Source organism: Chiroxiphia lanceolata, chromosome 9 (genome assembly GCF_009829145.1).
Source record: "Chiroxiphia lanceolata isolate bChiLan1 chromosome 9, bChiLan1.pri, whole genome shotgun sequence".
In the NCBI taxonomy this organism is placed as follows: domain Eukaryota; kingdom Metazoa; phylum Chordata; class Aves; order Passeriformes; family Pipridae; genus Chiroxiphia; species Chiroxiphia lanceolata.
This window is the reverse complement of record NC_045645.1, coordinates 19,221,120-19,364,056: the sequence shown is the minus strand read 5'-3', so window position 1 is coordinate 19,364,056 and position 142,937 is coordinate 19,221,120. Positions and strand designations below refer to the sequence as shown.

The following is a 142,937-nucleotide window of genomic DNA, read 5'->3' as shown; positions in this document are numbered from 1 at the left end:
GTGGAAACCCCTCCTATGTCTCATGAAGAACACACTCACCAAGAGATAAAAGGTCACAAAACATTAGCAACCCCTGCAGTTCGTCGCCTGGCCATGGAGAACAATGTAGGTTTGCTGAATAAGGTCCTGTTGCATTTTATCCAGCTTTTATATGGCATTTTGACTGACTACAAGAACACTGATCTAGAGGAAAGACTTGTTTTCAAATCATTTTGAAGGTGTGAAAACTGTTGTAAAATGAAGAGAACTGTGCTTTCTGATTATTATGGTGGATAGAAAATGAATTACTGGGCTTAAAATGCAGCTCGGATGCTTTAGGCTGAAGATTAAGAAATCCCGGGACAGAAGAAGGTGGAGGGAAAAATAAAGTCTCAGTTTTAGCCAGCTTGTTCTGTTTTTCAGATTTGTATTAAAGCAGAGGATATACTAGGTGATCTTTTTAAAGTGTCTTTCTAATGCCTTTTTTTCCTTATGAATCTGTGAATATTCCATTAGTTTTGAAAGTTGGTGATGCACTTTTAGGAGAAAAATAAAACAATAAGTACAGAAAATTAAGTGACAAATGGCTTTCCTCAAATTCATATTTCACTATTGATCCTGTGAAGCAATTAGGAGGTAAGTAGTATTCATAGTTCCTCCTTAAAATATGCAACTAAACAGTGGGACTTTTGGATGTTTGGAACAATTAGGTTAAGTACCTAATGAATTATAGAAAGGGAAAGAAAACTGTTGGTATGTTGGATTGGTAATGGGAATAATTTTAAACCATAGCTCACAATATAGAATATTTTTATATTGCTGTAAAACTGAAGTGTCACAGCTTGTTATGTACTTTTCAGATTAAATTGAGTGAAGTTGTTGGAACAGGGAAAGATAACAGAATCCTTAAAGAAGACATACTCAATTACTTGGCCAAACAAACAGGAGCTATTTTACCACCATCACCAAAGGCTGAAATTGTCCCACCTTTGCCAAAATCAGAGACTGTGCCAGCTGCTCCAAAGGACAAAGCACGCAAAATCCCAGTACCTGTTTCCAGACCCATTGTGTTTTCAGGCAAAGATAGAACTGAACCTGTAACAGGTAAATCAAGGAATATAAAATCTTGAGACCACGTTCACAGTAGGCTACCAGCAAGTGTTGCTCTGTGAAAAGCTACCTCCTTCTGATGGGGGTGTGTTTCACGCTATTGTTGTGCCAGGGAGCATGACTGTAAGAAGCTCTGTAAGAAGCGTCTCTGATGAAATCATTTTATGGAAGATTTGTTCGTGTTTTGGTTGGATGGAGTTGGGCTGCAAACTGAACTTGCTCATTCTTCAAATGTATGCTGAAACATGTAGGAATTCTGAAATATAAGTTTGTCGCAGTAGGAATCATTATGCAATTAGTGGCAAAGTACAGTGAATAAACCCTTAAGGTTTATCAACACTTAATAACAGCATACTTCAGCATTCACACTTGTTCTGGAGAAGAGTGCCACAAAAGACTCTAAGGTTAAAAAAAGGCATATTAAAAGGGGAAGATAAAAGTTTTTTGCTTTCCTTTCAAGCAATGTTTGTTTGGAGGCTGGAAAGAGTAATGCAGATTATGATATCATCATTTCCAATCCATACATACATAGGAGAGACGTGCAGTAATATAATCTTAGGTGTTACGGTTGTAAAAATTGAGTTACATATACTGAATAACTGGTGATCCTAAAGTGCTCTTTACCCTGTCCTTTTTGGTTGTAGTTTAGCTTTGGTTTGGTTTAGTTTTTGTAAGTTATGTAATTCATTTAATGGAAACAAATAATTAAATTTCACCATAGCTTCACAGAAGCTCATTTGGTTGGCTTAAGAAGTCAGTAAATATTTTCCAGGTTTTCAGAAGGCAATGGTAAAGACTATGAGTGCAGCCCTGAAGATACCCCACTTTGGTTATTGTGATGAGATTGATTTGACTCAGCTTGTTCAGTTGCGAGAAGAGCTGAAACCTCTGGCTGAAATCCGTGGAATTAAGCTTTCCTTTATGCCTTTCTTCATAAAGGTGAGACATGCAGCAGAGCACTGTATGGAATATTTACACAGCTTTTGCCAAAATGTTTTCAATGATTGCTGTACGTTTGGAGCACCTCTCTATCATATGAATTATGGCAGATCACAAGAAAAGTCTCAGCTTTTCTTGTTTATTGAACCATTTACCAATTTACAGTTGGAACTGCAGTGAGGCTTATATAATATCATTGAAAATTTTTGAAATATTAATGGGGAAGGACAGAGCGGCTTAAGTGTCATTCAGTATGGGGGTAAACATCACTAGGTGTGGGAATTGCACAGAACAAATTTTAGAAACTGTCAGTAATTTTTTTGAGTTCCTTTAAAATGAACCTCACATGAGGTTCATTGTTGTTGTTGTTGTTGTTATTATTGTCACAGTATTTGTATTGAATAATTTGAATTGAATAAATAATACCTTAGGTGCATCAGTATGTCTCTTCTGTTGTTCAGAAGAACAGGCACTTGCACTCATTTAGCTGCTATGGTTCCATTTCCAACTGATGCACTCACTACCTAAACTGTGCGTTGAAAGCATAGCTTACCTGAATAATGCTATTGCAGTGCTATATAAGCACTCTTCCTGCTCACTGTCTTTAGGGGCAATTAATATTACTTCCTTGAAAAATTGTCATTTGAGAATTGAGAATGACATTGCAGCTGAATCTCATTACTTTTGGGATATTTGATTTGAATTGTGGAACAAAAATAACAAATGCAGATTCAACTTCAGTTATAGTGGGGAAAGGAATTATCATTTCTTATATGTCTGTCTGATGTATATTTGGGTTTTGCAAGTTCTTTTTTGCTATCCTAATAATGACAAAGTATCAACAGACATATTAAGGAGAGTTTAAGCCAAATTTGATTGCAGTGAGGGAATCTGTATTGTTATTAACCTAAATTATCTCCTACCATTACTTCCTTTCTATGGAGCTTTCTGGTTATAAAATATAACAATCTATCTTTTTTTTTTTCCTTCTTTTATTTAACAGGCAGCCTCTCTGGGATTATTGCAGTATCCCATTCTTAATGCTTCCTTGGATGAAAACTGTCAAAATATCACATATAAGGTTTGTAAATTACTGATAAAAGTTGTGAGCAGAAAACCTAAAGTAACAGCTAACAAGGGCTTTTCAGAATGTCTGAGTTAATTTTAAAACCCAAAACTGTGGTGTTGTGCTGGAAAATAATTTGTGTGTCCAGATTCTAAGATCTGGATTTGATTTATTATTGAACATACTTCAGTAGTTTGTTAAACAAGAGTCACTTTGTTATTCAGGCTTGCCTCAAAATTACATATTAATATAGTGATTTTCTATTTTTTACCTGAATGCGAGCCAAGCATTTAAAATGAAAACACTTAAAAATCTAATACAACAATTTTTTAGTAATGGCACAGTGGTTGTTCCAACACTCGACCCTTATGTATTAAAGTTATATTTTAAACTCAGTTTTGATAAAAATGATGTAATTTTCATCCCAGCTGCTGGATCGATACTTCTAGGAAGCTGGTGTCTATTTTCTTGAGTGATATGTATGTGGCCCTTGCAGTGCAAACTCCTTTTGTGCTGTTTGATCAATATCTCTCAGAATTCTTTTATTCCTTCTAGCAAATGAAAGACAACTGAGTTTCCTTTTTTTTAATTTTAGTGTTCTCTTTAAAATCTGCTATTTATGTTTTGTTAGACTTACAATCATCCTAAAGTTCTGTGTTTTCAGTGTGAAATCAATTCCTGGATTTTGTATTCCCTGGGTGTGAAATTGCCAGCAATTTGCAGGTGTGGAAAGCTAATATTTAAAAATTTACATCCTTTTCTCCCCTCAAAGTTGTATAAAGGAATTTTTTACTAAAGACAACCCTTTCTAGGTTAAAAAGATAAATGGGGAAGATGTGATTTAAGTGCCTTTTTATGTAAAATACATTTTCTGTTGAGAGCTTATACTAATGTCCAGTTAATGAAACTTCTTTCAGGCTTCACACAACATTGGAGTTGCAATGGACACAGAGCAAGGTTTAATTGTCCCAAACGTGAAAAATGTCCAAGTGTGTAGCGTGTTTGACATTGCTACTGAATTGAATCGCCTGCAGTCCTTGGGCTCTGCAGGCCAGCTGGGAACAAGTGACCTCACTGGGGGAACATTCACACTTTCAAATATTGGCACAGTAAGTAAAGGAAAAAAGAGAATTACATCTGAAAACTGCTTCTGAAATGAAAACTTTACTGAAGTTAAATATACAATGAATAAAACCTGTAGCAATTAATTCAAGAGGCAATCTGCTCTAAAAAAAACCCTAAACTATTTGGTAAATAATATCCCCAGCTTTTTCTTTTGTAGATTGGTGGCACTTATGCCAAACCAGTGATACTACCTCCTGAAGTAGCTATTGGAGCACTTGGAAAGATACAGGTATAGTAACTTTGTCTCAGTGATATGAGTGTTTAGGTCATCTGTAATTAAAGTGAAACTGGAATCTCTGTTTTGTTTTTCTTTTATAAACATTACTTTATATTAGAGAAATTGCATAGCTTGTGATTGCAAAGTTTTGTATTGGTTTTAGATGACTGTACAGACACTAGATGTTTAACTAGAAGTTAAACACCAAAGGTTCAGATTTGTTTTCTAGAATCCTGTTATATTTCACTCACATCTGTGTTTAGCCTTGTAGTGGTCAGGAAACAACACAAATATATTTTTACAAGTTTTGCAACATGCTATAACATTGTTGCTATCATCAAGGAGAAAATTTGAGAAGTACTCTGATAATGAAGTATAATTTCATGAGCCAGTTAGCTGAATCCATACAGAAATTTGTGTGGTGAAGGCAGTTTTATATTTTCTGAATTTCAGCCCTTAATTCTTTCATATAGACATTTGAGACCAGTGCTGGAAATGAAATTAGTATTAACTTAAATTACTACTTCTAGCTTCTTCCCATGAGCATTTTGTTCAGGGGATGCTTTAAGGAAACCGTCATTTGAGAACTAACATTGCAATGAACTATTCAGGAAGAAACTTTTGAGTCAAGAAAGATTTTCAGTACTTCAATATTTCCATGATAGTGGAAACAGGATATGACTGTTTATTATGTTGGCTTGCAATATATTCCAATCCACAGCACAAACAATAATGGGAAGGTCTTGTTTTTTTGAAGGGTGCTACTGCTGTCTGTCTAATTTAGGAAAATTATTTAAATTTAGATCAACAAATTAATAACAAAAAAATAGAGATCTGCTACTGAAAGTATTTAGTATTTCAATTCTTTTCTTTCCTCTGATTTTTAGGTTGTTCCTCGGTTTAATGGGAAAGGTGAAGTATTTAAGGCACAGATAATGAACGTGAGCTGGTCAGCTGATCACCGCATCATTGACGGAGCCACCATGGCCCGGTTTTCTAACCTGTGGAAATCTTATGTGGAGAACCCTGCTTCGATGCTGCTGGACCTTAAATAAAGGAAACCATGGCTAGAACATGCCTTTAAATTTTGTGGTTTAGACTGAATAGTTATGAAAGCTGTCTCTGCTAACATGTGCCCTTGGCTACATGCATTATATAATAATGTTATGTGGTTAAAAGTTCTCAACAGTTGATATCAGTCTACCAATTAGTTGTTACTTCTTTTAATTAGTAGTGCTGTAATTTTTTCTACAGCAGACTGTCAAACTGAATAGGTCAAGGCTTCTGAATATGGTGGTGGAATGTCTTTATTGTGCCTTTTATAATAATTGTCAGGCTGGTGGGACTGAGTGACGCTACTCTACACCTGCAGTATTTATAGTCTGATTAACCTGTCTTAAAGGGGAATACTCCTAGTTCTTCCATCTTGGACACATAAATTTATTTTAACGAATAATATCCAGATTCCCAAAAGGAGTTATGCAAAAATCATATACAAATAAAATGCCTTTAATATTTTTGCTGTAAGAGGGCTTTTTGTTGTTTACCTTAGTAAACCTCCTAAGTCTTTTGCTAGTTCACATTTTCCTGGCAATTACTTGCACAGGTATTCTTTATCAAATTATAAATGAAGAGGCCGTATTTATTCAAATGCTTACCGATAACAATAATTCATAACTATCAGGACCTTAATACTCTCTAGAATGTCCTGTATTTTTATAAGCTGAAAGTAGTTTCAGTCCCTAATGCTTTCCAGTTATTTTTGTTTCTTATAGAAAGCATCTGTCCATTAAAACCAAGTGAGAAAGAAAGAAAGAAAGAGAAAACAAATTAAATAAGAAGGACCTTGTTTTGTTATTCTTACATTAGGTAAGACTGACAGTAAGCTGAACATGTTCCAGAAGCTTGCACTGTGTTATTGATCTTCAGGTACTAGCATTTACCAGATTAATCAGATTCAACAAAGAGTGGACATTAAAAAATACTATGTAAGATAAGGCTTTCCTAAACTCAGATACGAGGCACAAAATGAGTAGGTTCAAGTTAACGGCTTCAAAACAGAAAACTGTTACATGGCTTTAAGGTGAACTAAACAGATGAGGATTGTGCTGGTGATTTAATGGGAGATAGGAAGAAAACCATTGGATATAAATACCTTCTAGAAACCTAAGCTGCAAACAGACACAAGAAAAGAGAGTTATATGGCCTTTAAAAAGAATCTGTGACGCACAAAATGGACATTTTCTCCTTTCTTTAGATACATCAAACCCAGGAGCATTCTCCAGAAGCGTAGACCAAAGTTGTCTATTGCATTTAGCTGTGAAAATGTGAGACAGGCTGTCAGAGGTAGAATCCCTGCTATCCTTGATGCTGGAAGTGAGCAAGAGGAAAGCTGGTAATGTAGGAGGGGGAGCATGGAGCATCCATGTAAGGTGCTATTTATATTTCTATTGTGGTATAAGGGTCTTTTATATAAAGGTCATTTCTTGCAAAGTTTGACTAATATATCATGCTTATCACCTAACTCATTTTTATCAGATTTATTTATTCCTAATAAAAAAATAAAGCCACAAAAAATTGTAATATTGTTTTTGTTTGTGAATTTTATGCAGGCAATGCTGTACAGGTGATTCAAACTATTCTGATCTTGAACATAAGGTACTCGAGACTACCAAAAGAGCACAGCCTAATGGCTGCTTGCCTGCAAGCATATCATTGTGGTGAGGGGCTCAGTCTGAGTAGTATATTTTTTAATCTGATGACCACTGAGAAAATAAACAGAGGAAACATAAGTAGATGAAAGAAAGCAATAAAGTGATTTTGAAATATTTAAGATAGAATAATTTTACTTGCACAAGAAGCCTGAAATTTGTCTCTCAAGACTCCAATAAATGGGAGGGCTGTTGAGTTTTTTTACCCTAATTATCTGTCTTTAAGGAGGAGCAAATAAGGTTAGATTTTTAGTTGTGATTGGCTTTGATCAAGAGATTGAATCTATACCAAAACTGAAAGAAGAAATATCTATAACAAAGAAAATTTTGGATCATTTTTGCTTTTGCATAATGTATGTTTGTTTTTTTTTAAAGTATAGAAGATTGAAAGACTTGAAAGCTAAAGTACATAATGTCTTTTAAATAGGTATTGGTGTTCCAGTATTTAGTTGGTTGTAGACTGAAGAGGGTGGTTTTGGTTTTTTTAATTGTAAAGTTCTGTATGGTAGGTTTATAACCAAACTCACAATATTTAAAAATTTTATCTTCACATTTTATACTCCAGCACACTTGGTTAGAATTATCCAGTTTTATGGCTTCTGCCTCAAACAGTGATCTGTGATTATTGTTGTCTCTCTCTTTCCATTTGAGTGAAGAAAAAGATTCTGACAGATTCTCCTTTTATCTTCTCTAAGGACTATTTGAAGAAATAGAATGTTAAAAATGTTTCATGGTTGGAAGCATGAAAAGGGGTGAGTAACAACCCCTCTGTACCTCTTGATAAAGATTAGTTTTCTGTCTGGACTTTGCTAATTGGCACTAAAATTCTTCAACAAAAGAATTTTTCAGCATGGACAGAAGTAATGAGTAAAATACTTAGTGATGTAATACTTTTTCTAGTCTATTCAGTCTGTGTTGCTGTTTATCAGCACTTTGAAGCTCAGTTATACTGCAGAGAAACATTACTAGAGTAAGCAAGTAGTTGTCATTTTCAATTCAAAACTAGCCTTTTTTAATCTTTGTTATTTTTAATTCAATATGAGCTCATTGTAGAGAATAACAATTACTCCTTTTTCACAATTTGTAACTTTTTTAAGCAGGAGTTCAGGGGAGCCCCGTCATCCTCAGCAAACTGGGGAGATTTTACAGTGGTAAATGCTTGGGGGAGGTTGCAGAAGTGCCTCATGTGATGCCTTCTATTCTCAGCATAGGTTAAAATTAGAACTAGACTGACATTACATTGGAGTCTGAGAGTTCTAAATGGTTTTGGTAATACAGACAAGATTTGTAATTCGTCTCCGCTCTTGTCCAGAAAGCAATGAGTCACAGAAAATCCTTGAAAACACCAAATAATTGAGGTAAGTTGTTGTTAAATTCTTTCTGATGCCTGGAGATGAAGTTGTAGGGAGGTCTGGTTATTTGGGAGTAAATTTGCAGTTGTTTATTTTCTTGACAAATAATAAGATCTAAGAACAAGAAGCTTTTGATAGTAGTCCTGTTATATCATAAAATCATCCTAAAAATAAAGTCATATATTTAGTCCCTTTCATATTTCATGGTTCTGAAGGAGCACTTATTGAATAATATGCTTTCCACAGCAAAAGGGAGTTGCCCAGAGTAAGATTTACTAAAAACAAGTATTGTTTTGACTGTAAAGTATGATACTGGGTTACTAGTACAACTATTAATGAATATTCCTTTTCTGCATAGTTTATATAAAAGGATTTCTAATTTTCCAAAAAGGCTTGTAGTTCAAAAAAAAAAAATCTCCAAACAAGAAGTTATAAATTAGTTCAATCACTTGATCTCAGTAGAAATTTAACCCTGAAAAAATCAGGCAGTTTAAATTGTAACCACTAACTAGAGCAAAAGACCTCATGCATATATAGCATTACTGTTGCATATTGGGATGAGGACTGGGAAGGGTAGTTACTCTGAGGACCACTGAAAGAGAAACTAGTTAGTCCTTCAAACTAGCAAATGTGCTCACAATTATGTGGGGGAGGGAAGGAGAATACAGTCGTCTCTTTACAGGAAAAAATTCCATCCTTTTGGAACCCAAATGCCAGACTGCACTGTGCCACACTGTGGTTACCATTTGTGTCACTTGTCAAATCCTGACATTTTTCCTTAACAAAGAGAGAACAGTTAAGAATCCTAAGTATTAGTGTATCAGACCAGCTTCTTATTTATTCAGGCATTATAATTTCATTTTTATGTTGTCTTTACAACAGGAAGCAATCCTAATATTTTACATTTTATTTGTCTACACATTTTTAATTAAATTATTTCAGTATAATCATGCTTTACAAGTAAGTATGTTAACAAAAGACATAGTAAGCAAATAGAATGATTGACAGTTTGAACACAAAAATGTTCACTAAGCAATTGTAGCTTGTCCAGGCCACAGAAAATTATAATAGAATAAATATAATAGAAAAGATTGGTTCTAAAAGACAAACTCTTTCCCCAAATGACTGCAGTAACAGTAATATGAATGATTTTCAGAGTGGTGCACTGATTAGAATGACTGCTGCTTTTCAGGAAAATATATCTTAATTATCTCACTAAGGGATAGATGACTTCAAAACTTTAGACTGAATTTAATTTTAAACGTGGATCCTGACACTCAGCAGGGCTACAAGAAGATTCAAACACAAATTGGAAAAATTTAAAAGCCTTTTCTTAAAGGTAATGCATTACTAACTATAAAATGCATTATAATGAGTTAAACCATGAAGAAAATGAATGCAAATAAAGTTTACTAATTTATTTCCAGGAACAGTTTCAGTTTTTGTAAAGTGCAAAACTCCTTAAGTCACAAGTACTTATATCAGGTAGCTGCCAGGATGCAGGTATCAGAGTTTAACTGCCTTACATTGCAGGTAACAGCTTAATTTCTTCCTGGGATGGGAGTAAATGCTCAAATCTGCATTTAATAATTATGGTGAGTACTTAGCCTACCATTGGAAGGAACTGAGAGAAGCTGAATAAGAATACAGAGACTTCAAGAATATCATTTCTTAATACAAGACAGTTTCACTAGGTGCTGTTGTCTGTTTTTATAAAGAGAAAGCAGATGGTAAAATCCTGTTTGTTCTGTACCTTAAGTGCATGTAATAATACAATGAAGTGGGTATTGCAGGGTTTTAGCTCTCATGTCACTGTCCCCAGCTGGTAACTGATACATGGGCTGATGCGTTCCATCAGATTCCTGGGACTGCATCTGAACATGTAAAGGATCATGGCTGAAACTGCAGTTTGCCTTGGCACATTCACTGCTGTGAAGACACTTTGGGAAGTGAGAATACACAAGATAAATGAAGAATTACAGAAAGAAAAGGAATTCAGGCAGAGGTCTGCAGGAAGGTAAATTGTAGATCTTTAATTATGTGGAAAGCTAGACCATATGTTGCATTTCAGAAGACTGTAATTAATCTTTTCAAACTCATCCAGACTCTAATTCTTTAGTTGTTACTCCAGCAGAATTTCCCAGTGGTTAGAATCTAGCAATATGGTCAGGTCAAACCAAGAATTGTGTCTGTGATAAAAATATTAGTATATAGACTAAATCCACTAAATTCAGATACTAAAATAACTGTGTGGATACTCTTAACCTGTGGAAATTTGGTTTTTTCTCCATAGAGGCATTAATAGGATCACTTAGTTTTCTGTCTGGACAGCAATTTAGATTTGAAGAAATTTAGCATTCTATTTTTAGACCTCTTCCTGATTTATCAGATGTGTCTGAAATGGAATAACAAATTCAAAAGCTACTAATGGAAAATACAAGCAGAAAGAAAGAGAATTAGCCTAATTGTCATAGTTCTTGTTGAAGTCCTCTTTGGAAATCAAGCTAAAAGAATCTCTTGCTGCTTGACCGTGTTTTGTTGAACTTACATTTAGTGTAATGGAAGGTTTTCTTTTTAGGAGACTGCCTCAAAATTAAGGCTTTGGAACTTAGTTCCGCATGACTTTATATTCTGTTGCCCTGCTGCAACATGTTGAAAGTTAATTAAGTAATGTCCTCCTTCTGAATGTAAATTTGAAGAACTGTAAAATGGAATTCCTATATATAGAATTACCTCACTAATTACTACATTAATTGTTTGTCTTCCCTCAATTTGATAGTATTTTTAGTATCCAGATATAATTAACATTGTTTGACATCCAAAAAGGCTACTGTGTCTTTTTTTCCCAGAAAATAGATAGGATAGTAATTACTGTCTGTATTCACTGTTGCCCCACTGACAGATCTTTCTCTTGTAGACTACTGCTTGTCTGGGAGGAAAGAGCTGCTTTGGCAAAGCTTAAAGAAAGAGTTATTAATGAAGGTGGAAGAGCAATTTTAAGGATAGAGGAAGAAGAATGGAAGGTAATGTTGACTGACTGACGCATTAGAAAACTACTATTTACAACTTTACACTTATACAGTTGTACTATTTTTGTTAGGTACTCACTGTGTGCTTTGCTAACAGTGAGTTAGGACACGTTGTGAGTGTAAGAGCAAGCTGAGTTTTCTTTTAGTCATGAATATTAAGCATTACTCTTAGGTAAAATTATAGCCTAAAAGGCTTTTCTGCATCAGAAATTATTTACATTCTGAATTGCGAGTTTCATGACATAAATCCTCATTTAACATTAACACACCAGAACTACTGAAATGTATCAAGGTGAAAACTGTTGTTTAGGTGCATGACAATATTTCTTACCATTGTTTACTTTCTAAGAGCAGAAATAAGGCAGTAGATTCCCAGAACACTATTATTATTGTTTCTGATGTGTGGGGGGTAAGCCACTAACGGCTTATAATGGCAGAGTGGAAGTTCACAGCCCCCTGAGCCACAGAGAGATGCAGATACCAGTTGCTATGAAGTGATGAGAATTAGGCCATGTTGAGGCCAGTGGGAGAGCCAGATCCAGCAATGCTCTGGTGGTCCATAGGCCGGTGTTCCTTGTTTTCTGTCCTTCAGCTCTTCTACTCTCAGCTGCTCACTGTTTTTCTTAAGAGACTATGAAACAGAATTTAAATCTCCCTTTATGTGCAGAAATCTATTTAGAGCAGTTTCATCTTCAGTTATATTGACTTTGTTGAAAAAAAAAGAAAGAAACAAACAAACCAAAGCAAGTCTCAAACTTGTCAATCAATGACAGTAGTGCAGGTGTGTAAATACTGGGAGCAAAAAGGGGGCAGGCTAAATCTGTGATCACAATAACAGCCCACAGTGGGTTCACTTTGGGATCATGGAATCATGGAATATCCTGAGTTGGAAGGGACCCACAAGGATCATAGATTCCAACTCCTGGCCCTGCACAGGACAGCCCAAGAATCCCACCATGTGTTGTCCAAACACCTCTTGAACTCTGTCAGGCTTGGTGCTGTGACCTGGAGAGCCTGTTCCAGTGCCTAGCCACTCTCTCAAGGAAGAAACTTTTCCTAATATATTGATATAAGTCCTTATAAAATATAAACCTTTTCCTAATATATATGATATTGAAATAGATTCAGTTATGCTTGCTACTTTTAGCATGTTTTAGAAATCAGTTACCAGGATTCATTTTGTAACCTACATGTTACAGCATAGCTTAAGAAGAACGAAAGACTGTTAGTGTTCAAATAAAATTTCTACCTCAGCCTGTATTCTTCTTGTATACTAAGCTGAATTTCTTCTGGTTCATATTTCTTGTCTTAGACACTACCTTCGTGCTTATTGAAACTAGTCCATCTCCAGGAATGGCAGCTTCATAGAACTAGTCTGCAGAAAATTCCTCAATTTATTGGAAGATTTCAGAGTCTTGTTGTTCTGGATCTATCCCGGAACTCAATTGAAAGTGTACCTAAAGAAATTGGTGAGCTGTGCTTTCTTTTAAGCTGCTTTTCTAAGAAAATTGCACAAATGTGCCATTTTTGTGCCCTTTCCCTGTCTAAAAATCCTGTTGGGTAGTTAGAAAACAGATGATTTAAATCTGACAGTGAGACAGAGATCTCAAACCACAGATTGCCTACAAATTAAAAAATGACTGGATGGAAGACATCTTTATGAAAGCTCCCCATGGAAAAAAAAAGCCTGCAAACACAGCAGGGACTAGACATCAGAATGCAGCTAGAAAAGTGATATTGAAAAACAGGCTTCATGTTCTGAGTCCACAGCATGAGCAGTCTATTCCTAATTTTTCAGTTTTGGGGTTTTAGAATGCAGCTCTGTACTAAAGAGTCCTGAAGTCCTACTATTTGCATTTCGGTGATTATTTAAGAATTTTTATTTTATATTTGTGAAAACACAGAGCATTTCTATAACAGTTAAAGGATAAGACAAAACAAGTAATATTGTATTTCAAATAGAATGAACGTGAGCATTTCTCATGTCTCATTTGTGCTCTCTGCAGGCCAGCTGACCAGCCTCCAAGAGCTGCTTCTCAGTTACAATAGAATAAAGTCTGTTCCAAAGGAAATAAGTAACTGTATCAGTCTGGAAAGATTGGAACTGGCTGTCAACAGGAATATCTGTGATCTTCCTCCTCAGGTTTTGACACTGTTTTGTTTTGTTTAATGCATATTTTTTGAATTTATCCAAACCCAATTATCATTAAAGGATGCACTCCATGTTTTCAGATTTGCTGTGATACTCTGATTTCACAACTAATCCACAGAAACGCTGATGTGAACAGCCTTTCTATGACTAGTCAAACTGAAGCCATGTGAGAAAAACATACTTATACCTGAATAGCTGAAGGAGCCAATCTTTATTTTGTCCAGATAAATGGCTTGGCAGTGCATACAGGGCAGTGATACACTTCATGTCAATTTGTCTAGGCTGAATGTCTTCACTGGTTTACCCCACTGAGATTCTGATGCCTTAGCAGAGAGAAGTTCTCTTTTATGGTTGAGAGTAGAAATTCACATCACATGCCAGGACACAACTGTAAGCATCTTGACCAGAACAACTAGCTCTCAAAAGGGTTTGTGTGATTTATACAACTGCCTATGCATGCAGTTGAACAATTTTTCTCAAATATTGAAAACAATTATGAGGGAATAAAAACAACTGCTCACCTACTACTGAGCTTTAATTTGAACTGAACTACATGTGAGAGAGACCTGCATCTCTAACTATTAGTCTCTCAGACAGAGATGACAAGTATGCAACCATATATACTTTTTAAAATTTATTTAAAAACATAGTAGTGACAATAGTTGTCAGCAATCAGTGCCTTGCAAAATTGAGTGAATCCAGACAGTGATACCCAATATCAAATCTTCAAATGGAAATATACGCTATTAACCAAAATCCAGGATTTACAAAATCTACATGGATACAGGTTACATGGTGTAATGTAGAGTGATGGCTTTTAAATTAACAGCTCATAGCAAATGCATAGTTCTGTCCTGTCGAGACTACAGTGATGTGAACGCTGTGAAGCTTTGGTTGTAGGTACTTGAGTGGCATTCAGTGTTTAGACAGTTGGATCAGATTTGCCATAAATTATCTTTGTATCACTTGAACATTGTAAAAGCACCTGAAGGCATGATTCACCAAAGGAGTTAGGTGCTGTAATACTGAATGATGCTATGTAATACTGAATGATGCTATGTTGCATTTTTAGAATGTTAGTAGACTTCACAGCATGGAAGGTGTCAAGGTCCACTCTAAAATACAGTACATGCAATTTGATGCATAAAAATCTAAATATTTGACTAATTAAAAATGTCACATTTCATGGAGTATGACATACTAAGGACAGTGCTGTCTTTAAAATTCTCTTTCTCCATGAGGCTTAGAGCATATATGCATTGTAGTCATGGCTTTCAGCCTCCCAGCACTTACGGCACTTGCTACCAGGTGAGGTAAAGTTCTTCTGCCTGACCAGTTTCAAACCTACCTACCTTCCAGGTGAGAACTGTAACTGTTAGAAAATACCAGCTACTGTAACTCAGAAACCATTCCGTGTTAATTAGCTCCAAAATACGTTGTAATGTTTGTTAACATTTTTAGAGCACTGCTGTAATGCTGCAACAGCTACACAAACTTGCATTAAATCTCCACTTCTTTTCAGCTCAGTGATTTAAAGAAGCTTTCACACATAGATTTGTGCATGAATCAGTTTACTACCATCCCTTCAGCTCTCCTCAACATGCCACATCTAGAATGGTTAGATATGGGGGGAAATAAACTCCAGGAGCTTCCTGATGCAATTGACAGGTAAATAAAACTCAAAGCTCATCTTAGTCTCAATTCCATTGCACTGAAATTCTAATTATTAAATGCTACTTCAAAAGATAATTTTTATGTTAACTTCACAGCAAACTTAAGATTTTGTCAGCCCTAAAGAGATGTTTTGGGTGAGCTGGAATAATCCATTCAATTAACAATATAAGGTTAAATATTTATTGCCAATGACATTTTCAAACAGAGATTAGGTGATTATCTTGGATAGAGACTTGTTGCGTTCTTCAGCCTTTATGTGGCTGAAGAATTATTTATTTTATCGTAATGATTGATAAGATTAATTTTCTAAATCTTGATTGAGTGCACAAATACCTGTTTTTCAGAATGGAGAATCTCCACACTTTATGGCTCCAAAGGAATGAGATAAACTCTTTGCCAGAAACCATTTGTAATATGAAAAATCTTAGTACTCTTGTTCTTAGCAACAACAAGCTTAAGGATATTCCAGCTTGTATGAAGGATATGACAAACCTGAGGTAAGAAAAAGCAACAGAAATATAAATAGAAATACTAGAAGATAAGTTTTAAAGCCTTCTTTGAGTTGTATATCATAGAATGATACTAAGGAAGAGGAAAAGAAAAGGCATGATCACAGTTGTACAGATGGACACAATACCATAATTGCACAGATTCACAACAGTTGAGGATCTGGTCAAGCAACCTTTGTGTAGTGAAACTCATAAAGAAGTGTATGATGATAGTTACAGTCCCAAATGACAAAGCAGGCTGTAAGACATTTTCTCATTTCCAAAATGTCCTCATGCCCCCCCATAACTGGCCTTTTATATCACTCTCTAAAGCCAAAAGCCTGTAGAAAAATATGTGACAGGCATAAAAATGGCAAAAAGTAGAACTTTGCTACTTTGAGAAATCAAACATTCAGAATTAAACAAAAATGATCAGGTATGAGGACATGGAAGAAAGGATATGAAAAATAAAAAATAATGGAAATTCTTAATTCAATATGCAGTACTACTTTGTATTCCATGACAGAAACTTTCCTGTTGTTTGCATTTTCATTTGGATTCCTGGATGCTGACCATTTTAAAGAATGCTAGTCCACATAAATCATGTCTAACCCAGTAAGACAATTACTGTTTCCAGCTGTTTTCGAAGCACCTCTTAAACCAAATATATGCAAGCATAGGTGCAGGGATGGACCAAGGACAAAGAGAGACAGGATTGGCTACTGCCTTGCAAAGCTGGGAGGAGGCATTTGCACTGTTGTTCTCATCAGTCCTCTGTTTGTGGAAGCTCAATACTCCTGACCATGGGGTGAAAACCTGAACACAAAGTGACAAGGACTGCAGTGTTTTTTCCCCACCACAATCAGCTAGTGTTATTATAAAGTCTTCTTAGTTTACTTAATACTATTGATAGAGGGGTGAGTTTAGTATAATAAAAGCCTTATTTAATTTTGCTCAAAATAGTGATTGACAAATCTTAATTCAGTTTCACAAGAATTGTTTTCTCTGGACAAAACTTATTGCAAGCATAACCTTTTTTGGTGAATTATCAGATTTGTCAACTTCAGAGACAACCCACTGGAGCTAGAGATAACCCTCCCTCCGTGTGAGGATACAGAAGAGGAGGAGCAGCAGGAAATGTTTGGCATTGACTTCATGCACATGTATATCCAGGAGTCCCTCAAGAAAACAGGTATGACTTTTTTATTAATTCTGATCTCTCTGGAATATAGTGAGAAAGGGAAGGACAAACTGGATAAATAAAATCCAGGATACATATAGAAATGAAACATGAATAGTCTTCTTAATAAATGAATAACATTTTCCAAAAAATGTGTAAAACGATTTTTACTGAGGGCAGGGGGTGCTTTTATCTGGAGTTGGCACAGCAGGTCTTCACACAAACAGCATATATTCTGGTAGGAACAGACAGGAACCTTGGAACACAGGAATAAAAGTGCCTGAGTTACCCAGAGCCGGGATAAGTAGAAGCTGTCTTTTGTATTTGTAATTTAATCAGTTTACATAGTTTGGGTCTTACAGCACCATTTATCTCATGAAGTTCAACTTTTCCTATTTCTGGATGTTGTCCAGATGGTACTACCAGAGAATGAATAAGGGAGAGATGCTTATGTTCCCAACGTACATCTTCTAGCAATGAAGTATCAACACCTGATAAACAGATGTTTCTCACAACTTGCTTTCCCTGACACAAGTCAGCCCCACAGTTTATTCCCATTTCTAAAAATTTGCTGTTCGTAGCCTCAAAGGTAACAGTTTAAATGTTGCAGTAAGAAGCCAAAATAAACACTTTGAATAGATGTGCAGGTGGCAGCTGTTTCTTGCAGAGAGCACTTCATTGCAGATATAAAATGTTCTCTGATCTTCATTCTGTGTTTTGTGAAGGCTTAAAAAATGAATGAAATGCTCTTGATTTAGAACACTAGGCCAGCTTTTTTCTTATCAATATTTCATGAACGAATAATCAAATTAGCAAAAATACATCAAGAATACAGCTTACAAGTTAGTTTTCTTCCTTGATAGATTCCCCTAGCAGCATAGGCTGATGAAAGAACCTTGGCCTACTGAAATAATTTAAGAGGAAATACAAAGCTATCCTGAACTTCAAAGTGAAAATAAAGTATGTTATTTCCTCTCTTATTTTCACTTGTCTTTCAGGAAATCTGGAAAGTTGTACTTCTCCTCCGATCATAAATCCTAATGAATAAAGAATGTAACTGAGAATGGAAGACAATACCAAGTATACTTCTTCCCAGCAAAGAGGCCTACAACAGGTGTCAAATATTCTTAGGGATTTTATTTTTCCACTGATGAGAACTGGTTTGCATATGTGTAATGGGAAATATAAGACCCTTTCCTGGGTACAGGAAAGACTAAAACATTTTTTTTGTAAACATTGAATTAGCTTTTTAAAAAAATCCAGATAAGTTTTTTAGGTTTTTTTTCCCCTAACAATTCCAAATCTATCTCCTGTCACGTAGTTGGCTCTGTTATCAAAGATGGACTTGGGACAGCTGTCAACAGGACATTCTCCAAGGATACAGCAGACTCTGTGTAATACTGTAGTGCAGCCTTGTATCCTTGTTGTTGTAAATATTCAATCCGTCCGTGATCAATCAGCCGTTTACAGAGGCAACCTATCTCCTTTCGTTCTTCAACAGTAAGTATCCTAGTGTCATAAAAGGGAGGAAAAGAATGAACAACATCTGTCAGAGGAATAGTTTGGTTAGTTAACATTAGTAGTTAAGCTTAGAGAAACTACTGAAATCACTAAGTTCATTTTAGTCAGGCAACTGTGACTGTTGATATATTTTGAAATGTACATCCATAAAACCTGTATTTTTAAAGTAAAGTATTTCTGTAAGTTCAGTAATAAGTTAATTTCTGCAAAATGAGCCCTTTTGAGGACCCAAAACAATTTGATGTGCCACTATACATAATTTTGCTTTTCTGCTGGAGTCCATTTGCTAGGAAAAAAATTACATACCCTTGCCATGTATCAGAACCACTCTCTGCCGTGCTGAATGTTTGCTCATGTTCTTCTGTGTCATTAGTTTGGTCTTCACTTTCTTCACTTGTAGAGGCTTTGCTTGTGGTTTCTCGCATGCCACAAGTGGCCCAACTACTCATTCTCTGGAAATAATGGAATTCTACTGCTCCCAGTCCAACTGATTTAAAGAACTCTCTGCCTACATAATGTGTCCAGTCACACTTGTGATGGCAACACAGAGCAATGACAATTCCAGCTACAGGCTTATGGTCTTCTGTGTTGCTGTCATTACCAGCAGCAGTGTCAGGAACCACCTCTGTCGTAGCAGTCCTACAGCGTTTTGCTGCAGGCTCTTCATTTTCTCCAACACAGCAATTTGAGTAACTTTCAACCAAGCATCTCAGAGCCAGATCTGGGAATGAAGATACACCACCAAAAAAGTATCCATAAACACCATGCCATTATTTATACAGGCTCTATCATGACTGGGAATGTACTTCCCATAAAGAAAATCATACATCACAAACTAAGCCAAAACACAATTTTAATGATAAAAAAAAATTACAAACATGCTTTGGAAACATGAAAACCCTAAATGCTAAATTAATATTATGAGTCCTCCAGAGCTCTTCAGGGCTTATCCACTGGAATATTTGTTCTACGGAAGTGAATTTGAAATACTTGGGTAATAAATTGGCATATTGTAGGAGAATCTCCTCCCTGTAAAACATGCAACTATTTGCTCCAGAAACTGGATATCAAGGACACAATCTATTTAATATGCACGTGTACTTCTTAAATGCTTAACTGTGTCATCTTTGTCACAATGCCTAGAAAGGTGTCATATTTGAGATATCTTTATGTAGTAAGCATATAATGTTAGAAAAATATTAGTTTAAAATTATCAGGACAGAAACACATTCTTATTTGTTTGTTGGGATACATATTCAAACAGTCAACACAAATTTAAAAGAAAAATATTTCAAAGAGGCAACTGTGCTAAAAAAAGTACTTTGACCAGATTACAAATGACCCATGCCACCACACAGTATTCTTTGTTCTAATCTATAGAGCACAAGAAAGGCTTTACTTCTGCCTAAACTATCCTTGCACCATTATCCTTTTACTATTCCACGGGAGTCAATAGGTAATTAGAATATAACTGCTATATTCACCAACAAAGGGTTAGAGGGCAAGAAGAGCTTAAAAGGATAGTCTGGAAGATCAGTCCATTCAGAGTGTAAGATTTAGTACCCTAACTTTCTGCAGTTCACACATCTATAATTCGTACCTGTTGCAGCACCACACAAATGCTTCCCAATTCCTACCACCGGTAGTTTTTTCTTCTCCAAAATAGGTACCTTACCTGGAGAGGGAAAAAAGCAAACAACCAACAAACCCCCCATGCAATCCACAATAACCCTAGCACCTATATATTATTATAGTTGGGGCAACATTTTTTCTGAATAAAATAATTTCTGCACACTTAGAAATAAATGTTTACCACTACTAAAACTACAGTGGTTTGGTCAAAGGAAAGTTTCTTTTACTAAAACAAATTAAAAGAATAGGATGCTGTGGCTGGGAAGCACATTTAACCATTTCAGCCTTTCTATACTGCCTATGAAAGGTAAATATGACATTAATGCATCTCCTGATGAGAGGTGTTCCCACAAATTCTATAGCATTGATGGTGCATACTTGTACCTAAACCAAACAGTGCAAAGATGTTTAATCCTGCAAGTTCTAAAAAAACCTTCAAAATGCACTTGTTTTGGTATTTCTCACCTGTAATGGTGTCCTGCAAGTGTACAGAGTAGAAAACTTTAAATCTCCATTTAAAATGTGTGTATATATACACATGCCTGTGTGTATATATGTGTATACACATAGCATTAATATATCCCAGCAACCACTGAGAATCATCTTCAAAACCAAGACCATTTAAGCATTCTACATACAAACTGACTTGAACCCCAGTATTAAAAATTTAAGAATAAGCCTCTATTTCAGAGTGACACAAGCCAAGAAGGAACTTACTTAAACATAAGTGCTGAATATCAACTTGAAGCCTGTCAAATATAGAATCTCTTCTTTTATGTTTTCCATCCACCTGTTTAAACAGAACAAGATTATTAAGTAGGGCTGGCCACTAATAATTATAATATTGCTCCTGGTATTAATGCCAGACCTTTTTCCTGTCAAGTCAACATCTGTGAATTTCCAACATTAAACACCAGGATTTTTTTTCTAATAAATTTGCTATTGGCGAAGTACAGAATGTAGAACTTTTGAAATTTAAATTTATTGAAGTTAAAAATCTAATACTAACAGCTTCAATGGCAAGAGTTTAAAAATCACACTCTGCTAATGTGACAATCCTCTTACCTTGAATCTTGTGGTTGCTCTTTCCACAAGCAAAAACTGCACATTTTCAACATTCTGTAAGGCAACATCAACCCAATGAGACAGCTTTCCTCGCCCAGCTCCAAACTCAACAAAACATCTTCCTGGACCAAGTAAATGCAATCTTTCCATGTTACCTAAAATAGAAGCCTACAAACATCAAAAGATTATTTGTGAACCAAGCAAATATATACACAGTGTATTGTGATGCCTTATAGAAAAATGATTACGTCACCAAACTGCAGATGACTTTTTCAAGCCTCCCCTTCAGTGAGGGATTAAGGAAAAGATCTTGTTTGTACAGAGGGATTATACATTCTGACTAGTCAGCAGTACCCTGCCCTTCTTCCCTTGTTCACAGAACTCCACTCAGAACTCTGTGGAATGGATACTGGGGTTCAGGTACACATTATAATATTCTTTTTGCTGATCTTCAAAGTAGCCATCCAAAATATGGGTACTGTACTGCATTTTCTGTAAAGTATCATTGCCTGCAGAGCTCTCTCTCTCCTGCAGTTATGTGTTTTGTAATACACAAGAAAGGAAAGTAGAGCACAAGAAACACACATTTCTCACTGTTAAATTTTTCTTCTCAAACCTTTCAATTTTACTACACTATACAACCCATCCCCCTTAAAATTTCTGCTGTTTAGTATACATTAAAAAGGCAGAAGGTTAATTCAGGCTCTCCAATTCTTTTTTGTGCATCTCTTACACAACCAGGAGACCTAGGACCAGCTCTTACAGCAAAAGTAAAAGATTCCTTCTTAGCAAATATTTTACTTTTTGTAGCTCAGTTTTATTACAAGTTAATAAAAAATATGAATATATAAGTAATAATTCAGAACACCACACAATTTAAAGTTTATTTCAGTAAATAAGCTTCTGTTATTCACACTTAAGAAAGCAGCCATTCACAGGCTGTATATATGCTATTATTTGAAGAGCACAAAGTCATAAAGCATATCACATTTCCTCTATAGGAAGCTACTAGCATTATACACACAGAGCGGCTCAAATTTACAGCAGCACAATTTCACTCCAAACCCATCTATAGCTATTAGTAAATCAGTGACCACACCTGTTGTTTCAAGTGTTTGAAAGCAGATTCCCCATTCTTTGGGTCATTTAAGGCTTCTTGTAAAGCCTGGTGGGACAGTATTTCTTCCTTAAGATGAAGTTCCAGGCCTGCACGGAAATGCAAAACTTTTAGGCATCGCTTTCCAGTTTTCAAGAGTTCCAGTTTCCAAGAGTTCCTGGTTTGTAACACACGTTACAATAGTGACATGAGCTCAATCTGTAGCACTAGCAAACAGTCTGTTAGGAACATAAATCTCTCATCATATGTTTATAATAGAGCTGTATTGTTATCTGTAGTAATATTTGAGTGGGAAACAAAAACTGAAGGGAACAAAGGATAGGTGTTTTATCATTCTCTCAATCTAGTTTATTTTTCATAGTAACATTTCGCTGTTGGAGTCTATCTGATAATTACTTCATATGTGTTTAATACCATGTCTCATATTTTTACAGATATCTAACAATGGAAATAACAATGAAATACTTAATCAATTCAATTTAAAACATATTATATCTAGTATTAAGTAAGCTCACCATTACTTGCTTTTTTCAACTTGACAATTAAGTTCTGCAGCTCTTCACGGGATAGAGAAGATAAAGTGACCTTTTTAAGGAAAAAAAAAGCCACCTATAAATATAAGACCTTTTAAGTTTTCTAGTGCTTTATACTCATGATAAATTGCAACATGTTATGTAAGGACTGAACTTAAAAACGAATTATTATACTCACTTGCTTTTCTGGTATTTCTGCCACATCTTTTAAACCTGCATTAATATCTTGAACAAAGTAGACCTTTAAAAAATCAAAGAAAAATCTGATTCTGTTAATTACCAGGAAGCAAATTACTACATTCTTCAGCATTTTTACCATATGATATGCAGCAATAGGTATCCACAGTAAAATAAGATTTTCCATGTAATTTCTCTTCCTATAGTCTGATCCTGAATCCCTGGTACAAATGAGTGTTCTGACACATTTTTACAAGATTGAACATGTTTGCAGGATTTAAGCAGTCAATGCTTACTCGACTGATTGCCGAGACCATTTGTTATTGTTTCTCAGGTAATAGTGACAGTGCAATACTAATAAGGCAGAAAGGCAATAAAGAAGCCATCTTTTCTGGGAACAGCTTTTAAACACATATTCTGTTCCTTCCCTCAGCACTGGCTGCAAGTGTCTGCCCAGCTTTCCATGACTCACTGCTGGCCTGCAGGAACCAGGAGTTGGCTGAAAATACCTAGAGCCTCCCTGCTAGTTCTGCTTTCCGAGGACAACCTCTCACCCAGCCTCCAAAATGAATGGCATTGCAAGAGGCTGTTCTCAGGGTACATTTTTGAGAAAAATGAATTCAGCTTTTTTTTTTTGTCTGTAACTAAGAGAATTGAAAACTTGTACCAAACTACAGTGTGAAGGGACACAGAACAGGAGGAGACTGGAACATGAATTCCATTTCAGGAAGTACTTATTCAGCTTCCATGCTGTCCTTACTGTAGTGCTTGCTAGAAGTGCTGTCAGCTGTTGTCAGCACAACCAATTCTCTACAGAGATGTAATGTTTAAGGTCTTAAATCTGAAAGGAAGTGCTGATTTTATGCTGCACTTACGGGCTTTGGCTTCTCTCTTGAATTACATTTTTTTAAATGCTTTTGTAGTTGGTCTTCATATACAGTGCTAAAATCAAAATGGAAAGAAAAGTAAGTAATAGCATTTGTCATGCGAACTCTGACAAAGAATAGGGAAAGCATTTACATATACTCACTGTTTGGGATCAAGAGGGCAGGGAATTCTTTTTCTGTCATTTTGTTCCTAGTTAGAAAAGTTTTAGACAACAGTTCAGCATGCATTCAGTGTCCTGTTTCAAAAAAGCTGTTTAGGGGCATCGGTTTCATAAAACATCTATTCAGAGGTAGGTGGGTTAACCAGAATGGAGAAACTGAGAGAAGAATTTAATACTTAACTGGATCCTAAAATAATAAACCTATAATACAACAGCAGCGTTACTGCTGGGCTGCCCGAGTGCCTCGGCACACGAGGGCTCGGAGGGAGGCACAGGCGCTGACAATCTCCCCGTGCTGACGGACCAGGGCCCCGCGGTACCGCCGGGGATGTCCGAGCCCTCCCGCCCTCCCGGCCGGAGAAGGGGCCCCGCACCTCCTCCTGCCCGTGCTCTCCGCAGAAGCGCCTCCCCGGCGCCGGGACCATCCTGCAGAAGCGCCCTTTCCTCTGCACGAAGTGGCCGCACCGCCCCGGCTGCGGCTCCGCCGCCGCCATCGCCGCTCCCGGCAGCCCCTGCGCCTCCATGTTGCGGCTCCGCCCCGCGGGCGCCCAGCGCAAGATGGCGGCGGAGCGGATCTTCGACCGGGTCGTGCCCGTGCGGCTGCAGGGCCGCGGCTGCGAGGAGCGGTGAGCCGAGGCGGCAGCCGGGCGGGCTGGGCTGGGCGTTCGCACCGGCTGCGAGGGAGCTGCACTGCGTTCTTTAGAGGGGCTGCGAGCGACAGGGGCTTTCCTCCTCCCCGCTGGCCCCCTGCTCTGAGCGCCGCGCGCAGGAGCATTTTCCGGTCTTTGCGCTTTGGGACTGCCGTGGGCACCCTCCGGGACACAGGGGAGGGACCGGGTGTATCGAGGCCGGGGACAGCCGGCGGGGCCGAGCGGGTGCTGTGGGTGCCTCGCCAAGGGAGCGGGACCGGCGGGGCTCCGGCAGCGGAGCGACCGCGCGGAGGCTCCGCAGAAGGGCCGGGGGGCAAGGACGGGCCCCGCGCTGTGTTTGGCCTCTCCCGGGCGCCGCGCGGGGTTTGTTTGGTGTCTGCCGGGCCCGCGCGGTGAATGTTTGGCGTTTCCCGGGCTGCGGCGTTGCCCGCCGCCTCTCCCCGCTCCTCCCGCCGGAGCGCGGCCTCCCTTGGGCGCGGCCTCCCTTGGGCGCGGCCCCTCGGCACCGCCCCGCGGCCCGGGAGAGCGGGGCAGAGCCCGCGCCTCCCCCGGACCCTGCGTTTGAGCCCCCTGGGCGAGGGAGCGCATGGCCGGGTGTCTGGGGCAGCCCAGACGTTCCCGATGTGACCGTCTGTTCAAAATACAGTGAATACAGCACTGTAGGTCCTGTCTGCATTAGACAGTGTGTGCCTGGCTTGCCTCTGTAAGAAGGCATGTATTGTAACGCAAGTAACTTCTTACTCGACAAGAAGTAAATGAAGACAAGGTAGCACTGTATGATTGTCAGAAGTTTCAGCAATCGTTAATGAATTCCAACAGGCTTTTCCAAAGGTTATGGTTTCTGGACAAAGTTTCAAAACTTCTTCATTGCTATTTAAAGTTTGTTGGGTAACAAGCAAGCAGCAAAAAAACCAGCAGTGACTGAAGAGCTGCAATGATAACTGAAACTGTTACATCTTAGTAGTAGTCATCAGTGGGAAATTTCTTAATGTTTCTGCTGAAGTTTTTGGTTTTGAAATGTCATTGATTCCTGTAATGCAGCTGTGAACATGTTGTTTTGAGAATGTTTTCTTGATTTGTTATTTTTTTGTATTCAGGAGATTAAATGTTCGCGTGAATATTGAGCTGCTGTCAATTTCTAATCCTGTTCATAAAAAGGTTGGTAGATGAGTCATATCTGTGTCATTCATTAGATATTACACGAATTCTGTTTTATAAAAGGATAAATAGGCAAAGGAGATAGGATTTTAGCATTTGTCATTTGACTTTATTTTATTTTTTATATAATTTATTGAGTAATTTAGTTGGTTTGAGATGATGTGTGGTTTTTTTTTTCTCCTAGCCTTTTTAGCTCTCACTTTTAGTTTGGTTGTACATGGGTCTTAGTAAACTTGTATGTTAAGTGTTTGGAGACCCTCTGGGGAACATGGGTTAGAGCTTCAGAACAGTACCTGACACTAAAGGTACTTAGTCTGAGGTACTAAATTGGCAGTAAAAAAAATAACTCCTATCTTAAGGAAAGTAGCAATGGGATTACAACATCTCCAGTATATGTCTAAATTGTCACGTAAACTGTATGTGCACTCAGCTTGATGTTAAGATTGATCATGAGTTAGTTATAGTGTTATTGAGTAAAGATTTGTTTGTAAAGGAATACAGCATTTTTTGGAAAGATTCTCCTGATGGTGGCAGTGATAATAGTAATTCTTCACAGTGTGAAGAAGCAGTTCATGGAACTGTGTTCTGTGCTGTAGGCTGTGTCAGGAGGAGCCTGGAAGTGCAGTTGGGTACATCAGTGAGCAGTCAGTCTGAAAAGACAAATGCTTTATCAGCTAATGGGACATCCGACTAAGCAGGTGCTTTTATCCCACATGTCAGTCTGCCCCGTGCGCTCAGGGTGGTGTTAGTGTCAGTGTAAACTGTCTGCATGTGTCAATCCCTGAGTTTGTGCATCTCCAGCTGAGAGTTTTGTTGGTGTTACTGGCACCTGAATTACTGAAAGGTGTTTCTGTTCCGTATCTGTACCTGTGCTGTGGTCACATTTCAGTTACATTGGAAGAGCTGTCAGGTTTCTACTTTTTTATCTCTGCTAGGGAATATTATATTCTTCACACAGGTGTGAGCCTTATTACAGGGAACCGGTGCCTGGGCCTGATGTACCAGGTGTTTTGCATAACCCCTTCCTTGTAGTGCAAGACTTAGTGCTTTCAGAGAAGGCAGTTTTTCCAAAACACTGTGTAGACCTCCAGTGAACAAATGAGCGTCCCTTTAAAGGCTAAGCAGCATAGTGCTGCAGTTTTCCTTATGAGCTTACTGGACTTCAGCTGTATCCATTCTATATTCTCTTCACACTCCAGCATATAAACTCTTCAGACGGTGGTTTCTTAAACTTTAAGGAGCAGTATGCTCTGAAAAATTTCCAGTTGTGGGAGTGATGTGTTTGTGATCTGTTACAGTGGACTGCGAGTGCTACACTCTATTTCATGATGAGAAAAAATAGCAAATAGTTTTCTTTCCGGAAAAGGATGAATACACATGGAATTTTGAAAACTTTGCTGCTCAAAGTTGAAGCTTTTTACTTGGTTTATTTTTGTGAAAAACAGTTTTCCTTGTTTTCCCACTGTAATATTTGAAGTTGTGTTTAATGTTTTACACATTCTGAATTAGTTGCCACAATTCTGTTGTATTTTTGGTTAAACAGTTAATACTGTTTAAAACATTTAATACTGTTTGCAGTATCGGTTTAAAATTTTTAAACACTCCTGGGTGGTTAATAGTATTTTAAATCATATTTAAATGTCCATCTTTTCAGGACTTAGCCGTCCGATTGACTGATGATACTGATCCTTTTTTCCTTTATAACCTTGTCATATCTGAGGAAGATTTTCAAAGGTAAGTAAAATTATAATATTTTCTCTGCAAAATGTTTCTAAATGGCAAAAAAGAATGAGGGAATGTGTTAGAATTTAGGTTTTTACATTTTCCCCTTGTGAAGTTTGGTCAGTATTTCGGCAGCATTGCTCTCTTCAAGCAGCCAAGTGCAGGAGAGTGATCGGCTCAGGGTTATACAGGTGGATGTGGGATCCTGATGTAAAGTTCCCTGCGTAGATGCAGTGCCACAGTTCATATTGCTGATTGCATCTTGTGTTTGTAACTAATTTTTTTTACTACATAAGGAAATAAATCTGCATGGACATAGATTCACAGACCTTGCATACCACTTGTACTGTCGGTCTCATTTAGTTGCTCAGAATTTGATCATTGATCATCAAATTTGGGCATCAAGCATGAAAAGTTCAGTTTTCTGCTTTCTTTGGATTTGTTTGTGTGGTTTTGTTTTTGTTTTGGGGTTTTTTTTTGGTTGCTTGGTTGATATTTTTTGTTTGTTTTGTTTTTCTTGGGGGGGAGCATTTCAGTGTGTTTCTTTTTAAAAAGAAAGGTGTGGCCAGTGTGCAGACCAAAAGGCAAAAGTAAAATAGTGTTTGCAAAGCAGAGGTGCAGAAGTATTTTGTTATACAGAGGTACAGCTTTGTGCATTCGGTGCTGGAGGTTTCTGTCTCTGATTTTACTGTGTCTGTGGTGAAGGGGAGCAGTCGAATAGACAAGTAGGCAGATAGTCTTGGTGATGAGGGAGTCTCCCCTCGCTGTCCTTTGCCTCTTGCATGTGCCCTGTCCAACAGCCTCTGTGCTGTGAGGAAGATGCATACTCAAAGGAGCACATTTTGTTGTGCTACAATAACTTCTGTGAAAAAACAGTGTGGCCCATTTGCAAGAACTCTTGAAATCAAATATATCCTCCTGGGATTATTATCCACAATGTGGTCACATTTCTTATGTTTGAAAACAACATGCTAGTAAACTTTAATGACATGATCGGAATTTGTTCTTTCTACTAGTGTGAATAAAACATTTTATAGGGAATAAATTTCACTTCTATATATTGTTAATATTTTTTTCCCCAATCTGTTTATATAGTTTGAAATCCCAACAAGGTCTCTTGGTAGACTTCTCTGCTTTCCCACAAAAATTTATAGACCTGCTTCAGCAGTGCATTCAGGAACAGAACAAAGACACCCCAAGGTAGGTTATAAGCGTGTGCCATGTTACTCTGTATGTACGTGTTGAGTTCTTAAAATACTTTTCAGTCCCTCAGACAGAGAAGAATCAGTAGAACAAGGATAATTTAATGTGCCCCTGAGACACCCAAATTTGAGTCAGTGGCTGTAACAGACAAAACCCAACTCTCGGGAGGACTGAGCGGTGGAATTGGTGTCTAGTAACAGCCTCTGCATCTGAGTTGAAGCTGGCAAGCTTCACAAGCTGGCAGATGGGCAAGAATGCAGCACTGTTGTTTTTGGGTTTGTTCTCTTTTGGTTTTTTATCTTTTAATAATTTAATGCTAGAGAGCTGATCTGAAATTAGTGGAGTAAGGTATAAATCATCCTGTTTCACAGGAGAAGGCAAGGTTATAAGGCATTCTGACAAGGATTTATTTTCCTTCCTTTCAGTATTCAGGTATTAAAATGTGAGGGGGGAGACCTGAGATGTAGTCTTCCTTTTAGTGGCCTTTTGATATGTTATTTCTATTTGTGTGGGTAGTGAGGAAAGCCCTATACTCAGCTCCACTCCAAGTACTCAGGCTATTTCCTGAGCATGTCCTGTGGACTGTGGATTTTACTAGTTTGTAGGATACCTAAAAGTTAGGGGTCTGTTTTCCTTTTGAATTTGGTTACAAAGGCCCTACTTGGTTTTGCACTCCCAAGTCCAAGATGAGCTGCTGAAAATTTTACAGATAAACAAACTGGTTAGTTTTGTACATTCCTTATTATAAGGTGCAAGCATTTTAGTTGATTTTTTTTTTTTTAATATTAACTGCGACATAGGGATTGAATTGTATAATTCTTTCTCAAACAAAAACTGGACAGCCTTTTAATGCACATAAACAAATACATTTTACTTGAAAATAGCTTGTAGGATCTAAAGGTAGTTTCAGAAAAAGATGTGCTTAACATTTGATTATTTTGGTTTTTCCCTAGGTTTTTGCTGCAATTAGTTTCTTCAGCACCTGCTCTAGATCACACGCCTGTCTCTTTAAATGTAGTGGAGACCAACCCTTTTAAACATCTTACCCATCTTTCTCTAAAATTCCTACCAGGAACTGATGCAGAAATAAAGAAATTTCTAGCCAACTGTTTGAAATGCCTTAAGGTAAAATGAAAGTTTGTCATAACTGCAACTAGGCCTTGATGCTGTGTGTACTTAAGCATTTTTTTCAGTCTGAATGCTTCAGAAGTATGTACCACATTGGTTTATTTTTCCTTTTAGCTCATATATGTTATTGCATGCAGCTGCTTGGGTGCACGTTATGAAAACTAAACTGTTACTGTCACTCTGGCAAGGAAAATATGACCTGTGTATTCAGCCAAGCCCTGTCACTTGCACTGAAAGTGAGGTATTTTCCACACACAGTGCATGTGCTGTGCAGCTGTTGGATGCCTCTGGATGCCTCAGTGTCTCCTGTGGCACAGCCTGTGCTGATGGACAGAGCAGCTGCAGGAGTAACTGTAACCTTGTCCTCTTGGCTCTGCAGTTGGGTGTAGGAAAGCTCTCCATGTAATTGTGAGGCTTATGGACTGCAAGGGGCTAGTAACTATAAATAGCAAATTAAAATTGGAATGTTGATGCAGTTGGTAGCATGCTAGGTTTGATTTCAGGAGAAATTAAAGGTCTCACAGTTTGGCTGTTGTCTGTTCCAGTTTCACAGCCTGGGATTTGTATTTCTCCTACTGTGCTGTCATGTTTGTAGCCACCTGATAAGCCATTTTAATGACATACATTTCAAGTATTTCAGTTGATTTCTTGTTCACGTCAAACCTTTGTAAACAAGTCTTCACGATAAGATACTATTAGAAAAGTTCGGTAAGAATTTAATTCAGGGTTTTTACATTGTGGGCTAATGCCATTCTTTTAAATTTATTAATTATATCTTATTTAATAAGGGGATTTTTTTTTCACAAATGCAGTGGGTATATGGTTTTTTAGGCAGCCAGTGCTGATTAAATGGAAGCTAAATACTACTTGTATTTTGGGGGGTGAGGATTTGATGTGATGTCAATTTGTACATAGGAGGACAAATTGATATTGGAAGAAAAGCTTAGAAGAACTGAAGAGGATCTTACCAGGCAGCTGAGCTACACTCAACAGGTAACATAAATTTTTAGCTTTTGTAGGTTACACTTTTTTGATCTGTGGAAAATGTATGTTTTTGTAGGCTGGGTGATTAGCCACTACCTAGCCAAGATAATTGACTTGGGAGTGAGTGAAAAGAAGAAAACAGTCTACTGTAGCTTTTCTAAAGAATGACTAAAGCCTGCAACTGAAGGATTAAATTTAGTTCTTGCAGTACTAAATCAGAGTTTTACTTTATTTTGTACAGAGGTCTGTGTATACACACACAAATTTAATACTAAATACGTGATAGTCTGAAGATAAATGATAAATGTACTTTACATAATCAATGAATGGTTGGAAATCCCTTTATTTGGAAAAATTGTGAAACCATGGTAAAAAAAGTGAAAGTCTTGGACTTCAAGTTACTTGACTCCTTTTTGCTTTTTGTAGTCAGCACAGTAATCACTTCACCTTTGGGTTACAAGAGAATGATTCGGGTCAAGTTCTACAATTAGTAAGGTGACTTTTTTGACTGTCATGAAACAACAATTCTATTAAAACTCCTATTATGGAGCTTTTTTGGAGAGGAATATTTGTTTACAATTTCAGTTTGAGTTACTGCAATGTGTTTGCTGAATTGAAATGCAGAATTACAGCTCAAAAAGAGGAAAAGAAGTTTTTTTTTTTTCTCCCTACTAGGGTGGTCTGTGTTACAAGGGTAGGGAACATCAGCAGACTGGTTTTTCATTCTGAAGTAGTGGTTGGAAGAAAATACAATTGGAAATTAAATTACTTTATTCACAGTGTCAAAGGTGCTCTTCAGCTTCTCAGTGCCTTACTTTTCCTAGTTACAGAACGCACAGATATTTTGGCATCTGATGCTGAAATTTAGACTTTTCTTAATAATTCCTTTTAGTAAGTAACAGTAAAGAATCATTCAGTATTGACTGAAATGCTAAAATTTTCAAAAGTCTATACACTTTGTCAAACTTAAACAGAGCTTGTCAGAGAAGAGCCGAGAACTAGACAAACTGAAAAATGAATGGACATCCTACACTACAGCTCTAACCAACAAACACTCACAGGAGCTGACAAATGAAAAGGAAAGAGCTCTTCAGGTATGATGGTGAAAAAGAATTAACAATATTCTTACATGTGAATAGTCAGAATCATTGAATAACTGCTTAATTTCTTTGCTTCCCACAGGCACAAACTCAATACCAGCAACAGCATGAACAACAGAAAAAGGAATTGGAAACTTTGCATCAGAAAAGTATTCAGCAGTTGCAGAACAGACTCTCAGAACTCGAGGTCATCAATAAAGACCTAACAGAGAGAAGATACAAAGGAGACTCTACAGTCAGAGAACTGAAAGCAAAACTTTCAGGAATAGAAGATGTAAGGCTTCTTAATTTATAAAACCAAACTTACTGGTGTTAGAGCATTAACACTGCCTGCCTGGGCATGTAATAGAAAATACAGCATATTGAGTTTGTTCATCTCCTCTTCATTCCGCATTATGCTTATTATTTAGATATATCTGTTTAAATTACTATTAATTTAAAATACTAATAATTACTATTAAGGTTTTTCTAAAGAATAACATTAAATTCCTTCCCAACATTCTAGGAATGTCAGAGAGCAAAGCAGGAGGTGCTGTCACTGCGTCGGGAGAACACGACTCTGGATGCTGAATGTCATGAAAAAGAGAAACTCATTAATCAGCTACAGACACGAGTGGCTGTTCTGGAACAGGAGATCAAAGACAAGGATCAGCTGGTTACTAGAACAAAAGAAGTATTAGATGCAACACAAGAGCAAAAGGTTCTTCAAACTTCAAAATAATTTTCTCTAAACTCTCTAGAACCTTCTTAATTGTGGCTTCCATAGGGTAGCAACTGACCGTTTTTTTGAATACGGCAAGTCAGCTTTTAGATGTAGCTAAGGTTCTGAATTATGGCATCAAAAGTATACTGGATTCAGTTTTAATATTGTGGTACTGGAGTACAGTTAGTGGTATTTTTTGTAAGAAAAAAAGAATTGAGATCCTGTGAAATTTGACTGAAAAGCAGGGACTGATTTCTTGTAAGGATAACTCTCAATTATGGAGGTTCTACTTGAAATCATAAGTGGTGTCTATCACAGTGTTGTTATATTTTGTAATATTCTTTTTAAGGTGATACTGGAAGAGAGTACAGAAGAAAAACAGAGGCATATTGAAAAACTAGAGACAACAATTAAGTCACTGTCAGCTGAACTCCTTAAGGTTTGTTCAACCATGACACTTTCCTTGTGAAACATTTTCCTTATTTTTAGGTGTTTATTTTGATAATGTCTTGGGTTTTTTTAATAGGCTAATGAAATTATCAAGAAGTTACAAGGAGATTTGAAAACTCTAATGAGTAAATTAAAATTGAAAAACACGGTAACAATTCAACAGGAAAAACTATTGGGAGAAAAAGAAGAGAGACTTCAAAAAGAGCAGAGGGAATTGCAGGAGATGGGACAATCTCTTCGAGTGAAGGAGCAGGAGGTATTGTGATAAGTTAACCCTCTGTCTTACAAATCCTATTGTATGTACTGTGTTGGTTTTTGTGTGTTTTAACTTATGTAAGGTCTTAAATCTTTCTGTGGAATAGAATATACTTATATGTAAACAGCTATGTTGATTTCCATATGTGTAGTATACTTAAATGTGTAATCAACTTTCAGTTTTTTAATTTTAAACTAATTTGTAAGATCCATTCATATGGAAGAAAACTAAATTGTATTAAGAGTACAAAGCAATATAATGGATAAATCAGCATCCTTAAAAGACACATTCTTGTAAGGTAGGTGAAGGAACAGAGTGAACCTTTTTCTTCCATTAAGTGTGTTCCCCTGTTTAGAGTCTTTGCATTATTTAGTAATAGAAAAATAAAGGTCAGAAAGGATTCTGGCTGTAATCTTGCTGAAACCCTGGCTAAAAGTAGTTTACTTTAAAAGAATTGCCATATTGCTTTTGTAAAAAACTGAGTTCAAACTTCTTTTAGAACAACTTCATAGATGCTTATTTTTGTTGTTGTTTGTAGTTAGTAGTAGCTGCTGATGGTGTTATAATTATTACGGGACTATTACAGGTTTGCAAGCTACAAGAACAGCTAGAAAGTACAATGCAAAAACTAGAAGAAAGTAAGCAGCTACTGAAAACCAATGAAAATGGTAGGTTTATACAGTTTCATTTCTCCTTCTGTAAAAATGACAGAAATGCTACTGAAAATTAATGGAATCAGCTATATTGGGGTTTTTGTGAAGAGCTGCAGTTGCTGTCATGTTTGGAAAACAACTTCTGGTTTGTGGGTGTGCAACAGCCTAGAGCTGCAAGTAGAAAAGGGTTCCCTTGGAGCTGGTGCTTGGCGTTGTGGGGTGGAGTGCTCAAGCTTGGGGGGTAGAGGAAACTTCAACAAATGGGCTTTTCATGGCTCTGGGACTCCTAGTGATGCCTCAGCTTACGGAGGAAAAATAGCCCATTGAGCTGTCACTTTTTCTGAGGAAGGGCTACTTGCCATTTCAAACAGCTCGTAAGAGGTAGGAAATGAATTTGAGCTTTTTTTCCCTCTGCAGTGATCAGCTGGCTGAACAGACAGCTGAGTGAAGTTCAGATGGCGAAGAGGATGGACACTTCTGCCAGCACACATGGCGGTGGTAGGGCTGCCTGCTCACCTCATGGCATGGTAAGACAGAGCTATAAATAACAGGGTTGGGATGTGGTCGTTACTTCTGAAATGGGTGGCCTTAAAAAAGTTTAAAAAAAGAAGTGCTTTCATCATCTTTGGGCCTTAAAGTTTTGGGTGGGTGTGGTTTGTGGTTTGGTTTTGTTTCTTTTTTTTTTTAACAACATAATATCCTGTTGGGTGCTGCTTGATGTCTTGGGCCTCACAGGTGAGATTTTTCTAAGTTCTCATTTACATAAAATACACAAGCCAATGCAGAATTGGCTTGGAAAAGATGAAGTGCAAGGTGAAGGGGAAAAAAGAGGCATTTTTATGTTGTGAGGTTAGATTACTAATTATCTTAGTATAGATTGAAAAACAAGTGTACTGTTTGAATACTGTTAGTAGTGATACTTAAAAACAAGAAAATAAGGGGTAAGAAACATTACCTGCAGTCATTGTTAAATACCACAACTTAGTGGTTCTTCCTCTGTGTTGTGATCTGTACCTAGTAATTGATGAGCTGCTTGTTCAGTAATGGAAGGGCACATTCATGCAGAGAGGTCTCTTGATTTATAGCTGGGTACATCCAACACATTAATCAGTTATAGGCTGTGTAGCTTTTTACTGGCTAAGAGTGCTCAACTCATCTTTTTAAAAGTTGCAAGTTTTGCTTAAGCATGTGAATCTTGGAGAAGTGATGTTTTCTTCCCATCAGGAAGACTCACAAGTGTTGGCTTTGTAATGGTGGTGGTTGGTTAATTTTGGAATTTTGAATCTCTATAAACAATTACTTTAAGGATTGTGTTTCTCCTTTATGAATGTATTCTATTTCTTTTACAGCCTGACAGACCATCCTTTCCAAGCTCAGCAATCAGTCATCCCATTTCTCCTCTGTATGCCTTCCAGAACTTCCTGGAACCAACACACAGCAAAACCACCAGTTCACCATGTCCAGTACCAAAGGCAGGCACTTTGACTTTTTTGTATGATAAGAATGTGACAGCATAAAATACCAAAGCATAATGTTGTGTCTATTTCTCAAAATACATGAAGTATTTGCTGTATATACTCTCAAGCTCCCTGTCTTGGACATGATCACCCGTGGCTAATGCTTGTCCTTAGGGTGCTTATTCTCCCAGGCTGTGCTGCACGGCAGTGCTGTGTGAGGTGTAGGATCACTAATCCCGGGGAAGTTTGCTCTCTGACTGCACTCACTGGTGGGGACTGTCAGATCTGGAGAGGAGCTCTTTAACCTGCAGCTCTCTTGTCTCTGCAGGTTCAGTTTAACACACAGCTTTCTAAATTGAATCGATGTTCAGATGCTCAGACAGTGACTGCAACCAGTCATCCAGCAAATAAGGAGAAGTAAGTGTCATCTACTGCATTTTTAGTATTTTTATTATTATCTTTGTATTTATTATCGTTATATAATTACATATTCATTATATATTAATGTATAAATATAAAATAGGTTTTATTACTATAATATATTATATATATTATATATATATATATAGGCTGTTCTTAACCTACTCAGCAATAGTTCAACTTTAAACGGTAAATAAAGTTGTTAGAAACACAGTAGTTTCACTTCAAGTGTTCGAGTCTGTAGCCACACTTGTTGTAATGCACTGATAGCAAACTGCATTTGCTTTAAATTTTAATTAGCCTTTTTATTTCTAGTGGTGATCATTTGGGGCTGGAATCCAAGTATCTCAAGAAAAAAGATGACAGCATTCCTTTACGAGGGCTTAGTCAGAACACGCTTAACTCGGGTAGGTATGAAATAGTAGAACTAGACTTTATTTGAAATGTGCTTGAAGGGCAGTGACAGACGTGGTTCTATGAAGTGTTTGTGCTGTTCCACAGAGTACCTGAGGCCATATGTGCCAGCCAAAGCCCAGCTGTTGCCCAAAGCTGCAGGAACACCGGCCTCGGCTTATTTTCCTGGATAATAGACAGGGTTCTGACAATCAAAGTCATCTCTTAACCATCTGGGGGAAGTTTTGAATGTCCCGTAATAGTGTGTTAGTAGAGCATTGCTGTGAGCTGACATAATTTTATAAGACAGTTTTCTTTGGGAAAGGTATCTTGACTGACTGGGGTGATGTTTCAGGGTATGTGAGCCTGAGAAGATAAAGCTTTAAGCAGCCTCAGTGGGACCAACACTGACAGTGTTATGGGGCTGTGCAGAATTTTCTCTTAGTATATTGTTGACCCTGTAATGGTCCTAAAACCCCACCCCTAAAACCCCACCAAAGTGCTCTTTTTTATAACAGGTGAGATGTACATTCCCTGAGTGAGAACATATATCTGTGAGTTTCTATTTTTTGACTCTCGTCAGAGAAAGGATGAGGCAAATGGAAAGCACCGGAGAACAGGGCTGTCCTGCCAGTTTTAGTAATGGTCAAGCTCATAAATTAGCACAAGTGCCTCACTAATCCTCCCTTAATTTTAGTTTTAAACACTTTCTTAACTTTTGAACCAGCTTATTTGAATTGCATACATATCTAATATTAAAGATGCTAAATTATTTCACTGATGCTATAAAATCAAACTTAAAATGTCTCACTCTTGGTTCCCCTAACTTTTTAGTTAATCTCTCAGAATTACATTCCACAGGCCACCATGCATAAAACATTATAAAGTGAAGTATCTGAATAGGTAACTATTGACAAGTATCATAATATCTATAAGATACTTTATTTTTACAAATCGTACTTTACAGCTGTAAGACTACACCAAACTTTAAGATACTCTAAGTCTATTCAGCTTGCTCTGCTCTCTGGGTTCAAATGCCTGAATCATGTAACCCATTTTGTGCCATTTGGTGTCCCCCTACAGAACCAGTAGGCACAGTACACTTAAAGTGATTATTTCCATACTTCTGTTACAGATGTTCCGTACTTTTTATCTTAGTTATTTAAGTGCAGCCTGAGGATTGTACATTTAAGTGGTTTGTTTTGCTGTGTGAAATGTGTACATTTGTTTATAAATCAGCACCATGTTAATGTATATTCACTGGTTTTATGTGTAAGTTTCAATGGAAATATTAAATGTTTTTTATCAAAAGCTCTGATTAGTAATGTTTTAAGGTACTAAACCAACATCTCCATTGTACCGAAATTCCCAGATGAGGCAGGTGCCAGAACAGCACTATTTATTTCACCCTTGTTCTGTAGTTTTCTTTCCCTACCCACTGTACAAATTCCCCCCTGGCAGCCACCCTGTGCTTACAGCCCCATTTCTGAGGGTCAGTTGGAGTAAGTGACTGAACTTGCTGTTTGTCTCCACCTGCAGATAAGCTGCTATCAATCAAAGGGTGGCAGCTTTCCAGTCTCCCAGGCCTCTTCACAGCAAATACAAAATAGAAGCATAGTGGGCCAGGGCCGACTGATCCCTGCAGCACAGGAAAGGGGGGCTGTGTGTAATTAACTGACCTGTTTCTTGGAGCCCAGATCTATGGCCATCCTGTTGCCTTCGATCCCCCAGGAAACAAGGAGCCAGCTGCAGCCAGCCTGTGCCGCTGGACAGCAGGGATAATTCCAAGGCTGCTTTATATCTGACACATAAAACCTGCTGCACCTGTACTCCAGCTGACTTTGCTCATCTGCTGAAGTGTAACACACATGCACTACAGCACTTCAACTAAGGTTTTAAGAGACGTTAACAATTATTTAAAAATTCATTAAAATATTCAACTTTATTAACAGTATATTTACATATTTTTTTTCCTGCTCTTGGTCAACCATGGTGAATGTTCAAAGGTAAAAAAGCATTAAGCAATAACCACGAGATGAAAACATTTTAAACCTATACAATACTTTATACACAAATTTATACAAAGGAACACTTAAATAATACAACTGGACACAAAAATATACACTTTTAGAGAAATTCACATCAGTAATTGTATATAAAGCTCTCTTCTGTACTAAGGGTCCTGAAAATTTAGGACTAAAACTTTAGCTCTGTAATGCAAAAGGGTTATTGTGACAGTCCTCAAAGGCCACTATATAGCACACGGACAGATTCAAGGCTATCAGCTTATAGTTCAGTCTGTGTTTTCAAGTTTTGAGGTCCTTATGATTACGCAAACATCAGAAAGATAGTGGTATAATAAACGGTGCGTAGGAAAGCAGAGTTTTAGAGCCAATATTAAAATTTGTAGGCTCAAAACACCCACTTACTATTTAAACAAGTGTTTGACACTACCGTTTATTCAAAAATAGAAAGAGTAAATGCACTTACATAAAAAATAACTTTTACTGTTCAGCAAGCGTGCTCATGTGATTTTTGTATTAGTACAAACTTAAAAAAACCTGCCATGTGACTTTTAAAAGAAATGATACCAATTTACCTTCTTCCTACTTGAGTACATTTACATTAAGGCTTTGAATCAACTGACCCAAGATTTTAAAACGAATGGGTCCACACAGATGCCAGTATGTCTCATTGAGACGTAGCGTGACTAGAATTAAAGCTCACCACCGTAAGGAAACAGAAGGACACATGCTCATGCCTGGACTCTACTTTTTGTCTCTGAACTAGAATGTAAAGTTAAGTTTAGCAGTAACAGTATTTCATGGCAAGAGACGAGTATGTAACAGTTTGTTTATAAAAGCAAGTAAGTTTTTAGTTCAATGGCAACATCTTTGGAGAAAGCTCCTGTTTTGTTTTAATTCCTACAGATTTCATGCAGAAAGATACTTCTTAAGATTACCTTAAGAAATTACATTTTGATGGAATTGGAATGTGTATCCCAAACTGCTGATAAAAAGAGTCCAAAAGGTCTTCCTGGATTTTCGTCATACGTTTGTATCTTGCAGTAATGGTTCTTTAGCTTCACCAGGAGCTTGTGGGCTGTGGGGATGGCCATGGCTGCCACAGTGTTTCTTCCAGTTGCTGGATCGTACGTTTAGGTTTGTGTGTTCAGGAATAAACAAGGCAACAAGTAGTGCCAACAGCACAGAGCACGCTCCAAATAAGAATGGGGGTCCAGGAATGATGGAATTCTGAAAACAACATGTTGTGGTGTTACTGTTGTTAAGGAGCCCTTAAATGCACATTAACAGACTACAGTTGCTAATTATCCCAATTTCTGGAGTGGGAAGAGTTGTTTCTGGATACACTTGTCAATACAGTGGAGTCTTTTACAAAAAATGTGAAAACAATGTTACATCCTAAGATTTAGGACAAGGGAGCACATGATTCTTATTAATGCCTGCCATCGTCTTTTGCTAGGGCAAGTTCTTCCTGCTGAGTTTCCTAAACAAATTAGTATCTATTAGAAACTAAAAAAAATAGAGAGCTTGGTTAAAGGACAACAAAACCAAAACATGCACCACTGGTACACTGTTGGTATCAGTCCATCCTTCCCTCTAGGTATTCTGCTCACAAGGGTCACAGTTGTCTAGGACTATCAGCTGTATCTACTGGAAAATTAAACTAAACCAATACATCTGTTAAACAAACAGACCAACAACCCTGCCCAAGACGGACTCAAGAACATCTTTCTACACCCTTCACTTACAGTTAGTGTAACTGAACGTCACACAGCATCAAACTCAAGAACTGGATGGGCACATGATCCCTTCCTAACTTCTTTTTTTTGGAAGCAGTAAGTAAAAAAAGAAACATACCTGTTGTAAATGGTATTGTGCAACCACACTACCTCCTGACGGTGATTCAGGCATGGGCAGTTCATTCAATTCCACGTGAAATATATAGAATATAAACCCATAAAGTGCTGGTCCCAAACCATTACACAGTCCTCGAATGCCTGTTATCATCCCTTGAACAACACCTGGGAAAAGCAAAATACCCTGTTCTCATCTATCTGTATTTATACATATATAATTAACTACTTCTAATGAATCAGTAAGACTTTATTCACTTCCCCTTCAAACTGATGCAAGCAGGAAAGCTCTAAATGCTGTTGCACTATGTGTAGCGATAAACAAGGGGTGCAAAAAGCTTGTCATGGTACATTCGAGTGGTTTTTCCATCTGCCTCTAGCACACAGCAGTACTTGCCATGCTGAGCTCGTTCAGAGCCCAGGAGACAGACAATATCCCTGCTGTCACAGTCTCACACGAGAGAGAGAAAGCACTGCATGCAACAGTGAGGAAAAGGAACACTGCATTAAGTCTGCTGAATATTTTGCTACTGCTGGGACCTGATGAAGGTTTTCCCTCTGTGCCACAAGTACGTGATACACACACTCTGCACCCTCCAAGCCACGTGGATTTAACACGTGGTGCCCTGTGCTCAGGAGGCTGCCCAACGAGCAGCACGACGAGACTCCAGCGTGTCTGTCTGCACAGTATTCTGTGACTAGAATTCCAAGATCCAGGACAAAACCTACCCTGCTGGTCGGCATCAGCAGTCCGTGAAACGAGGGCACTGACAGCTGGGAAAGTAATGCTGGACATGGCTGCCACGGCACCGGCTGCCCACATCATCCTGCAAAACACACACTGGGATCACTGCCTGGCGGGGCTGGAGCTCTGCTGGGAGCACATAAATGCTGGATATACCTCACACACACTCGGCTGTCTTCCTTGGATAACGGGTAAAATGCAGACAAATACTGCACCATTCAGAGACTGAAATGCAATGTACTTACCATGGTTCTGATCCAAAGCCGTACCACGCAAGCTGCAGTATTTGAAATCCTAGGCCCAGTAGGATGGTATTTTTATTTCCAATGGACCGCATAAGTAAGCTCAAAACTATTGTCTAACAGGGGAAAAAGTGACAAAAATAAAATCAGAAAAATAACATTTTATTCTAAATGTTAAACACAGATGAGTTGATGAGTTAATCAATTAAAAACACAACAAAACCCCTGAAAACATTTTATTCTCAATGACAAATATATGCAAGTAAAGGTTTTAAAGTAAAATTCTTCAGAAGCAGTAGTTGCTTCTACCCAAAAAATAGCAATTATTTAGCAAGTAACATAACCAAACCATCACCCCTTCTTTGATGCACAAAAGATTTAGTTTTCCCAACACAATACATATCAGATATTAATGAGCCAAACCCTGGTTGTCAAGTACTTTTTCATCTATTATAGAGTGTTAATCAATAGTTAGAGATTTGGAAAAAAACAGCTATAGAAAAGGTGATTGACAGTTATGGAACCACAGTGTTCCCAAAGTTCTCCACAGTGCTTCATTCTTTTGAACTTAGCAAATCAATGACACACAGAGCAATAACTGACCTGTGCAATAATGGAAAGAATCCCAAGGACTGCTATAAATGCTGCAACACTTTCAGATGAAAATCCCATTATCTATATTAAAAAAAAGCAATTTGATTATTAATCATAAACCATGTATCAGGATGTCACAAACACAGTGAGGAAACACACAACACAGAAGACCAGTATTACTCAGCTCCTCCTTAACTTGGAAAATCTAAGTCATGGGGTTTGGAGTTTTTTTATTAAATAAATAAGTATACAAAAATAAAGGAGCAAAAATGGAAAACAATTAAATAGTTCTCTCAAAAAATAAAACCGGTTTTAACATATTGAACCTTGTAGTCCAAGAATAATGCAAATAACTACAAAATACAAGAAATTGTTTTAGAGCTCATGTCTTTCTATAAAGAGAGAAAAACAGAACAGCAAGAGGACTTAAATCAGCTGCTGGAAACTTTTTAATTATACTAGTTATCTACACCTTTCATACTAACTCAGCAATTCGGAAAACTTTCCTAAATCCTGTGTATTTACTTTTGTTCAAATCCATACCAAAATGTTACATTACCTGTCTGAGGTATAGGAAGAAGCTGGAATATTGACCTGCCTCTGGGAGGTAGGAAAGAAAGACTGTTATGCAGATTAGCAGCACAATGGAGTCCTGGCCGACTTTCTTCAGTGACTGTGGCAAGAAAAAAGTATAAAACATTACAAAACATTCAATCTCCTTTTTCAGAAATCATCCCTAGCTGGGATCTGAAAAGCCCGACAGTGAAGCTGTTATGTGGTACCACCAGAGCATTCCCTGCACATTTGGCAAGATTGCTGGCAAAAGTATTAACAGTGGAACAAGGTCAAATTTTAAAAAAAAAGGCTTTGTTTTTAGGCTTGAAACACAGTAAATTCAGCCTCTTCCCTGTCTCTGAAGCTCAACATCTACAAATAACAAAATATTCCCTATTTAAGTAGCTTACTGCAAAAGGGTCAGCCTGCTCCCACGAAATGGGTGCTCCCCAGGATGCTGGCCTCATCTTCTCTGGCAGTGATTCTGGTACAGCAACAAGGATGAAACAAATGTCCAACAAGGCTATTGCTGTAGCCAGGACCACGACCAGGCTGTCTCCGTACACTCGACCAAGGTAGGCACCGATAGCAGGGCTGGTGACTAAACTTGCCGCAAAAGTTGCTGAAACCTGGAACAAAGCACAGCTGGTAAGACTTTCGGTGACACAAGTCAGCAGTGTTATTAGCCACACCTCCTCATCTTCAGAGGCCTAACCATTTTAATCAGGCAGTGATTAAAAGTAGCCTTTTTACTGTGCCTATGTGGTAGCAGCTCTGTGTTTCAGAAAATCAGAGTTTTTCAAGAAAACCCTTTTCTGATAACTGGACAGCAATGTGAGGCTCACAGCACTCTTGCACGTACTGACATAACTGGGTTTAATTAACTCTGGAGTCTGCCGATATCTCTGGGAAGAAATGAGCTGTATTTAATTTAGAAGCAAAATATTCCAAATATACAAGACTGGATGACAGGAACAATTAAATGGAAAAACCTGACTCCAAACTAAAATCAACTTGCCACAGAAGAAACAAACAGGCAGCTTTGAAAAGCGCTACAGACTGAAGGGTTTAGTACTGCATAACACAGGAAAATAGCCAAAATAATACCTACCAAACCATAGGCCATGCTTCTCTCATGTTCTTGGGTTATGTCTGCTACATATGCAAAAACTACAGAAAATGTCACTGCAAAAACTCCAGACACGGAGATAACAGCAAAGTACCACCTAAAACATGATAAAAACGTTAGAACAGCCAAATAGAAACAGAAGGTCTATTCAATACAAGTGCAGTTCAACAGTAAATCACCCTGTCCAACTTATCCTGACAATTTATTGAGATAATCTTGGATAAAGCTAATGTGAATGTGTCTCGATAGAGTTGAGTAACTCCTCCTCAGTGTACCGAGTACAAACAGCATGCTTTTGTAACACAACAAAGTGCTGCTGTGATTAAGTACTACTGGGAAATGAGGTGTTCAACTAACAAATTCAACTGATTTACGACCCAAAGTGAATTAGGAACTTCAGTATTTTGAGAATCTGGTCGTGGAAAGGCCTCAACATTATCTATATCTTTATGCTACAGACACTAGCATTTGGCATTTGAAATTTTAATCTACACTTAGAAACAAGCTCCTTACAAAGAGTACAACCTGTGTGACCAGGGAGAAAGTGGGAAAAGCTGACAGAGCTCCCTGAACAGCTGGTGCTGCCCCACATCAGTGCAGGCTGTGCTGCTGCTGCCACATCCTGAGTTCATGCCTGCCTGGCGGATGTTCCAGCCAGTTAGGAGGTTACTAACTTGCACACAGCATGAAAGGTGGTGGATTTTACAATTTGAGAAACGAAAGGGTAAAACTGCAGCAACATTTTACGTTACAAATGGTTACTTCATACTCATATAAGGTCAGATTCTGATTTCCACACAGCCGGTTAGTATTTGAGTACTGTGACCACACTACAGACCTGCCCAGTTTACTGGAGAATGTTCTCCCAGTGTTTGTACATGTGCTGGAGCAGGACTAGGGCTTACAGCACACAGATCAAAGCCAGCAGCTGTTAAAATTCTGACCAAGGTGTTTGGTCTCATGGCAGCTGCTTCAGTTTGACTGTTCCCCCAACTTTGCATGGAAGTAATACAAAAGCCTCAACCTCCCATGAACCATAAATAACATTTATTGACAATGCCACAAACATATGCATTAGATGCAGCCCTAAGACAAGAAAGAGCCAACCTACTGTGAAAGAATTTACTAACCATGGGCTGATCTTCATTAGTGGTATTGGTGCACAGGTGAAAAACACTGTTAGCAGCAGGAAGGACTTTCGTCCCCACACATCAGACAGGGCACCTATGAGTGGGGCACTGAGAAACGACAATAAGCCCTAAATGAACAAAACATTTTAAGTTAGAACTGAGTGGCTAGAATTGTGATAGCTGACCACACCACATCTGAGAGCAGCCTGGGCTCTATTTTGATTCAAGTCAATGACTTCAGTGCAATGCATCAAAGGCAGTGTGACCAAGCATCACTGATCTTCTATCCCATGTCTGGTTACATAAAATTTGAGATCTGTTACCCTAGAACTACGCAAAAGTCAAAACACAGATCATCCAGTCATACTAGCAGTTTTAATAACTGTGTTTTATAATCTTATCTATTTAGAATTCACATAAACCTAAGTAATTGAAAATACCCTACTGGAGCAACAAGCTCTAAGTAAAAAATTATCAACTTTTACCACTATATGCATCATCTGGGATTAGTCAACTACCTTTTTTATTTGTTGAACCCAAACAGCAGATACAGACCAAGCAATACCTTACTAGAAGCGAAGTGATGCATATTTGCCTTGTTACAAGTAATTTACTCTCCTGTTTTAGTTATACTGCAAAAGCCATATTGAAAAACCTCTTGAATACTTCACCCAATTGGCATTCATTTCTATGTTCCTCCCACCATTCACTTTAAACTGTACTTGTGATTAACTTCTGTCAGCTTACCTTTACTCCTTGAATTAGACCATTCATTAGAAATGTATGTTTTGGGAAGGTTTCATGCAAAACCTGGAGAAGAAATATGAACACTGTCATTTACACAATAGTAGCTACAAATATTGCTCATGATACACCCAACTTTATGATGCACAGTACTTTTTATTTTCACAGAATACAGAGGAAGAAAAAGACAAACCACAAATAATGTATTTCATCTCTAATTTGCATGGAAGGTAATTTGGGACTTCAATGTCTGAAATCTAAATAGACCACAGAGAACTTAGAAAATCATCTCAGACCAGACTTTCCACATGGTACTGTGCCATCTGCTGGGGAACTGCGGAGAGAGGGAGGAGACACCACCTCACATTCTGAAGTGCCTCCCAGCTCGGTGAGCAGAGCCCAGAAATGCAGGTCTCTCAGTGTGACTGGTGTCAGTGAGAGGGATTCCCTTCAGTAACCAATGTGCCATCTATACCCGGGACACTGCTCATGGTTAACATCAGCTTTCAGAGCTGCAGCAAGACTGCATTTTAGGTGGAGCCTGCTTGAAGATTTTTAAGCCTTTGCTCCTTTTAATTTGTCAGCATGTGTCACTCACAGATTAAATCCAAATTAAAAGCAACCAACTACATGACAAAACTATTTGGTACAAACATGTTGGTATGACTGTCTCACTAATCACAGGGAAGCTCTGACTGGTGCAACAGGGTCTGTGCTCTGAAGCTTCTGTTTAAAACACAGTCAGGTGAGCAAAGATCTCCTTACCTACACACATACACATGCTTGCATAATGTTACCAAATTTGAAGTATTTTTGTCTTTATATTTGTAATGTGCCAACTTTTTGTGGTAACTTGAAAGGAAAGATAACTGCATTGCTGTCTTATTGATTTCAATCAGAAAATACATGTAAGCTTGAGTGTTAGCAGACTTGCACATAAACAGCTATGCTACACCATTACCCTGCTTTAATGAAAGAATTTGAAATTTTTGATACCATCTAAAAATACAGAACTTTTTACTTGCACAACAGAGCAGCTCAATGATACGTAATTTTCACTTAATTCAGAAGATGCCGAGTGCCTTTGCAGTAACTGCCCCATGTCCCGTACAGCGAGAAAAAGCTCCAGAGAATCACTTACCACCAGAGTGGGAGCTGTCAGGAGTCCCCAAGCAAAAAACTCCAAGAAGATTACAATAACGGCATGGTAGACACTAGGTGAGCCTATTCCTTGAGGCTAAAACAAGAGAAAAGACAGGTGATAAAAACATCTAACCATCTATCAGAGTAGTGAGAAATGCATTTGAACACTAAAAATAGAAGGACTAACAATTAAACAGGACTCAAAACTTGGGAATACAGTTACTCCAGCTAACTGGTGAAATTCCTTTTTTTAACCCTTTGGTGATAATGTCCTCAAGAGTCTTAATTTTACTCCGCAGAATCCTTCACTGCCATCTCTAAATATTAACCACTTATACTGCCAGTCTGGTAAATAAGGATGCTACAGGGAAAACAGACTCTTCTTTAGAAGATCAGTTTATTTTTCTTGAGAAAATTGCTGAAGTTTACACAGTGCCACATGGAATCAAGTTTTCATGATTCCAAAACATGGTAGTGTTTACACTCAGCTATCCCAAAATCTAATTACCTGGTCTATCAAACAGCTCTATAGCACTTCTGTTACTAAAAGGCATCACTGCTACAAAACTTTGATAGCTCTAAATCAGGAAAGAAACCAAAATAACAAACACCAGAAGCAAATCTCAGGAACAGCACTGATCGCTTCCTAAATAGTGAATGCAGGGTGTTCAAATGCAGGAAGAGATACAGATGAAAGATTTGACATAAGGAACTTCAAATTCTTCAGTGATTTAGTAGAATCAGAAGTAGCTCTTGAGAAGAACAAAAGGAGCATGGGTGGGACAACCTGCTCATCCTGTAGCCTCTCAATGCTGTCAAACAACATGCCACAGTGCAACATTTGCAAATTAAGGATATGGTTCACTAATTATTTTCATGCGAAGGCACTATGAATAACTCATCAGAAATCTCATATGCATTCTTTAAACTCAGAAGTACTGCCTTAACATGTACTCTTCCAGCTTTGTAAGTAAGTTACTACGAGTGGTACTGATGTGATCAGACCTGACATTATTACACTGAGCACACACAGCCTAAAGACCTCGGCTGCTTCCCAAGAAGGTTCACTGGGATCTTATCAATGTGTGTAAGTAGCTGATGGGAGGGAGCAAAGACAAGAGCCAGAAACTTCTCAGAGGTGTCAGTAACAGGACCAGAGGCACACAGTGAAATACAAGAAATTCTACTTAAACCTTGAACAAGGACCCCCTGAAACAGGCTGCTCAGTGAAGTATGGAGCCTCCATCCCCCAAACCTCACCAGACACAGCCCTGAGCAAACTGCTCCAGCTGACCCTGTCTGGGGTAAGACAGTGGGGTAGCTGGATCAGAGATGTTCAGAGGTGCCTTCCAGCCTCATATACTATACAACTCCAAGTTGCAGTTCTGTAATATTAGTCTTTCTTTTATTACGAGATTTATGCAAGCCATACCTAGCTTTTCTTTCCAGATTCCAGTATTTCCAATATAGAAAAAATAAAAAGCTTATTGAACAAACATAGGAAATAAATACAGAAAACCTCACTGGCTACTCATCCCTCTTGCTAAAACAGATCACAATTTTTAAAAGTAACCATATCAATATGTAAAAGGTGAGTTACAAAAGTACCAGAGAATTGTGTTATTTTTTTCTTTCTGAAGCCCTCTTCAGTAAATACAGACATACCATACAGATATTCCTGCTATTTCTTCATCCTACACTCCTAAGGAGGTACATTAACAGTCTTTTTAGGTACAGAAAGTGGCTATAATTATCTTCTCTTCCCACAATTCCTTTCCCTTTCCACCCACAATCCTTATTTTAGCTTTGGGTTAAAAATTTATCCAGCTCTGCACAAACTAAGTATCATCATTACCTGTTTGGCTCGATGTCATAAAATCAGAAAATCAGGTTGATTCCCATAGCCCCTGGATTCCTGTCATGTTACTGGCTTGTGACCCCCCAAGGTATGACAGATGGCGAGGTGGGTGTCACAAACCATCCCCATCCCTCCAAGCACGGGGGTCAAGAGCACCTCTATTCACAGCAAACATGAGCTCATGGGCCATCTGTCCCCGTGCTGCCTCGTCCCGCTCTGGGCAGCTCCTCACAGACCACATGCACAGACCGAAAGAGCAGAACGAAACCAGGGGCTGTTCTGCACAGCTGAGCCGCTGGTGACTTTAGAGACACACAGGCAGGTGACTGCTGCCCTCTGCCATGTCATCCAGCTGTAAGCAACAGCAACAGATGTTTACTACGCAGCGGCAGAAACAAACAGAAGTGACATTTAGATCACTAGGGTTAAATTTCCTTGCTTTCTTATTGCTAGTGGTCTCTTGCCACAGGTACTATTAAAAAAAAAAAGTAGTTTAGTGACATTTAGATCATCCCCCCTATAGCCATTTTTAAAGGTGGCTGCAACTATAAAGTAGCAAAAATGCTCCTGAGGTGAAAGAGAAAGGGAAGGATATTAATAAGCAGATAAATGGCAGTGCATTAATATAATTCATGTGCATTCAGTCCACAAGATTTCAGCACCAATCTGATGTACCCTCCTACCCCAACATGCACAGTGCAGGCACTGGCTGTTCAGCCCTGTCCTACTCTACCAACCTGACCCCTGTGCTTTATAAATGGGCTGACATGTAATGTAATGACCCAAGTGCAACCAAATCAGACGGCACTGATATGAGATAAAAGATATGGAGTCCTCGTGTGAACAGGCTGGAACTAAGATGTTCAATCAGAGTAACAGCAACCCTTCTCTGCAACCAGGCACCCAGAGCAAAGCGTATTTACATCCAGCTAAATCTGTGGCACAAAACAGTGCTCTAGGAATGCCCTTTTTCCTGGTTAGAGAGAAGATGTCCTTTCCACATCAGAACCAGTGACAATTACATTAGGTTTGACTGAGGTTCCCCATCAGAAACTCTTTTTGCCTATGCCACTGCCTCATTAACCAGCTGTATATTCTTGCTGGCTCGCACACTTTTCTTTGATGTCAAATAGTTTCAAAATAAACCAATCAGTCTGGAAACTGTACATGAAGATACCTGATTAATTACTGGTTTGCCAGTGGGAGACATTCAAGACATGGGGGACGTTTTCATGTACCTGTTTCCCACAGTGTCACACAATGTGCTGGGTAACAAAGGAGCTGAGGACAGAGTACTGAAGGCTAACAGCAAATATTAAAAAAAAAAAATCCATGCATAAAGTTTTTGCTGTCATTATAAAGAATACTCTGCTATACCAGACCTCTTAACTTTAAAAATGTATATAAACCAAATAAATTCCAAAACATTTATTTGAAAGCAGAAAGTATCACAAGCTGAAATTTCTTACCTACCAACAATTTACATACTTCCATCTAATGTTTATGGCCCATGTTTCCACTGTTTTAAAAAACTGAAAATCATACAGAACTAACGCAAGTTTGCATTCTGCTTTTGGAACTGGTGGGAGCCACCCAATGCTGCACTACAAATATCACTGAATGCAGTTAATTGTAACATCCTTTCTCCTCTCCTCTAGCAAAAGAAAGTTAAAGTTGAGAGGTAAAGGACATTTGGAAGCATATTGTAACTTAACCAATGATTACTCCAGAGAGAAATGATGAAGCACCATGTCCCCTGAGTAACAGCATTTACTCTGCTTCTACTATTCATACTAAAATACTTGCATTTAACATTTGTACAAAGTAATCTCATTAATTTCCATCTTTACAAAGAAAGGGAAAACATGTCCGGGAAAACACCAACAGCCATCACTGGAATTAGTTTTGCTTCTTAACACTGAAGTAAACCATACAGATGGCCACCACTTCAACGAACAAGTATGGTGACTCTGAAACCTCCCTTTCCTCCACTGCTGTTCCAAAAAGACAAACTGAAGGGGTATCAGCAACCTAGCCTGTCAAGATGTATCTTATGTGAAATAATGACACTGTATTTAGAAGAGAGCACACGGAAGCTGCATAACGTTACACAGTGGAGAAAATCCAGAGGCAACGATATACCGGTAGTCATGCCACCCATCAATTTAAAAAAAACCAACAACAACCAAAACACAAATTCAAACAAACCCCAAGCTCCAACAGCCAAAACCGCTTAATAACTTCCCTTCTTTTTAAAATTTATGTATTCAAGAGGAAGCAAGACAGCGTGAGGAACCGCAAAATCCTTCTTCCAGGCGCCCTTTGCGGGACTTCTCAGGTGCTGGAGCGTGTCCCCCTCGCTGGCCAGTTCTGTCCCGGCCCACGGGCACGGCGATCCGTGCCGGCGGCACCCCCGCCTTGCGCGGCCCCGCTCCGAATCGCGGCCGGGGCGAGGCGGGTCCGGACACGCCCCGCACCCCGGGGCGGCCGTAACGCCCCGTCGGGCCGGGGCCCAGCGACTGGGGCCGCACTCGCTCCTGCGCCCCAACCCCGCCCCGCGCCCGGGAACAGCCCCTACGGGCCGGACCGGCCAGCCCGGGCCCAGGAGTTGCTGGGGCACCGTCACCAGCGCGGCTGCCGAGGCCCGTGGGCCCACCGGGCCCTGCCCGCCCGCTGCCGCCCCCACCCCGCCGCGCTGCCCGGGGCTCCCCGGCCTCTCCAGCCGCTCCCCGGCCTCACCGTCCCGCCGTCTTTAATGATGATCTTCTTGGCCAGCATGATGCTGCGGTTCACGGCGCGCTTCTTCTTCTTGCCCGCCTGGGTCATTTTACCATCGCCCCCGGGGGGCGGCACCCGCGGTGGCCCCGCCGGCCCCTCCCGGTCCCTTCGGGCCTCGGCTCCCTCCGTCCCGGCCGCCGCCGCCGCTCACGCGCCCGCCGCCATCTTGCGCTGCCCCCGCCGCGCGCGCAGCCGGCGCCGCGCATCACGCGATCGCGCCATTGGCCGCGAGCCGTCACGTGAGCGTGGCCCCCGCCCCGCCCGCGCCGGGAAGGGCGGGGCTGGATCGGGAAACGGGGCCTGGGGAACGGGAGCCGCGGGCAGCGCCCGGCCTCGCGCACCGGGACACGCCGGCGCGCACCGCGCTCGCGCTCCGCCGCGGCCCCGCGGGAGCCGCAGGTTCTCAAACGCCCCTCCCAGCATCGCCCCCTCCCAGCATCGCCCCCCGGCGCGCGCCCGTCCCCATCAAGCGAGCCGAACCCACGGGGGCTGCCGGGGAGAGGAGCGACGGAAGGCGGCTCGTGCTGGACATAGCTGGCATTTCTAGAGCCAAAGCACACAGCCACACATATAATTAATCCTAAAAATCCAGCCTGGAGATATTCTGTTTCCCTCTATCAAGATTTAAACTTAGTTTATGAAAGCTCCAGCACCTTCAAACGGGAGGGTCATTCCAGGTTTTGATTTACCTCAGATAATAATAAGGATCGGCTTTCCCACGGCAGCACGCCCATAAGCGGAGAAGAAACGTGTACTAGAGCACTATTAGGTTTCATGTGGCTTATATATGCCTTCTCTGCTGATATCTTGCAGCGCTAAACAGAGCAACAACTGTCCACATCCTGTACTACTGCATTAACACCACCAGACACAACTCTCTATAGCCGTATCCACATATCAGTCTTTTCTCTATGTTCTTTTTCACTTAGTCTTCCATCTCTCAACCCTCTTGCTGTTTATCTCCATCTCAGCTCCTGCGACATCCCTGTTTCCCCCAAAACGTTAGCTACACATGGAGCATCCTCCCGTCCCTAGCAACAGTGGAACCTCAGCCCTGAGGTACAGATTGCAGCTCCCACCGTGTAAACAGAGAGATGTAAATCTCTCACCGCTTAAGATCGAGTAGGCTTAAGTTAAACTCTTAGCCTTAAGATAAGCACCCTCGTCTCATCATAATGCGACTTTTAGGGAATTTAGAACTTCCCGAGGCACAGCCCTACTCAGGGGCCAATAGAGGTACTCGTAATGAGACAAGGGCAAGTAGACTCCAGCTAATGATACAAAGTGTGGGTCAGGTGGGTCTAGGATGTTTGCAGTCGTTGCTATTATCAGTAATTTGTTACAAGTCTTAATGTATCACACCAAGTATGTGACAATTCTGTCCCAGAGTTTCTCACTCGTTCTACTTGAAAAGAAGGGTCCTATAACAGTTTCAAGTCTATCCCTCAGAGTGCTTAGATTTTGGTTGGGAAGTCACACACAGCCACGTATGTGACATGTAAGGGATTGATGTAAAAAAATCAACACAACTACACCATGTCAGCAAAGTCATTTGGTAACTAGGCTGATAAGACAGCTGTTTTACTACCCACTCCTTCATATGAGACCAATCCCTCTTACTGATGTCATTATCTCAAAATAAATGCTTTTAAAAATCAAGTTTGATCATGTAGACAGGGCAGATGATTCAAATAATGAAAATGTGGAATAAACTCTAGATAAATGACTTGCCTTTGCTGTCATGAATTTCAGCCATTTACATGTTTTTAAATATCAAACTCCACTTACATACACAAGTCCTGACATAATCCACTCTGCCATTATTTAAATGAGACACAAATTCCTGACAAACATTGAAACTCCTGAAGAAGAGAAACAAGAACTGTCTGTTACATCAAAACACCTGTAGTGCCTGACCCTCTCTAGAAAGTAAATACATAATACTGCCCACTAGCTGTAGAGGGCATTAACATCCTTCTGGAAGCAGGATGAAAAGCACAAGCAGATGATGGCTCCAATGGTTTCAGTTAAGACTCCTCAAGAGTGCTTTTAAGCCAAACTGGAAGAACAGTGTCCCCTGCATCCCAGTACTCTGTACCAGCTATGTTCCTCTGTTTAACCGGTGAATAATTAATTCCTGTTACCTAATGGCCTAAAAATTTCAGTTTAAGTCATATTGCATTTGAACAATAAGATGAGAGCAAAAGTGACAGAAGGAATGGATAGAAATCAAGTGCCCTGAAAATTGCTGGTGAAATGACCCAGTTTTATTATATGTATCTCTGGAAAGGATAGAGAAACATGTTATCCATCATCTATAGTAATGTGCTTGTGAACTCTGTTCAGGTCTTTGATATATTGTAAATTATAGCGATACATAGCTCCTTCTAGAAAGGATTACAGTGTTTTACAATCACATCTCACACTGTAAGTTGATATTGATACTCAGGCACTCCCTACCACCTTCCAGTTCAGGACAAGGAGATCTGGGTTTTCAGACCAGAAGAGCACAGAGAGAGTCACAAGAACACTGCTTGAATGGGATTCACAAGAAGTCATGACACTGGTCAAAAAGAAGCATGTCTCAGTCAAAATTAAATTGCTGGCAAATTTCAGTAAGTTGTTAAAAGATACCATTAACAAACCTCTTACAATAGCCTTCTGAATTTTACAGAAAATTATGCCAAATTATATTCTGAAATAGTACATGTTAATTAAAACATTGTTTTATTTCTGCTAAAACATGCATAAGGCAAACCTCTCCTTTTACAATGCTCTAAAACAGTTTTTTATCATATTCCTAATGAAGGCAGTGCTTAATTTTAACCAGTTTATTAATATAGTGGCATTATCTACATATATAAAAGAAAAAAAATACAGTATTTTACCTCAACATGGATTTTAAAAAAGACTGTGTTAGGTCATGTAAGATGCATTCCATGGTTCAGCAGCGTTATACCAAAAAAAAAAAAAGTCTCCAAATTGCCTGGAAACACCATATAGAACTGTATTCAGTGTTATCACACATAAATATCGACATCAACATATAAAAACCTAAGACTACCTTAAAAGCTTCACTACAACATTGAATATATGATCTATATTTGGGCTCATATATTTACAATAAAGAACAAAGTTTAAAAAATCTAAAAAAGTGATACTCATGGCAGCAAATACAAACATGTGCTTAGCATAAGCAATTCTTACTGAGCTATAAATTGCTGATGAAATGAATACAGCTAATTACAGCCAGAATGATGATGGAAGGTTAAAGAGTTAGTTTGTCATGTCTGCTCTCGGATGCAAACATGTAGCAGACATTCAAGAACAAGCACTGAATGGCACCTCAGGACAGATTCTTTTTTCTTCTAGAAAGAGTTATAATTCAGCTACTGAGAAATCATTAGAAAAAGTTAAGATTCAACTAAATAGAAAATTTGGACAGTAACTGAAGCAGAAGATACAATATAACTAATTGCATGTATTTTGTTGCATTTTCCCCTGCATTTTTTTTTTTTGGAGTAAAATGTCTTAATTCTAGATATTTAAAAACATATGATGAGCTTACCTGGAAAGACCAGAACTCTCTAGTCACTTCCTCTGGGAAATAATCAGCATTGAAAATGAACAGAACTATTAAAATAAAGGCAAGGAAACACTTCTTGGACTTTCTTACAGTAATATACCACCTTAGGTAATGATACATTACCATATATATGGTATAATACCATGTTACAGATAAACATTACCTTCTAATACACAAATATCTCATTCTTACAAAACACAGATTTCAGACAAGAAAACAATGAATAATCCTCCTCAACACAATATCCAGCAAGAACTATTGTCACCAGGAAGAAAATGAGCAACAAGTTCAAATTTGGAAAATGACAATTGCTTAAATACAACACAAAATGCACGGTTGACTAGGACATATATCAAAATATGAAAGTTACTGACAATGAAAACCAGAAGAAAGGCAATATTTCCTTTATCAATTTAAAAACAATACAACAGAATCTATGACAGTATCTTGAATTACAGACATAAATTAAGTTAGGAACACAAAACAATTATGTACTACTATAAGTGAGAGGACTGTATGAGCAAATGAAATGCAAGCACAGGCTACCAAAATGAGATTTTTGGGGGGAGGGGAAATAAAACAATAGTTACTAAAAAGTTGCAGTAAAAACCAAGGTGTTATCTTGTAGAAGCTAAATCTAGAACATTAATCTACCCTTTATTAAAGCAAACAAAAAAGGAAGTTTTCTCATGGTTTGTCTAAAACAATGAAGTTGAATAGAACTTTTATCTCCATTCTTTGAGAAAAAAGATTATTGGGCACTTGCGGACAGCGTAGAAATACAATGTAAAAAGTTTATTTTACTTTATTAGACTTAAGTTTTTCACTACAGAACTGATTTATTTCGCTTTGAAGACAGTTCTAAATTTATTGTTATATGACAACTTATCATGTATCCCAGAGATACTCAAATAAAACTACCAAATATCCAAATATTCAATAAATACTAGTACTCCCATTCTGCAAGTCTTAAAAAAAAAATCACATAATTCAAGTTATTGCAAATAAATACCTAGCTACAACTTTTTAAATATTTAAATAAAATTCTGCCAAGTATAGGTTAGCCTGCTAAATATACAACTAAACAAACAAAACCATTATCTAAAAGTCAGAAAAGTAGTTCAGAAAGTCAAGTTTATTTTTGGAAACTTAGACTCTTACAGATTGCTTTTAGGGCAAACTCAAAGCACACCATCCACTACTTCCCAATGCTCTGTCCTAGCTATGCCTCTTTGGTTAGTTAATGAGTTAAAAAAAAAAAAACAAATACAAAAGTATCTCAGTGGAAAATGTGCATATGCTCTCAGTTTGCAAAGGTTACAGAAATCAGTAAACCCTCCTTAAATCCTTTTTGTTCTCACCCTGTCAAAAGCTAAGGAAACACAGTTAAAAATGCAAATTCATTTTTCCTTTACAGCAACAAGTGTATGAAGAGATCTGTCCCTCTACTTAATAGGACTGTCAGCTGCAAGCATGGAAGAGTCACTGATCTACAGACAGGATTTACTGTTCCTTAGTACAGCGTTGTCTTCCAAAGCTGCATGACATCCTATTCCAAAGCAAAGAGCACATATTCCCATTCTTTCCTATAAACTGATCCTTCCTGACAAATACTGACAGGTGCACTTGAAATATTAAAACTGAGTTTACATATAATAGAGCTCCAGCAACATGCTGATTATTTGGCCTGTTTGGTTCCTTCCTGTACAACTGGCTTTAAAGTGTTCTCAACCTTGTGTTTTTTTGGAGATGTTCCTCAAGGCAGTATCACCTGTATCAACTGTAGTATCAACTGAAGTATCAACTGTATCACCTGAACACTTTCAGTACTGCAATTCATGAAATTAAAAGTATCACTGGGTAGGCCAAACTCCAATTCAGATATGACTACAAACATTTCTCACTTGGCCCCAAGCACCGCTGTGAGCCGCTGTTCCACGCACGCATCTCACCTCCTGTGCACTCCAGTGCAGAAATCACCACATGGTATTTTTCACAGATTTTGCCACATTGAATGCTATAGGCAGAAGATTTAATACTAACACAGGATGCCAATTTAGGGTACTACAAGATTGGTTTGACTGCTACGTCACAAAGCTCCTGCAATGACAACATGCTGGGACAGATTCACTGTTCACAAAGCTTAGCAAGCCCTTGGCATAACTCTGACGGTTCTTTTAAGTCTTGCTCTGATACCATAAACAAACAAAACCTTGATAACACACCTAATTGCTGACAGAAGAAAAACACTGTTTTTACTGGACTGACATACATAGAATTCTTCCTTTCCCATTTACAACACTTCATTAAGAAATCTCAGAACACTCCTCCAGAATCTCCTTGTGAATTGGATGAGGTACTTAAGTAAACATTCTAAAACACTTTTCTCTTTAACACATTTTCTTTAGCTCGAGACAGAAGAGAGAGCATGAGGTGGGGGGAAACAAGGGAAGTAAGATGCTTTTACCACTTGCCATTTCACTGGTAAGGGACTCCTGATAAGTTTTTGTATAAATGCATACCACCACAGGTGTAACATGTGGGTTAGAGTCACTACATTAATATCCACTGTGAACAGTCTCCTGAAAAATGGTGATTTTTAAGATAGCTTGTTAGTTCCAGATTTTTTTTGGTGTTTCTGACTAAATGCAAATACTTCAAGTGAAGTGTTCATAATAGTCTAATTGATCTAACTGCATCAAGGTCTCTTTGTGAATTTTTTTTTTTTTTAAAACAGACCAACAGCATGCTTTCATATTTAGCCATTGCACAATTAATTACTTTTTAATTATGTTTCCTATTAAAGTAATTCCACTACTAGACTGAATAGCTCCAGAGAAACCATTTTGGTTTGTTGGCTCAAGGACTGCCAGAGTAAAATAATAATTAAAAAAACCCCACCAAAACTCTAAGTAAGCCATCACATAGAAATACACAGAAAAAGCACTGGAGAGTTCATGAGTAAACAACACTTGTTTAAAAAACTCCTCTGTAACAAAGGACAGTACAGTATACAGATACCATACCTTAATAGCTCCAGATGGAGCTGTTACAGACAACAATAACGCCTTTAAAATGTTTATTATGTTTTTTTTTTTTTTTTAATTTTGGTTTAAAGAAAATCTTCAGACGGTATTTAAAACATAAAAACTACTTTTAAGGTTCTACCAAAAAGTTGATTTATAATCAATAAAAATAACAAGAATGAACATTACATCTGAGCAAGCACCCATCATAACCCTAATCTTACTACTAGGTTAGTGCAGCGACCTCCAGCTGGTGTTCCCAGTTATTCCATCTGTTGGAACACCACAGGCTGATGAAGGCTGGAGTATCAACATGGATTTCCAGCTTTCACTCTGAATTTCTCCCTTTGTGTACTTCGGTGAGAATGTTAACATTCTTACAATACTTTTATATAAGCAACAGAATTATAATATTATCATTTAATAACAGATTTCTGTTATTAAATCAGCTTTCTAAAAATATAAAAATATTTGATATTGTGAAAGTGTCTTTCAATCATACTTCAATTTTCACAGTTATAACAAGGAATACCTAATCAGAACCATTACTTTAGAACTACGATGTTCAGCTCATTACATGTAAATAGACAAACAGTTAAAAACATTTACTAAGATTAAATATAATCAATTCGCAAAAACATACAATCTGACAACGTTGTCATGTGCTCTTTCAAAGAGTGCATAGGACATTTTTCTGCAGCAGTCAATACAGTAAATTCTTTTGATGCAATCGCTGTCAAAGCTGTAAACATTCCTAATTGTAGTTTCTTGGAAACTTTTGGTTCAAGTTTTTATTAGCAAGTTGCACTGGGCATTCCCCTGACATCCCCCCCCCCCTCCCCAGTTACAGATCAGTGTCATCATCCACCTGTAACCCTCTGGTTTTCAGAGCTACTCATCAGCTTTTCTTCAGTACATTCAGGGCAGTAACTCCTTCCTTGCAGTGCACAATGACACTTCCCACATGCCATTGCTAGCAAGGCCCCAGTGCATGGTCTTGAGAAGCAGCTTGATGAGGAAGTCTGCTATGCCTTAATGGGATTTCCTGCAGGTTTGGGATCATAACCATATAGGAAAGTAGCTGCTATTACAAGGATGGCTCCGAAGAAAAAGACACTGAATAGAATAGGGATAGGAAAAAAGTTTGTTTCAGTTGATGCAAATCTATTTACGTAATACAGTCAAAAGAAAGGACATTTTTTCATGAGGAAAACAAAGATAAATTATTTTTGTCCAATTTATAAAGAACAAAATAATTTGCATATATTTATTTTGGAAGGATGCAGGAAGTTGTTGAAATAAGAAACTTATAACTACAAATTAATGCATCATTATACTGACATATTCTGAAAATTAAAATTACAATTTCATGGAAATTGTCAAAAGCAATCTTTTTGTTTGGGGTTTTTTATTTTTTTAATCTTTTACCTAAAGCTGTGTGCAAAATGCAAGCAGGAGCTGAAGTGTTACTACTGTGGTCACCCAGCCCCTTTTAACATCTTACATGCTTCATGTTGTTGGAGCTGTGTTTGCTTTAAAATCTAGAGCTTATGTCAAAACAAATTACCGTGGCCCAAGAACTAGTTTGCAAGTCAGTATAATCTAATTTTTTGGCAGATACATAAAGATTTATGTCAGGAAAAGATAATAAAGGCATCTTTTGTATTGCGTCATATGGCCCTTTCAAGTTGTTTTTATAGTTACAAGTCTGAAACAAAATATCCAAAGCCCACAGATGATTAGTACAAATTTTAGAAAAGAACCTTCTCATAAAGACATGACAATGTTGACAATTTGATCTTCTGAACCAAATGCTAAGAAAACTTCGGCACATGACATGATAATCCTTCAGAAAACACAGTTCCCTTACTTCTGGGCATGGTCCATTGCAACACGTTCAAGCATTTAAGTACTTTACATCTATTACTCCAATCAAAAGTGCTTGTTGACATGATAGGAACAATTATACAGTTTCAGATCAAATATATTCAGTTAGCATAAGCAACATTCTAAAGATTAAGTTTGATTAACTCAAGTTGACCAAGTTTTATTAAATGAGATGGCTTCAAGTTCTACATGCTGCTACATGGCTCTATTTAATCTAATTATTTACCACTGTTTCCCTTTCAACATGTTTGCTGAAGCTGTTAAGTAACTTATTAAGTTTCCATTTGAGCACACAGAAATTCTTAAACCACTTTGTACGCTCATTTTAATGGGACAAATACAAGCTACTTATACTTTAAGTTCAAGGTCTTCCACTTTTTAAGCCTAAATAGTTGCTCTACTTCCTTTTTGGAATGTTCAAGTAAAGCCCTGGTAATATTACAGGATCACAGAATGGGTAAGGTTAGAAGAGACCACAGTATTGCACTTACATATTTTTAATAAAAACATGTTCCTTTGTACCAGATACAACAATTGTAAATACTATTAAAAATATTTTTATGCTATGAGTATGTGTAACAACATATGGGAGGAATGTTGGTCAATTATAAGCAAAATCCTAATATATCTGGAAGTGGGATTATTACTTCTACACTCCATAGACTAACATGCACTGCCAAGACAAGCACTGTTCTGAACCTACCCATGTACAAAACCTGAGGTGCACAGAGCCACTGCAATCCCACTGAGAGAACATCAGGACACAGTGTCCCGAGCCTAGAAGCACAAAGCAAGCACTTTCTTTCTTGGTTGAGTGTTTTCACTACTAAATACAGTGTGGCATTTAGAAAAGGCTCTGCCTTCGGGGTTCTGGGTGCCCTTGGGCAACCCAGTGCTGCAGTGTGACTTCCACGGGTGCGTGACTGCAGACTGCGGTGAGATGGAGAGATGGAGGCAGTGCGGGAGGTGCTGTCCCTGTCCCGGTCCCTGTCCCCGCCCGGCCCGCCGGGGACACGCAGAGCCGTGACCTCCCCTGCCACGGGCCGCCGCCAGGGGGCGCGCCCGGCGGGATCCGCGGGCTCGGGAAAGGGAAGGGACCGACCGGGAACGGCCCGACCGGGAACGGCCCGCAGGGAGCGGCCACAGCGCCAGGATCCGCCAGGCAAACGGCACCGGGACAACCGGGCTGAAAAAACTAGCCACCGGTTATGCCACGAAACTAAACTTCGATGTGCAAGTGGTACCTAAACATTCTGAAAGTGTGGCTTGGGCTGTTGGTTATTTTTTTTTCCAGCATATATGGAAAATAATTCTTACCTTGTAGGGACGAAATCTTGCAGCCAGAAATAGGAGATCAGTGTTGACAGTATAATAGAGAGAGAAGTTGCAAATCCTTTTAAAATGTTGTCTGCATATTTTATAACAGCGGCAATTACCAGCCCCCCAAGTGCCTGAAAAAATAGTGAGGTTTGGATTCACAAACTGATAATTTGACAGACAGCATCTATTTTAACACCATGCACTTACTTTAGGAAAAGCTTTTGTCTATGTTTAGGAGCAATAAATTTATTTAATATTATGGATATGCACTGTTGAAAACAAATATTGGAGGAGTAGTTCTTTCCCCATTAAAGAAATTGTTGATCATATTACCACCATTAATGAGTGGAAATGCTTGTACTATACATTTCTAGCCAAGGAGGAAGGGTATATAAATATATATATATATATTTTAAACATCACAAAATAAGTAATGCTTACATGCTTTAAGTTGCACAATACTTAATCATACACTTGCTATATATTTTCCAGGTTTTCATTTAGAGGTTTATTCTAATAGTCATAGACTGGACTTCTGACTATAGAATTCTCAGTAGCCTCAATGACACCCATTAGTTTCCCCAGTCATTTATAGAAGAGTAAATCCTAAGTGCCTTCACAGAAACATGGGATACAAAGTATCTCACCTGTAGAACAACAACCACCCAAGTGAGTTTATTATATCCTTGAAAAAATCCATTCTTTGACAATTGTTCTCCATCATAAATGTATACACCCATCAATCCAAATATGCTGCCAAAAAATCCTGAAAGTACAAAACTGATTTAAAAGATTCATGTGAAAAATGTGCAAACAGGTTCCCTATCCTCAAGGGCTGCTCATATATTTCTGCTTTTCAAACTGGACTGCCACTTGCAATACCATCACATCCAAATGCAATCAGTTTGCTATTCTCTTTCAAAAGCTGTTCTCCATACTAATAACAAGTTTTGACTGTTTCCATGAGGATATCCTTATATACTTATCTTCCATTGCTCTCTACTGGAACAGTGTGATTTTTGTTTATGGCATATAGCAAAATTCACTTAAACACAATTTCAGTTTCCCTGAAACAAGCCATGACTGAAGGCTGAAGTCACACTATAACCTGAAGAGAAAAACAGGGAGAACATTTAGTGGAGGAGAGAGTCTCTGACAGAGCAAGAGCAGCAATTAGCAGTTTGCCAATTCAGATTAGGATCTTCACAGTGGGATTCTCCTGAACCAGTCTCAAACATGGGGAATATTTTCTAGTAGAGACTTAATGTCAAAAAAAGAAATTGAGATTGAACTAAAAGGTTTATAATTTGGTGAGTATAGTGTTCTTCTATCAAATGGGAAAAATTTATTTTTGAACAGAAAACAATTCAATAGTAAACACTGAACTTTTACTGAAGTTCTACTGAACTTCACGTTTCAAACCCTATAAACTGGACAAGATTCTCTGAGGGAAAACTCATTCAGGAACACAGATAATTTCTGTTGTCATTAATATCTTGAGTCTAGAAGACCCAGAACTACTTTGGAAATAGAAGACATTCTCTTACTAACAGGTGCATAACAGGTAAGGGCATTAAAATAGTTAAGATGAACTGTCTTTTGCAATTGCCTCTCTCCAGTGATTATACAGACAACTAAAACAAACTGACTTTTATACTGAAATAATTATAATTTGCTACCTCGAGTTTATTCACAAACAAAGCAGTTTTGCTTTGTTTGGAAAAATGATTACTATCTATGTTTATCAGATCTTCTGAATTAGTGAAGACAATCTTTTTAAACACAGAGGATACACAGAATCCTGCATATAACAATATTCTTTATAAAATTTTAAAACACAAATTCAATTGACAGACTCTGCACAAAATTACAGATACTCTATTAAAAAATTAAATGAAGAACTAGGTTGAGATCAGGAAGTAAGTGCTAGAATTCTATCTAGCAGAGTTTATACTTTTGGTTTTAAAATAGTATTTATGCAGCATACTAAAATGTGGGGTTTTTTTATATATACATACATTTTGCACATTTATCTTAATTCTTCAGAATGTAGTATCTTTAACAGATATTAAAAATAAACTTACCAAGCTGAATGTTTCTGATCCACACAGACTGCTTAGTTTCCTTTAAAATTTTCTCAAAATAAACCCCAGCAAAGCCACTAGAAAAGCAGGCTATGAGCACTGCGATCAGCCCCACAAACTGCGACCCTGCTGAATGCTCCTTAGCAGGTGTTGCTTGAGAGTCTGAAGGCCACTGGACGTAAAAACAGTTATACAAAATTCACTGATTAAATCCAGTCCTAAGCATCTATAAAATGCATATTTGTTCTCTAGCAACAGTAACAGTTACTCAATAGAGACAACCACATGCTTGTCTAGTTTGGCATTTTGCACCACAAATACTTTTAAAGGACTGCAAAGCTATTGCCTGAACTGGGAGACTACTCATCAATTTAAACAGGTGCAGGATTTATGTCTTATAAGCCAGAACTGCTTATGAATCCCAGTGTGACTTATCATGGTCATTCACAGGCACCAACTTGTGCCACCCAACAGTTGGTTACAAATAGAAGTACATTAGAAAGCTACTTACACCAGCTGTCTTTAGGATGGGGTGAACTGTATTTTGCATGTGCCCTTCTTCAGCGACTATGCAGACTAGTTAAATCCTGCAATGTGTCTAATACCAACTGAATAAAATGCAATACCACAGACAAAAACATACTGAGGAGCCTGTTAAATACTGTTAGAATGCTTTGTTCTCATTTTTAATTACTGAATTTAATCATCATATCTTCTTTCAAATCCTTACGTTTAAAAGTAAAAATTTCTAGGACATGCTAAAATCTGCTAAAAATTCTTAGCCAATTCTCTCATGCCATGATACTGCTCTCTGAAAACTACAAACTCTGATGCCTGTACTATTTAGACATGAGGTCAGTTTTGCCTTTTGAAATAGTTCAAGTAAATTTGCTAACCATATGACGAAGTGAGCCTGGCCTGTCCTGGTAGAGAAGACCTGTGAATTCCTACTGTCTGAAGAAATGTGCTAATAAACATTGCTATCATTATTACTTGCAGGTTGCTCCAGAGGCCCTGTCACATTCTACAGTAGAGCACTGGGTTGCAAAAGAGGTGTTATCTTCTGCCTTTGACCCATTTCTGGTGTCTTCCAGACCTGGCCAGTTGTGATTCGCAGTTCCTGACTACACTCTGGTGCTCGTGTGCAGCTGATGGGATCAGAAAGCTGTATAATCAGTATAGAAATCCACGTTCCTTGAATAAACACATTAAAAGAGCACAAGCCACCTGCTAACATTTACCTGTACAAATGCCACTCCTGTCATCAATATTACTAATGACAGCCACTGGTATACACCCAATTTCTTGCTCAACATGGACACAGAAAACAATGCTGTGGTGAGAATTTTCAGTTGGTACGTAACCTAGAAGAACCAGAAACTGTTACTACTGCATAATTCATGGGATTTTTTTTTTTTGAAACTTGCAGAGAATTGCAAATATACAATACCTGGTAAGTGGCTGCATCCAGGTTTGACAATGCTACATATAGCAAGTTGTTCTGAAGAGTGTAAATTCCTGAAGGAATAGCAAGTTTAAGAGTTTCCATGGGTTTATTAAGGATTTCATCATGTAGCACTCTGTTCAGAGTCCGTAAATTGCACTCTACCCAAAGAAACAATAAAAGAAACAGACATTCATTAAAAGGAGAAGGGGAAAAAAGAGAAATAGCAATGCTCTGTTCTTAAAATGGTTGCCCAAACAGTATCAAGTGATACTATCAAAATACTATCTATGTTTGCTTGATGTTCACAAGTCTTGTATTTGTAAGGGAAAATGGCTGCAAGTGTCTTCCCACAGCCTGGAATATCAGAACGAAAACAATTATTCAAAATACTTTGAATAAAACTTCTTGAAACCGTATCAGTATTTGAAGATAATACATCAAAGGGTATCACCTAAAAAGTACATATTTAGAATCCTAGAGTGTCATCAATATTTATGCATATACAATGATATTTTTAAGCCACTGAAAATCAAATATATGTGCCCAGGAACCAGATAAATTCAGCTTAAAATGTATAAAATAAGAAATAGAGTAAATCTGAATACACTTTTTTTGAGCTTAAAACTGTGATTTTTCCTGTAAAACAATGAAATTGCTTCTTCCTTCCTTCATCTGCTGTTTATTACGGGCTTCTAAATTATCACTCATGCTTTGGACACACTTAAGGCTTTTCATTTTTTCCTACTTCTACATATGGATTTCTTAAAAAGCCTGAGCGAACACAAACTTTGAGTTGTTAGCAGAAAATTCATTCTTGCACTCCTCAGTACCCACATTCTTTAAAAAGAACTTTCTTCAGCAAATATACAGCATCATTAATATGTTTCCAAGACTATTTCTTACACAAGGAGAAGAGAAATGCTTTGTTGTACGCCTGTACTCACATGGCTGCTTTGCAGTTGCCACTACAATACAGCATATTGATTAGGAAAATTACTTGGTGCAAAATTTGACACATACTGCTGTCTTTGTAGACCAATAGAACACAGGCCAAAATCTTCAGAAGTTCAGCAATAACTACTGCAGTAGAGGATAAGTAACGAGGTCCTTCTTCTTTCAGTGTCCGAGAATAACGCATGGTCAAGACTAAACTTGTGGTCTGAAAAACCAGGATACCCAAGGAAAGGTACTTTAAATTGGCAGACATTTCTTGACTTTTTTCTTTCTGAAACAGAATAAAAAAACAAACCCAAACATAATATTGTAGGTACTGGGAACAAGCACATTTTAAAAAGTTATCCAGGGAGCTCAGTCAAAGGAAAACACAAATCTGATATTTAAAAAATAAAAAACACTTTAACAATGTTTTTCAAATACATGAATACAAATGGGGAGATATATCACAATATTAGGAGAAGTGTTAATTAATAGAGAAATGAAATTAAATATTTTTTATCTGCAATAAAAATAATAAAGTAAAATAAGAACTATTAACTGATAACTAGCTTTCCACTAACTGGTTTCACTCTCAAGTTTCATGGATCCAAATTGTGGGTTTCTTTGTGTAGGTGAAGGCTTAGAAGGCATTTTCGAGGTGAAAAAGGCCCATACTGTGGTACAGCAGAATGCCCTGCTGGAATGAGCCGTTCCCTGACCGAAGGGATCTTCTCACTCTTCCCCGCTCCAAAGCCTGCCAGGTTGCAGTCCCTGCCTGGCCAGAGGGCACCGCGCCAGCACAGCACAGGGCGAGGGCTGGGCTGCTTTACATGAAAATGAGAGGTATGCCGGACGAGGAGGGGAAGGGAGAGTTGTGGGAAAGCAGGGCTGGATAGGAAGACGTGATGGAGGAGCTGCAGGAGGAGCTGCAGGGGAGACAGCAGGAAACCTGCCCTGCTGATTATCCTGCTCAGAAAAACATTAGTTGAATATGGATGACCAGGTGACTGCACCTACTTTCTCATACTGCACTGACTACCACAAACCTTATCTTAGTAAAGCTGCATCATCTTCATGTCTACCAGAAACTTCCACCAAGTTGATTCAGTTTTCTTTGCAAATTTGTCACCAATTAAAGCATTAACTTAGTGCAGGAGTCTAATAGAGACAGTAATGTTCATTTTGCAAGCACAATATATTACAAGGAAATTTTAAAAAAGCTCAGTGCTACTCAGAATATCATATAATTTTCTTCATATTAAGAAGAATTTCCATATGCACAAAAACTAATGCTTTCTATAAAAAAAATAACTACTACTGCCTTCACTGCCCACTTACTCAAAAACAGAGCAGTTTTTTATAATGCCAAAGTAAAATCAAATCAGTAACTGGAAGTTAACGAATATGTTTTCAAGCAAAAAGAAAAACAGTAACAAGTCAAGACAATGAATGTGGTTCTCAGTTTTAGAAGCCTAGAGATGGCACATTTATTGGATGCGCATGCCAGAGCTGTCCCTGTGCACGTCCCACACCTACAGACACACAATTTCTGGCTCATTAACTGTCTAACTTTGTACACACTGCTGAAGAACATACAGGTACCTCTAAGTATTTGTAGCTGGATCTGAAGCTGTTTCTTGCTGACTGCATTTCTCTAGCTCAAGATCCATTTCATTGCTATAGTTACAGACATTTGGAGAGCTCTACTTTTCAAATATTTCTGACTTGCCTTTATCTTGTCTCTAAGCATTTATGGATTTTCTCCAGTCATGTATTCCAAGTCAAATTATTACCTACATGTCATGGACACTTAGGAGACACTGCAGTAACCTGCAAACAGGTGAGAATTGCCAACAGCCACAAAGATATGAAGTACATACTTGTATCCTAAACAATAAAATTGTTTATCTCAAGAATCATGCGGCTGTAAAAAATATGTTTAAAAGCATACTGGCAAAGAAGGAAGAAAAACATGTCAGGATGCAGAAACTGAGGAAGAAATACACAAGGTTCCTTTAAGGAATAGGAGATACTTTTGTATGAACCATGATCTCATTTAAGAAACAAATACTAAAGATGCAACTGCACTGAACAATATAAATCAGACAGAAATATAAAGTATCAAGAAGAAATCTCAAAGCTATTTGAAATTTGCTGATGTTTTCCACTGGTTCTGGTGGAATAATCCTTTACATGAGTGTGTTAACTGTGGAATTAGCATCCTCAACTACAAAACAGAGGTTATTTGTTAGTTGAAGAACAAAAACTTTGAAGAATAAATTTGCTACAGTTGAGAACAAGGAGGAGAAACAGAAGAACAGTTTCTATAAGGGGATGAAGAGGGGACATGCAAGGTCAGTGATCATACTCTCTAGGGAAATACCACCAGTATAGAGAAGATAGAGAAAAAGGGAAAGAAGAAAATCCACTGAGAGAAAATACAGAACTGGATTTCACTGAAAGGCCTGGCTATGATACTAGAGAAAACCAACATTTATGAGAGCCAACTTGAACAATTTCTTTTACCTTTTCCATTTACCTCTTTTTTTTAGTATTGAGACCTGACAAACAGGAAACACAAAGAGCAATATATTGTTAAGATGAACAACACTGATTTTCATGAAAGCACACTTATAGATAAATAAGTTTTTAAACTTTTTGGTTTTCAGTTTTCAAAATGCTTCTGAACAAAATACAGATAATGAGAATGCACATTTCCTGACTTGGACCCAAATTTCTGCATTCTGTGAACCTATGAAGTGACAAAGGGTTTTACAAACATTCAAAATTATTAGATATCAATTCCTTAACCTTCAAAACAGGTCACAATATTAAAAATAATATTCACAATAATTTCTTACTGAAATACAACCACCTATTTATGAAGCAGTTTAAAATGTAATTTTAGTAAGTAAATCACTAGTATGCTGTTTTATGAGGAAGTACCAAAGCAATCAGCATGAAAACATAACAAGCAGCACAACAGTTTGATAAGCCCATCAGCAAAGCCATAAGGAATACATACCACAACATTATCTTGAACTACTGTCTTGTCTTCCTTAGTAATCATGATAAAAAAGGGAACTTTCCCCAGACAACGTGTCTCAAAAAGGTGTCAGTAGCAGGAAACATTTCTTTACCATAATTCACTAAAACAGTTTCAGAGTTTCAAACATTCATACAAAATGGATTCTAAGTGTCCAGTGTGACAGCTTGAAATAAGGATTTTTGTTAAAAGTCAGTGGTCAACAAGACAGGTTTGTAGAGAACAAGGTGTGAAGTCTCCCTCTGTACTTACAAGCTGGTTCACAGAGCAGGAACTAGAGTCCTGAAACGTATGCCAATGATATAACCACCCTCTACTAAGCACACATAACATCTTATCAGCTTTCCTGCTCCCTTTAAAAGAGCTGCATATCAATTTATAGAACTCTGTGCAAACTGGGAACTGGATCCAGAAAAAGAGCCAAGTAGTGAACTCCAAACAGCTGAGCTGCCTTCAACTGCAGTTTCAGAGCAGCTTTAGATTAACAGATTACTGCCAAAGGTGTAATTGCTTGCTTGCAGCCAGGAGCTCCTGCTCCCCTCACAGCAACAGCCTGAGCAGGCACAGAATAAATGAACTATTGTCTTAGTAACAGCCCACACTTTGATTTTTTAAGCCTATAATGAAATAAAAGTTCCCAATGCGTTTCCTGTACAGAGTTACAACTTAGATTTCTTGCTGGGCTTTGGATGCATTACTCAGTACTCTGGTGGGTGCATCTGTTCGAAAACTCAGATTTAGATTTGCTAATTCAAAATACTGGAAGTTGAGGGGTCCCATTAGCTCAGCGTCTTTTGAACTGTACCTTACAGTGTGCTAAGGACCTGCAGCTCATTGACTGTAATGTAGCCTAACACATCTGTTACTCTTTGCTTCTATTAGTCTAGGTGAAAAAACAAGCCAGCTGCCTCTGTGTCATATATTCAGTGTACCACGGAGACACACCCTATAGTCACAGGAAGGCAGGGCTATACAGGAGTCAATATGCAGGAAGCCAAGATGGGATTTACAACCACACAAAGTTCAACTTCAGAACACACAGGTGGATAAAACACAGATGGATACTACGCAAAGTCTCATAACAAAAAATTAGATTAAATTCACCAAAAGTTTTGACACGAAAATAACCTCTACTGGCAACTGCTTCTTTACTCCTCCCAACTCTGTCACAAGGAAAGTTAAAGTTAAAAAAGGAAAATATACTAACTACTATTATGCTTCCAATCTTCATAGTGATGGCATTATGTGAATTAAATTCCTTCCAGCCTAGATGTGAAATGTTTTCACTGTTGACAGTCTTTTAGAATAAAAAGCGAAGTTATACGAGTTATTATTCCTAGCTCTTATTCCATTTTATGATTAATCAATTTAACATTGCTTAACTCAAACAAAACGTATTTGTATATTATTTAAAAAACAAAGCCAACAAGCAGACAATCAGCCTCTTAAAACCGTCAAAGGCAAAGCATAAGTTTTGTGTGCCAGCACACCAAATTCTACATATGAGATGTGCCAGAAAATAAACAGTGATTGAGTCTGCCTTATGGAAGGAAAACTAGAGTGGAAAGTAAAGCACACTATTTCATTGCAGTGGAACGGGTATGGACACATTTCCTGGGCATTTGCTTTGGAATCAGGATAGCAGATTAAAGAAACAGGATTGTGTTCTCCTATTTCTCCAGTGGAATGTGAACCCAGTGCTGATGCTACACTATACAAATACCATAAGCTGTCAACAAAGGAAACACATAACTGGGAGGTGGAGTAAGAGCTGACTCACAGAACCTGAAGAACCTATTTTTATAAGACTTCTGCGCTTTTGCACATGCATTGCCCTGTTGCCTGTGCTGGATAACACACAAGAAACATGTCACTCTGTAATGCAACTACATTCCTCAGAGTAAAGTTCTATTCCATAAATATTCTTTCTATTGGAATTAGCCTTCTTTAGTAGTATCTAATACTAAAAATATATGGATGGAAAATAAATGGGTGGAAGGAACCTCATGAAGTTCAACAAGGCCAAGTGTAAGGTCCTGGACATGGGCTGGGGTAGTCCACGAACAGGCTGCCCAGAGAACTGCAGCAACTCTGTCATTGTAAGTGTCCAAGGCCAGGTTGGATGGGCCTTTGAGCAACCTGATCTAGTGGAAGGTGTCCCTGCCCATGGCAGGGGAGTTGGAACCAGACGATCTTTAAGGTTCTTTCCAACCCAAACCACTCTATGATCCTATGATAAATGTCCCAGATGGTACTGAGGCTGCATAGACCTTTCCAAATCTAGTCAACTGCTGCTGAACTGGGTTCTGAAGTATATTTTACATACATATGAATATTTTATCTGCCAAATTTGTTCTGCTACCATTCAAGAGTGCATTTCTTTCTCCCCTCACCCCCACAAGATATAATCTGCCATGTCTGTGTAATCTTAATAAACCATGCTATAAACATTTCTAATAATATTAAACCTTGTATTTCTCACTTTAAAATGTCGCTATTATGTTTTCCGTTTTCCTCATACTGGAGATAGGTTTCTTCTTTGTTCCCACCCATAAGCTATCTATAATTATCAGCTGTTTCTCCCCAAATACATGGCACTTTCCAACTAAATCACTGCAACTCACTTTATTATTTTAAAACTTACCTTGCTCTTTCTCTTGTTTTCCAGTTTGTTACCCATTCTTCTTGCTGAATACATTATAAAGTGTACTGAGTACACTACAAATAAAATAAAAAAGCTATGCTTCTCTTAGAGCTTGTACACTTCTTCAGAAGCGTTGTTAAAGGCAAATCCTACAGTTTTTTCTGTACTGTTCTAGCAGAAACTGAGGAGCAAAGACGTTTTTCACATGAAGGTTTCCTTCAGGCAGTATTTCCAATTTCTCCACTGACATAAAAAAAAATTCTTAACTGGTGAAAACAAATTAAAAACATAACTGCATTCAAGTAATTTTCACGACAAGGATATCAAGTACAACACAGTAGATTACTGGTGGACCTTGCTCCTGCAACGTCATCTCTCTCACCACAGCCCTATCTCGGTGTGCTGGTTTTGGCTGGGGTAGAGTTCATTTTCCTCATAGTAGCTGGTACGGGGCTGTGTTTGGGATTTGTGCTGAAAAGTGTTGGTAACACAAGGATGTTTTCACCATTGCTGAGCAGTGCTTACACTTTTCTGCTTCCCACCCCACCAGTGAGGAGGCTGGGAGTGCACAAGGAGTTGGGAGGAGACAGAGCCAGGAAAGCTGACCCCAACTGCCCCAAGGGATATCCCACACCATATGGAATCTACTCAGCATATAAAGCTGGAGGTAGAAGAAGGAAAGAGGGGATGTTCTGAGTGATAGTGTTTGTCTTCCCAAGTCACCGTTACACATGGAGTCTGGCTTTCCTGGAGGTGGCTGCCTGCCCATTGCATGTGGTGAATGAATTCTTTGGTTTGCTTTGCTTGCATGTGTGGATTCTGCTTTACCTGCTAAGCTGTCTTTGTCTCAACCCACAAGTTTTCTCGCTTTTACCGTTTTGATTCTCTTTCCCATCCCACTATGGAGAGTGAGCCAGTGGCTGTGTGGGGCTTAATTGCCAGGTGGGGTTAAACCACAACACTTGGCCATTTTAAAATCATGCAGATGCTTTTTAGAACTGGCGAGTGCACTTAAGCACAGAGCAGTTACACATTAAACGGTAACTGTTAAAGATCAACCAATGATTTCTTTTAAACTTTGCTCCAAAACCTCAGCTTTTTACAAAGATAGTGGAGGCTATATCAGTGATTCACTGGCTTATCACTCAACCAAGAAATTCCCTCATTGCCAAGTTAACAAAAGGAATGCAATTACATATTAAGTATTAATTGAAGTCCAACTTCAGAAAATGCTATAAATTGCTTGGGAATCAGGTAAGGTTTTCTTACAGGTTGACAGAAAACATAGCAGAAAGGGAACTTCACTGAGTTTTTTTATGATCTCGCAAAGGTTTTCTGTTTGTTTCTTTCTTTCTTTCACAGGAAAAAAAAATCACCTTTCTAATCTATGTATCAGACAGGAAGAGTTGGGCATTGTGAATCTTAAATGTGAGATTTGTGGCTAAGTGCTCTTTAAGCCCACCCCTTTATCCTTTACACCAAACCTAAGACGCCAAAGTTCAGATATTTTTTTCTGAAGAGAATTTGGTTTGATGAATATTATACAAATGACATATTGAGTATAAATATTCAGCGTTCTGGAAATTCAGGCCCTCACTGAGCTAAATGTTAACACCAGCATTTCTTGTAAGATGAAGCCTTCAACTCTACACAGTACTGCAATAGTTTTATATTGACATAGCAGTCATTAAGCCAAACTCTGCCTGCCAGCACAGAAATTTGATACAACCTGCCTGAAGTGCCTCTCACTCATTCACACAGTACACACACTGCGTTCATTGTATAGATCACAGTATAGATAGATCCTACAGTCACATCCAGACTCTGTGAGCAAGGAGACGTTCAGTTCTTGGTTTTAGTTCAAATGCCCATCCCTCCTCCAGCAGGAGTGCAATGCCATGAACTGAAGGACTGCTAGAATGCAACTCCTGCAGATGCATCAAGGCAATGACAGAGCTTGATATAAGGTGCTGGGAAACTGAACATTGAATCCAGCTCGGGTTCAGCCACAGCTTACGCTTGTGCCGTTTATGAATTACAAATCAAGTCTGGGTGCTCAAGGCAACGCAGGTACCCCCAGTCAAGGTGACCTACTTGGAGTAGAGTAACCCAAACTAGATACTACAGTGAAAATAAATCTGTAGACACTGTAGAAAGCTAGCAATTGCAAATAAAATTAGACAGCTGAACAGTGTATTGAAGGGGTATAAATATAAAGGACAAGGTTCAAAACCCCAGTGGCAAAATCCTGAACTCCTAACCATGTGACATTATTACACTAGATCCTAAGAAGTACAGATCTTAAGAACCTCTCCTCCCCTCTAGAGACACCCTCCATTGATGTGATTCAGCTGTGCAGTCTTCTGAGTTCCAGCCAAGGCCCGGAGTCCGTGCAAGCAGCAGGCATTTGGTGTGAACTGAAGCAACTCGTGAAGAATGAGCCCAAGTCGCAAGCGATTCAAGAATAATATGGAAGGAATCACTGTATCTAGCAAGCCTGTCCCAAGGATAAGGATGTGTTGTCCTCACTTAACACTGCCAAATCCAGAACTGCTTTAAGCACATGTGACTTGAATTCCAAAGGTAGTTGGTTCATATGATCTCTGCCTTTTTTCTGCTATTGCAAACACCAGTGTAACTTGCACAAGGAATTAGGCTGTGTAGGCAGCCTGTAGGATTGTTAGACAGAGTCACTCCTAAAAATACATCACTCTAAAGAATGCAAATTTCTACTTACTACAACCAGCCTTTCCCAAAATCAGTATTTTTGCCGCACATATTACTTCTACAAACAAGAACATCACACATCCCCAAAACAGTGGATCCTTATCCCACATGTGATTTTAAAGCATGAGTTCTCACAATGCCTAACAACGTACAAGGGAATAGTAAGCTTCAGTTTCTAAAGGAAGAGGTTATTATAAATCACTTTCTCCACAACTGTCACCTCCCTCACACTCACCTGCAGCCTCAGTGCACAGACAGGATTCAGGTGAGTCAAGTGCAGTGCCTACAGAGAAAGGCAACCCCCCAGTCCACCACTTAATGTTCATTCTAAGACCCATTTTGTCATTCTGCACGTTTGTTGAAAAGTAAATGTTGTCTTAGATCTCAACTCTTCTGTGTAGAGACCACCTGACAAATAAACTTCCCACTGTGGTTCTCACTCAGTTTTAGAAAGGTTTGTTGTGTATGTTCTTTATGTCCCAGATAACACAGCCCTCCACTGCTGAAAGCTGTGTCAGTCTACTCCACCCAATCGTTCCTTTAAAAGCTTTTCTCTGGAACCTGTCTTCCTCACTGTGGTTTAAAACACAGTTTATGGGATTCAACAAAATGAAACAACTTGCCGTACCTTCTGGCATTTATCTTTTACCTTCCAGTTTATTCCATACACGCATTATTACATTCATTATCTCTGCATCCTCTGGGTTTCTGACTTAATCCACAAGCGCTGTACTGCTAGAGCGTTTCTCGTTTCAAAAACCCGGTATGAAATCGTGATACCACGCAAATACTTTGTAAAGTGTACATTTCTGATAACTTTACACGCAGCTCTGCATCACTGAGCATCTTCTCAGCAGAGCCCCAGCAGCGCCCTGAGCGCCAAGCTCGGCAGCACCCACACAGCTCCGACGAGCTCCGCGCCCCCTCCCAACTTCACACACAGCCGCCTCCCCGCAGAGACTTCACCTGCACCCTCCCCCCCTCTACCCCGAACCGCTCCATACCCACACATTTCTCTCAGCGTCTCTCCGATCCCACCCTTCCCGTCCCCAGCCTGTTCCCACAGACTCTCTTCCCGCCCCATGCACCGACCCCAAACGCCTCCTCCTCGCGCAGCACAGGCCTCCCTCGGCTCGCTACCCCGGCACGGCCCCGCTCACCGCGGGGCGGCCCCGGCCGGGCTCTGCTCCCACCTGCGCCCGCCGGGCCCCGCTCGCCCCCCGCCGCCGGCCCGGCCCGGCTCGGCTCCCTCAGCTCCGGGGCTTCCGGGCGCCGCGGTCCCGTCCCGCAAAGGCTCCGGCTGCAGCCGAGCCCCGCCCGCTCCGTTCCCAGGGCCGCGGCGGCAGCACGCCCCGCCCGGGCCGAGCCAGGCAGGAGCGGCGGGGCCGGGCCGGGCGCCGGGCACCGGGCAGGGCATGGCTGGGCACCGCGGGGCGGAGGGGCTGAGCCCTAGGCTGGAGCCTTTGCCACCTCCCAGGGAGCGCCCCGCGGGCCGGGTCCCGCCGGCGGCATAAAGGGGCACTTGCGACACGGCTTTGTAAGAGGGGCAAGGCTGGCTCGGATGCAGGTGCGGACCTGCCATAGAGAACAGCACTACGCTGGGCAAAGAAGCGAATTGGCCACCAAATTCTGAAGATCATATTTAGGCAAAACTTTATGCTTAAATTAGGAGCTGATTTCCCTATGGTTGGCAAAGGACAGGATAGCACATCAAAACTGGGTGAAATCCAGGAACTGGAACAGAAACCTGTCCCACCAATTACAATAGTAAACCATGGGAGACAAGCACACTACTAATAAAGGTAATTTTATTAGTAGGTATGTGTTTTATAAGACATTCATTAGAAATATGGTTTAGGAGAATGCACTTTGTTAACACCAAACAGAAAGCTCTGGCAGCTCCAAAAGAGTTTGCTTCAAAGTGTGGAACTGCTCCTGAACTCAAAAATGGGCCATGGTCTTTCAGTGACCACATTGACTGTACCTGCTTGCAGATGTCAGCATCATTCTTGAAATTAAACTGTCAGATACTTCAGGTATCACAGGTTAGACTAAATACTTGAAAAAAGGATCCAAGATCTTGTCAGTTTTGTGAATTTAATTAATTTTCCATTCCTTCCCAAGGGAAAAGGCCTTGGTTTTCAGCAGCTTTAGGCTATGAGCCTAATCTGGGTTATATTTGCCTCACATGCCTCTCTACAGAACTCTAGACATTTGCCATTGGTTTGAACAGAGTTCAGCATTTCTTTGCTCTGAGCTGTTACTCTTTTTTAATGAATAAACTTTAGTTAACTCTCCAAAATTTCAGTCCCATGGAGTATTTTTTTTGCTTTGCAGTTCTCCCTATTGAACTCACATCTGATTACAATAGACTAAAACCAATACTCTGATACTATTTTAGCATCTTTCGTTCTGTCCCATGGAGAACTGCTTATCAGATGTTTATGCTGGCCTTATTTTATGTGATGATAACCAGGCACAGTGCTCAGCTCGCATCTATAACAATTTATTTGACCTCGTCCACTTTGGTTAATAACCAAATACTTTCTAAGTGTTCATTTGTCACACCAATCATTTCAGGCAGGTGTTCATCGCATTCTCTATCAGAAATAAAAATAAATCATACAGGTAGGGTACAATATGCTCTCTTAAAAAGATGCCTAAAACACTGACAAAACTAATGATATCTACTAATGACTAAAACCAGAGGTAAACTAATGAGAGGCATGACATATGAGCTAGACATGCAACATAACAGCCAAGTAGCATCTGACAATTTGACTTAAGGGTATTTTTTTTTCTTACATTAAGTAATTAATCTAATAATATGGAATATAATCCATGTTTAGGTTGTCAAACAGCTCTTCGGAGGTTCATATAGACCATTTTGATGTAGCAGCAGAGAAAGCAAAGGCACTCAAAACACTGAATAACATCAGGAGTCGGGGAGTGGAGTGTTTCCCAGCAGAGCTCTACAAAAAAAGAGAGAAATTTGATAAACCCTTTTCGAAATAGTTCTATTTATCTCTATTATAAAAGCATAGAAAGTTTCAGAGAAATCTTTTCCTATTGGCCCCTTCTATTATGTAGGCACTTCTGATGTTAAAAAGATCATGTGTCACATCCATAGTGCCCATAAATCAACAGGTGTTCAGTTTTCAAGTGATAGGCAGGGACAAACATGGAAAACGCCTCTGTGGTCCCACTTCTCTTCATTTTTGTCGATACTATTCCCATTTATTAGGTTGCACATGTCTTCTCAAATGATTATTCAGATACAGGAAATTTGATTGATACCTCACAGTATAAACAACAGTTTCAGTTTTCTGTGATAGGTATAGGAAGAAACCAGTAGAACCTACAAAGAAGAAAAGTGCTTACCACTTGACTGCCTCCAGAGGAAGGTGACTGTTGAAAACAAACAAACAAATAAATCTACAAGTGTTCCCACACAATGGTTTTGAAAACAGTTTTTGTCTGCAAAAGTTTTGAATACCTTAACCCACAGCATGGGTTTAATTTGTTCAAAAGGAAAATCGCTTTGCATTGATAAAGCAAATAGTTTTAGTTATGTACTCTGTCTTGTGGTACATCTGAAAATTTCAGCTAAAACTGATGGAAAGACAAAAGTCTATTTTTCTCTCATTCCATTATCATATTTGATACAGAGTTTTCCATCTCTATAATTGAAAGAGGACGTTAAAAAATTGATGAGTACTGAAAACAAAACAAAAAAAAGAAGTGCGAAACCAGGTAACCTGCCAGTGAAAAACTCAAGAATCTAGCTTACTAAAAAAAAAAAAAAAAGTGAAGGATTAACTGAGCACGGCCTATAAAATCTACACAGAGAACAAGAATTTAAAAAACAGAGGACAGAAAAATGTAACGAGGCCCCTAACTGAAATCTGAAACAAGACAGATTTAGATTTAAAATATAACTGACACTGAAATTGCTTTCCCAGGCTGAGGCCATATTTTCCACAGTGGTTTTTTTAAATATGCTCTAATATAAATGGAACTAATACAGAATGTTCTCTTAAGACCAAATCCCAAAATTGCTCTACCTACCACCCAGGTTTCTTTGTTTACTAAGAAAAGAAGATGAAAAGGCTGTGATGAAAGTATTCTTACCTGTTTTCCAGAATAAGTGCTTCCTGAGCCAGAGCCACCCTGTAAAATAATTATAAACCATTTAATTTTGTAGTAGGAGACTCCAAGTGAAGTGTCCAAAGAGCACACAGCAGTCTTGAAAATGCTTTGGATAGTATTAGATTTGATATTGACTTTGATTTTACCATTTTTGTTGCACTTTCCTCCCCTATTTTAATTGAATGGTCTCGAGTAAGCACAGCTATGTCCTCTTTATTCCATGAACAGTTTCAGAGGAATGTGTCAAAGCAATGTGAACTACAGAGTTTGAAACTGAAACGGTTACCCTGATATTTAAATACATCATTCTTATCAGAATGATCCAAACATACTCCTATGAATAAGTGACAGAGTATATAAAAACTTTGCTATGGGAGGAATAAATGCTGCCTCATCCTAAGGTTCAAGTTTGAACAAAATATTCCAATTTTTTTGGTAATTTTTTTGAGACATTTACCATTGTAACATATTTTAAATTTCACCCTCATTACCCTCATTTAAAAACCAATATCCACATTTCTAACTTGGTTGCAGAATACTGAAAGAAGAATATCCTTACTGGCTTTCCTTGATGACTGCTTCCTGAGGAAGATGAACCCTGAAAAAAGATACCTGTTTTTGACTCTAAGTCTATTTGCACTGATATGTTCTCACTGTCTGGAATAAAGGACCACAGGAGAATGAACACTGTCTTGTGTCCAGTCCTCTAAAAATCCCAGGGAAAACCTTATCTGAAATACAAATATTTAACATCTTTTTGTTACAAGTATTCTTTCAAATGATGTATTGGAAATTTTGATACAATGTTCTCAAGAAGAAAGAACTGTTTTGTAGTTGTGATGTGTTTAATATATGGAATGGAAAAAATAATAAGGTCTAATGAAACATTAATTCACCTGGTATCAATCTATGTTTACATTTGGGGGAAAAAAGGACACCACCACCACCAAAAAATGCAAATGTTAAGAGTCCTTCCCTCTACAGCTGCTATTTGAAGAAAACTCTAATAAGAAAGGTAACTAAAAAAAATGGATATAGAAAAATAAAACATCCAGCTTTCCGGGAAAGTGGCTCTGCTCATTTGAATGGCATTGCCAATAGCAAATGTTACAAGCATTGACTCCTTAATGGACATCAAATACAGGACACACAGTGTCTCATCTTTATGATTAATGTATTAGAAAAGGTAACATTTATGCCCACTTTTTAATAACAGGTACACCTTCTTTTCTATAAGAGATAAGCTAAAACACTGAGTGTGCTTATTGGTATCTCCTGCCATTGAAGGACAAGAGCAAGGTCCAAATTACATAGTAAAAATAGTAGTCTGAAATGGGAGAAGTTGAAAATACGCACAGTTAAATGGCAACTATTGGGTCCTTCAAAAAGAAAAAGTAAGTATTTTCTTCAAAGCAAGCCAGAAATACTTAAGACAAATGCATTTAAAATCAATGAAAAACTGAGCCCTGAGGACGAAGCGTATGATTTTTATGAATTTAAACAGAAATAACTATTCAGAAGTTCGTTAAACAAACAAACAAAGAAATTAAAAATAAAATCCTGTGATCTCATTCTGTGATTTTCAGAAGTTCAGTTACATAGTAAAATGCTGTCTCTAAACAATGGAATTGTGTGAAAATAAATATTGTGTTTGCATTTGTTGAGATTATCCCAGATGACTAAATCATGTGAAACTCTTTGCATATTGAAGTAATTCTCAGAAAGCTGTCTGGTCCATAACTAACTAGATACAGGTTTTTTAACAGGTATATAAGAAAAAAGGAAGGTAAATTTGAATTTTTTGACTTACTGGTTTACCATGTTGTCTGCCTCCAGAAGAATATGAGCCCTGTAAAAAGTCAATGCAACATCTATTAATTGAAGGAAAAATCTTCTGTCACTGTCTTGAGACAATTTGTGCAGTACTTAGAACAAACTTATGTGGATATTGTTTGAACAAAAACAGTAAATGGGGTGCCTAAAACTTCATCTCCGTATTGCGCACCAAACCAGTGGCAATTTGAACCAAGAGAGCAGTGTTATGAAATACAGTTTGGTGGTTATAGTACATTCAAAGGAATGTTTTACACACAGCAGTAATTCATTGGAACCAAATCTTTTATTTACCTTGCTGAAACGACCAATTGGTATTACCTCAACTATTTAGGCTTTATAAAATGGCCAAATTAATGTATCTTTTAGCATCAAGTAACTGACCTGATCTAGAAAGTATGTTAGGAAGAAGCTAGGAGTGATGGGATGGAAAGATAATATACTCACCGGCCCACCATACTGGCTGCTTCCTGAGGGATAAGATCCCTAATAAAAAGAATATGAGAATTTAACAGCAGTTACTTTTTCTTTCTATGCAGAATGAAACATCACAGAATGACTTTTAACAGGAGATCTCTGTAACAGTCTGGGAAGTATATTAATCTAAAAAGATGCAGTGAAAGACTTTGACTTAATGCTTCTAAGTTCCTTAACAGCTGAAAGTACTAAATTGGGCAAACAGTCACAAACCACCTGCTAAGACTCTTCTGTTACATAAATAAATGGATCTAAAGTGTCTTACAGATGGCTTTCAAGAGAAAAAAAAATCTACTTTATGTGTGATTTTCTGCTACATCAGATGTGTTCAGAGAGCATCATGTGTATTATTGTAAAAATATACTTATGATTCCAAATAGGTAATTTGGGAACAAGATTGATTTGCAGCTGTTAAAAATCCCCTCCATGCTACAAGAGATTATCTTCTTTGTAGAGTGATACTGAACTCAACTGCTTGGCAAAGGAGTGAAAAGAAATTATTTTTTTAAGTGTAGCAGAGTGAAACATTGCAAACACAATAATATTAATGAAAAATATGCTCCATCTTATTAGACAGCCACCCATTACATCTGTCAACTACTTGCAGTAGTAGGATTTCAGAATCAGTTACAAACTACTAAGTCTAGAGAAGGTACTCAGGGAGTTGATTACAGTAAGAGACTTGAACTGCAGCTGAAGATGAGGAAAGTCATATTATTGGGTGCAACACACCAGAATTTATATTTTCAAAGCAATATCTATTGGTATATTTTGTGCCAAATTTTTTCAAATATTCAATCTAAACAAGTTTAAAAAATAGATAACTTCAATATAATTGAAAAATAACATAGAAAATATATTTTGAACTGGCGTCATAGCAATGTGAAACTGAAACATAAAAATGGTTAATTAAAATTATCACTTGAGATAAGAGGCATTTTGAGGTAAAACAACTAGAATTATGATCTGTGGAATTTCTTTAAACTGAAGTTTGTTCATGCTACTCCATTTCAGTTACTGAGAGATGGTCCCTGTTTTCAAATATTTATTAAGAGTGTCTCTGAAAAACCAAGAGTATATGCACTGCATCATATTTTTCTTTTAATAACTAGCAAGTAGAAAGATCTTGAAAACAAAGAAGAAGTGCTTGCCTGTCCACCATACTGATTGCTTCCAGAATACGATGAACCCTGTAAAAAGAACGGGAAATTTTCATAAATAGTCTTCTAAATAGAATCTGTCATAAAAAAGTCCTGGGCCTAATATAAACAATACTCCTGACACTGATTAACTTGAAGAACTTTACACAGTTATTAATGCAGTGGCAAATGACTAGTTATCCACACATCATGTTAGTGGTTTAGGCAGTGAGATGAACCCTGTGAATGATTCTTCAGTAATTTTTCGAGGTAAGAAAGCTCCTATAACTACAAAGTAAGATCTTGGCTCTAGTTCATAGAAAGATATAACTGAAATGTCAAGAATGACTTAATAAGAGCCCCATACACTCTCTGGAATTATTGTCCTTATCTCTGTGACTAAACTGAACTCAATATTTGATAGGTTCTGGGCAAATATGGCAACTGAGCCATGTTTATTCCTGAGGAATAGTTCCTGAGGAACTAATCTGTGTAAATGTTAAAGACAAACTGCCTACCTGTCCACCAGCATAGTTGGCTCCTCCAAAAGAGCCCTGTGTTCAACAGAAATAGAAGTGTTTACTCTGTATTAAACAAGACAATGTATTGACCAATTGCAATGATCAAGTCATTAACACTGATTACTACTATTCTTTTGATTAAACAAGTAAAGGATTTAGTTTTGATTCATTGTGATTTATATGTCAAATAATTTATGTTTTTATAATATATATAATATATAAGTGATAATATATTATAAAATAATATAATTTCTATTTGTATAAATTCTAATTTTTAGGTTATTTTTGACACTTTTGATTCCCAGAATTTGCATGGGTGTCATGAGTTGTATACTTGGGCATGTGGTTTTGCTTGATTATGTAATCAAGGAAAGAGAAGTAGTCATCTAAGCAATTTTGACTATACTGAGCAAACAGGTTACTGAACCATCGCTTGGAAGTAAATTAGCTTGATCTCAGCAAACCAGTGGAGTGGGGTTTCTCAGATGTTGGGGGGGAGGCATTTGTTTGTTTCTTTTTAAAGTATTTACAAAAGTATAAGGAATATACTAATTAGACAGAAAAAATGGAAATATATAACTTTTTAAATGTGTTGCTCTGCTCCAATCTGAAAGCATTTGGGGACATGATTTTAGATCTAAGTTTCACTAGTTGAATCATACTGTTAATAACCATCATAAGAGCAGCACTGTTACACAACACATGTCCAAAACCCAATGAAATATTTGGGAAAAAGATTCTTAGAAAAGTCCCAGGCCTCTCTCACAAACTGAGTAGCTAGTTTTGAATACACTACTACAGTTGCAAGTCACTTAATATTTTTGTCTTTAGTGGGTTCAAAATTGTTCATTTTAGCATAATGTGAAGAAAACTTCCATCATACATAGAATTTCACAGACCGAATTATGTCAAGAAATGTAGTTCCTTGGGAATTTTCCAGTATGTGTACATACTATGCAAAATATATAAAGACAAAGAATACTTACTGGACCTCCACCGGGGCACACACACCCACCCTGTACAAAACACAACCAAACTTACTTTCCTGGGTCTATGTTTGGAATAGGACTCTGAATTCGTAAATCAGACTCACATTCTGCTAACTGTAAGCAAATGGACTATAAAATCCCGCTCATAGACTCCCCAAGCTCCATCTAAAAAGTAATTTCTTTCTGCCTCCACTGCCCTTTTCAGGCTAGCTGTGCAGTTACTCATCAATTTTTTAAATAGAATTTTCTAATTTCTAATTTAAATTTACACTAAAAACTCTTAAAATGATGAGTAGCAGATTCTGAATAGCAATACAGATTTTATTTTTTTTCCCCTGAGGAGACCTAGAATTTTCCCAGGGAAGTGGTCACAGCACGAAGCCTGCCAGAGTTCAAGAAGTGTTTGGACAATGCCCTCAGGCACATGATGTGGCTCTTGGGGTGTCCTGCACAGGGCCAGGAGTTGGATTCAGTGGTCCTGATGGGTCCCTTCCAACTCAGCATATCCTATGATTCTGTGAATACATACAGTACTCTTTCATGCTACAGATGTTACAGGAAACACTAAAGATGACTTCCAGTTGAGGCTTATTAGGTAATTTCTACTCTGATAAAACTAAGTAAGAGGTGGTTAGGGGTTTACTATTCAGTGTTTCACTTTTCACATTCAATCTGGATGAAATGTGTAAAGGGAAGCAGTTCTCATGAAGGAAAGCTACACAAAGCAGTTTGTGAGTGCCTGACACTGGCAGAACCGAACAGTGCCGAGAAAGAAGGACGTACCTGTCCACCAGACTGTCTGACTCCTGAAGAAAAGCCCTGGAAAAAATGAGTAACTAATTATTTCTGTGTTACTGAGTAACATTCTCACTTGTTCTCTGTGGTCCTCAGTCTTTCAAATTGCTTCTGTTTAAACATAACAAAAATGGGCTTCTCGAACCATGGTCTGTTAAAGAAGCATTTCCATGCAGTCACACAGGCCTCTGTATCATTTGCTCATACCATGATCTGTCATACTGGTCACACCTATACTTAGCAATCCTCACTCAGCCTGGCTTAAAGCCATTCTTTCTTAGAATGTTCCTGTTTTGCAAAAAATACAGGTCCATTTTCCTAATGTTTTTCTGTGTACCCAAACTGCAGGTACTATGAAAGTTAGAAGTTTTACCTGTCCACTGTACTGGCTGCTTCCTGAAGAAGCCACACCCTAAAGAAATGAGAAAGCATTTATATATGTTGCACATTATTTAACTTATGACCTGTCACAGAAAAACATATTTTTATTTGTCTTCCATGAACTTAAGTGTCATAGGAATGCAAACACTTATTTATGGCCATACTGAAAGCCACTGGCCTTTACAGTGGCTGCTATTTAGACAGAACAATGAAGTTTGAATCAAAGTCAGTTTAGGCAGGTGAGAGTAGTGCTGCTGCCCTGGATTGTGTGCTCACAGCAGCCTCCTATGTTTTACTTATGAGAGTTGGCTGACACAACAGAAAGTCATATATTCATCTGTTCTGCCTAAACACTGTTTTTCTGTAAGATAGCCCTTTACAAAGTATTCAATTTTTCACCAAAAAATGGAAAGACGAACAATGGAAAAAACAATCCATAAATAGAAAAACAATTCTCACCTGTCCTCCATAATGGCTGCCACCTGGGAAATATGGACCCTGAAGCAAAGGTGCCAATTATTTCTCAAACCAAAAAGCTTCTTTAAGAGCTTTTTTTAAGAAAGACTGTTTCCTTTCTCTGGCACAATGAAAAATTACAGGAAGATAGACATTCAACCTATTGCTTTATGTGTTCTGTGCAAATTAGGGAGTGTCCTTAACGTATGAATCTTCCATAATATTGATCATGAGCTATTACGGTACATGTGTAGCTTTTTGAGACTATACTTGGACTGAAAAATCTCTTTCTCCTCTAATCCCCCATACAATAAATCCGACAGTCAATGTTTTCTGAGTCCAAGGATGAGTTTGTTGGGGATGTCACTCCATATTAGAGGCTATACCTTTAGGGATCACTAGGAACCCTATCCATCATCTTTCATTTCACAAGGGCATGGAACACCTCTCTTAGCAACTCCTGATCTTCTGCCCTGTTCCTCTTCTGAGACATACTGCTTCTCTGACATCAACTTTGATATTGCATTTTGCCAAAGGAAGTGAGGTAGAGGAGGAATGAAATCTCTTTCCAGCCACTCCTTACTGTTAGAGCTAAGAAACCTTGACAGCAGCAGGGCAGGCTGGAGAGTAGAACAAGGCCAGAACTGCATTAACTGTGATACAACAGAAGCACCAGATCTACATAGATTTTTGTGCTGTTTCAGATAGATACCTGATCATAAACTATCAGATCAACAGAGATGACTTAAAAAGTTTTTTCAGTTAATATAGAAGTATCAAGTTTTGATGTGGGAACTGTGTGTTAGAATAAGAACTACATAGGAGGAGATTCTCACCTGTCCTCCATACTGACTGCCTCCTGAAGAAGGTGAACCCTGAACAAAAAAGAATTTAATGATCTCTGTCTGTCATTCTAGCCCTTTGAACCATGCTCCACATGAGGGAGAAGTATCCAGTTTCTTTCACTGCAGAACTATGAGTGGATTGAACCACGAATGGGTAAGAATCATCTGCATTTACCATGATGCATCAGAAATTCCATCTTAAAAACTCTTTTATGGCTTTGTATCACATATATTTATAACTACTATATACTTAGCAACAAATTAGATAAAACATGGGGGGAAAATCACCAAAATAAAACACAATCTCCTTAAAATGTTCTTTTACACAGAGACGTTTATCGAATGTCTCTGATGAAGTAGTAAACAACACAAGGGAAGAATTCTCACCTGTCCACCATATTGGCTGCCTCCTGAGGAAGGTGAACCCTGAAAATAAAAAAGGAAACTGAAACTTTTTTACATCTATTTCATAGACTCATAGAATCATTTCACGAGGCTTTAAAAAATTTTGGTTAATTTCATGAAGTACTTATTTCAGAAATACATGACCTTTTGTCCTGGAAATTTCAGGAGTTGAGTCAACCATGTATTTCACATTCTATTTTTTCTTAATCTTAAATAATGATCTTCATCTGAACTTGTTTTGTTTAATCACAGTGGCACCAGAGCATTATGGAGAAAGATTTACCGAGAAGATTTTAGACTAAATTAAAGCTAAAATAGACAGCTAGGTAGACAATGAATAAACTGCAGTTTTGCATAGGTCAAAACTACAAGAGCAGGGACTACTGAATGCTTACTTGTCCACCATATTGGCTGCCTCCATAAGAAGATGGCCCCTAGAAAAATATTGAAAATTAGTTATTTCTGAATACCTAATTCATGGAGATGAGCAGCAAAGAAATCTATATTTTGTTATTTGACTGTTTGTGTGCAATTATCCCAGAATAAACTGCATTTTTGTCTTCCTTGAATTCACATTATTATGACAGAATACAGACCACTGTCAATTTTCTTGAAATAATAAATTGAGATCTTCTATTAATATGAGTCAAATACTTATAAAACAAATATATAATATAAAATAATATAAAATATTAAAAGCTTACATGTCCTCCATACTGGCTAGCTCCTGAGGAATATGAATCCTGTAAAGAATACCAAATGAGTGAATTACCTGCAGTAGGATTTCCTTAAATCAAAACATGACTCTCCCAGGACAACAGGAGCAAGAGAGCAGAGTAAGAGTGAAGACAGGTGAGCAGGACTTTCATTATGCTTTAATGTTCAAGCCTTACAAGGTAAGTTGGAGAAATACCTCAGCTCCTAAGCAAGGGTGGAAGGCAAAGATGTACTGCTTTGTTTGTGTGACTTGTTGGGAAGGTTAAAGTGGCCTTGTTCCCAGTTCTTTCTCTGCTCATTTCTAGAGAATGGAATTTCTTTATTTGGAAAGCTGAGTCCTGAGTCAAACCTAGCAGTAAAATATTGGCTACCCAACAGGCCTCTGAAAACCAAACTTAGCAAATTTACTGAAACCTCATACAACAAGAGGTTTCTTTAAAGACAGGAAATTGGATTTGCTTTTCTTCATAATGGGATTAGGTCCACTAGTAATAAAAAAATGCTACATTTTGATTAATCTTTTCTCCACACTTTTTTTTTTTTGGTGAGCTTCATTATGCAAATTTCACGAAAACAAGGGCACTATTTGCTAAAAAACTCCTTGTGTATAATTTTTAGGACATATCAAACCTGATGAATTTCATTTACTGAGCTTTTGCCCTTTATACACAGTTCCCATATAGAAACTGAATTTAATTGAGTGAATGAATAACTATCATTTTCAGATGTGAAAAATTTGCTCTCCTTTTGGAATGAGTGCTTACTTGGCTGCTGTACTGGCTGCCTCCAGAAGAAGATGAGTCCTGGGGAAAAAAAAAACCAAAGCAATCAGTTGTTTTTCTCTAAAAGAACTATTTCAAAGCAAAACTGCTTGAAGAATAGAAGTATATAAATTTATATTTTAAACCTTTTTGCTTGAGTTTAAAGTCCATTCAAAATGTAAAATCTAGCCCTCCCTACTCTGTTAATATGTCTAAAATTTAGTGTGTAATTGTATACCAGAATGGCTGCCTCCAGAGCCCTTTCAGAAAGGAAATTCTGGTTATTTCACTTCAAAGGATATGAATGAAGAATGGGCAGCTTGTTTGTTTCAGTTTAAAATCACTATACTGAAGAACTACATCCTTACAAAAAGTTTTAATATTAATTCTTCTAGAGTACTACAGACCTTTAGAGTACTCTGAGATTCCACAAGATCTGCTAAGCTCATAAGCTGTTTTGTGTTTAGCACATAATGTGAAATATGTATCAGAAATGTGTCCTTCATAATGAATCTTAACTGTGTAAAATGACTTTTCAACTGCCCTGTAAAGAAGGTATTAAAGATGATGGTCTGAGGTAAACTGCAACATGTACTTGGGGGAGAACTAAGATCTACACTCAGTATGCAAAAGCTGCTCTCCCGTGCTGAAGTACTGGGTGTATCTATGCATTAAAGTACAGATCAGGAGTGTCCCTCTGAGACAGAAGTCCTGATAGTTCCCACTCATTGTAGTTTGTTTTTCTATCATGGAGTGGTCTCAGAGTGAATTAACTGGATGCCATTCAGATTAAACCAAATTTTAAAATGCTCTCTAGGGGTACACTTAATGCATTCAGGTAGTAAATGGACTTCTGGCCCGTGGGACCAGACCAGAGCAGGCCATTCCTGAAATGTGTGTAGTATGGCCATCAGTTCATCAGCACTGTTGCAGTTTGCTACGCTCGTTGATGTAGACACTACGCTATGTTCCCTCCTTTATGTACAATCCTCAGTTCCAAACTGCTGTCCAAAGACAGCCAAGTCAGTAAAAAAACCAAAAATAATCAGTCCCAACTGGAAGTTTCAAAGGAAACAAATACCAACAACAGTAATATGAAGGATGTAGAACACAGGTAGTTAAGAATATTCTCCTGAGTGTAGATACATACACTTTCCTCCTTCCTACAAGGGAGAACAAGACCAGTCCTATTTATCATGTAATATTAATTTTTGTATGGTACATTTCTGTAGCAGTGTCCAAGCCAACTTTGTATCAGTCAGCAGTCTGGTACAACGTAGTACAAAGCCACAGAGTTCTGTGCTAGATGCAAAAAGACCCAAATGTTTTTCTTCCCTTTGGTGCAGCATATACAGAGCTCCCATGACATACATTATGACTTTCCAACACACAGTGAACAGAACTTGAGTGCTGTCAACAGATCTCTCCTGCAAAAATGTTCTTATCCTTATAAGAGGGCAAGCAACATTAGATGACCAATCTATGAATACTAACCTTTTTTTCACAGTAAATGATCTATAAGGAATATAATCATGTAAATCCATATCCTTGGAGGATATTTTTACAGAATTCCAAAGAAGCCAATGAAACAGACTCCTGAAGTAAATATTTATACTGTTATGTACCTGCATTTTTGACAAACATTTTTCATTGAAAGACTTCTCTTTCCATGAAAACTATTTTAAATGGAAAGTGAAGCTGAGTGTTGCATGAATGTCCTGTGTGTATTTTTGATTGAAACTGGGTATGTTATTTTCACAAAAGTATGACTTCTATTAGGCACTGACTCTTTTAACCTCTCCAGCCAAAGGAGACAAAGCAAACAGGGCACACACAAAGCTGAAGAAGATTGCTTACATTTGCAGAGGCATCACTTCTGACTAAGGTAGGGGATCCACCCTGTAAGGGGCAAAAAAAAAAAAAAAAGAAAAGAAAAATTAGCCTTTGTCTTTGATTATAAACTGGAAATGAAACAAAACCTTAAAATGCCTGTTCTACAGCATTTCAAAGGAAAAAAATCACAGTCTGAAATTAATTGCACTTACATCTCACTTCCTTTTATCAATTTACCAAGATAACAAACAGTCTTTTTTTGGCCTGGAAGACCATAAATCAAAAAATATCATATTGTATCTATCTATCATATTGTTTACCCTGGAGAAAAGCAGGGTCGGGGGGACCTTATTGCTTTCTACAACTACCTGAAAGGAGGTTATAGTGAGGTGGAGGGTTGTGCCTTCTTTGGAGTAACAAGCAATAGAACAAGAGGAAATGGCCTCAAGTTGGTCCAGGGGAGGTTTAGATTGGATATTAGGAAACAAATTCTTCACTGAAAGGATTATAAAGCACTGGAACAGGCTGCTAAGGGAAGGGGTTGAGTCACCACACCTGGATATATTTAAAATATGTGTACATGTAGCGCTTAGGGACGTGGTTTAGTGGTGACCTTGGCAGTACTGAGTTAATGGTTGGACTTGAGGCATTTTCCAACCTAAATGATTTGATGATTCCATAATGCTGAATTCTTCATCTTGGCATAATGAGAAATAACCCCTACCATATCAGAAACATCTAAGTCATCGAAGGAACAATGAATATAAAATTAAGAGTACATTCAAGTAAGTAAGTTAAAAATAAATAGGATCACAGATAATTTTCCAGTTAAATAGTTTAGTAAAAGAAAATGCATAGTGAAAAAGTAGCACTTACAGAACTTCCCCCAGAACAATCACATGCACCCTGTAAAGAATACAGAAAGCATTTAAGATATCAAGAACACAGGACTGAAATGGATTCCAGATACAACTCAAATTACTTCTACTATCCCAGGCATGCAAACCATAAAGATACATTCTTAACTGCCCGACTTCTAGAAATGAATTTATTTCATCCTATGCAACTATTTCTACACTTACTGCTCTAATGGAGCAACAAAATGCTAATTTTGTTATCTTCAAATTTTCTTATATACAGTCTTTACCTTAAAAACAGAAGGAAGAATAAAAAATTCCGAGTAGTACTACAGAAAGCAATTCTTTTTTCTAGAGAGTCCAGAGCACCTGGAGTACATTCAGTACTATGTCCTGTTACAGATGATACAGAAAACAGGTGATTTCTACTCTGATACAACTAACTGAAAGGTGGCCAGGAGTTCACCGTTCACTGTCTCACTTTCTACATTCAATCTGCTTGAGATGTGTAAGAAGAAAAGTGTTTAGCACCAAAGCAGGTACAGAAGCTCAGATACAACTGTCAGCCAGTTACTACTGGCTACTCTGGTTTGCAGAATGTCCAAATGACATGGCAAAAGAAAATGTGTTGCTGAGGCTTTGGGCAAAAAGAACAATGGTGAAGGAAAACAGTTCTGGTGAAGGAAAGATATGAAAAGATAATCGTGAGTGCCTGACACTAACACAACTGAAGACTGTGGAGCAAGAAAATCATACCTGTCCACCAGGCTGGCTGCCTCCTGAAGAAGATGAACCCTGTAAATGTTATATTGTCATTTAAAATTTTTTCTTTAAATTTGGACATGTGCATTTGATTACGATGTATTGTCTTTTACTCTTTTAACTACATTTGAAAAGATCTATCTGATTAAGAACCAAATTTTATCTATGGAAAAATTAATGAGGATAAAATAAACCACATAGTACCCTGGAAAGTTAGGTATTACCAATCTGGCAATACTTTCTGGAAATATGTACACTGGGGGGGAAAAAAACCTCACAATAACAACAATGAAAAATTTCCCACCTGCCCACCATACTGGCTGCTTCCAGATGACGATGAGTCCTGAAAAAAAAAATTAAAATTGCTTACTTTTTGTTTTAAAAATACAAATTAAGACTAAATATTTATTACTTTATTTTTTCCTGATGTTAGAATATCAGTTAAGACAGGAATTGTATTTTGACCACTCTGCTTACACTTGGACTTTTACACAGAGATATATAATGAAAAATGAATCAATCTTGTTCACAGATAAAAAATTGCTGTAATACAATATGAGGCCTCAAACTTTTGTATAATAGATACTTCAGGATAAAAATACAAAGATTTAGTATTTACCTGTCCACTTGAGTAGCCACCACCTTGAGAAGATGATCCCTATAAAAAGCAGATGCAATTTATTTTTGTTTAAAATGGCTTCTGGAAAACAAGACTGATGTTGAAGACACACAATTATTAATTTTTTTTCCAAACAGCTTGCCATTTGATTTCACAAGACATGATGCCAGATGTCATGGGAAAGTCTAGAAAATGAATGGCTTGGTACACTTTACTCATTTGGATAATTTTTAAATAGTAGAGCCATTTTGGAAGGGAACTGCAAATAATGAATAAAATAGATGCTTACATGTCCACCTGACTGGCTGCCTCCTGGGGAATAAAAATCCTGGAAAAATGTATTGAAATTACATGAAAAAACCAAAACCAAAACCTGGAAAGATCAGGGTGGAAGCTAAACATTCCTTGCTTCTCCACCTTCCTTAATTTTCTCTTGTTCAAGATCAAAAATTAAAATTTGTCTTTCTGTATGAAACAGTACAGGCCCCTTTATGACTATTGATAATTCCTTGAAGATATTTTTTGGGATACAACCAATAAAGAATTATTACATCTCCAACAAAATAATTTCTCAGTCTGTGTTACTTAATCCTCATTAGAATTAATACAACGGGTGCCATGTAAAAATGGCAGAAAAATGGAAGGCCTCACATAGCACAACAAAGCAAAGGGTTGCACTTGAAATAAATGCTGCAAAAATCATGGTATTGAAGCCCTGTGCAGTCAAGCAGTGATTTAAAAACCACAGGAACTGGAACAAGTAAATTGTGGTATCACGTTTGTGATGTGAGTTTGATATTTAAGAGCACACCTCAGCATTGGTTGGGATTCCTAGCAGTACTGCAACTCTTTAGCCATATTCTCATTCCCTCTGTGCTTGAGGACTTTCTATCCCACACTGGAAGCTGCCACACCAGTTTCCACACAGAATTTAGGTGTCTGGCAGTTGCCAAGCCCTGGGGCAGACACCCTGGCAATACACAAGGAAGGAGTGCTTACCCGTTCACTCTGGCGGCTACCAGACGGTGAGGAGGAATCCTAAAAAACATTAGAATTAAATTATTGCAATGGCAAATATTACTAATTTTTTCTGAGCAAGGGTGTAAGGCAAAGAAAAATACTGTTTGTTGGGAAGGTTAAAGATGTAGGCTGTAGGATAAGTTCTTTCTCTGCTCATTTCTGGTGAATGGCATTTCTTTATTTTGAAAGGTGAATTCTGACATAGTGATATAAAGGAATGAGATCACATCTCAATCTATTTTATTTCCTCCAGAATGTTACAGAGCAAAGCATCAGCTGTCTTGGTCCTTGTAGGACCTCAGTGGTACACACCAATGTTTTTATACCTTACTTTCTTTCAGAGGGCTTTTCGGGCCCTCTGTAGTATCATATTTTAGCTTTCTTGAATATCTGTAAAAAGATTTTGGTACAGAAACTACATTGAAACTAATGATCCAGTATACCTGTGGCTGAAGAGCACAGCTGAATTTATAATTATTTGCAGAGAACAATTTCCTACTAACCAGGACCAGACTTACTGAAAATCCATTTAAAGTACAATCAATTACTCAAGGCAGAGACTTAAAACTTGGAAAGTTTTATAAACAGCTTCAGCAGAATTAATAGGAAATATACTTTAGTCAAAAGAAAAGGCATCTTCTTAAACAGAAAAGCAGGCAGTTTTCACCACACTACACAAAACCAGACCATTCCTATGTAATATATAGATGAAGGAACTTGAATCTTATACCTCTGGCATTGGAAAAACACAAATGAAGTGTAGCGTGAATTGGGGACGGAAGGAGAGGGAAGTAGTCACATAATATCACATAATAATATTGCATTTTGATGGAAACTGTGAAATAAAGAGTTTCCTTTGTAATTGCTACTTCTAATAACCAATTAAAAATGTATGATTGTTACAAGTCAGAACTGTTGTAACTGCAATTTTAATTTGCAAAGCCCTTATCATACATAGCACAATAGGATGACATAATTTAGGTCTACATTTTCCATTCTCTGTAGAAAAAATACAATTTCAAAGAAGTTACTGTAGAAAATGATGAACAACAGATGATTAGAATGTAATGTGAAGGAGTTCTTGGCGATAAGATTATGAGTTAAAGTAAAGGTCCATGTAAGCAAATAGATACTTTAAGAGGTATGAATTAAGATATTGATATAGTTGAGAAGAAATACTTACACTCTCAGCAGTTTCACTGCCTCCTATGGAAGGTGAATCCTGTAAAATAATGAAAAAAACCATTTACTTTCATATAAAAAGGACTCTCACATGTTCTAAATTGTGGAGAATATAAAATAAAAGAATAAAAATAACAAACCGCTTAGAATCTTCAATTTTACCTAAACCAGTGAATGCGCAAGAAAAGAAAAAAATATGTAACTTCACCTGTTGCTTAAACAGAAGAGGCTGGGAAAAAACCCTCCTTGCAAACATACATTTTTATGAGGAAAAATTTTAGATAAAGTTCATTTGCAAAGTTAATAATTCTTTATATTCAGAAATCCCATTATCTATACTTTCAACAGGTTCTGCATAAGTAAAGTATGTAAAGTAAATGCACAAAATGTTTTCCTTTTGAATGAGCTAATGCATAAACAATAAAGTAGTTAAAGCATTGGACAGTCACAGGGCACGGTTAGTGGGCTTCCCTCCATTTAAGTTGTAAAAGGGTGAATTAAAGAGGACCAAAAGATAAAATGGCATTTCTGTGGTCATGGTCACTTAAAAATAACTGAAACCTAGAACCCAGTGCAGATAAGAACCAACAGAGCAAGCTTAAGCTTTTGGTGTAGGAGACAAATAACAATTACCTGGCCATAGGACTCAGCACCACTATATGCAGAAGATCCACCCTGTTCAGAAAACATAAACAATTCTCATACTGCAAACAGAATAATTCTCATATTTGGAACAGACTTTTTTTTTGGACACTAACTGTAGGGATCTCCTTCTGGGAAGATTTAAAAAGTATGATTATTTACCTAGTTATAGGAATGGCTCTTGAGCAACTCATAGTTATGTCCCTGTAAAACACTAATTTAACATATTTTTTAACTCAAATTCTAATTCCACTTCTGAAGAGACCTTCATCTTGCAGGTGATTCAAAGCTAGCATTCTTGACAAGAACAAACCTTAAAGGTTGGAGGCACCCCACTTTTTACTCCCTTGTAAACTTCTAACTAAGTATATACAAATTTACTCACTCCTCAAAGAAAAAGCCCACTTTCATTAAAATATAGCAAGAGCCAAAATACAGAATATAACTGTATATTTGACCCAGGGCACTTCTCCCCAGTACCCTCTATACAAAAAGAAAAAAAGAGTATTTACCTGACCATAGGATTCACTGCTACCATCATAAACAGAAGACCCTCCCTGTAAAGAAAACAAAAAAAGTTGATTAACTTGATTCCCTCAAGAAAGTGTTTTCTGTCTTTCAAACACAGAACAGGAATGAAAATAAAAGAACTCTGTTATCTCTACAAACAAGAAAGAACACCTACCTGTCCGTAGGATCCACCAGGATAGTAGGAAGACCCTCCCTGCACAGAAAACACAGAAATTTACTGGTTTGTAGTTGAATTGTTCTCTCAAGGAATACTTTTACACTGCTCCTGTGAAGACACAGTGACTCAAATATTTACCTGGTTACCGGAGTAAGAACTGTGGGAAGAACCTGGGCCGCCCTAGAAGAAAAACACAAACCAGTTATTTTCTCACAGACAAGAGTTTAAATACTTGCCTATCCAGTTCTCTCTTTACACTCTTTCTCTCAATTTTGAGCTAATTTCTATGTACCTGAATAAAATTCAAGACCATTACTGGTTAAACTAGAAGAAATCTTCTGGTGGCAACTTTCTTAGCCTGCTGAAATTTGTATTCTGCAAGGAAGCTGCAGATACCAGTCTGTACTGTTCTCTGTCAAACTTCACACCTCTAGCTTACATCAGGGTTAAGTTTTTTGCTCTAAGGGACAACAGTCAGGTCTCTAATTATGGCATGTCATAGCACCCACAATACTGGGAGTGATGGAGCCAGGAGGATGGGAGTCTGTGTTATCCTGGTAAGGGAGGAAGAACTACTACCTGTCCATAGGATCCTCCGGGATAGAAGAAAGGCCCTCCCTGTGCAGAAGACAGAATGGGTTACTGGTTTATATTTGGCTACTCCTTCAAGGGAAGGTTTTGGATGGAGCTTCTGAATAGGGCATTTTATCTGAATGTTTACCTGGTTACCAGAATATGTGCTGTGTGGATAACCTGGGGCTCCCTGAAATGAAAACACAGACTAGCTATTTTCTTGCAAACAGGATGGTGTAAATACCAATGTACCCAACTCTCACTCTAGGGCAATACTGTTAAACCAGAAGGAACTTTTTATCACTGATTTTCTTATTTGGATGAAAGTTGTAAATACAATTTAGTCTTTTCCTCTGACAGATTTAATGTTGTAAGTTACAAACAGTTGATTCAATTCTTGGGTGTTATATTTCACAACAGCCACTACACAGGGAACATAAGAATGAATATAAAAGAACTCTGTTATCTCTACAAAGAACGCCTACCTGTCCGTAGGATCCACCAGGATAGTAGGAAGACCCTCCCTGCACAGAAAACACAGAAATTTACTAGTTTGTAGTTGCATTGTTCTCTCAAGGAATACTTTTACACTGCTCCTGTGAAGACACAGTGACTCAAATATTTACCTGGTTACCGGAGTAAGAACTGTGGGAAGAACCTGGGCCGCCCTAGAAGAAAAACACAAACCAGTTATTTTCTCACAGACAAGAGTTTAAATACCTGCCTATCCAGTTCTCTCTTTACACTCTTTCTCTCAATTTTGAGCTAATTTCTATGTACCTGAATAAAATTCAAGACCATGACTGGTTAAACTAGAAGAAATCTTCTGGTGGCAACTTTCTTAGCCTGCTGAAATTTGTATTCTGCAAGGAAGCTGCAGATACCAGTCTGTACTGTTCTCTGTCAAACTTCACACCTCTAGCTTACATCAGGGTTAAGTTTTTTGCTCTAAGGGACAACAGTCAGGTCTCTAATTATGGCATGTCATAGCACCCACAATACTGGGAGTGATGGAGCCAGGAGGATGGGAGTCTGTGTTATCCTGGTAAGGGAGGAAGAACTACTACCTGTCCATAGGATCCTCCGGGATAGAAGAAAGGCCCTCCCTGTGCAGAAGACAGAATGGGTTACTGGTTTATATTTGGCTACTCCTTCAAGGGAAGGTTTTGGATGGAGCTTCTGAATAGGGCATTTTATCTGAATGTTTACCTGGTTACCAGAATATGTGCTGTATGAAGAACCTGGGGCTCCCTGAAATGAAAACATAGACTAGCTATTTTCTTGCAAGCAGACATTTACGTAAGTGAGTCCATTCTGAATTTCTGTTCTTTCAAATAAATCTTTTGAGGACAACATTATCGCAAACATTAAAAGAGAATGCTGGGGGAGGGGCTTGTTAGAGATCAGGAAAACTTCAGCAGGTTTCTGATTTTTTCTCTTCAGGTTAAAAGATCTGAAAGTAGTAGTAGTAACATTTAATTTTACTCTTTCTAATCACAGAATCTAATGTCATACCTTGCAGACTCTGTTGTTATAGATGATCATGATCTTGATGGTCTTTTTAAAAATTGCCAGAACACTGAACTTCCAAAGTGTAAATAGTGTTTAGAGAGCTCACCACTTATGAGAGAACACTATTTACCAGTCCATAGCATCCACTATTACTGTCACATCCCCTTCATATACAGAACAGGGAAAGTATTATTCTATGGTTAGACTGCTTCCTCAGAGCAGTAGACTAAGGTCTTGCCTTTAGATGAAACTTAGAGAAAAAGCAGAATAATTGCAGTGTGAGACATTTGGGGATCCAGGATCCACATAAGGAAAACCATTTTTCTTTGAAAAAACTTTTTGCAGGAATTTTCCTCCTGTGCTGAAGAATCATCAAGGAAGTAAGATTTATGAACAGTAGTTTATTTGTACATGTACATCTACCTATAGCTTGCTTTTTTATTCAGAAGAATGTACCTACCTATCACAGCTAATCTGTTTGCATGCTAATCTAAGGCACTGTAGCTGCCACATGTAGAGGGCCCTGGACAGAAAATGAAGATAGCTCTGTTTTTTAATTCAGTCTATTCCTTGCAAAGATTGCTGGATTTTACTGTTGGGTGAAAGCAAAGATCAAGTCTATTGCTACCTAGTTCATCATAAATTAATTTGATCAGCTGATAAAACTGCAAACTGGAAAACAATCTCTTGTGAATCAAAGTGGACACATCTGCACTGAGACTTGATTTTCTACTGTATCCAATTTTGATGTCTTCTTTTCTTCATGTTGAAAATTTTTGTTGATAGCAACTAAATACATACACTCTCCTCTCCCCAACCAAGATGTGGTGGATTCCTGTTACAAACTAAGTCCTTTCTTGCAACAATTAAAGCATGTAAAGAAAAGGGCTCATTAGAATGAAAACTTGCATAAAGATGTCCACCTTTTTCCTTATAAATGGATTTGTTGATATAGATTTACAGTCACATGATAAATAAAGGTTTTTCCTCAAATAACTTTCAACAGTAGTTATTTTAAATAGACTAGTTGATATTTTAAAACATACAGGTCATGATTACTGCTCGGCCTCAATTAGGTAAAAGAGGTGGTATTCTACCTTACCAAAATGACTGCTCTTTATTTTAAGTTAATGAATTTAAGTCCAGAAAGCAGTAATTTCTTTATACTGTTAGTTTGTTTAAATAGCATGGGGGGTTTTTAATAGAAAGAATAATCCGCAAAATAATTCCCATTGAAATTGAAAACTAAAAAAAAAAAATATTACACCATTCAAATGGTTTTATGTAAATACAGTTTCTGTAAAAGGTTCACAATAAGTATTCTGGTAGAAGAAAGGTGACTTTAAAATCCAAGTTCATCTGTCTTTGCCAGCTGAAGCCAGAAGCCTGGTAAAACTACTCTATAATGTCCAGGTAAGCACATTCCTTGGCCTTTTTCCCAGCACAGGGGCATTGCCTAAGAGAAAAGTTTATCCAGTGCAAGTGACAAAGAAATTGCAGTGATTGTCTTTATGGGAAAGAACAGTTTAAATGTTGATTTAAGAAACTAAATTTTGAAACTTTTACACATTTTGAAGTTTTAGTCACAGTATTTTATTGCACCAGTTAGAAAGACAAGGAAACTAACCTGGATGCAATTAAATTGATTAAATTAAATTCTGTGGTTACTATAAGGGATAATGACTGTTTTTTGAAAGTAATGAATAATTAGCACATAACAGTCAAGTGACAGAGCATCTGGATCACCAAGCACAGGTACAGGAAGTTAGTGGCTGAATAGTAACTATGCAGCTCAAATAAAGTGGAATTCATTCTTCCATTTCATTGTATGTAGTTTACCCATACTAAGGAAATGAACATTAATGTTTAGTGTTAACCAAGTGTCCATATTTACTAGGTGATTAATTCAAGATACTCCATTATGTAGATCGAAGTATAAACTCAGAAAAATAATTACCTGTCTATGACCACTGCTTCCATCAGGACAAATGCAACCACCCTATAAATTTTTAAAAAAGGAAACAATCATTGATTTGTGGAAATTTAAAATAAAATCTTATTTCAGATGTGAAACAGTTTAGGGGAAGAAAGTCTGTGGGATTACAGAGTAGCTGTGACCTTTCCTACACCTAGAACAAATGAGTTTAGCTCTGAATAGTTAACATTTGCTTTGAAAGTTGGACTGATAGTACATCACTTGGTGCTGTGTCTCAGGGACAGATGCTCAGCAAGACAGAAGTATCAAGTAGTCCAAGAGTGCAGAGAATCACCATTGTGTTCTCACCAATAAAACATACATGGAATTGAAACAGTGTTGAAAACTGACTTCAGAGAGCCATTTTTGATAAATTTAATCTGAACAGTCACTTCATTTACAATTTAATGCATAACATGACCAATCCTCCATGCAAAGCTACTTCACTTAAACTCTGATTCCTGAATTTAATTAGTTTAATTACCAGGAAGCAATCTGGACAAGACTAGTTAAAAATAAAAACAATCCTGACCTGATTACTTGATCCACCACTGGTTGCAATAAATGATCCACCCTTTGAAGAAAACAATTACATTTTATCAAAGCATTTTATCAGAACCTGCATTATAAAATTATGTAGTGAGAAGTAAGGTGACAAACTCTTTCTACTACTTTCCTGCATGAACAAGCACTATCTGTTGAATTATTGTGAAAACATAGATTTGGATGAAACCTAATTAATGATACCATACACAGGGAATGGGTATCAGGAAAACTAATTAAGAAAACAGTTATTTTCTGGAGCTTATAAATCTGACTGCACTATTGAATTAGATTGCAAATTCTCTTGAGACAGAGACTATGCTAGTGTTAAATCTGCATAATGTGGCGTGTAGCAGGACTCAGGATCTCTGGGAAGCTGATGCTTTAATAAAAACAGAATCAAGTGCCACTCTGGATCATTTAAATTTCACAAAATTCTCTAACATATACACTGCTGCATCAGTACACGATCCTATAGAATGTCAAAGTTGGTTCTACTTTTGTAACAGAAGTACCTAACCCCTAAGATGTACCTACTTACCAAATTTAAAATGAAAAAATTATATATCTGGCCATTACCATCACTAGAGCAGGACTGTTTTTTAAAAAAAGATTCTAAACCTACTTTTGGTGTTTTGCAAATGACTTTTACAAAATGTTACGTAAAGAAACACCTGTGATGGTTACCTGCTTAATGGAGAGAAGGAACAGAACAGACTCTCTATTCTGGGCCCATTTACAACTGCGCAAAGTTATAACGTTATAGGGAAAACGCTACCAATTCAAAATAGCATCCTTCAGCACGGAAGGATTAATGGAACCTAACTTTCAGAATGAATTATAATTTATCAGAAAGCTCCTTGCAGTGATATCATGCACCTGACACTAGTTATTACCTGGACGTCAGCGTGGCTGCTGTTTGAAGGAGAAGATGCATTCTGCGAAGAAATAAAAAATGACACATTTTTCAGTAAGGGTAGCCTCGTCTACTGGTCTACTCTGGCCTCAAATCGGGAGGCCTGGAGACACACCGTCTATAACGCAGCTGTCTCCTTCGAGAACACACGCAGGATCACTCTCGAGGAAAAAAGGCAACGCAGAAAGAACCGTGTCTTGCAGATTACACCATCTAAGGAGTCTTTCTGCTGTGCCTTTTGCAATCGGATATGTCTGTCACATATTGGCCTCATAAGCCACCAGCGTGCCTGTAGCAAATGTGGATAGTGCCCTCCCAAATCTTCGTTCGCGAAGCCCAGCCATGAATGAATATAGTGCTATTGGGAGAGAACTACCTAACCCTAAACAGAATTCTCTGCTGTGGAAACTAGATCCTTCTTTTTGTAGGTAATACAGCAAGGAGCTATAACACCAGCAGTAGTTCAGAAAAGGTGACAAGAATGGTTTACCTGTACATCATAGGCTCTTCTGCTTAAAACGTGTGATGTATCCTGTAAAAAACAGGAATATTTGCTATCAGGAGATTAAAACTCTCTGATCTGTGATAGACCTTCTTTTTTTCCCCCCTGTATTTATTTAAAACAGCTCCAGACCCTTTATTATATACATTGAGTAGGAATGGCTTATTATAAAATAAAAGCTTATTTGCACATAATTTTTATAGGCTACTGCTGAGTCTGACTTGAAGCTATACAATACACATACCCATATCCCCTCCACCACCTGCTGAGCACGGTAAATTACCAAACATTATACTTTCTAAATTCATTATTCTATCTCATTTCAGCTAAAATTTTAGCTGTCCTTTGTATGATACTCATTTAATTTTAACTTTAGCTTGGACCAACTCTGTGCTTAATGAAGAGCAGGAATTTAAGCTGCCCTCTACTTCAAAGCATGATTTGCATGTCTTTTTTTCATATATATATTTCCTTTAAAGAAATTCGTGCAAAGAGCAAAGTAATTTTATTTTAATTTTTCCTTAAGTGGAAGAATATTAATTAGGGCAACATATTTACAGAAAAATTAGGCATAATTAGGACAAGTTAGGGCTAAAAAAGAAAAGAAAAAAAAGTTACTTACTCGGGCAACAAGAACTTTCTTCTTTGCACAACCAGAACCCTGTAAAGGAGCCAAAAGATTGTTACTACTTTAGAGGTGGAGTTATCTGCACTAAGTACTTTAGCAAAAATCTACTACTTGTCAAGGTCACATATTCTGGAAAAAGAAAATGTCTGGAGATTTCATTTTAATATTTAATATTTTTAATAAAAAGCATATTCTTTGTTTGTTTTCCCTTTATCGCTCTTCGGTCAGAAGTTCCTGCCCAGGGGAGTCTCCCTCAGCTAAACCATTATGATCTGAAGAACAATATGTATAATTATTTTTTTAGAATTCCCTATCCTTTGTTATAACCAAGGGAATACTAGCATCTTCTGTGAACCAAGGAGGAAGTGATGAGGCCCCTAAAAAAGGCTTGCTGCTGAAGGATTTTTTTTTTTCAGAACCTTTTGCATTCAAGGTAAATACAAGCGAAAACAAAGGATGTTTCAGAAGACCTCCTCACTTCCTAGAATACATGTTTGGTGCAGTACTAAAGCAGTAGAGAGAAAAATGGGGAAAACAATGAAGCAGTAGAGTGTATGGCTGACAACTGAAGAGAAGGCAAGTAGCTGATGACAGGAGGTTACTCTAGATGGCAGTAAAACAAAAGGAGGCTGTGACATGAAAAAAGCTTTTCTATGAACTGAAAGAAGTAGGGAAAAATGTAATTTATTTACACAACAATATATTTGCTTGGTCACAATCTATCCATGTTAATCAGAGTTTCTTCTTGTAGGACAGATGGAAAGTCTTGACAGAGAGATTATTACCAGGGACAAATGTTACTTTACAACAACAGCATAAAAGAGAGTTTAAATTTGAACAAGTGAAAAAAGCTTGAGGTAAGGTACATGCCTTACGTACATAGGTGGTTAATTCCCAAAAAACTATCCAGTCAAAGTGCATATACTATGAAGAAAATACATCAGTATATATTCTGTATTGTGCAGTTTTTAATAATTGTGCAATAACCTTAAGTACAGAGAAATAATTAGCTTTTTGAAGGGTATTATAAAACAATCATACACTACAGTTAGAGGTCCATGGGTCTAATATAGAAGTGTTGAGTTACTAACACTGTCATTAATCATAAGAACTTGAATATTACAGAAGAAACAAAGTACTTACCCGACTCTTGGCACTGTAAGTAGTGTCATTCTGGAAAAGAATAAATTATTCCCTTTTTAAAGAATTATTTAAATACAGTAAGCTTACAGAAAACTAATTTTTTCCAAAACAGCATGCGGACATATTCCACTTGTTGCTCACACTCTCCACAGCCTTGTCTAAATTAGTTTGAAATCCTATAATTACAATCTGAAAAACATTTTAATAGCAGCTTTAGATTGGTAGAAATGCAACATGAAAAGCAGTGGAATATCCATCATTTCTTCTTTCATTCATTGTATGTATTTAAATATTTTCTTTTAGATTTTCTTTTTTTTTGAAAATTACTGTAAAATGTATCCTTACCTTGTGGGGAAAATCTTCTGTTACTGCAAAGCCATTGAAATACTTTTATCCATATTTCATTTTATCAAGTTAAATGCATTTAAAGACACAAACCATATCTGTAACTACATATTTGACAACTTTCACCAAAAAAAATGCAGGTGCTGAAACACCTATTAGTGTGGGAACTCGGCATTCTTTCTGGATCATTCTGCTCAAAAGACTGCATCTAGCAGTGCAATATTTTCTCATCTACACAAAAAAGGTTGTGATGAAAATATATTAGAGAAAACATACTCACATCATCACAAGGATTGGGATTATCATCTGAGGAATATTGTGAATCCTAGAAAAACAGCAGATACCAGTTATTTCCTCACAAAATGGATCTTCAGTAAAGAAAAAAACACCCAAACCCAACCCAAAACACGAAGAGCAGAGAAAAAATTATGTTTTATTACATCTTTGAGAAAGATGATGGAGGGACTACAAATAATGTGTAAGTAGGAGAAAGAAAGAACTAGTTACCTGATTATCATAATAGGTGTCTGAGGAGGATGATCCACCCTTTAAAACAAACAAATCAACCAAAATCAGGATGTAGAAACCTGATTTTGAGCAGACACTAAAGCTTATATGAAGTGATGTGTGAGTAGGAAACCAGAATATTACTTACTTGGCCACCACCATAGTTTTGCGAGTAGGATCCATCCTACAAAAAAAATATAAACACTACTACAGAAGAAACTGTGATTTCCTTCAGGGACTGTAAAGCTGGAATAAACAATTGCCTAGGATTTCTTTGAACAAATACAACTTTTAAGATATCTGGATAACTTATCAAATATGATAAGAATTCTTACCAAGAGAAAATCAAGGTCTACCTACCTGGTTGCTACCATAATTTTGTGAGGATGATGATCCACTCTGCTAAGAAACAACAACAAAAAATAATTAGAATTAATATTACAATATTGCAGATTGGATACCGATCAGCCATCACGGAAGTAAAAGCTCATAAAATCCCAGTGGGAGACAATAATAATCTAGTACTTACTTGGCTACCACCATAGTTTTGTGAGTATGATCCACCCTGTGAAAACAAAACAGCAAGAGTTAAAATTCTGGAGAGCTTAATTTTATCAGAACGCACAGAGCTGTCTTAGGGCGCTGAGTTCTTTCTATGTAAGTAGAATTTCAGGGCTGATAAAAAGTATGTTTGCAGGGAATGAGTTACAGGCTGGAGATGGGGAGACCTTGCAAGTGTCTATACTCTCATAAGCAAGAAAACTATACACTGAATTGGAAATGCTTAAAAACTTTTTACCGATGGATAATAAAGAGCTGCCTACCTGACTACCCTGTGATCCACTCTGTGATCCACCCTGTAAATCAGACAAAAAATTATGCATGCTTTAGACACTTGCTGTTTGTATATGGAATATTTTTAATGAAAGTTATGATACTTGCTTAGGAAGAGTAAGAAGAAAAAGTAGATATGCAATATGGATATAATTTCTGATGTAGTAAGCACAGATTGCCAATAGTGCAAAGGTAAATACTAGATGAGAAATATATGAAAAATTCCCCTGGTAGCTTTAGTACACAGAAAGCTGTGAGCTGTGAAGTACCAGGACCTCCAGGAATAGGTTTTAGATAAAACACTCAGTATGTTTCAACGTGCCCCCTTTAGAAGAGGAATGTAACTTCTCCGAGTGTAATCAGGAGAGGCATTTTTGGAAGTATTAGTGACAAAAGTGCATAATAAGAACAGTGAAATCCTGAGCTATTGAAGTGAGTGGGATATTTGCCATTCACTAAAATCGGACTGAGGCTTCATTCAGAAGAGGCAAAGGAAAATGAAACAAAATGTATTATCTTTCAATGTTCTAGCAGATTTTAGAACAAAATTTAAGCACCTTCTTTAGTCTTACAAAGGAATAGTTCCTCTTTACAAAGAAAAAATTGAAATGCTATTATAAAATAATTACATATGTATTTAATATATTATTCTTTCAAGTTATAGTAATGTATTAAATACAGTGCATTGTATATACTATACCAAATTATATTAATATATTTTAGCAACATCTATGTTGTTTGTATATTTATAAATATAGTATATATTTATAAAGCACAGTACTTATTGATACAATTAATTTATCTCATTTTTCTATTCCTTGTGAAAACTCAGTAAGAATCAAAAGAAGTATCAAAAATAAAAAAGACATCATCTATTGCTGTTTTCTTACTAATTTTCAACATGACAGAGATTACTTCTTTAAACATAGCTAACACCCTTTAGGATAGTGGGTTTTACAGTTCCAACATTGAACTTGGAACAAATACACATGTAGCTGTCTCTAGTTCCCTGCACAAACTGAATGCATTCTTAAGCCAGTTTGTTCCAGGAACCCCAAGTGGCAGTCCTAAAGTATTTTCTGACTTTTGATAGGAAAAGTCCACAGAGAGGCTGGTGAGCTCCAGCCCTGATTTAAGTTGTGCCACTTCAGCAACTCTGCAGCAGAATTCTTTCCAGAATCTGGCCTTAATGTCCTATAAAGCGAGACATTTCACAGGCATAATCCTAGGAAAAAGGGGGGAAAAAGACTCCAAAGTCCCTGTGATACTCCTTTGTACACGAAGATGGTGAGTTCTCATCTCCTAACTGTTAAGATTATATAGATTTGTACTACATGAATCTGAAGTTGTTGCTAATTGAGTTAGTGGCAAAACTAATTTTGGATGCATCTTAAAATAAGAGGAGAAAGAGCATTTACCTGGTGGCAGGGATTGCTATCATATGAAACACCCTGTTAAAAAAAATAAACAAAAAGGTAAATGCCCAAATCTTCATTTTCCTTTCAAAGTAATTTGCTTTCTTAAAATTTCTTCTGTGAGAATTAATGCAACAAAACTCACCATAAAACTTTACGGAGGGTGAGTTTAATTTTATTTAATCTTTTAAATGTGTGGTTTTACCCTCTGTCACTCCCATACCCACATACACACAAGCATCAAGACACATGCACGCAGGTGATCAAATGAGGAGTTCTTGTGAGCTACAAGGAAAGAAAGATAGGCTGGCAATGGATGTCTCCCTGTATCACCCTAGTTCCTCTTGGTTGGTAAAGATTAACTGTTGGTGGGGTTTTTTTGGAATCAACTGTTACTGATGGGTGACTATCCATCTCTGTTGTGACCATTTATCTCAGTGTGACCATCTATCACTTGCTAGATTCACGCACTATAGATGTTAGGCAAGGCTGCTGCTCAATGCATTTTATTTCCTGTGTTGGGTATATTTTGGCTACAGCCAGTCTTCCTGTTGGGATAACAGGATGAGAAACAGTACACAGAAAGAGTTCTACCCTGGCTGTCACACTCCCATTCTCACAGCACAGATAAGTCAAGAGCTGTGTCACCTGTGACACAGCTTAGGTCAAAGGAACACATTTTTCAGTGTTTATCAGTTTGATTGCTGTTATCTGTGTCCATGTTGTATTGCTTCTTATGACGCTTTTCCATGCGTTTCCATTCATGCTTAATTTACACCAATCCTAATATTTCTGCTAAATACTTGTGAAAATATCTGTATTTATATTTCTCTTTAATTCTTGTTGCTTTCCTCAATACATTTATTTAACCATAGGTTTACTACATGACCTCATTCACGATCCATTCACCTGGGATCTCATCACTGAAGACACTGTCTTTACTGTTGTAGGTATACACAAGTAGAAATGGAACCAGGATGAAAACTACTAATTTAATTCCTGTTCCACAGGAGCCACTCTCTAATCCTATTTTTTTCTATAGAAAATAAATGGAGCAACATCCAAAAATTCCCAAGGAAATATTTTATCTGTTTATTAAGTAGAGAGATTAATCACTTTTCTGTCTTCAGTGTGTAACTCTAAATGGGAGAAGCATTTCATACCAGTTACAATGACAAACAATATCAGCCTTCCTTGATCTCTGTGCTAGATAAATCCATGTAGCAATGAAAACAGTTGATTGAAACTAACAAATATTATAGAACTTGTTGAAAAATGTGTCACTACTGGAAAGAAAGCTGGGTCTGGTTTTCAAATAGTTTGGAGAAAAAGGAACTTACTTGTCCACAACCACTGCTGCCACCTGAAGAAGATCCACCCTGCTTGGGAAAAAAAGAAGAGTAGCCTGTAATCCAAATATTCATTTTCATTCATTTTCTCTATTTCAAATACAGAAACAAATTTTCAAGTGCTTTAGATGCTTGACTGCTTAAAAGGTTGGGCGTCTACATCCCTCTACATCGAACTGTGAATTTTCTGGTAAAGTATTTGTGTATGTTGGAGACTATAGTGCATCAGAAAGCTAACACCTACATGCACTCCTTTCTACATGGGAAACAGCTGTTTCAGTGTGCCTATAATTGCCAGACTCACAAAAAAAATTCACAACTCTTATTTTTAATGGTTACATACTATATTATTCTAAGAAACAAACCACAGAATTCTCAATACATATATGGGAACATCACATACATGCTGTATAATGACTGGTGACAGACTGACACTTACCTGTCCATAGGAACTGCCACCTTGAGGCTGGTAGCCCTGCAAGAAAGGCAAGAAGTCATCTACAAACAGAGCTACGTAGTCTCTTAGCAAAAATGCAACAGAATCATAGAATACCATAGAATACCAGAGAGAAAAGCCCAGTTCCAGTAGAAGTTCCTCTGTGCTATGTTCTTTTTTCCTTCATGGTATTTCAGTGGTACAAACCAAAATCAAGGATGACTCAGCAACACCAAGAAGGAAAAACACCCACCCACACCCCAAAGTCCATTTACAAGACAGGCTCCTACAGAAAAGCTCAGTGCATTTCAGCACAAAAGCCTCACCTGGCCATAGGACTGGCTGCCTTGGGAACTCTTTAAAAAAAAGAGAAGGTATTTATCACCTGGACAAAGAGACTTCTTTAAAGAGCATAACATTTTTGACAATACAGCTGCAGGTGGGGTTCTCAAAAAGCGCAAAGGAGACAGAACAGTATGCTGGCAGCTGGGCTGCAGAAGCCATGACTCAAACTGAGGTGCAGACTGCCAAGGGAAATATCAGTCTCCAAAATCTGCCAGTCTTTCTGGTCACAGAGATATCAGTGAAGAACTTCCTACAGAATATTTAGTTTGCTTACCTGGCCATAGGAACTGCTGCTACCCGAGAAACTTGACCCACCCTAAGACAAGGACATAATTTGGTTACTTCCCTTTTGCTAAGGATCTCAGCCTGCATTGGGAAAAGCAAGCAACTACTTCCTAAAGCTGTGCAGGGCAGTATGAGGAGCAGGACATGCTCCTGGCTCTCACGAGGATGCTGAGTGCCATTATTTCACATACTGGGATTCCAGATATCTAAGTAGCACATGGATAAACACACACTTTCAGAGCAAATGTGCTTTAAAGATCAAATTCTGAGGAATTGCTAAGTGCTTTTGCTGTGCCATGGCACTCCATTTCTCAAAGGCTGCATTCTGACTGGTGACTGACTGACGCTTACCTGGCCATAGGAACTGCCACCTTGAGGTCTGTAGCCCTGTATGAAATGAATTATTGATTCATAATTACTGTATTTGTGAAGCAGATGCCCCTCTAGAGTTTGCCTCTTTGTGGGGTAAAAAAAGCCAGAATAAGACAGAGAATGTACAGGCTCTGCTGCTTAACTAGAGTTATTTTTATACTTCTAATTCAGGATGAAGAGCTGTATTTATTGAATGAGAATTGTAGAGTAGTTTTACATGTGTCTCAGACAGGACTCGAGTCTTATGAAGGTTTTCCAGAAAGGCATGCAACATTTCTTGCCTGCCATTTATTGGACACTGGGATTAGATGGCTAATGGTAGGTGAATACTGATTTCCCATCTTTGTATTTTTCATGGGCCCCAGTTGCACAATTCCCTTCCTCTGAGGGAAAATAAAGATGAAAAATAATTTTTAAAAATTAAGGAAGAATCTTAAAAAAACATAGATTCATAAAATGAGAAAAAACCCAATGAAATTAAAATTATCAGGTCAAGTGAATTAGCCAAAGGATGACAGTACTTTTTGAAAAACTCTCAATAATATAAAGTTACTGTGGGTATAATTTGCTGATGTAATCTGCCTTCAATATAATCTCATAAAAGAGCAGTTGTTTCATGTACATGTAGATATGTGCCACAGCTGTCTGGGACAGTTACAAAGATGGGGGATTACCAAATAGAATTTGAAGGATCTTGTTTATTTCTGCTATCTGACATAAGAAATCTTAAAAAAAAATCATAGCTATTTCGGACCTGTTTTAATTTACATAAAAACTGTAAAGGGAGGTAAATATTCATCATTTACAGGCTTTATGACCAAATCTTCATGCAGCTGAGAACCTATCCCAGTGTTCTTTAGTTCCTCAACACTGTTTCTCTGTACTGAGAGCAAAAGAGACACCAAAGAATTGACCATAAATTTGTCTTGTACCCTGAAGGTCAACTAGAACGGTAATAGCATCAAATGGACTATTTCTACCATCAATTTTAAACTTCCATACCCATGGAAAAGATAAGATAGCAGCAGAAACCTATGACTTCTGCAGATATCCATGAAAAACAAAATGGTAATTTTCACAACAAAAGTTTTGAAATAGATTCAGAGGTTGGTTTTTTTTAAGAACTCAATATAAATTGAAAACAATATTTTAAGATTGGCCAAATTTTGCAGGGCCATGGCACTCCACTTTCTCAAGTGCTGTATTCTGACTGACACTTACCTGTCCATAGGAACTGCCACCTTGAGGCTGGTAGCCCTGCAAGAAAGGTGAGAAGTCATTTACAAACATTTACGTAGTCTCTTAGCAAAGATGCAACAGAATCATAGAATACCAGAGAGGAAAGCCCAGTTCCAGTAAAAGTTCCTCTGTACTATGTTCTTTTTTCCTTCATGGTATTTCAGTGGTACAAACCAAAATCAAGGATGACTCAGCAACACCAAGAAGGAAAAAACACCCACCCACACCCCAAAGTCCATTTACAAGACAGGCTCCTACAGAAAAGCTCAGTGCATTTCAGCACAAAAGCCTCACCTGGCCATAGGACTGGCTGCCTTGGGAACCCTTTAAAAAAAAGAGAAGGTATTTATCACCTGGACAAAGAGACTTCTTTAAAGAGCATAACATTTTTGACAATACAGCTGCAGGTGGGGTTCTCAAAAAGCGCAAAGGAGACAGAACAGTATGCTGGCAGCTGGGCTACAGATTGTCCTACTCTCAGCAAAAGCCATGACTCAAATTGAGGTGCAGACTGCCAAGGGAAATATCAGTCTCCAAAATCTGCCAGTCTTTCTGGTCACAGAGATATCAGTGAAGAACTTCCTACAGAATATTTAGTTTGCTTACCTGGCCATAGGAACTGCTGCTACCCGAGAAACTTGACCCACCCTAAGACAAGGACATAATTTGGTTACTTCCCTTTTGCTAAGGATCTCAGCCTGCATTGGGAAAAGCAAGCAACTACTTCCTAAAGCTGTGCAGGGCAGTATGAGGAGCAGGACATGCTCCTGGCTCTCACGAGGATGCTGAGTGCCATTATTTCACATACTGGGATTCCAGATATCTAAGTAGCACATGGATAAACACACACTTTCAGAGCAAATGTGCTTTAAAGATCAAATTCTGAGGAATTGCTAAGTGCTTTTGCTGTGCCATGGCACTCCATTTCTCAAAGGCTGCATTCTGACTGGTGACTGACTGACGCTTACCTGGCCATAGGAACTGCCACCTTGAGGTCTGTAGCCCTGTAAAAAAGCAAGAAGTCATTTGCAAACAGAGCTGTATACTCTCAGCAAAGATGCAACAGAAAAGCCCAGTTCCAGTAGAAGTTCCTCTGTACTATGTTCTTTTTTCCTTCATGGTATTTCAGTGGTACAAACCAAAATCAAGGATGACTCAGCAACACCAAGAAGGAAAAACACCCACCCACACCCCAAAGTCCATTTACAAGACAGGCTCCTACAGAAAAGCTCAGTGCATTTCAGCACAAAAGCCTCACCTGGCCATAGGACTGGCTGCCTTGGGAACCCTTTAAAAAAAAGAGAAGGTGTTTATCACCTGGACAAAGAGACTTCTTTAAAGAGCATAACATTTTTGACAATACAGCTGCAGGTGGGGTTCTCAAAAAGCACAAAGGAGACAGAAAAGTATGCTGGCAGCTGGGCTGCAGATTGTCCTACTCTCAGCAAAAGCCATGACAAACTGAGGTTCAGACTGCCAACCTTGAGCATTTTTGATGTTGAGTACTGACCTCCCTGTTGAACTGATCCTTACAAGTCATACCTACCCTTGTGATAGGTTTTTATGATTGCATGTAGTGCTACAGACAATACTGACAGGCATTTGCCTCCCTCTCACCCCCAGCTCCACAAAAGGAGAAAGTCTTGAAGAGCCTTAATATTTGAGTTCATACTATACTAGTCTCAAGTTTTAGTTTTCAACAATTTATGATGACATTATGTTAGTATCTGTTGAATCCACACACTTGTTTTTCACAAAAGTAGCTTTATCTTCATGGCTTTAAGTAATGCTGAAAACCACTGCACATCGGTCCATGATTATGATTCTTCATCATTCTTGATATGGCTAAGCAACTACCCTTCATGTCTTTTGGAATTTTAGGTCTAATATACATAGGATCTACCAGTATGGGGTTGATGGTGTGGTAATGAGCCTAGAATCACTTTTCCTTAGTGCCATGATCTTTTTGCTCCTTTCAGAGAACACACTGAGTGGAACACAATCATTTCAATTCAACCTATCACACAGGAAAATACATTTGTGATTATTCTGAACAAATTAGTTGAACACCAATACCAGATGATAATTTTATGAACAAAAGTCAGAGAGATAGAAACATCTGCAACCTGTGAAATAAATTTTAAAATGCAGAAAATAATTTATTTCTGAGTTGTGCTGGCCCTGTTTCAGTGAAGTCTAGAGGAATATTTGTAGCCCCCTTTAAGTTCATTTACCGTGATATAAGTGCTGCTGCTGCTTTGCTGTCTTTGTCCACTCTACATGGGAAAAAAAAGTTAGTTATTTTTAAGAGAAATTATGTACTAAGACATTTCAAGAAGCAACTCCATCCTTTTATCTACTAGGTAGTTTGAAAATCATGAAGAGTTCATTAGACCTTTTCTTACTCCATGCCATCTCCATGTGATACATACATATACAAAATGTATATAAAGATCCTTCACAAATAAAGTGCTAAAAGTATTTATACACTTTGATATCATGTTCTTAAAGAAAATTCATTGTATAACACATCATTGTGTCATACTGAGGTATTTCAAGCGAGTTTAAATAATTCTGCCCTTCAGTGGTACCACACAAACCATTAAAATCATATCCATTTGTATTCATATTATGACTGAATTTTCATGACTAAGTACAACAAACTTCTGACAAAGGTTTTGTCAAAACATGAATTGAAAAAGCCATGGTTACAATTAAGCCAAAGGAAAAGTCACTGCAGAAAATATTTTGATTCCCAAGAAGTATGTGGATTATGAGTGGAATCAAATATAATTTATATCTACATATTGAAAACTGTTAACCTGTGTAATCAAAACACTGTACATTTAAATTCAGAAATAAAATAACAAGGAAATTTTATTTCTTTCTCTGCCAGCATTCATCACTACTCATGAAAGAACATAATGCTATACATTTTGAAAGCAATGATCTTCAAAAGACAAATGTCATCTGGGATAACCTGCTGCTGATCTTCCAGTGAAAGTGAGAATTTGCTGTAGTCTAACAGACTGGCATACGAAGGAAGGGAAGCCTAAACCATTAAGAGTTGGATGTAAGTTAAAATTGCAAAGGACCCAGAAAAAACCCAGTTGCAATGGTCTTTAATCAGCAACCAAGCAAGATATCAACTTTGTGGTAGTCACAAAAACACCCTACTCCACCACTGAAGTTATACCTAAATTATCCATACTTGTTTGTTCTCTAGGAGGGGAATAATTACTTAGTTTACCGAGACAAAGCTTCATTTAAAACTCAAGTGTAATGGAGAAAGAATGTCTACCTGTACTATGATCCTTGTAGCAGAACTTCCCAAACTCTGAAAATAAAGTCCACAAACAAAAAAAAAAATCATACAGTAAATTTAATTGCCTTGTTTAAATGCAATGCACTTGAACAGAAAATACCAAGTTTGTATATACCACTTAGTTTGTGAAACTAAAGGGAAAGGTCATACGTGTGATGTACTGAGTATCAATTCTTAACATCCAACATTAAACTAGTTTATTCTCAGCTCTGAAAGTCTGGGGAGGCAGACTGGCCCTACTACATAATTTTCTACACTTACATCTGCTTCTCTTACAACTGATATGGGGAGAAGCAGAGCACAGGTTATGCCCTCTCTGCACTAGCAGTCAGCTTGGCTCTTCCAAATGTGCTGAGTGAAGCTAAGACACCATCATCACTGCAGCTCTCTCGCTGTCACCTGCATTGGACACACATCACCACACGTGCAAATCCAGTTCCTGATCCAGCCATTTGTTTGCTGAATTCTGGGGCATGAGGGACAAATGCAGAAGCGTAACACACACACCAACCTGAGAAATTGGCTTGATTCCATAAGAACTATAATACTAATATAGAAATATTAGGAAATAATAGGAAATAATAGGAAAAAAGTATGCTTACCTGGGGGAAGGTATGACGCTGCAAATGAAACGAAACAATTTTTACTTATTTTGCATGAGGGCTTGTCCAAACAGAACATTGCAGCAGAGAAAGGGAAAAAGGACCCTTATCTTTTGGATGCAATACACAACCAAATGTCAAAGGATGATATAAAAAGGACAGCATAGAACAAATGCATCTTAATCTTCATTCAGGATAGAACAACATGTTCTATTACAAATTTAACACCGATAAGATATTACATCATACAAACTCACTTTAAACTACTAAAAGCTAAACTTACTGTATGGATTCCAAATAAGCAGAGTGGAAATTTAATAGTTTAAAAATGAGAATGGAAGTGAATTTACAAAAGAAAATTGAAATGGAAGCAGAAACTATTCAGGAACACAGAGACTGAATGCATTGAGTCTGGAATCTGCAGCTAATCCAGTCCCTCTGCAAGCACTAACAGCAATCACAGAACCACGAGATTTGTACCTATCTTATAACTGGCTTTCCCTGAATATAATTATGCACTTAGGGTAAACCCTGCCTGCCAGAGAATTGTCTCCATACACCAGGACTCTTTCTGAAAAATTAAAAATGTAGTTATTTGAAAGCTTTTTGAGTCAGAATTCTCAGTATTGTAAAGAAAAACTGCTTACCACAGGTGGAAAAGGGTTGCTGTTGGCAACGACCACTACCTATAGAGAAATCAGAGGAAGCTGTTTACTCATCATAGTGTCTATTGTTAAATATGTTAGAAAAATGAAGAATACTGACATCTCTATATTTACAAACTCTGATAATAATGCTATGGATGATCACTTTTATAAAACAATTTAACACATTACCAAGCAAAGAAGAATATGTATGTACACATGGTTTATGTAAGAGTGTAAGGAAATAAAAGACTTGCTCCCAACCACACAATGACTCAGCTGCAGAGGCAGAAGCAGGATTTCATGTATTGTACCATATCCACTGGCCTGTACTGTGTGGTTTTTTAATCTTCAACTTTCCACTCCAAACTAGAAGATTAATTTATTTTGTTGTTATTCAATATCATGCTAAAAAAAAGACTTCATATTGAGTTTATTAAAAAGAAAAATGAAGCCAAATGCAGACAGAATGAGGTGTTAATGTTTTCTCACTAAAGCTCTCCAGCTCTCCTCACCTTTTTTTTTTTTTTCAAACTGAAAGCAGTTTGTATTACCCAGTGGTGTGAAAAGGAAAAGGAGAGTTGGTGCTCTCAGAAGTAAAGAATTCTAGTACAGAACAGGAAGAAGTATTAAAAAATAATTGAACAGTATGTTTTAAATTCTTAAAACAATGGTAAATTAAAATGAATAAAAACATCTGTGAGGACATGAATTGGTACACTTTGTGTTTACTGAACACACCATAGTATTAGCACTGAGCTTTCTGGGGACTAAACTGAGAGGAAGAGTCCATTTAAATATAATTATAAGTCAAATTCAACAATAAAATGAATTCTATTGATTTCACTATCTCTGAGCTACACTTACTCTCAACCCCCATATGAATAATAACTACATAATTTATATACTTAAAATCCTAATTACTTCACAATTGCTATCCTGACTTTTTAAAAAGAAACATGTACTTTGTATACAATTGAGTCAGCTAGCAGCAAGAACCACCACAGCGCAGCACATCAGTATAAGGTTTCTAAGTACCAAAACAAACCAAATCATATGAATCAATCTGGGTTAAAACCTTGAAAAATCCTAACTGAAGCAAAAGGAGTTGCACCAAGTTATAATTGTAAGAGTTTTTCCCTTTGAAACAGAGAGCTTACCTTCTTACTGGAATCAGAGCTGCTTGAAGGGACAGACTGTAAAGAATACAGAATCCATATTTTGCTTAGGTAAATGTATGGCACATTAACTACAGCACTATTTTTCACAAGAATGTTTTGCTAACATGATTCCCCTGATGTACCAAACAAAATAAGATTCTGAAGAAAAATATGAATGTATTGGCAATTACTAAATGAAGAACCAAAATAAATTACCTAGCTTGATTTTTTTTCTAAACACCCAATTATTTTGTTATTTTTACAGAGCACTGTATAAAAGCTGCAAATGTTTCATTTAACATCAAATTGGAAGTTTGTTTATAGTAAAAATAATCTATTGCTAGAAAAAAAATTAAGCTCTTCTACCTTCATCAAAAAGGAAAACAACCCAAACTCCGGAATCCATCCCCTCAAAATTAAAAACCCTACAATTACAACAGCATCTGGGAAAAAATGAGATATGCCATCAGAAGATAAATGTTTAAAATGAAGCATAAAATAACGTGCAGTGAAGTTATCTATTTCATTAACCAGTAGGTACAATTGCATAGGCAAAAGCCAGAAAAATAGTTTTAATTCTTAGTAACTATCAAAGAAAGTCACTGACTTCTGGAAAATCATAACAAAAGTAACTGGTGTCCATTTTCAGAGTGAATACAATTAAGTTTCTGTGCAAAACAGGACTAAATAACTTCTAACGAAGTGGATATAACAACATACATCAAATATGTAACTCATCTGCTGAAGTTGTTTTCAGATATTGTTACTGAACCATTTGAAGGCAGTTCATATTTATCCCCTTTCATAAGTTTAATTATTGTTTGGTAAAAGTTGGGCATAACTGCTTAGCCCTGAATACCTTAGGAAATTGAAAACATGTTGGAAAACATGTAGTTACCTGGCCATAGGAAATGCCGGATGAAGATGCACTCTGAAATAAAACCATAGAACAGGTATTTATTTAAATCATAATTTGTTAATTATATCTAGAAGTCATCCTTAGATGTACACTTCAAATGAAGCTGATTTTACCTATATTTGAAATAAATCTAGGGCAATAGTAGAGTATACTGAACTTGCTTAAAGATAACTGACGTAAAAATTTCCCAAATTCTACCATGATCATAAGCTTACTGTTGCTCTATCAAAAATGCAGTTTACACTTACATATTAAACAAAGATAAAATATATTTAGGAACTAATATAACTAATGATGTATCTAAAGTTGAGCATATGATTAAGCAGTTTCTTGGCTAGGGTTTCAGTTTCTGACAAGCATTAGAGAGTGTGTTCTCCCTCTGATAAATATTTTTATTTGCTTTTGTGATTTTAAAAATGTAAAATATATCAGATTTTAAAATAAACCTGTTTTCAAGTGAAAATGAAAGAAATGAGATTGACAATAGAAATTTCTCTACTAATTAAAGAATTACTGGATTAATACATAAAGACTGTAAAAAACCCCAAACAGTATTGCACAGTATGCAATATCCAAAGACAATTAATCTGATAAAAAGCATTACACAGTAGGAATTCTGACATTTTAGTAGGCTAACAAATTAAGCATTTGTAATAGGTGATGAGCAGCCCTTATGACATAAATGATCACACTTTGAGGAACTGACAGTGTAACACCTTTTAATTTTGGTTTTTAATCTCAGAATAATATCTCAGACTAACACTGTTTTCCTTGATATGTTTAGGAAGAATAATATAGCTCTACAGAAGAGAATCAAATGCAATTTGCAATAAGGAGATGAGTTAAGAACCATAGTAAGAGACAATCAGTAAAAACATCCATAACCAGCTTACGTCTCTGCAGGCATGTTGACCATATGTACCAGCAGCACCTCCCTAGGAAAAAAAAAAGAAACCAGTTATTTCTCATCTATAGCTGCTTCAGAAGGAAAGTCACACTTCAGACACCCTCAATTCTGATCTTTATGTAAAGAATAGATGATAAGGAGAGCATTGTAGTCTCCACTGCAAATGTGTGACCATAGAAGCCCTTTGTCTGTTAGTAATTATCTAGTGGTACTTGGGAAACATTTTAAAACAGGTACTGTTGAGATAGAATTTTAATAAATTATAAAGGTTTTATATAATGCTCGTAATTCAAACATACTATGTATGTCGTATGTCATATATACATACATGTAAAAATTATGAAGCAGAAACCCAAAAGAAAAAAAAAGCTAATATCTTCCTGATAGTCAATAAATTATAAAATGTAAACATTCAACATAAATAGTAACAGTTCCTTTTTTACATAAACCTCAATTGTTACTATTATTACAATCAAGTCTCCTCAAAACCTGTAATTTTATTTTCTTTGCAAAAACCCAATACATATTGTGATGAATTAATTTTATATTTTGCAAGTACTGATGATATGAATGTTTTACATTTTTGCACTGTTTCATTTACTTTTCATTTTTTTCTTTTTATTTTGATGAAATGTTTGGATTAAATACAAATTTTTATTAAAAAATTAAAACCTTGTCTGGAAAGTGCTGAAAGGAAAACAAAATAATTATATATATATTTTAATCCGTGCAATTAGTCACCATCTTGATAAAAATGCTTCAGGTAAGTCTTTGATCTATTCAGCACATTCATTACATTACACTGTTGCATCTTTCGCCTATTTCTGGATGACTGGCTTGACCTGTTCAGGATTCATAACTTCACAACTATCCCTGCTGCCTGAAAAACGAGAAACTGAAATAGCCTCAGTTCTTGCACAAATCTGTGTGACCACTTCTGCAAGGAGGAACTACCTAGAACATGCAGACAGACTTGCACCAGTCTTGTCTTGAGTAGAAGGAAGAATAGATACCTTGTATAATGAGTGTAATGTAAGTGCCACAGATAACCCCTTCCAGTCCTTTTTTTTTTTTCATGATTCTATAATCTACATGTTTCTATTTAACTTTTTAACTTCTCTGTTTTCCAGCTACTTAATATCATTGAATAAACTGTAATATTCATCCTCGAGATCTCTCTTCATTATTTTCTGTTTGCAACAGAAACTCCCACATGAACAGTCATATTAAATAATGCCATTGAAGGCTACGAGTTACTATAAATATAGTTATGCTGGGGACAAAAGAGTAAATGTAAGAATAGTGCTTACAGGGCCACATCCACTGCTGCTTATTGTGTAGACTACTCCACCCTGAAATAAAAACAGAAGCCAATTATTTTCCTGTAAAAAAAAGGGGGGAAAGACAGAAAAAAGGCAACAAACTCTGCCGTTTTTGGCATGAAGAGCTGTGCAGCTGACAATGTGTATGTGCTAGTAAGGGTAAAGCAAGTACAGAGGTTACCAGTTCACTGGCAACTGCCTGTAACAATTCTAATTTAATATGAGACATTAGTCATCATCTTTATTTCACATAACTTCCATATGACTCTGTCATCGGTCATGAAACCTTTCAAAATTTTACTAGAGTGGTTCATATTTTATAAAAAATTAATAACTTTAGGTACTTAGTGCCAAGATGAGAAACTCAGCTCTTAGAAAAGAATATGTATTATATATGAAACAAATACACTGAAGAAAATTGGGGTTTAGCATATACATCAAAATAATTTGTATTTCTTGATATCTGGTAATTCCAGTTACAAGTAGTAAAGATTGAAAGAATAGAATATTACTAGATAACTCACTAATAACTACAAGTAAGTAGTAAGAAATATACCCTTGAGAAGGTGGAGACATATCAGAAAGCATCTAAGAGTTAAAGGGTAAATAGGCAAATTAATGGTACTGAAGATAATTAATTAAAAACCAAGTATATATTTCTGTGATGAATAAAGTAAAAGTGGTAAGTGAAAATGCAGACATACTCCAGAAGTTTTAAAAGGCTAACTAGACAGTGATTAGACACCAAATTTTCAACTGCAAATATAAGCCATTGTTAAAAGCAATATAGACATTATACTGGAGCTTTAATATGGGCATGAATATCTGGGGAAGTTCAGGGAAATTTTGTAAATTCTTGTGGAAAAGACAGTGAAACACAAGTATATTTAAATCTTTCATTTTGACTATTAAAAAAGAGGGGGGAAAAAAGGAAAAATACCTGATGAATTAAGAATAGGTACAGTTCCATTTTCATTATGCCAGATGTCACTAAAACTATGAAGTAAATGGTTTGTGACTGTGTTTGTATGCACACATGCACACATAGGTAGGAAACCTCTAGGAAGATGGAAGAAATATTTTTTTCCTGAAAAGAGTCAGGTCAATGCTTAACAAAAATTATTAAATTGTGAAATCAAAGGTAGTGAAGCAGCTTGTAGGTAAAAATACTGACAGCAAGCTATTGAGTTCAACAGAGAGGAGGTAATTGAACTTAGTTCAGGTACTGAACATACTGTTTACTGGATGAATAACTCTGCAATTCTGTGTGAACTAGCAGAGAAGATATTTCAGTACAGTGCTAAATCACCTCAGTACTCTGTAGTTACACTATTTTAGTCATTCAAGATTACTAAAGGAAAACATACAAATGCTGGAATTTAGGGCTCATACCTGACTGCCTGAATAGCTGCTCTGAGAGGAACCTGAAGGTCCAACCTGTAAAGAAACCAAAATGGTATTTAATATTTTGCAGGAAAATTATTTTATGTAAGTGATTTTCAGGAAAGAAAGTTCTACTTGGTGGGAAAAGGAAAAACCCACAAATTACCTAAGACTTCATACCACCAACTGATACTATCAAAATTATTTCAGAGATCTTTCAAGCCGAATAATCAAAACTATACCCAGCCTGCTGTTATAAGTAACGTAATTCTGCTGTTTGCATCCTTGTTTATCTGACCTCATACACTTCTGCCCATCACTGAGGAGGGAAACCCACACTGTCACAAGTAGACTAAAGCCTTTTACTGATATGACTATGTAACCATTAACATATTTGCTGTAAAAAAGTAAAGAAGAAAAAGAGGCTTCTTCACTGAGCCGCAACTGGTAGTTTTCAGAGGAAAAAAATTAAATTGTTATATTTTATATCTAGATCATGATTTGCAAAAGGCAAGGTTTTAGAGCAGTTGGAATAAGTGATCTTGATCAGCAAGCAACCACTATGAATAAAAAGTGAAGACAGAAAAAAGAAAAATTCTGTAAGAAAGTTACTTCAGATTAGCTAGAGAGAACCTGCAGAAGGAAGTTATATGGCTGACAACTACTTAAAAGGTTTTGGATTTTAATCAACAAAGGTGAATTGCCAAAAAGGAAATTAAATTGAGTAACGAGGGATAAAGAAGTGATAAAGAAGCAGTTTTTGACCAGGTCTTAAGATCTTGGGCAGTTAGCAGCATTGTCAATGTCTTTGGAGAAAGAATATTTACCATGATGCATCGGCCTTGTGTTGTGTAAGTCCCTCCACGCTGCAAGAAAATACAGGTTCCAGTTACTGGTTATTGAGTGGTGTATAAATACCAAATTACTTTAAACAGGAAATCAACTGAATTCACATTCATGGTCTGAGTGAAGAAATCAAGTGTTTCATTGCTGACAATATATTACATACTTTAACAATCTCATCTGAGAACTAATATTAACTAGCTAAAAATAACAATACCTTCAAAACTGAATACAAAAATGAAAGCATAAATGAGATCTCTCTAGGAAAGTAATTTGAATGGTACAATATAATCTTCATGCTGCAAACATGAAACAAGTGGAGCAGTAGGACAAGAATTCTAAAACTGAGGTAACTGAAAATCGGGAAATTGAAGAAAAAATTGCTCTTACCTTGTTACATTCTACTTCTATCATAAGCTGTGGAGGAAAAAAAGAAAAAAGAGGAAGCATTACCAAATTATTTATTGCAGAAAAAAGTGCAGCTTATTATAGGAAACAAGAAATACTTTTGGTGAAGGGTGAGACTAAAGACAGGTGTTCACTCTTCTAGATCACAAGCTTATAAATCAGTGCTGCTACAGTCAAGAACCAATATGGTAGATTTGAACAGGTTTTCTTTACTTAAGTGGACAATCACGTTTAATATGTTTCATATAAGCATAATTCTTGGCAGAAAAAATTTAGCAAACTCCTTTCTAAGAATATGCTGCACAGCTATAGTTCCTAGGGACTGGGGTAAGAGTTAAGAACAGCACAGTACACCAAAAGTACAGTACAGTTCTCCTTATGACCAATATTCTTTTCTTTTTCTTTATGGTATGGGTTGTTTTGATAACTAGATTATTACCTTTCTTATTTCTGTGGGAGAAAAATACTATTTGCTGTATTTTTTCATCATTTTAGTAAGAGGATTAGGCAGATTAAAATTATTGAAAACATGTAATGATTTTGGCCATCTTAGTTAATGAATAAATGACAACAAATATATGTCTTGTATCAATTCAAAGATACTTTAATTTACTGTATCAATTTCTAGTATGCAAATACACTCAAAACATACCTTCCTTTTACTTTTTCCTGTCCCATTAACTGACTCAGAATGTGTAGGTGTGAGAGTTTTGCTTTGAATTCCAACCCAAAAATTCTCTAGATTTTGAACAACGGTTGCACTAGAAAAAAAACAAAATAATAATTCTTTTCCTATCAAAATATTTCAGTATAAAATACCAATATACTCTCCTCCCCCCTTCCCCCAGCCAAGAAAATCCACTCTATTTTGGTTTTAGAGGTATACAATACAAGTTTCACAGAATGTTTTTCCAGTGACTTATATTTTATTATCACCTGACATAATTTTGAAGACAAATGAAAGAGATGCTGAGACAAACAGAAGAGGAAAGGACACTATTTGAAGAAATACTCATCTCGGTGAAGAGTATCAGCTCAAACACCCATAAGAATTGTCACAACTCTTTCCTATTCTGACAATCTGTATCTATGATGGTGAATCGATTTTCATGGCATTAATGAGTGGAAACAATTGTGCTTTTGTGTTCTTTTACCCATTCTTTGTATTCCTCAAGATATAATGAAGCAAGGCAAAGATAGCCCTATCATAAATTTGCACTTCAAACAATTCAAGTTGTCAAATATTTAGATATTTCCCAATTACATCAAGCATGTATTTTGTTAGACCAGGTGGTATTTTTACAAGCTTCAGATCTCCAAGAAAAGTAGCATTAAAAGTAGGATAAATTTGTCTTCTCCTGTTTCAGGAGTTTCAGCAGTTAGTTCATGGGTCATAAACTGATTTTCAAATTTATTTTAGAAGAATTTACATCAATCTACTATTCTTCCACTGTTCAAAATGAAAAAAGGTGTAATTGAACAGAGCCTGAACTTCATGTATCCAGGGAACTAGTTACATTCATTTTGTTGCTGTTGTATTAAAGAGGTCAAAGCGTAAAAACAAGTTATTCAAAGAACCACTAATAGCACTGTGCTTAATGGAATTATTTACATATATTAAGATCTGTAGGACAGTTTACCTTTTACACTACATCTTGAAATGGAAATCATATCATTCAATAGACAGTGGGAATTTATGACAAACTATGAAAAAAAGTATGATGGTGGCAAGACAAGAACATCAGAAACAAAAACACATCTCAAAATAATCCATAGAAATAAAATTTCCGGGGGAAAAAATAAATAAAAAAGAAAAACAGTTATTTACATAAATTGAAGCTCTCCAACATCATGCGGAGCAATCCATGTTGTTGTAACTTTCTGTTTCACATCTGAATTTGCATGACTTACTGCTGAATTCTGCAATTAAAAATAAATAGATATATAAGATGCAAAAGTGATTTTGCCTATATTATTAAGGGAACTGTCTCTGCTACAAAAGGTAACACTGATGTCCTCCAAAAAAGCCAAGTAGTTTCTACGTTAGATTCATATCACATATAGAGGATGCATGTAGTTCTTGAAAAAGTCTAATTTTTTTAACCTCTTCTGATGAAGTAGCTTTGCCATATAAAAAATGCTCACTATTTCTATTATTTAAAAGAAAACCAAGGTTAATTAAGTATTCCAAAGACTGAGCACATACCGTCATATTATGACATTCCAAGCCTTTGGTGTTTGGATCTGTAATTTTAAAAGTACCAACAGGAGTATCTCCATCTATTTCTCGAGCTTGTAGATTAAATCCTTTAAAACCAGCTTCTCCAAGTGCTTCTAGAGTCACTGTGAAAAGAGACATTTTGAGAAATTTAAGTTTTATACGCTACTAAAACCTCCTAAATGTGTAACATCTAATTCCTCCAAGACACAAGACTACACGTGTACAATTTTAAAAACCAATTAAAAAGCTTTTCTTAATTATAAGGAGAATGACTATAAAGAAAAAATTTGGAGAGGGGCTTTTGTGTAAAGTAGCATGAAATTTTTCATTTACTGACAATTTTAAAAGGAATTCTGCTCTACCAAGTGATGAGTGGCCCTGCTGACCAAAAGATTATTTATTTTCTGTCTAATTAGGCCTACAAAGTCAAAATATCTACAGGAAAAAAAGAAATGCATTTCTTTCTATCTCTGTTTTAAAAGAAAAGATTAACTTTTTCGTAAGGCTGAATTGCAGACACATTTTTGTTAAAATGTATTACAACTGGAAAGAGAGAAACTAGACAGTTTTGTTTCATGTTCTATATTAAGTACAAAAAATCAATAATTATATGAGCTACCCAATTTTTCAACTTCTGTTACTGAAGGAGCTCAGAAAAATATGGCAAAGAGCAGTCTTCTGTTTTGTTTATATCCAAACAGAAATTAAATTTCAAAAGGCATAATCAAATTTTTTATGGTCTACTAAAACTTTGCTCTGCTACTTCCATTATTAGGCACTTTTGCAAATAAAATCAGAATAATGATTTATGCACAAAGGTTATGTGTAGTCATTAAAAATAAAGAGGGATGAACTGGAATGACACGGAAGTCAAGGCAAGGACCAATCCTACACTGATAATTAAACATTTCCAAACACCTGCATAATTAGCCTTCCAATTTGTTGTCAACTTTCAGCCTTAATTCAGTAATTTTCCCCAGGTCTCACAGAAGCAATGACATCCAGGACTTGAATGCAGTGCTAAATCAAGCAGAGATGAGACTATAAGAGTGCTGGCACATGGAACGCCATAGGCCAAACTGCAATATATTCAATGAAAGGGCAACCTAATGCAGCTCCCTCAGACCAGGTACTGGGTGCCCATGATTTGAAACAATAGAAAAGTAGTGGTAAAAATAAAAAAATTAAAAAGGAGGGGAAAAAAGGTAAGGTTAGTAGCATCTGGGATTCAATATTTTGTCATGGTAAATTCCATTTAACCTCACAGAACAGTCTGCATGCACTTAAATCAACCCACCATTTTTCTGTCAATAGTATTCTAAAAGTAGCTATCTGTAATCAAACCGCCCTCCCATCCTTGAAGGAGCTATTCACATGTTTTTCCAAGAATGGCAGCTATATTAGGGCTCTGATGCTTCTCCGTTCTTTTCCCCCTATATATCACTCTCTATGGAAGCCACATTCATGCTACATGGTTCAAGTAAAACAGCATCCAGTAGCTACTTAGTGAATAATGCTCTTTTTCAGCTACTGAGATACAAAACCAGACATGTAACAGGTTACAACGCTCTTCCACTTCCATGCTCCTTGTAGCATGAATGGTCAGAAAAAGAAGCATTCACAAGTCACTTGAAGTGTGACAGCACCATGAGATGGTATCACAGTGTGGAGAAACAAGGCTGTTAAGGTGTCTCATCCAGAGAGCAATTTAGGATTAGGAAGATAAAAAGGTGGTTTAAACCACAATAGCTCCACCCCCTGCAATTTGATAAAATCTGGGATACAGTTCTTAGAAGGATGACTCAAAGTGTCTCACTCTTGAGTTGTCTCATACTGCGTCCTGAATTTTTATTTTCCTGAAAGATGACAGCATATGAACAACTAATGAGTAGGATCCCTTTGTATTGCAGAGGCCTGGTTCAACTGCAAATACTCAAATACAAGGTTAATGAGCAACTAATTATTAGTCCAGTTTGGCCAGCTGTCCCATTTAATTTTAATTTTGTTACAAAAATTACAGCATGCAATTAAGATATATTTATTAGATGGAAAAAAGAAAAAAGAAAGAATACATTTTGAGTTATACATACATATATAAAAACATCTAAAAAATAATAATGTATCAGGTATAGATGAACAAGATTGAAGTAAAGAAGTAAATTATCTAGACTGAGAGGGAAATGGGGGAATTTTTATGAAGACTGGTATTTCTGGAAGACATGAAGATGTTATATTGTTGAGGTTATTTACCTTGGATTTCATTTCCTGGCTCAAAGTTATCAAAAGATACAGCAATAATATATGGTGGTGCAGATGTCTGTGGTTCAGTTTCATAGTTTGGTAACAGAGAATCACAATCGATTGAGGTGTTTGTCTGTGGAAAACTGAGGATTCCAGGCAAAAATACCCCACAGAACAAAAAAACAAAGCAGGAGGGTCTCCTCATCTGTAGAACAAAAAGACAATATAGTTCATAGTAACTTCTTTTTAGTAGTTGCCATGTTTGAGAAATATTGGCTTTTCTCCAGGACAGGAAACAGAACAAGCCTAGAAAGCTGCACTTTCTTTGCATTCACATATTTTGAAAAGAATACATTAAAGTAAAATACTTCTATACACTGGCAGAACAATGCAATAAGAGGCATAAATAATTTCATTTTAAAGTACTGAATTATTAATGGAACTTTAAATTCTCTGGTTACATGACAGCAATCCATTAACAGCCACGTCTGCTGCATTACACCTTTGAACTGGAGAAGTCTTTAAACAAAGTTCCTCGTTGTTGCATTGGCACATTTAGCTCAGCTCCTTGATTATTCAACAACTGAGATGCAATCCTTGCTCTCTCAAACTGTAGATATAACCATGACTAGCATGCTCTCTTTTGACTGCTTTCCCTATTCCCAATTCCAAAATACAGTCAAGAAATATATTCAAATGCCCCAGAGAACTCTTGAAGTTTTTCAAAGTGTTTGATTCTTGAAGGACTTAACAACAGACTTCTGCAAAATCCTCTGGAACTTCTAAACAATTTAAAAATACTAAATTGCTAGTGTATGTTTCCTATGGGCAAAGAATAAACTATACCCAGTACAGAAACACACAAAATGTAACTAAGAGGCAGGACTGAAGTCCAGCCTTCAAGGACTGTCTGTGAAAAGAAGACATATTTTCTTCATAATTCACTTGTAGTACTGACACTGATTGTAAACCGTTTCCAAGAAAAAAAGGAAACATTTCCCAATAGTATTCTCAGTTGTTTAATATCAGATTTTATGGCCCATGTTCAAAGTCTAAACATTCAACCATGGCACCACATAATTTGCCAGGCCATTACATCTTATGAATAACTCACTGTTCCAGCTACAAAAATGCTGATACAACTGTTAAATCACAAGAAGTATTTAGTAATGCTATTTTACATGCTGTCTGCTACAGGATTGGCTTATGTGACACGGACAGTAACAGAAAGAATGGAGATACTTAGTTGAGATTTTCTAAAGCATTTCAAACACCATTTAAGAGATATGTTCAATTTGTATCATCTACCTGTGTGTCTTAATTTGTGCATGAACGTGTAAGGCCATTGGTTTTGCATGTGCTAGTGAAATAAGTAACAGAAGCGTCTGGAAGCAAGGTAAAAATACACAATTCCAAACACCCATGTACTTAACTCTGAACTTAATCAAAATTTTAAAAAGCTACTGAGTCAGCAAGTAATAAAACAGATGACTGTGAAGTGTTGAAAAATTTCCTATAGGAGGAGGAGGAGGTAGGTTTGCATGGTGTCACAACCAGTCAGTGCAGCAATCAGGAAAGCGATATAAGCAAGTTAACGTGTCTTTAAAGCAGATGAAGACTGTTCCTCTCCAAAGTCTCATCAAAGTGTCACTTAAATGGGATCCTGGTAAGCATTATGTTTTGGTATCAGTATGCTGGGTGTGGTTATCCAATCTCTCATGACGATTTTGACATGGCCCACCTCTAATTAAGTTTTAAATACAGCATGTAGGTGCTATTATATCAACAGACGTGGTAAACAGTGATTTAATATGAACCTGTCCATATGTTGTTGAAATCTTTGTCTGACTCATGGAGAGATGGAAAAAAAATCTGTTTCTAATTAGATGTTCTGTTTCAAAGCACAAAGTCCTTAGTTTAGCTAGGATTGGAAAATTGGCTGCAGCTGCACTCTGCCACAAAAGAAAACCAGTCTGAAACCTCCTTTCCTCTTTTTCTAGCTAGAAAAGAACCAGAAACACATGCACAACAAGTTGAAACACGGCTGAGATGCCTTCTCTTTGCATCAGCTCTCTGATTTAACAGTTCAAGAGGCATTCAAAGAGTCTAATCATGCCATCTTTTGGAACTAGGTTTTAGATGAGGAAGAGATATAGTGTCTTACAAAATTCCAAGTCCAGACTTGAGACAAAATAACTTCCATGAGCCCTGAGTTCCAATACATATTTAATGCAGTCATGTTATCTTGCACCACAAATTTACCTTTTCTCCAAGAAAAATGTAAAGAAACAAAAAGTAAATATTTATATAATAGAAGCATAGGGAATATTTATAAAATAGAAGCATAAGAATATTATTTTCAAGCTTCTAATTGGGTATACTTATGAAAAATAAACTGTATCTCCAGTTCCTTCATCTAATGGAAAAATTCTAATTATTTTTTATCACAGGTTCAAACCTTTCTTCCTATGAGTCTATGTGCCCCTCATCACCACCTGAGCTGCTACCTTAAGAATCCTCTTCCATATTTAGTCTAACACGACTTCAGGCCAACAATTAAGTACCTGAGTGATACTTAGCTACTGTATTCAAAGTCTACCGGACTCAGGAAGAGACACTTCAGTGGTTTGCCCCTCCAGAGCCTTGGGCAACCTTCTGAATAGAGACAAAAATTGTTTTAACAGCTTTTAAATATAGAACATTTAATGAATATGATAAATACCTTTCTGTAATTTGAAAAACACAGTCCTGGCAAGTCCTGCAAACAGTTTAAGACTAAGTCCCGTATACCCCTTTCTAATGATACTCTTATGATTATTTTCTCTTCTCTTCTCCTAGACACTCTTGATGAGCCACAGACTTAGTCTTTAGCCTTTGAGAATAAGTATCCCCAGCTGGTGTGCACCCTCTCCACCACATCCCCACCAACACACCTTATCGACCAAGTGTTGATGCGTGGGCATCCTCCAGTCCCTCTGTGGTCAATGTGGAGGAGCTGCAGCCGTGCAGTGCAGGTGTCCCAGGAAGATGAGAGAGAGGAGATGGAAGGCTTGGCCAATCCGTGGCAGGGCGGGGAACCAGTGCGGCCAATCCGGGCCAACTGTGCATCAGCCGTGGAAATTGGGACACCACAGGTGGGACTGTCCTGCCCAGAGCTGGTGGTGACAACACACTCCTCACAGGTGAGTCACGCCCCCTCTGACCTTTATCTAGGCATCTGGCATAGGAAGGGCTTCTGAGGGCTGGTAGCCTAACCTAGTATGTCGACTAAAATCTACAGAATTATGCTATACAAAAACCACCTTACTAATATTTCCTGAGAAATTCCAGTAAAATATTTACATTAGTCTGTTACCTGAGAGTATTCTGCTGCTGGTTTTTTACTTTTTTACTCCTCTCTTACAGTTGGAAAAGACATGGAAAATTCCAATCATTGTAGTACTGCCAAACATTTTCTCATAGCAAAGAGTTAATGAGGCTGTTTCATCCTATGTACCTTGAGGGAAGGAACTGAAGTGACCTGTATTCAAAACTAATTTTTTTTTTTCTTTTCAGAAGCATTTCCATAAGGTCTCTACTGAAGATGGGGAGAAGTCCAAAGGCTGGATGATATATACAATAGAATAGAATATTTTCAGTTGGACGGGATCCACAGTCATCAATCTAGTCCAACTGCCTGACCACTTCAGGCAAGAGACAAAGCATGTTGTTAAGGGCATTGTCCAAATACCTCTTAAACACTGACAGGCTTGAGGCATTGACCACCTCTCTGTTCCAGTGCATGACCACCCTCGTAAAGAAATGCTTCCCAATGTCCCGCCCGAACCTTCCTGGCACAGCGTTGAACCATTCCCACAAGTCCTATCACTGGATACCAGGGTGAAGAGATCAGCACCTCCCTCTCCACTTCCCCTCCTAAGGAAGTTGCAGAGGGCAATGAGGTCATCCCTCAGCCTCCTTTTTTCCAAACTAGACAAGCCCAAAGTCCTTTGCTCTTCCTCAGAGGACGTTCCTTCCAGCCCTTTCACTGGCTTTGTTGCCCTTCTCAGGACACATTCAAAGACCTTAACAATATGACACACATTCCTATTTAATCAGGGAATTCTGTGATTCTATGATACCAGGAAATCCATGAACAAAAGACTGTTCACAAGAACCTTCTTTAATTCCTTGATATTTGTGCACTTAAAATATATTTTAAGAACATTATCCATTTTTAAGATTCAGTGCATCTAACTAACTGTATTCTCTTTCAGTTAATCACTTCTAATTAATGAGTAGCATTTTATTTACATTGTTCCATTATGAAATACATTGTTTCCTATCTGCTGCGATCCATTGGGGAAGAGATTATAATCCTTTTTTTCTTACTATACCACCAAGCTTACCATTAATACCAATGTTATAAATAGCAATGAAAAATCATACTGCACACCACAAATGCAACAGCATACCGGTAACACCACCAAATAAATTACACAGTAAAGGAATGTCAACTGCTCACACTAGAAACACATAACTAAAGAGATGGGATCTCACAAATGCATGTATGCAAGACCTCCCTCACTCCCAGCTAGGAGATACTGAGAGGTAAGGAGAGGGATTAGAACTATTTCTCCAGGCTACTCTGAGCAGCAGTGAGTACTCTATGAATATTTGATTTGACAGGCAGATAGATAAATGTCAGGCAATGAATTGCTGTAATCTTGGTAATATGTTTATAAAGAGGCATAGATAAGCAATGTACTTCTGCTGGCTGTAGTGCTAATAAAATCCTACATTAAATAAGCTGGTAAGGACTCAGACCATTAGTTTACAGTGTGAGAGCTGTAAACCTGCGTCCCTCTTACACAACGTACTGTTTGCGGTTTGTTTCAAAGGAACAGTATTCCCATGGAATCAAACATGGAACACTTATTCAGTATTAATTTACCCATACTGCAGAATTGCCAATTAAAAAAAAAAAGTCTTTTTCAGGTCTCTACACTTGAAAGGACAATTTTGAGATCATAAATTAAATACCATCTGAACAAGTGGTGAACTCCTGACTCTAGTGAAACCATGATTACAAAGTTTGCTATGTACTCAAACTACTGTGCCAGTACAGATCAACACTGCTGTACGCCCATGGACTTCCCTGCTGCTTGGAATGCAAATTCTCGTGGGAATATTAGCTTTTTTTTTTTTTTTTAAGATCTCAGATTGTATGGTAACCCATATAGAGTTAGCTGGTCTTCCTTTAAAATAATCACATTAGAACAAGCCAGGGAACATGGCAGAGACGCCAGAGTCCAGAACACTGAAAGGAAGGGGATGCCTACTGGGAAGTGCATTAAAATTTTAAAGAGTACGTGATGGACAAATAGGAAGCCAGCTACTCACCTAAGTAAAAGACTATCTTCTGGAACAAAGGACTGAAAACTCTGTCAGATTTTCCTAGAACTCTTTTGTTTCCATTTAAAACTTGTTTCAACCAGATCAGACAAAGCAGCCCGGTTCCTTCTTCCTCACGGACATTAGGACCTCCAACCTCCTTCATGACCTTCAACAGCTTTACACTTACTCTCTGCAACACCTGAGCCAAAGATTATTTTTGTTCTAGCAGTTTACATTTCAACTGGAAATGCTAGAAAGCATAACAAAGCTTCAGCTAATGTCAACAGACATACATGTATAACAAGGTAAAATATGTGAGAGTTATTTTCACCAGGGTCTGGTATCCTTATCAAACTGATTTGCTGTTTCTGGTACGCAGTGTTGATACACCACTGAGTCTTGGACTGCGCAGAACAGACAAACTATTTGCTTGGATATATCAGGTGTGCTGGAGACAATGAATGGTACAATGGTAGCTACTCCAAAATTGTTTCAGAGAAAATGTGCAAAACAAGTGGTCTTACAGTATGAAGTGTTGAGTTTAGAACCATAGACATCTTTTGTTATGTAGTTCAAACTGATTCTATGGAACAACAAAAGCTAGTAGGAAGGGAGATAAACTTAATTTCTTCCAAACACTATTTTTCATAATTCTGAAAAAGAAAACAATAATTTCTGAACATCCTTTACTCCTCTTAAGTGCCAGCTGCCTTGCCAAATTCTCCCAGTCTTTTTTTTTGTTTCCCTCTTACTCAAACAGGGAAGACCATGAATAATCCCTATAAATGTTAAAAATAAAATTTGCTCTCCTGACATCTATATTGACAACATGAGAAACCTCTGAAACATCCCACATTTCATCTCCAAATGAAAGTGGTTTCCTCAGTGTACAGTATTAGTGCTATAAGAGGATGTTATCATTGCTGCAATCCTCCAGCATACTTTCTGTGTATAACTCGTAAGCACTCAACTGAAGTTGTTTTGAAACACATTCTAGTCTAAATTTAGAGGTGAGGATTCTTAATAGCTATATGAATTGTATCAAAATTATTAAATGAAGAGATAGATTTATTTACTTTTCCTTCAAGAACAGTGTCTTCTACCTTATAGTAGCATGTCAGTATTTATATCCTGTTTCCAAGGCCTTCAAATATTGCCACATTTTTTATAATAAAAGCAACATTTTGCTTCCTATGCTCAATAAATAGATTCCCTTCTTAAAAATGCACCAACATACCATACAGTAGAACTACATATTGCTCAAAATAGCTCTAGCTGTAAATATAGTGTTACTCCTCAGAAAAATAATATTACATTAAAACAGTACATTGTAAAAGCCAACTAAAATTTACATAGTATATTTTGCACTCTTAAGGAAATATATTAAATGTATTCTCAATAAATACTGCTTCTGATAATTCAGAAAATCACATTTTTCTAGGAAAAAAAAAAAAGATGAAAGTTACCATTTTCCACATATTAAAAAAATTCAACTCCTTTTTGTCTTTAATTTCTTGTCTTTGCTCATGCTAGCACTTTTCCTGTCTGAATTAAACCCTGCCAACATTAGTGTAAGTCTGATACTCCATAAATAACAAAAATGGTTCACACCCTGAAAGTCCTACTTAGATGATGTGAGAGCCTTACATGAGAATTAGTGACCAAAAAAGAGGTTTGACTTGACTACAAAAGAGTAGGAAGGGAGAGATCAAATGGATTACTTCTACCAAACCTTTTATGCCACAGTAGATGTGAGGGCAAACAAGACTGTGCATAGCTTATCGTGGCCCTACATTTGTGTGCTGCTCAGGAGAAACCCCTGACATGAGCAGCACATGCAACAGCAATGACATATGAACATTGCATCACCTTATCTCATGCATTGTGCAAGCTAACAAACACTATTGTCCCTATGTGCTTTTAAGGTGAGTGCTTAGGTGTGGCTGCAAATTTATGCAATGCTTCATATAATGTGGCTACCATTTGTTTGTGGTTTACCAGACTCTAAATTCAGATTTAAGTAAACCTAAACATCTGTCAGTGGAATTGAAGACATGATAGTAGAGGGATTCCACTACCAAAATATGCAGTCCAAAAGAAAAGTGGAGTCTTAACATTAACAATCAAAATTCACTGTTTTCACAGTCACAGAGAAGTTAAATGGTCTCCCTTATACACATCACCTACTGGTATTACTGAAACATTCTCTTTTAATGTAATTTGTATTTATAGATCCAGAATCTTTCAAGTACAATTTAAATATGTTTACAGGCTAATCAGAAGTCCCTGTGGCCTAGAGAACTCCCCTGCATAGTAGAGTTAATGCAATGCACATATGCATGTGCAGTCCACTTGTGAGTGAGCAGCGAGGGTTCAGAAATGTAAATTCAGCTTTAGAGCTTCTACCAATCCAAGAGTATTGGCTCAAAAATTGCATTAGCTAAATGATACAAAACTGACTGGTATAAACTCACTTTGCTGGTGCACCCTCATTCCTTCAAAAATTCTGGCTGCTTAGGCTAATTGAATTTTGGTTAATTTGATAGACACATGTCTGTAACTGACACCTGTGAAATCTGCACTACTGTGTGATCAAACAAGGCATGGATCTGTTATTAATAAGCATAGGGCTGCAGCTTATAAGAGTTTCTTTCAATCTCTTAAGCAAAGAAGGAGATGCTCTTACTAGTGGATATTCCTTTGGAATTCAAAATCAACTTTAAACACTTGCTATCCACTTCTTCAAAACTGTAACTAAAGGAAGTTTGTTACTTATCAATCTATACAGGTTGTTCCTAGATAAGAGAATGTGATTGTAGATTTGAGGAGTTACAGGTTCATCATTTACGGAAGCTAAAAAGCAGTCATCTTTGAAAGAAGCATACTTTTTTGATAGGAAGACAGGTTGTCTAATTTTGTCTAATAACATTTGCACAACTACTTGAATAGAAGAGCATAAAGGAAGCAGAGGAAAGAGGGAAGGTATGATGGGCTCATGTGGTTTCTAATAAGAGCAGATTTCCAAGAAATAGCCTGTTAATAATATATTTTCCAGGACATGATCAACAAGGTATCTGATATTTGTTTCCAGCAACAAATCATAACATTTCCACTGCATTTTTTCTATTTGTCTCTCAACACACCTTGCAAACAGTAATGAAGTAATCCCCACAGCTTCTTGTGAGGCAGGGAAGTATTATTGTTTGTACCTAATTCTGCAGATGAGGAAACCAAGTCACAGAGGGATTAAATGACTCGGCCAAGGTCATATAGAAAGTCTTCTGCCACTCATGGTATGCGTCAGTCCTTGTCAGCACTCAGTGACGCTCCCCGAAGAGTTCACTCAACCCCTTTCTCTGCGTAGGCCAGCACCTTTAAGATTTCATAAGTATCATCTTCCACCCTAACCTTGACTGAAAGAAGAAACTTCATCAGCCCAGGTCAGAGTCAGGCTGAGCATGATCCCCAGTTAATGGTTTTCTTTATGTCTCATTAGGACTCCTGATTATCTCCAGGATTCTACTTTATTTTCACTTCTGCCAGGAATTCCTCCTAATTGACTCTTCTAATTTAAAACTAAGCAGCTAAGCAGGATAATATCCATACAATAAATACATCAGTAATTATTTTCAAAGATTCATATATATTTCTCTCAGGACATAAACCTTCCCATTTCTATTCCTGTACTTAAAACCCTCCACCTTCCTTTCCTATACAATATAAATTAGTTTAAAGTTTCATGAATTCATGTCATACTATGTGTGTACATATACATATATATACACACACACAGATAGCATAATACCTTCTGTATAGACAATGTTATACTATGGATGGGAATGCCTAAGTGTATAAAGCTTATAGTAAAAACTAGCAAGAATAATCTAAAAATATTAAAACACACACCCCAAAGTATTTCACTTCTAGAGTAACTTTCCAAACAAAATCTCTGATATATTTTATGTATAAGCATTTCTGTGATGCATTTCATATCTTATTATTTAATTGTGTGTTTACGTATCAGAACAGTTAGTGGATTTAATTTGGGTGATTTCTTTGGGTGTGAAAAACTCAACTGCACATCATGTGTGACCCACACAGTGAACACTGCCTTTTGCTCAGTTTAAACAGAAATACTGAGATTCAGTCACAGCCAAATAAAAAAGCCCCATAATGACTCAACATGTTTAAGACTCAAGACCAGATCAACAGCCATTTCTTCTATGCTGGTCACATTAGGTTTCTGGTCCTACATAAAACTGCTGAGATCCCCCTCGCCCTTCCTCACCTTCAAATTGAGATCTAGGATTCTTGCATTCTCACCTGTTTCTACTTAAAAGCAATCCTATGCCAATAATAACACGTTTTTCTTTTACTGATTCAATAATTGAGCTTTTGAGTTCACTCATTAATAGTGTTGCTCCAAAACCAGAAGTGCCTTTTATTTGAGGACAAAAAGAGTAATTTTGTAAAAAAGAGAATAGGCATAAGAGCTGGAGGAGCTGCCATCTATTCCTTGCTCTGTCACAAATTTCCTGTATGACTCTAACAAGTCATTAATCTCTATATGCCTCATCTAGAAAATGGGATAATGACATTTAACTATTTCATTGGGAGGCTTAATGGTTGTGAAATGTGCTGAGCTCTTGGATGGAAAGAAGCTGCTGTCAGACTAAACAGTAATAGCATGATTATGTTTGGTGGGAAGTCACTTTGTAACATCAATATCACAATTCTGCATTACACAGACAAGACTGGCTAATCAAATGAATCACTTAGTGAGAAATTTGTGTTTTATTTCACTTGTGGTATCTGTTCATACTATCTGGACCCCAAAGTCCAGATGAGTTGTTAATGCACTGTAAGTCTGTGGAAAGAGACACCTTCCTTAGAAAATAACATATTCTTTCTCTAGTGTTAGAATCTAACTGCAAACATCAGCCTATCAAAGATTTAGAAACATGCCTATGAGCTTTGAAATGTGCTTCATATTAGTACATCCCACTATGTGACAGATCAGTCATAGAGAGTAGGACAAGTATTAGTTCCTTGTTGATTTTCCCTCTGATATTCTAGAAAACAATGGGTCTTAAGCTAACATATCCGGCACTCACATCCTCTTAGATGGGAATGCATCTGTGGATTCTGAACATATTTATGAAAAAATATTTAATTCATTCAGCCAGTGGAAACCACAGATGCTTAGAATCTCCAAAAAACCCCACTTAACCTATTTGAAACATCTCTCTGGATGACGGTATCTAATGTTAGATACACATACTCAGCAGTTCTAACTTCCTAAAGCTTTGTGTCTCTGCAGTGTCCCATCAATTTTGCTCGGTTTGGCTTCTTTTTAGGTTTATACTCCTTTAATTGAGAAGATGGTGTGATATCATATACTCTTCTAAACTGCTTTTGGCCATGAAAAATGTGATGACTATCTCCTACAACCTCAAAAAAATCATGCTGACAAAATCACTGGTAACGTATTTTTGGGCAACAATTTGAAACTAATGCTTCTGCTTCCACCATAGCAGTCCTCATTTCATTTGTGATAAGGGATTAATACTGGTCACCTAAATCCTCTGCCATGTTTTAATGTTGGCAAAAAGTCAATGAACATGTGTTGCTTCCTCCTTCAAATCGAACAATCACCTATGTAAATATATCTGTTTATATACACTGTTTGTAAATACCCAATACCTCACTACTGATACCTCAAAAAATCTTGATAAGCACACTCAGCATCTTGACTACATGAAATAACAAGCCTACCTTTTTACTTGAAAAAGGAGCTTAATCAAGCATTCCCTTTCACCAAATACATGCTATTAAAAAACAAGGAAGAACAGCAGTGTCACATAATTGGCAAAAGAGTATATAAGAGAAAGCTACTCCTATATCACCATGTACCAAAGGCATTCTCAAAGGTAAAGCATGGCTTTCATGGCATTACTAGGTATGGCATTATAATCATAGCAGAAATACAGTCTTCTAAAGGTAGTGGCACTACAAACTGTAGCACTGGTCCAATCAATTCACAATGCTTTAGAATCTAACTGAATTATCTCTAGGAAACATTTTCTGTCTGCAGGAGAGCCCTAGTTCAGGAAAAAGATAAGATCTTAGAATAATCATGAAATTCACATATTATTTGGTCAAACACAGAGCAACTACCTAGCTAAACAATATTTAAGATTTCAGTACACCATTTTGCAACAGTCTACTGAAATCCCTCCACAGCAATGCAGATGAATAAGGATCCTCTCACATCTGTCACATTTAATGATTTCATATCTAAAAGATCAAGAGATCCCACAACACCACACTGGTGGCCATTGAACTTCTGTATCATTGAAAAGTGAGTAATCCTGAGTGCAGTCAAAAGGTGTAATTTAAGTTGATTTGTAGGTGGTTGCTCTTTTCAGTTCCATCACCAAATGAGTTGATTCACATCAACCCATTGAAAACAAAAGACCAATTATGATATATATGTACCCAGAACTCTTCTAAGTGGGTCAGCAGGTTAAAATATTCATTCTGCAACCAGCATATTGGAAAACACACATGAGCTAATTAGGGGAAGTCCTGAAAAGAAGAAAAAAATTACCATTTACTATAGCAAATTTCAAAAACTCAATCAGAAGGAAGTTGAAATAGGAATTTGTAACACAGAACTACTGTGACTGTTTCTGCTTCGTAGTGTCTAAATAATACTAACTCCGTTAGTATCAGTATTATAAATAGATGACAAATTATGAATTATTATGTCAAGGTTACAAATTAGATGCAGGAATATCTGAATAGACTGCTCCATTTCTCTGACTGTTTTCTGCCTGTTTCTGTGCTCTGCCAACCCTTTGTGACAAGAAAAATTTTAATATATATTTCTGCTAAAGTGTTCAGTTCAGGCTCTTGCAAGACAAATGATAGGACATATACTACAGCAGACAGCATTAAGCCCCCAAAAACTCTTGAATTAACTTCACTCTAAATTTTAAAACAAGACGATTCACCTGTTTTACATATCGGTGAAAAATAGATGAACTGTGATGAGACCTATCCAACACCTAAAACTGATCACCCAGTAAAGCTGGGGCTTTTCTGGCATGTGTTTGTACTCTAGAATCTCTAGTTGTAAAATTACATCAGGGCATCTAAGTTCCAAACATTTACTTTCAGCAAAAGGAATGCAGCAACTGCTCTGTAAAAGCTGATCTCACTGACAGGTCTGTGCAAATCTACACTGGCTTACAACAACACAGAGATTTACAACTGAGAATGAGCCCTACTTTTAACTCAGAAGGCAGTGCCTGCCAGCAGGACCTAACACTCAGTGGAGAAAAATGTGATCTTGGCATGACTAAGGTAGGCATTAGAAGATATACAGCTGGGAGTGGATGAACTGGAATGGGCAAGGTTGAGAGTATTAAAATTTGGCCTATTTCTCCTACCAAAATGTTCACTGAATGATTTTACAGGGACCAGGTACCATACAGTTGGTATGTAAAAAATAGCAAAAATAAACCACTCTTCAAAAAAAGGGTTAGGAAGAAGAATGTGTATGACAAGTTCATGCAAATTATGAATTAAAAAATACAGGAAAATGTGATAAGGCATTTAAAGTATTAAAAGAAGAAGTTACAGTTTACTTATTTTCCCCTGAATCTTGCTCTTGAAATCTGTTTGGCTAGATCAGTGGAAAAAATGTGATATAATATTATGTATCAAGCCCAGATCATTCTCAAACTCCCCAGCTGATTATCTTTCCATCTGATTTGAACTGTGTGAAATTATAAAGGACATACCATACCATGCAGCTACTGAAACCACCGTGCCAAGACTGCAGAGCTCTTACATTGCTCAAACTCTGCCTTGCTAAGAAGGCAGAAGCATATAAGGGTTGAACTGAAAAGAGTAAAAGGGGAGAAAAGGAGCCAGAGAAGTCAAGTCACAGAACTGAGTCCCAGAAGTAAGAATTGTAAACAGTATGCAACTTCCACTTTAACACTTGCAAAGCTTCAGGTCTGAGTGACCCTAAAGTAGCTGGTCCCCTCTGAATTAAATTTGCTCTTTTTTCCTGTATCAATATTAAACATTTAATGGGTAACTATAGGAAGCTTATAACTTCAGAGCATAAAAATTAACTTTCATTATAAATCTTGTTTGTAACGTATGATGTTAATAACTTTAGAGTAGAAAAGTTTGCTGTCTTTATAATTCATACACACAATAGACCTCAAATTATAATGTCTATGTGGTTAGCTGCAAGGTACCTAATGTTTTGCACATTTATAATCTATTACTTCGAAAGAGTTTAAGTGTTGTCTAATTGTAGAGGGCCACTTTGCTGGAAGGGTTCCATACAAAGTTCAAGGGCTGACACTGACCTGTGTGGTGATGGCCTGGAGTCCTGGGGAAGTGGGATGTCCCTTAATTTAGTATGATGTAGTGAAGACACATCACAAAATTTTCTGACCTCTTGGTTAATGGTAACCTCAATTCTAACCCCCTTGCTGTGGAAACAGTAACTACCTGGATACACATGTTCCTCAGTACACCGTGGCTGCTGCATGCAAATGATGTGGAGACGAGAAAAAAATTGAACAAATTTAATGTTTAATTCTGGATAAATTCATTTGGAGGCATGCAACTGATAGGCTTTTGCCCAAAATAAAAAATACATAATGGAAACAAATTGAAAATATAATCATTATTGTAAATACTGAGAACAGGGACTATTATTTTTCAATAATATGGTTGAATTGTATGGTTGAATTTGCAATCCTGGATCTAATCTCAGTGCTTTTGCTTTTCTAGCTAAAGAAAAGCTTTCCTGCTGTAGAACTCCCTCCCACCAACACTGAGATTGGACCAAAATGTAATGGTTCCAGGTTTGGCTTAGGATGGTAGCTACTTAGGATGTTAGGATCTGCAATGTCACTTAGGGGAATGACAAACTGGACTTCTTGTAAGTAGTTGAGAGAGATATTTCACACAATTAAATAACAACTTATTAGAATTGCTAATCTATTTCAAAAAATGCTAATAATATTAAATTTGAGCAGTATTTTCCACTTACCACTAGAACAGGAAACATGTTTGAATGCCTTCAAGACACAAACTTCTAGGTATGTTCTTACTTTAGTCAGACCCATTTTGACCTTCCTTTTGTATATCAGAAATTTTGTGAAATTTTCATCTATTTTTCACTATGACGAAAAGTTTGGGACAATGCAACCATGAGCTTATTAGTGCAACATGGGAGCAGGTTTAATCCTCACCATCCTAAAGAAGTAGTGGTCCAGTACAGCCCTGAATTTCTGCCTAAGCAAACATGAATAACAACTGAGATAATCTCCAAAATCAGGAAAAAAGACAAAAAATACGGGTAAATGGCTGGAAATTGCATATACTTAAGTCTCAGTCTCCAGTATTTAACAACCACAGAAACCCAGAAACTAAAATGGAAAGTGTAGCATTAGTGGCACTCTGATTCCAACTAGCCACAGTTATTTATTTTGAGAGAGAATATAGAAAGAGGAGGGAGGGATTTGTTAGGGAGCCAAGGGAGTGTTTCATGTTTCATCATATCCTGTTTTCAACACTTTCCTTAAGCTTACCCTACAATTAATATTAGGAACAGATCTTGCAGCAGCCTAAGGATATTTGCTCTTTCCTGGATTTGTGCTGTAGAATCTCACACTGAACTGATGATAATTCTAAACAATAAACTTTTTTCAAGTTCATCAATAAAGCAAATTATCTGCTGCATTCCAAAGTTCTGGATGACATCATTAGTCTTCAGTTGGACTGACCTATGACCTATTGATATTATATTGGAGCTTAGAATGAGAAAAAATTAAATCTTTCAGAAATTGTTTGCTTGACACACAGAAATCCAGTGGGTCATACAAAACTGAAGTGCTAATGAACAATGAAAATTAAAAGCATAGCATATACTATATGAGGGCCTAATGTAACTTTTATTAGCAAGGCTAAAACTTACAGACTATCTGTAGAGCACATTTGGTGTATTGGAAAGACTAGAGGCAAATTTATAAGAACAGATTCAGCTATTTCTTAGAGTATTTTTCCTAACAAAAGTATTTCTAGAAAAGTAAAAAAAGGTTGAATTTAATGTGAAAGAAAATGTACCATTAAGTGAGCTAAAGTTTAAAGTGGTTGCTTTTTTCCGGTATTGGATAAAACTAAGTTCCTAAAATTGAAGCTTGGGAAGCAGTAACAGCAATATCACTTATAGTACCAGGGGATAATGGTAATTATACTCTCCACTTGCAAGCATAGCAAAATGATACCTAGTGTTACAAAATAGGAGGGTGTCTGCTTCCATTTATTTGGTAATCTAGATGAAGGACCCTTCTTTGCTCAGAAATAATGGGACAGGAGAGGTGTGGATACACTTATATACACAAAGAAGACTATTTATTTATATGGCTTGGGAAACAAGAAGTTAGGTGTGCCAGGCTTGAGCAACACCTATTATCATTTCTGCAGATAGCTTACTACACTGAAATCAGTCCTGTGATAATTATTTCAGGACTTGATTAAGTGGCATTGCATCATAATTCCATTTTCTACTTCATATCCAAACCATTTTTGCAGTTCCCAAAGTAGATTCATCCTGAAGCACTTGACAGTAATACGGTGACAGTAATACGGTGCTTTCAGAAAGTGGTAAGGAAGAACAGAAATGACTGAGGGAGAGGCAGGTGACACTGATCAGTGGCACTGCACATGGCACACTTATTCTTTAATGATAAAGTATGAAAAGTCTGATGCATACCAATATCTGAACATGGCTAGGTTGGTAACTGAAAATAACAATAACTGTTTCATCTCCATTTATTCATAATTTTTTTGAAGTATCAGAAGAAAAAACTTGCTGAGTGGCTCAACTAGTTAATTTATAGAAACAAAAATTTCTCAATGACTTGGAACAAGAGCCATTTCTTGGATGTGAGATACTTTCATGTTTTAGGCATGAGCTCTTCGTAGCAAAGCTAAATTTACTATTGCTAGCAGTCAATAATTTCCCTATATCCTCAGCTTGTGAGCTACTTCTAGACTATCCAACAGAACATTATTATGCAAGAAATCATATACTTACACTAACTTGACATATTTTTAAAACCAATGTATAAAATGGTTAGTTAGGAACTAAAATTTCATCTGCATCTTCACCAAGCTTTCATAAGCCAAACATAACTCAAATATACAGACCTTTTTTTAATTTACAGTTATTATTATTGGATTACTTCTAGAACTTCTGGTGCTTGAAACTATGTATAAGATTAAAGACTCTGACTTAACATTTTTAAAAAATGACCACTTAAGTAATAATTTCTGTGAAATACAGATGCAGCAACTGGAACAACAGAGGAAAGAATAACTGAAGAAAATGGTTTTGCTATGGCCTCTTTTCTCAGAGAAGCATTCCATTCCCACCACAATAGCAATGATTTTTTAGAAAAAATACAGAAACAAAATAACAACTAGAACAGAGCAGTTCTAGAAAGACAGCATCCACAGAAGGTTTGCCCCTACATTAGAGATTCTGGAAACAATACTATCATTGTTACCTGATTGCTCCTGAGAAATTAATCATGCTAGCTGCACTGTTGTTTTCTGTAAAACCCAATCACCAGTAGAATCTTCAGCCTTATAAATCAAAGAGATTCATAA

General features: G+C 37.4%; 7 protein-coding genes across 18 annotated transcripts in view; 3 read left to right on the top strand and 4 right to left on the bottom strand.

Moving 5' to 3' along the window:
* DBT (dihydrolipoamide branched chain transacylase E2) overlaps positions 1 to 7,898 on the top strand; it is a 15,372-nt gene extending 7,474 nt beyond the window's left edge. For 3 of the 4 annotated variants that reach the window (XM_032696219.1, XM_032696216.1, XM_032696215.1), the window contains 8 exons: positions 1 to 105; positions 840 to 1,083; positions 1,862 to 2,028; positions 3,032 to 3,109; positions 4,012 to 4,203; positions 4,377 to 4,448; positions 5,324 to 7,156; positions 7,843 to 7,898. The exon at positions 1 to 105 is cut by the window's left edge and continues 23 nt beyond it. In XM_032696219.1, the coding sequence (XP_032552110.1) occupies positions 16 to 105; positions 840 to 1,083; positions 1,862 to 2,028; positions 3,032 to 3,109; positions 4,012 to 4,203; positions 4,377 to 4,448; positions 5,324 to 5,491 (1,011 nt within the window). In that variant the 5' untranslated portion in view covers positions 1 to 15 and the 3' untranslated portion in view covers positions 5,492 to 7,156; positions 7,843 to 7,898. Of the gene's footprint in view, positions 106 to 839; positions 1,084 to 1,861; positions 2,029 to 3,031; positions 3,110 to 4,011; positions 4,204 to 4,361; positions 4,449 to 5,323; positions 7,157 to 7,842 lie in introns of those variants that run through there. The other variant, XM_032696217.1, reaches the window with a different exon arrangement.
* A 142-nt stretch (positions 7,899 to 8,040) lies between these two features.
* On the top strand, positions 8,041 to 21,128 carry LRRC39 (leucine rich repeat containing 39). 4 transcript variants are annotated; one of them, XM_032696231.1, is made up of 9 exons: positions 8,041 to 8,505; positions 10,322 to 10,516; positions 11,417 to 11,522; positions 12,841 to 12,997; positions 13,535 to 13,671; positions 15,203 to 15,348; positions 15,699 to 15,851; positions 16,895 to 17,034; positions 18,021 to 21,128. In XM_032696231.1, exons 2-9 carry the CDS (start codon positions 10,392 to 10,394, stop codon positions 18,068 to 18,070), a joined length of 1,014 nt encoding a protein of 337 aa, XP_032552122.1. In that variant the 5' UTR covers positions 8,041 to 8,505; positions 10,322 to 10,391; the 3' UTR covers positions 18,071 to 21,128. The 4 variants fall into 4 exon arrangements, with proteins under 4 accessions (XP_032552122.1, XP_032552120.1, XP_032552119.1 ...); XM_032696229.1 differs by having other exon boundaries at positions 10,293 to 10,516; XM_032696228.1 differs by having other exon boundaries at positions 8,042 to 8,505; positions 10,358 to 10,516.
* Positions 17,194 to 25,049, bottom strand: TRMT13 (tRNA methyltransferase 13 homolog). Its single transcript, XM_032696221.1, has 11 exons — positions 24,490 to 25,049; positions 24,098 to 24,144; positions 23,943 to 24,009; positions 23,069 to 23,131; positions 22,873 to 22,942; positions 22,340 to 22,446; positions 21,241 to 21,408; positions 20,893 to 20,965; positions 20,144 to 20,218; positions 18,850 to 19,264; positions 17,194 to 18,531 (listed from the first exon to the last, which is right to left on the bottom strand). The coding sequence occupies exons 1-11, from the start codon at positions 24,637 to 24,639 to the stop codon at positions 18,336 to 18,338; spliced, it is 1,431 nt and encodes a 476-aa protein (XP_032552112.1). The 5' UTR covers positions 24,640 to 25,049; the 3' UTR covers positions 17,194 to 18,335.
* SASS6 (SAS-6 centriolar assembly protein) lies at positions 23,512 to 37,703 on the top strand. 3 transcript variants are annotated; one of them, XM_032696212.1, is made up of 17 exons: positions 23,512 to 23,664; positions 25,863 to 25,923; positions 27,578 to 27,657; positions 28,741 to 28,845; positions 29,802 to 29,973; positions 30,892 to 30,969; positions 31,935 to 32,054; positions 32,143 to 32,334; positions 32,566 to 32,760; positions 33,113 to 33,202; positions 33,290 to 33,469; positions 34,056 to 34,137; positions 34,540 to 34,649; positions 35,472 to 35,594; positions 35,908 to 35,996; positions 36,315 to 36,406; positions 36,501 to 37,703. In XM_032696212.1, the coding sequence occupies exons 1-17, from the start codon at positions 23,531 to 23,533 to the stop codon at positions 36,584 to 36,586; spliced, it is 1,989 nt and encodes a 662-aa protein (XP_032552103.1). In that variant the 5' UTR covers positions 23,512 to 23,530; the 3' UTR covers positions 36,587 to 37,703. The 3 variants fall into 3 exon arrangements, with proteins under 3 accessions (XP_032552103.1, XP_032552104.1, XP_032552105.1); XM_032696213.1 differs by lacking the exon at positions 23,512 to 23,664 and adding an exon at positions 24,638 to 24,741; XM_032696214.1 differs by lacking the exon at positions 23,512 to 23,664 and adding an exon at positions 25,506 to 25,531.
* A 604-nt stretch (positions 37,704 to 38,307) lies between these two features.
* MFSD14A (major facilitator superfamily domain containing 14A) lies at positions 38,308 to 51,330 on the bottom strand. The gene is made up of 12 exons (XM_032696220.1): positions 51,149 to 51,330; positions 46,550 to 46,645; positions 45,412 to 45,474; positions 44,665 to 44,792; positions 43,517 to 43,631; positions 42,816 to 43,034; positions 42,410 to 42,523; positions 41,860 to 41,931; positions 41,260 to 41,372; positions 40,999 to 41,096; positions 40,274 to 40,437; positions 38,308 to 39,646 (listed from the first exon to the last, which is right to left on the bottom strand). The coding sequence occupies exons 1-12, from the start codon at positions 51,233 to 51,235 to the stop codon at positions 39,440 to 39,442; spliced, it is 1,476 nt and encodes a 491-aa protein (XP_032552111.1). The 5' UTR covers positions 51,236 to 51,330; the 3' UTR covers positions 38,308 to 39,439.
* A 3,363-nt stretch (positions 51,331 to 54,693) lies between these two features.
* SLC35A3 (solute carrier family 35 member A3) lies at positions 54,694 to 75,077 on the bottom strand. Of its 4 annotated transcripts, XM_032696224.1 has the most exons (9): positions 71,164 to 71,536; positions 68,499 to 68,622; positions 65,558 to 65,762; positions 64,541 to 64,695; positions 64,332 to 64,454; positions 63,091 to 63,262; positions 61,654 to 61,772; positions 61,004 to 61,137; positions 54,694 to 58,915 (listed from the first exon to the last, which is right to left on the bottom strand). In XM_032696224.1, the coding sequence occupies exons 2-9, from the start codon at positions 68,541 to 68,543 to the stop codon at positions 58,825 to 58,827; spliced, it is 1,044 nt and encodes a 347-aa protein (XP_032552115.1). In that variant the 5' UTR covers positions 68,544 to 68,622; positions 71,164 to 71,536; the 3' UTR covers positions 54,694 to 58,824. The 4 variants fall into 4 exon arrangements, with proteins under 4 accessions (XP_032552115.1, XP_032552117.1, XP_032552114.1 ...); XM_032696226.1 differs by lacking the exons at positions 68,499 to 68,622; positions 71,164 to 71,536 and adding an exon at positions 74,983 to 75,077; XM_032696223.1 differs by lacking the exon at positions 68,499 to 68,622 and having other exon boundaries at positions 71,164 to 71,535.
* A 1,298-nt stretch (positions 75,078 to 76,375) lies between these two features.
* On the bottom strand, positions 76,376 to 140,613 carry LOC116791060 (hornerin-like). The gene is made up of 70 exons (XM_032696724.1): positions 140,516 to 140,613; positions 137,730 to 137,819; positions 128,789 to 129,072; positions 125,865 to 126,060; positions 123,600 to 123,736; positions 123,222 to 123,313; positions 122,046 to 122,154; positions 121,376 to 121,402; positions 120,970 to 121,008; positions 120,152 to 120,196; positions 118,748 to 118,789; positions 117,424 to 117,465; positions 116,510 to 116,542; positions 115,612 to 115,647; positions 114,455 to 114,493; positions 113,808 to 113,825; positions 113,182 to 113,217; positions 112,115 to 112,156; positions 111,139 to 111,168; positions 110,849 to 110,884; positions 110,487 to 110,528; positions 110,175 to 110,204; positions 109,863 to 109,898; positions 107,195 to 107,233; positions 105,858 to 105,890; positions 104,430 to 104,462; positions 104,135 to 104,170; positions 103,966 to 104,007; positions 103,754 to 103,789; positions 103,606 to 103,644; positions 103,379 to 103,423; positions 102,754 to 102,783; positions 101,605 to 101,643; positions 100,971 to 101,012; positions 100,461 to 100,502; positions 99,554 to 99,595; positions 99,004 to 99,045; positions 96,161 to 96,202; positions 96,020 to 96,058; positions 95,683 to 95,724; positions 95,541 to 95,579; positions 95,100 to 95,141; positions 94,959 to 94,997; positions 94,786 to 94,830; positions 94,265 to 94,306; positions 93,633 to 93,671; positions 92,429 to 92,467; positions 91,719 to 91,757; positions 91,430 to 91,468; positions 91,115 to 91,153; positions 90,805 to 90,843; positions 90,068 to 90,097; positions 89,216 to 89,257; positions 87,362 to 87,400; positions 86,585 to 86,623; positions 86,276 to 86,314; positions 85,863 to 85,901; positions 85,467 to 85,505; positions 84,634 to 84,672; positions 84,167 to 84,205; positions 83,782 to 83,817; positions 82,996 to 83,025; positions 82,007 to 82,042; positions 81,501 to 81,539; positions 80,320 to 80,358; positions 79,850 to 79,888; positions 78,599 to 78,637; positions 78,022 to 78,060; positions 77,272 to 77,298; positions 76,376 to 76,862 (listed from the first exon to the last, which is right to left on the bottom strand). The coding sequence occupies exons 3-70, from the start codon at positions 128,816 to 128,818 to the stop codon at positions 76,764 to 76,766; spliced, it is 3,009 nt and encodes a 1,002-aa protein (XP_032552615.1). The 5' UTR covers positions 128,819 to 129,072; positions 137,730 to 137,819; positions 140,516 to 140,613; the 3' UTR covers positions 76,376 to 76,763.
* Positions 140,614 to 142,937: the final 2,324 nt, after the last annotated feature.

Excerpts from the sequence above, each read along its gene's own strand:
- LRRC39 (XM_032696231.1), top strand. The coding sequence starts at position 10,392 with ATGGCTGAAACTGCAGTTTGCCTTGGCACATTCACTGCTGTGAAGACA. Across the intron at positions 10,517-11,416 it reads AGGCAGAGGTCTGCAGGAAG|ACTACTGCTTGTCTGGGAGG; the intron begins GTAAATTGTAGA and ends TTTCTCTTGTAG. Across the intron at positions 17,035-18,020 it reads GGAGTCCCTCAAGAAAACAG|GAAATCTGGAAAGTTGTACT; the intron begins GTATGACTTTTT and ends CTTGTCTTTCAG.
- SASS6 (XM_032696212.1), top strand. The coding sequence starts at position 23,531 with ATGACTCACTGCTGGCCTGCAGGAACCAGGAGTTGGCTGAAAATACCT. Across the intron at positions 29,974-30,891 it reads ACTGTTTGAAATGCCTTAAG|GAGGACAAATTGATATTGGA; the intron begins GTAAAATGAAAG and ends ATTTGTACATAG. Across the intron at positions 35,595-35,907 it reads CACCATGTCCAGTACCAAAG|GTTCAGTTTAACACACAGCT; the intron begins GCAGGCACTTTG and ends TTGTCTCTGCAG.
- TRMT13 (XM_032696221.1), bottom strand. The coding sequence starts at position 24,639 with ATGGAGGCGCAGGGGCTGCCGGGAGCGGCGATGGCGGCGGCGGAGCCG. Across the intron at positions 23,132-23,942 it reads CAAGAGAGAAGCCAAAGCCC|GTCTACTTTGTTCAAGATAT; the intron begins GTAAGTGCAGCA and ends GATTTTTTAAAG. Across the intron at positions 20,966-21,240 it reads GAGCAACCACAAGATTCAAG|GTGGATGGAAAACATAAAAG; the intron begins GTAAGAGGATTG and ends CTGTTTAAACAG.
- MFSD14A (XM_032696220.1), bottom strand. The coding sequence starts at position 51,235 with ATGACCCAGGCGGGCAAGAAGAAGAAGCGCGCCGTGAACCGCAGCATC. Across the intron at positions 45,475-46,549 it reads TGACAGCTCCCACTCTGGTG|GTTTTGCATGAAACCTTCCC; the intron begins GTAAGTGATTCT and ends TTTCTTCTCCAG. Across the intron at positions 42,524-42,815 it reads AGCAGGCTGACCCTTTTGCA|TCACTGAAGAAAGTCGGCCA; the intron begins GTAAGCTACTTA and ends TTCTTGCCACAG.
- SLC35A3 (XM_032696223.1), bottom strand. The coding sequence starts at position 71,217 with ATGTATTCAGCAAGAAGAATGGGTAACAAACTGGAAAACAAGAGAAAG. Across the intron at positions 65,763-71,163 it reads AAAACAAGAGAAAGAGCAAG|AAAGAAAAAAGTCAAGAAAT; the intron begins GTAAGTTTTAAA and ends ATTCTGTTTCAG. Across the intron at positions 61,773-63,090 it reads GATCAGAAACATTCAGCTTG|GATTTTTTGGCAGCATATTT; the intron begins GTAAGTTTATTT and ends TTGTACTTTCAG.
- LOC116791060 (XM_032696724.1), bottom strand. The coding sequence starts at position 128,818 with ATGCCCACGCATCAACACTTGGTCGATAAG. Across the intron at positions 91,154-91,429 it reads GTGGCTACTCAAGTGGACAG|GACTCATCGTCATCTGGAAG; the intron begins GTAAATACTAAA and ends TTTTTTTTTCAG. Across the intron at positions 80,359-81,500 it reads GCAATCAGTATGGTGGACAG|GGATCTTATCCCTCAGGAAG; the intron begins GCAAGCACTTCT and ends TCTTTTTATTAG.